Here is a 120,890-nt window from a genome sequence, read left to right as displayed (position 1 = left end):
AAATTATCTCGCATCAAGATCTCCGACTATTAAATGATTTGTTTGTTATTCATATATTATTATACACTGAAAAGTTAATTTATGCGTCAAACGACATTTCCTTCAATGTTCGATATGATGTGACAAGGTACTGATGTGTAGTCTTAAGGTTAAATAATATTTAGACTTATTTATGTACTAGCTACGCCCCGGGGCTTCGCTAAAAATTGCCATATGTGTTATTCCAGGTTATATCATACCCGTGTACCAAAATTCATAACAATCTCTCATCCTCACAAACTTTCGTATTTATAATATTTTTAGGATTTTAGTTCACGATTTTCTTGATTTTTTTTCTATAATGATTATATACATATATTTCTTTGTTTGTGTGTGTTCTTCGCATCAAATAATCTATCAGTTTCAGACAGATTTGTATACCATACAAGTATAGTAAATTTTACTCTCGGTATTCCAGATTAAGATCCTAGTAGGTATAAGTAGTAGTTCATGAAGAAATAAAAAGGATAATGAAAGAATGTAAAATGGGGTGGATTTATTATCTGAACAATAAATAAATATAAATATATTAGGACAAATTACACAGATTGAGCTAGCCCCAAAATAAGTTCTAGACTTGTGTTATGGGATACTAACTCAACGATACTATATTTAATAAAATATTAATATATAGATAAACATCCAAGACCAGGGCCAATCAGAAAAAGATCATTTTCCATCATCCCGGGGATCGAACCCGGGACCTCTAGGTTCATATGCAAGCACTTTACCACTGCGCCACCGAGGTCGTCAAATACTACCAGAATAATAAATAATATCAGGATATACTGATAATAAAATATGGTTCTATATACGTGTACAAATCCAAGCTAAGCAATCTTGTCCAGTCCACCTTTATCGATTTTTAAAATACCTGTAATGTATCATCCATATGTTGCAACGTGCCTACACGTTGTATGTACTTGAGTTTTTTTATTATGTACCTACCTATTGAATAAACTGTATCCTAACGAATTTATATTTGTTTTTGTAATGAAGAATACAAATGGCCGACAACCATAGATAAAAGAAATATATTCGACAACATTTTCCCGTAGGAAGGTCAGACTGAAAGTAACATGTCACCTTTACGAAAAAATACGCTTTAAAATACAATTTAAAGTGTCAATCAAAAGTTAAAACAAAAATATATGTATCCTTACATATTATAAAACAAAGTCCTTTACTGCGGCTGTCTGATAAACTCAAAAATTACTGCGCGTATTTTCATCCATAGATCGAATGATTCCTGTGGAAGGTTTATTTGTGTTTTTACACGGGCGAACCCGCGACGGGCCGGTAGTTAATAATAAAAATCAATCTGTATACCTAGGTACGGAATGTTTTTAGTTACTGAAATACTTTACGGAAAAAAATTGTCGGCCATTTTGATTCTGTATTACAAAACCAAATATACCTAAATTAATCCATTAGCTAGCAGGTACATTATAACATTATTGTGTATAACATACACAGAATATTAAAAAGTTACTGGCATTATTATCTTAGCAAATCAGCTTTGCAGTTGATTTGCTCAACAAGTTATTATTTGAGAAATCTTGTCTTGTGTATACAATAATTAAGTATATTGACGAAATTACTAGGTAATTGAGGAATGTTATTACAGGAATCCCTTTTTTCGCATAAATATTTTATCATAATTTAATTTAGCATAATTAGTTAGGCATTATACTTTTAAATAAATATTATTTTCACATACTTGTTTTTTGGCATACCTTTTCAATAAGCATAATTATAGTTTAGGCTATAGTATTTTACCATAATTTTGATTTGCATAAAGCTATAGTGTAGCAGTAGGTTAAGGTGCGGCGGGGCGGCCCTCGGCCCATTCTTAAGCCGCCAATATGTTTTAGAATATTATGTTAAAAAATTGTTATGCATGCGTAGGGTAGGCATGCGTAAGAAAATTGCGCCTAAAATATTATGCCAAATAAATATTGTGCGTAACTATTATTATGATAAGTAAAAGTATGCCATGTTAAATTATGACATAAAATTGTATGCATAAAAATAGGGAACCATTATTACAAACGCCTAAACTAACGCCAGGAAGTAGGTAACACTACGAAAATCCGTCCGGTATTTTGCTTCATACAGACAGAGAGAGACGCGACAGGAGGACTTAATTTTATAAGTAAGTACCAAAGGATTTATAGGTATTCATTTTAGGAGTTCAATCTTGCATGCCAATGAAATATTGAAAACAGAGCGGATAGATGCGGGAACTAGATAGGTCGACTATGTCAAGGAAATTACTGTCAACTGGATAGATGGAACACGACAGAGAAGTTTGGCTTGGTGGAAGGAGTTTACTAGTGGTTCACCGAAAATTGCAAATGATGTTGATGTATCTAATTGGTGTCTACTTCAATGTGTATCTAGGTGTACCTACCTATCTTGTCTCATCTGCAATGCAAATAAATGTGAGTGAAATCGCTGGATTTTTCTTATTTATCGCACTCTGTGTAACGTTAGTTAGTAAAGCAAACTTATTTTATTACGAAAAAATAATCTGCTTAATAAAAATAACTCGTGTAGCCAATAGTTTTTATGTAAGTAGGTACCTAATTAATAAATATTTTCTGCATTAAAAAAAAATAAAGGTCTCGGTCTTACTCTTGACCGTTTTCGCCTATTGCACCTGGCATCATCAGTTAGCCAACACATTGCAAGATTGCAGCAATGTTTCTGGCTTCATATAGCGAAATAATATCAAACACCGCCATACCAGGACACTCGGTCACCTTGCGCGAGCGCAGGTCTTTATTTCAGATGAGGAAATAAGTATTTTCGACTCTTTATATCATTTCTTGAATATCAAGTTGAGGTGGTATGCACTGCACGGCTTTTGAACCTCTATTCTAGAGTTAGATGAAATGGGAATGTTATGAATTTGGACTTATTATTCAATAGGTACGATACGTCAATTATTATAGGATATATCCTAAGAATAGGTAATTAGCATAGAACTATTTATGTAGTTATTTTGCTTTTATGGAAATCACCAAAGTAGTCATGAAAAGAATTCATAAAAAAATGCTAAGTTCTTTGAATATTGGATTAATTTAAAATTTCATTTGCGTAAAAAGTCTTTTTTCCGTAGGTAGTAGGTATATACAATTTCGAATTCTTTGAGTTCATTCAAATAAATAAATATACAAACAAAAGATAGGTAGTTATTATAATTATCTATGTTTGATGGAGTCGCCATGCGAACATGCAAAAAACAATTCCGCTATGGAAACTTCAGGAAGGTTAGGCAATTGTTTTGATCACGAGATAGTTTCCCAATGTTGGGCAAACGTTTGGCAACGCAGATCATCGTACCTTGCGGTGCACTGACCAACGTGAAAGCAGTAGGCGCAGAGGCGCAGGCGCATGTCGGTATAGTCAGCTTGGTGGGAATTGGCCACGTGTGATGTCTGGTATGCAAGTGCACAATGCTGTTGCATTGGTTATATTATTGGCATAATTTGCGAAGACTATGTCTTCAGTGTGATGTAATCGTCACGAGTCACACAATTATAAAAAATACTTAATTACATTTTTATGAATAAGTAGCGCCATCTATACTTTGATTATCTGATTTTTTTGACCAAATACAACGGGAATCGCCTGCTTTCTGGATAAAAAGGACTCTATAAAAAAGAAGAAACAGCAAATATTATCCATTTATATAAGTAGGTAGGTAATACTGGGTATAGGTAATAAATTTTTGTTGGATTCTCATCCCGGTATCAGTGAGTAAAATTCGCTTGGAATTTAGGACCACGAAATAAGTGAAATGTTTGTTAAATGTCATAATATGAGTAACATATTTTAAATGGTATGTAGGTACTAATGTTTGTAGGTACCTATATTTTTTGTTTGTTATAATAAATCTGTATATGTTATTTAAGTAGGTATGTACCTACCTGTGTTACGCACCAATTCATAATATCATGTTTATAGTTGTAAATAAATATTAACCGACCTTGGACTAGAAAGCACGAATGTTTCGTTTATTCGCTATTTTGTTAGGACAATTCCTGATTTGATTTGTCAAAAAAAAATCTGTTTTCTGCCTACATATATATTCATAGGTTCAAGAAAAGGTATTTTCCTGTGTGAGGAAACTCCCTTTAATTATTCGACTGACCGACGAGGCAAGATATCTTTTCTCATAAAATATTTTCCTTTGTGTCATCTTATGTAGAAAGTGTAAAATGACAAGAACAAGACCGAAATTTTAATTTAGTCACGTTATTTCGTCATTAAGGAAGTCAAAAGGATGCCTGAAAATAGAATAGACATACATACAAACATCTAAATCAGAAGCTACCGAACCGATTTCAAAAGAAAGGTGTTTTCACCATTAGAAAGGTACTTTATCCGTAGATTGCTATAGGTTATATTTTATTCCCACAGGAGTGAAGCATCGTGCAACATCTAGTACTTAATGAAATAAAATAAAATTTAGTGGGACTTAGTGGGTGGGTGGGACGAAGTGAGTCCTCTAACGACTAGAAAAAGTTTTTAATGAAAATTAATGCAATTAAATTAATTTAAATGTAATGTATACTACTTAAAATAAATATTAAACGTGACGACGATCGAACGCTTAAGTGGAAGTACCTATGGCATAAATTTCTTCGTAATCCAACTGTCGCGTCGGACCGGATAAAAATAGTAAAAAGGGTGGACCCATAACAATTACGTCGATAAAATAAAAAAAACAAAATATAAGTATAATATGTATGAATCGAACATTCAAGTACCTTTCCAATGTGCACACAGCCTTACCTCACTGCCGGTATTTGGTCACATTCTCTCCCAAGGTCGGCGGTAATCAAGCTGACCTCCACACACGATTACGTTACACCGGACAATCGATTTGTGTTGTTGATAAACAATCATAAACAACAAACAAGTTTTTTACAAAAATGTCATTTTTGACACATTCTTTTATAAATTGTCGCCAGAGAGATCTTATGGCATTTAACGCCTGACAAAAACCCATGTGCGTGCTGTAAAGGAGGAGTTCCCTCGTTTGGAGCCAATCAGGGCTACACCATAATATTAATCATAATAATGCATTGTCATGGAAACTGAAGCGTGGACTGACGTGGGAAATTTTCAACTGTGTAGTCAACTGGAAGTAGGAGCTATCTAACTTGCAAGATTTGATTACAGACGACAAACAACAAAGTGAAAGTAAAGAGTAGCTATGGATTATTTTTCACACTTTTGGTAGCGAACAAATTCTGTGTAAATTTCGGGTAAAAGTCCTCTATAAAGATATGTGTTTTTCACCTATTTTATTTGTTATCAGTGACGTAACTGCGCTCATGAAGGACCTGTTTGTCTGTACTGATAGTGCTGTTTGGGTGGCTGGTATTGGCCCTCACAAATTTAGTCGAGTCGAATAGGTACGATAGATAAAGAAGTGGTGTGTAATTATACCCGGGCCCGTTGAAAAATCCTGGATGAGGAAAAAGGAAAGGCCTATAGTTTTCAACAAGTTTATTACTGATATTTTGTATAAACGTCAGCGCAAGTCAAGTAGTTTAAGTGACGTATCCATGCATACTATTCACAAAAACTTAATTTTACATGGTTGACGCACCAGGAAAATATAAATTTGGTTCTTCCTCATTCCAAAAATAGTCACTGAGCCATAATCTAACCATTGCGCATTGTAATAGATACAGACGGAAACATCAACAACATACATTTCTTTTATCTATGTCAACAACAAATGCATTGTTTACTTTTTAAATTTATTTTAAGTGACAGAAAAAAATGGCCGAGCTATTTAACTGTACAGATTTTTAAAATTATACTAGTTATAGTACAGATTAGGCACCCTCTTTAATTGCTGAAGTGTAGCTTAATAATTATTAGGTATGTACTTACCTAGGTATCTAGTTAGAAAAGTTTAAATTATGTATATACATCTATTTCAATTTTAGTTTAAATAATATGCTTAGAAAAAATAAATCAAGGTCTGTCAATATCTGTCTTGCTTTATTTTTTCTAAGTATTTATTGTCTTCCCAATTCTTTTAAAACATATACAATCAGGAAATATCTAAGTATAATTATATATAAAGTTAAATTTAAATATGGTATGGACACAGCAAATATTCGCGGAATATAATGTTGAAGAAATTTTCTTTGCTTTTTCTAAAGCGTTTCCTAAATTTTAAGCGTTGTTATAGAATGCATTTACCTCACAACGATAAAATAATACATTGGTAATATGTCATGTTGTTTAACACATAACAAACTTAATGGGAATAAAGCAGGCAAACCTACTGTCTTAAATCTTAGAGGATCTAAATAAAAAGTTCCATGTAACTTTGCCAAATTTCCATGGAACTTGGGTTATCATTCAGTCTGCTGGATGGAATATTGCTAGCAGTTTGAATCTAGAATCTATCATATAGTATCTTCCGAAATATCCCATAGGTCAACGTCTATTAATTAATTTACTAAAAACTGAGAACTGCTTTGCCAAATCTGGTCAACCATGGGTGAACCTGAGATGTATTTTTCATATAACCTCACTTTTAATTCTAAAAAGCTCCAGCCACTGCAAAGAACGATAAAATTATGACTGAACGGACCTTGACTCGACCCAATTACGTTTCTGAACGCATCACGATCTCGTCAGATCAGAACGGAGACAGAGTTAGTTATATCTCAGTGCGTAGTGTGGACGCGCGCGTTTTGCAATAATCTCCCGCCATTTAATTGACAGTTCAGTGTTTGTTGTTTTTAAATTGGAACACTGTAAGTTTTTTTTTTTCTTATCGGCCAGAATTGTTTTGCTTTATTATTATTTGTGGTAGATTTGATTTTTTAATGATGATAATATTTTTAGCCGTGTGTAAACCAGCCTTTAGGTTAGGTATATAACTAGGTAAATAGGTATGTTGGTAATTGATAGATTGTAACCAAGGGCAGTATGTCAGTAGTGTATAATCTATTTCAATGAAATTTATAAAATCGAGATGTAAACTATCTTGCACAGTTTAACGCGTTATTTTGAGATAGTGATAACGTTAATTTTCGATTGTGTGTTGCTGAAACGGCGCTTCCGTTTCAGCAACACACAATCGAAAATTTCATCATTCATTTTTATAATAGATTTTTCTTGAAATAAAAAATAGTCACAAGACGATGGTGGCATGTACTTATTCATTGCAATTAATTGACATAGCACTTGGTTGATACGTGTGTCATTAAGTGCCATTTACAGCTTGGCTACTTAATTTAAACATTCGCACTACTCTTTAAGAGGCAAATAAATTGTTTTTAAAAGGTACGTGTAATTTATCTAAGTACTTAACCAAATAAATATTAACCTACTTATATAAGGTGATTATCATAGTCGGAGTGTGTAATTCACATTCATGATTTACCTACATGTCCGCTTTCTTGTGTTATTACCTCATTTTAAGCATATTTATTATTATTATTTATTTCATTTTGCCCTGAAACTTAAAAATTAATGAGACCAAATGTGCAGTGACAATCATAGTGAAGTCATTAAAATTCCGCACCTAGTTTTATCCCCTAGCAAAACAAAGTTCATAACAAATTGCCGATAAGTATACATACTTAGTACTTCGCGATAATCCGAAATTTCGTCAACGAGATAATGTGGCCGTACGGTCTCAGAAACAAATTAAGTACTTGAAACATTCTGGAATTTCAATCTACTTATGGTTTTCCCGCTTTCAGAAAATGGCCACTGCGGCAGTGAGCAAGAACGGCGCGACACAGACGCTCATCGACAAAGCACCATGGTAAGTATAATAAGTATTTACCAACATTCTAAAAGTCTTTACCATGGAGTACATACATGGAATAGAATTACATGTACAAGTAAGCAAGGGTTCCAATCCGTGCTTACGTGATGGACTATCATCAAGTTACAATATTAGTTACAGAATTAATATACGAGTATGATCAAAATATAGGTGCAACGTTTCGGCGAACACCAAAGTGCACGAATATTAGTTGTTAATAGTACTAGTGTACTGTTAAATAGGTACGTATTTTAAATATTTACACTAGTAAATATTTGAAATACGTACCTATATTAAAAATATAATGTTTTGATGATATCAACGTTGGGACGTTGGGTAACTCTTATCGTTCCCAAATTATAAAACTGATATCACTTTATCAGTACATGGGGCATTCACACAGAAACGAGTGACTATGATGCATTTAAAATTCGCTAAGATAAATATTTCGGTAATAAATCTTTATTTTTCTATGTTTTGTATTTAAAACGATAGTTTTTTGTCATGACGACGGACTTGCCTAAATCTTAGATACAATAACTTTGGCAAAGATTAATTAAAGATTCATTAAAATGTTACGTTACATTTAAGGTCTGCTCTTTTAGTAATTTGTCTCCGTCGAACTTCCGAAGAAAGTACGATGTTAGATGTTCGATGATGACGAAGTTCGATGGAGACAAATTACTAAAATCGCAAGAGCTCAGATTTCCCATCTTCAATATCGCATATCATATCTTGATGCTGTTACGATAGATCTTATCCTTTTATCTTATTATATAGGAGTATTTCACAATTCTTTCGGAATGTTCATAAAATCCCAAGCATATTTTCATAGAATTTCAAGAAATCCCTCAGACTCCACGCACATATGATTCAAACTGTTGTATTAACGGCACTAGGCTAAGATTACAATTCTGCACGCACACCAATAACCAATCAGATCGACAAAATGACCATATTAGTATTCTCGAAATAGTGCAATTCGGAAGGAAAGGTCTGAGTTTGCGGTCGGCCATGTTGCATCACTGCACGCGTCGTCCATTGACCTTTAGCGATGCATGCGCGACATTGAAAGTGGGAATTTCAATATTGGGAATTTTAGCGCATGGGTTTTGGCTTACATTCTTGATGAAATTTGAAAAATTTAATCTGTTATATATGAAACGTTCAAATATATTAAACTTACGTTTAAAACTAATATAGCAGGTGTTCCACAAGGGAGTCTTTTAGGTACCACTACGATACATAAAAGATTAAAAATTGTTTGTACACTTTGTCGGCATAATAGATCTGGTTTTCAAATATTATAGTTAAATTATTTAATAAGTTATAGTTTAATAATTATAACAATAAAATATAGTTTTAGTAAAATTTTTGTTATTTTAGCCGCATTTATTACTAAATATAATGTAGGTAGTTAATTATTTCGGCTTATCAATTATGTATTATCATTCTATGATCGAATGATGATGATAAAATTACAATACAATATTGTTATGTACACATCGAGATAAGGAGTGGTTTAGTGACTGTTTAAAAATAATCATATTCACGGAAGCGGATGCAGAAACCACCAGTATGTAGCTCAATATTTCCTGCCTCTCTGATAGTTATTAACAAGAATGACAATGACAATGTTATGGTTCGCTTGTTAACAGGTAACAGATAACTATTCCCAGTTCAGCTATATCGAGTGAAATTCAATGTAACCTTTACATTAATAAAATGTTACATTGAATTTCATGGGGAAATAATAGATAATAACAATAGGGAAATAATTATACCGATGCAATGTAATATAATAATATTACAATTATTTCCCTAAATACATTCGGTTACATTGAATTTCACTCGATATAGCTGAACTGGGTGAATAGTTATCTGAAGTTATCATCGTTATCACATATATGTGACCCTTTTTGATGGACAGGTAATGCTTTTAAATTTATATGCCGTGTTTGTATTCTGGGTTATCTGTGTTATTGAAGTAAATAACATTTATTATTTTATTAGTGCTGATTACGATCATAAACCTATTGTTACTTATTAGATATGTTAGTTAACAGTTTGTCTGGGATGAGCTGCGTTTGGTAAACTAGTTTGTCTTCAAATCTGCACAGACGCATCTTCTTTGTACTCCTCTCGAATCGGAGGTTGGCATGATGCTATCATGGCGAATAGAGTTTCATATCTAACGTGTTGTGTATCTTTATGTCTATTCGTGGCAACCGATTTTGATCTAGTTTTTTTTTTTTTCATTTGAAAGAGAATTTTATCGAGAGTGTCCTTAGCTATGCAAAATGTATGTTCAAGCATTTGGAAACCGTCGGTACTTTGCTAGCAAATGAGTGGATGCCAACAACTTCAATTTTGGGAGTTTCTTTTATTTTTTAATTAATTTTTTATTACTTTCGAACCGGCTGCACGAAACAGCGAGGTGGTACTGCGGCCGAACCAGTGGCACAGGTCTCTTAACCGGAAATGGCTTTTCCCTGAACTTCATTTTTGCCTTTATGGATGATCCAATTTTGGATGATAAGCTTTTGGTGTTAGGCATAATGTGACCAAAGACAGTAAACTTTCTTCGTTTGTTGGTGTTCACAAATTCACTAATATTAACCATGTTAAAAAGTCACTAAGTACCTATATAATGACTATTAATTGAGGTTTTTTTTTATTTGTATCGAAACATAAATAATTTTACGTCTCTTGTATTAAATAATGTATTTTCCACCATAGTTTTCCACTGAAACATATGGAATTATGTCATGAGTGTCAGAAAGAAACCAGACCACGATCATAAAAGGCAATATCTATCCATAATTTCTATACAAAACAAAAATAATCGCCATATTTGTGTTCTCACTATCACGATTGTGTAATCACATGTCTCAGCTAGTGTCAAGGTTATTGCTGATCGATCAACTTACAACATAGCGTTGGTCACTCGGAAACCAGTCTATTGCATTTGCTTGCTAATGTTTGAGAACATTATTTTTGGAAACTGTTATAAAATTTTGCAACTGTTAACTTTTGGCTAAACACACGTCAGGATTCCGCGAAGGTCGGAGATAAAGTGACAATTTTGCATATATTTTGTTAGGAGTGGGTTAACTGCATAATAATTAGTAAGAGTGAGTTGCACCAGTCAAGTTTGACGTTAACTTTACGTATGACATCCAAGGAAGGATATGGAGTGGTCCTATTCTAAGGCGGAACCACACGCCCAATAAGACGCCATCGATACATCATTATTTGTGCATTTGTGATATTTTTATTATTCTTAATCATGTGTCATCCTAACGTCAAAAAACTTTAATGTCATCCGTATTCTAGTAGGCAGGCGGAACAAATTTAGTGGCAAGTCTGTAGATAAGGACACGAACGTGATAAACATACCAATATACAAACTAAACTAACACCTTATCTCGGTGTGTGTCTGTCTGTCTTACGTGATCTCACTGCTGATGATAGACACAAATGGCGTTACTAATTACGACAGTTTTATCTGTAGATATTACTACATGTAGTTTCAAAATTTCGCTTATTGTTCGTATTGAACAATATATTATTGAGACAATGTTAACAGGGTAGATGACAAGGTCAGAAAATTGTATAATTATAATGTGCTCTAGAGGAAATATATTTAAGATCATTGTGATAATTTCTAAACTTTTCATAGCATAATGTCTTACGGATTATTGTTATGGGGTAATGCAGCTGATATTGGAAAAAATTTTGTTTTACAGAAACGAGCAATTCGTTTTATTTATGGGCTTAAGCCACGGGATTCCTTGCGAGAATTATTCAAATCGATAAATATTATGACTGTTGCATCTCAGTAAATCTTCGACGTACTTATTTTTGTTAAATCTAACTTACACCTGTATAAAACATTGAGCGATGTTAACAGTGTAATCACTCGTAATAGGCATAAACTTTGTATGAACCGATTCCGACTTAAAAAGGTTAGGCGGTCTTTCGTGGGTCAAAGTGTAAAATTGTTCAATAAACTCCCTGTAGAGGCTATTAACTTGCCAATGCCAAAATTTAAATCATATATTAAAAATGCTTTAATGGATAATGCTTATTACACAATTAGCGACTATTTAAATGATAAAAAACCTTGGACCCTTCCTAAAACTTCCACCTCTCACACTTGATCTTTCCTTTTTATAATTATTTATATATTTTCTTGACATGTTTATTACATATATATTTTGATATTTACTTGTAAAACATATACGTGATTTGTGATCTTCAAGTGTCTGAAATTAACATAGGTATCTATTATGTTAGATTATGGAGATCGAGTACGTGATGAACACTCAAATAGTCAAACCGGTAGCGGCGTCGTGGGTCGGGTTGGGAGGTTCCCTCTATTGTGGTTGAGCTTCGCGATGGCTGACTCACGCGTCAACTCGAGAACGGGTGCTGCCTGGGGAACTGGTCAGCTCGATCTTTTATTAAGTTTTTTTTGTTTGCTTATAACCCTTCTGGCATAATAGGGACCAACACTGTTTGAATGAGTTTCTTTCGGCATTTCTTCCCGGCAGTGGTCCGAAATGCTAGTAGTAAATAAATTCGACCATAATAAAAAACTTAAATTTTGAAACAAATTTTATTAAGAAGTCATTAATATAAACACAACAATTAAGGTAGCTATCCAACAAACACACTTAGCTGTTTTTGCTAAGATTTTACTCAAGTCCACAAAAATGTGTGATTTTATTTTTATCATATCTTTGAAAGCATTGCCATTATCACAATTTTTTTTTTCACCACAGTGTTTCAAATAATATAAGAGCCTTCGAATACCACCAAGTCACCAAAATAAAAATTAGTCATTTAACCTATTGCGATTTTTTAATTGTTAATTAAACGATAAGTATATATTTTTTAATACTCGCAAGCATAGAGTGGCTCCTATTTTTTATACTATCAATCAGGCAAACAGGCATGCGGCTTACATTTATGGTAAATGGTCACCGCAGCCTACGGTCACCTGAAAATCCAGACGTAGGTATCTTACGTTGTCGTACGTACCGACTATGTTCCAGTACCATATAATTACACAGAATCTCTTACCCTTCACACCGACACGCAACGAACTACAACTGCAAGCACCATAATATACCCATTAGGTACCTACAATGTCGAGAAACAGTAATTAAAAAAAGAAAAAATATTACTAAATTTTAACTTAAAACTTCACAATCAAATCAAACATTATATCGATGTACCGGGCTCGATAGCGACCTCTGTCTCGGATAGATAGGAACGTGGGTTCAATTCCCGCTCTGTTCCAGAATTACCTCTACTAGGTACACACTGTTCCGGAGGAATCACTATACTCGTTACTATTTCCAAAATCAAATATTTTAATTAAATAAATAAATATATTAGGACAAATCACACAGATTGAGCTAGCCCCAAAGTAAGTTCGAGACTTGTGTTATGGGATACTAACTCAACGATACTATATTTTATAACTAATACATATATAGGTGTAAACATCCAAGACCCGGGTCAATCAGAAAAAGATCATTTTCCATCATGACCCGACCGGGGATCGAACCCGGGACCTCTCGGTTCAGAGGCAAGCACTTTACCACTGCGCCACCTTGGTCGTCAATACTAAACATTTCAATAAAAAAGCAGGATACACGCGAGGATGACCAGTCGCGCTTGCACTAGCTCGATGATGCAACCTTTAATTTATTATGCAATTAGTTGCACTTAGCTGCAACTCGACGCATAGTGAAAGTTGTGCTGCTAGCTAATACCCGTTTCGATTTGCTTGTGCCTAAGTATTATGTGGTTTAAAATTTCGTTTGTGAAGAACGGGAAGAAGAGGAACGTTGTCTTGCTCAGGTTGGTGATGATTTAGCGAAATAGCTCAGAAAATGTAATTTACATTGAATGGCCAATCTAAAAGTTTTTATAAATCGGCGAAAAAAAAATTCTCATCGGTCCAAAATCCTTTACAATATCAAAAAAACAAAGTCTTCTGCTGCGTCTGTCTATGTCTGTTCGTGTTTAACTCGAAAACTACAGCACGGATTTCGATGCAGTTTTTAATAATAGGTAGTTTAATAATAGATTACTGAGGCAAGTTTAAGTGTGTAATTTATAACGATTTTACCCAAGCAAAGCCAGGACGGACCGCTAGTGTTATATATATATGAAAACATAATATTAAATAATATAAGATTATGTTTGTTACGAAAAATTTTTAATGACTTTCTGGGAAAATGGAATTTACTATACTACCGGCCCATAGATATCAGAATATATCCGACCCGTCCCGTTCGCTCTTGTAAAATTGCATTTGATTATACCTTCATCTGAAATCACTCTATCGTTCAAAAGAAACTGCATCAAAATGCTATGCGTCATTTTAAATATCTTCCTTATATATTAAAGGGTGAGACAGACAGCGGGAAGCGATTTGTTATAATATGTAGATTATAATTTCGACAAAATATTATATTATAGCACTAGTTATCAACTCCATACTGATAAACATTGCTGACAAAACAATGAGTGAATATATAATACATTGTTGACCTTAATTAACATGCAGCAAGTACTTTATGCAGTTTCCCGGGTAAATGATCTTGACAACATTTACTTTCACTTCTGCACAATAAACTCATTGGGCCAATGACAGATACGTTACATTTATTAGCCTTTAGAAAAAAGAAAAAAATCACATGTCAAAAACATCGAAGTTGATACAAGCTATATGGGATTAAATCGCTCTTTGCTTTTTCATATGGATAATGATCAATAAAAAAGAACAAGTTTATTTGTTAGACAAATAAAAAAAAACTACTTTCAATATTAATTTCGCTATACAAACCGAATTTCATGAAACATGGCTAAGAACACTCGGGATAGAATTATCTATGACACAAAAAAAAAAACTAAACGAAAATCGGTTCATCCGTTTGGGAGCTTCGATGCAACATACAGATACACAGACAGACACGTTAAACTTTTAACTCCCCTCTTTTGCGTTGTGGGTTAAAAAATATAGTTATAGTATTAAAAATATACTTCATCTTCATAAACTTAACAATTCCTAAGACCTTTGTGGAGCCACAACATATGCGGACTCCACGGGCGCTTTGGGAACCGCCAATCTATACTGTAACAGATATATGTACCACAAAAATTCTTCACAGTTTTAGAGTTTATCGCGTTCAAATATACAAACACGATTTTATTACAAATCAAGTGACAATGACAACATAAAATCATTCCACCGAAAACTCACCTCATTGGTCAAATATTGTCCCATACCGAATGTGTATGCGCAATCTCATCAAATCCGCGTTAAAACCAACAAAGCGCGTCGAAAAATCTGTCAAAACAAAGAATGGACTGTAATGGACATTCGTTGGACAAAAAGTGGACCATTTTAAAGCCTTTCTTGCTCATAAGCTAGTAATTTGTAGCTTAATTAAGCATTATTTAATTAATATAATACTAGCATTTCCCGCGTCTTCGTCCGCGTATATTTTCACCCGCCATTTCCTTTGGCTTTGATTTTAGAAAAAAAGTAGCTTATGATTGCACGGGTGTCTGTATCATGACAAATTTGCTACATATATTTTTATCTGTTTGAGTGAGTGTGGTTTCCTTCAAGGAAATCGTCGTACTAAAAATGTTCGGTGTTATTTTATGTGGCGCTTGCGCATCTATAAGCGCGTGAGTTTCAAGTTTAAGGTCGTTTTCGCAAGACGTGGTTATAATGCTACGTTGTTTGTGTTCGTGACCGGTATAATACGGAGCGGCATTGTACAGTTGACCGCACATCAAGTCGCTGGACTTCTATGCGACTATAATAGCGACGAATCTACAATTATTTTGGGTAGCTTGATATTTTGTGAACTGTACCTGCGTACCTAATGATCAATAGGTATTTTTAGACATCGAATGATTCCAAAGCTCAAATGGACTTTGTTACTGGTTGAGGAAAATCATAAATTTTTTTACATCACTAAATGGAATAGAATAGAGGTTTTACGTAGCTGTTATGGTTATTATCCAAGTGGTATTGATTTGTCTGAAGCGAAGACAAAACATAATGTACCAGCTGCCTTTCTTTCCGTGCGTACAGTAAAAGTCGGTCAAGGGACTGAGTTGTGATTAAATTCTAATCAGAAGTGTACGTAATAGCAATAACAAAAATGTAATCTTTGTGTAGATTGACACGATATTCTTATAGTCGTATTCCTCATGGCTGAGCATCTGGCTGGCTTAAGTGTAACATACACAACGAATTTTTTGGCAACATTTATGATTTTAGGTTTGCTATGCCATCTCAATAATTGTCTATAATGGGCATTCGCTGGAGCTAAAGTGTGCCTTTTTAAAGTGTTCTCAGCAGGCCTACCATCAACTTTTACAGAACGATTCCAATGCAACTCAGTTCAATTTAAAAACCTAAAATACAAAAAATTAAGTCGATAATACCAATATGCGATGCGGTTCAGTTTAGGTCGTAAAGTGGATCGCGTTAAGATGATGGTAAGCCCTCAGATCATCACACAACTAAAGCTTCAAAAAGAGTTAAGGTTTTGTTAAGCAAACTGGTTTGCCACCGCTTCATTTTTTTTAAATGTTATCGCCACTACCAAAGACCTATTAATTTTTAGTATAGCAGCTCTTTGCTCAGGCAACAGGCAAGTGACGATGTGTTGTCAGACCGGTTCTGACACGGCCAGTGCATATCAGTAGGGACCTGATTTTTATACCAAGGGCATCTTCTAGTTCAGAATGCAAGTTTTATAAAGGTGACTTCCATGCACCTTATCAAGATTATAAACTACCTTTTTACTAAGAAGCTTGGGGTTTTTCGGCTGTGGTTTTATGACTATTTGCATAAGAATATCTCGAAAAATCGGAATCTTAATACGTATCCTCTTTGGGAACGCTGTTGTCTAGCAGTTAGTCAAGAGTTTAAGCACAAGACATTTTTTTATCTTTCTTAATTTTTCGTCAAGGGTCAATCTGTGGTTGGTGAAGGGAAAGCAGAATCTTGGAATTAACTGATAATTTTAACAATACCGCCATGTACCTATCATGAGCCGAAAAAAGCAAAGCAAAGCAAAAAGCGTATGAAAATGCGCACGAACTGGTTTCCAAACTCCAGATATCGGGCTCCTGGCATGGATGATGTGGGTCTTCTGAGGCGGAAACTAAACGCCACAAAGCCTTCACATATTTCTTACATTTAGTTAATATAGAATTATTTCTCACCCATGAGTTGCAAAACAGTTGCCTCATTCGTTTGCGACAGACGTTGCATTTGCCCGTGTGTTTGCCCACGTCGACTAGGCTGATCGTTTCGAAAAGTCCGCACGGACCTTCAACCGGCTTTTTGTAAATGTTTTTGTAAAATGTGACTACTTAATGCCATACACTGACGACGACTTCGGTGGCGCAGTGGTAAATTGCTTGCCTCTGAACCGAGAGGTCCCGGGTTCGAACCCCGGTCGGGTCATGATGGAAAATGATCTTTTTCTGATTGACCCGGGTCTTGGATGTTTATCTATATATGTATTTGTTATAAAATATAGCATCGTTGAGTTAGTATCCCATAACACAAGTCTCGAACTTACTTTGGGGCTAGTTCAATCTGTGTGATTTGTCCTAATATATTTATTTATTATTTATTTATTTATACACTATATGCAGATAGTTCGCTAGTACATTGGTGGACTCGGCATACATTGTAAATTTTCCATTGCGCTAAATAAAACCTATCATACAAACAACGCAGTGTTCATTCATTCTCGTCGACATTGTCTGAATTCGGCTATAGTGTGTGAGCGGCATAACACATACAGCAGTATCCCATCTTTGTTTGCAGCGTATTCTGTCTTTGCATCAATCTCTCTCGTTCTCTCATCTCCGCATGTTCCGGTTGCCTTCAGGGCTGTGATGCCGCGAAGCTGGGGGTCTGCGTAAAAATAACCTTAAAATTTTGATTCGGCTGTGTTTTTACAAGCGGCCGCCTGCCTAACGTCAACTCTCCTTGGGAATGCTATTGTTGCTTATTAGCTGCCTAGGCTGTGGGCTGTGGGTCCCAGTCGCCTCATAAGACATCCGCGGGAGCGGAACGCTACCTAGGGCGGTGTTAGAAACACAATTTTAGTTACAATTTCTTATTTATGTACTTCTAAACTATCGTCAATCTTCTTTCAATAAATTTCTCCATGTTCGTGATGATACATTTTTAGTTTCATTAATACATTTAATACAGTCTTATTCAGGCGGAAGTACACATAAGCTATCTTTACGTCACTATTTTGACTCATTTTTGCAAACGTTGATTTTAATGTGGTGAAAATGTCACATTGCATCGCTGTGCATACTAACCTTGTAAATAATTCGATATTCCTTATTAAGTATTAATTTTTACCATAAGTAACATGGAATTAGCACCTACTACGTAAGAAGTACTTATTAAATCCATAACAGACAAAGCCCACTTACATTTTATGTAGGTAATATATTTCTTTTATCTATGAGTTTATAACTTACTAAATCCATGATATATGTATAGTTATCTATACTATTATTATAAAGAGGTACCTAAGCAGTGTTGGTATAATGGTTAATCGAAAGGTCCCAGGTTCGAATCCTACTCGTGCTACATGAATTTGTATACTAATTTGACTCATGTGTTGTTCATCGTCCACCACTTGCTTCCGGTGAAGGGAAACATCGTGAGAAAACCTGCACACTGGTTGATTCTTATTAACTTGTATATGAAATGGAGAAGGCAATGCAAACCTTTCCATTAATAATGCCAAGAAAGTTGTGTGTTTCATTCCACATAATAACCACGACCCTCAGCCATGAGGAATACGACTATAAAGAAGACCTAAGCGTTTGTGACTTTGTGAGTTTGTATGTATGAGGCGGGTGATCTCCAAAACTACCAAATCTATTTCAAAAATTCTTTCACCATTAGAAAGGTGCATTATCCAAGATTGCTACTGGCTGTTTTTATCTCAAAATGCTCACGAGGGCGAAGCCCCAGGCAACATCATGTTTCTTATAAGTTTATAACAGCGTTACACTAAAGTAAATTAAGTTATTCATATGGCGTACAAGCATAAACTTCAACCTAAATGCTGTTTACTTTCGAGTGGCTGCTTCCTCATCCTCATACGCAAACGCCGATGAGGTCATCCTGACATTTCTGGACAAATTGCTATAAATTTAAATAAATATCACAGAGACTTGATAAAAAAATATACTCGTTTTCATTTTGTAGCAAATTTCTGTAAAAAAGACTTTTACAAAATTCAACACTAAATGAATCCTAAAGGATCTCAAACAATATGCAAAGAAGTAGGTATCACAAGATATATATTATTTTTATCCCAACCTTAACACTAATATCCGTGAAGCTAGTAGTTTGTAGCTTTTTGGGAAATCACGTTCCATATATAAAGAGAAAAATATTTATGATTTTGTTTATTTGTTTGTAATGAAATAGTACATCAGCAAATCCAGTAACGATCTAAAAACGATAAATCGACCTACAAACCACAATTAGTTACAAGTATGAATCAATTTACCAAGTTACCACTAATTTACCTACATCACTATTACTCGACTAGCTAGCACATCAAGCCATTTGAAAATATCCTTTATCACCATTTATTAGAGTGTCATTTCATTTTGAAGTAGATACTGTTATTAGTATATTCTCATACATAACTTCTTCATCAATCGTCATGATATGATCGTCACAACAGTATACTTTTGATAAAAACTACATATGGATATTATATGGATCGTACCTAATATGAACCTGATAGTTCAGATGATAAACACATTATTTTAATACGATAAACCCGTATGATAAAATTATTTATCGGAAGAGGTTTAAAGGTCTCAAGAATTAAATAATATTTGCGTCATAATAGTATTTTTGTCTAATATTCATCATTATAATTTGAAAGCAAGAAAATAATTCTGTAAATCATTTACTACAGAACATTATAAATGATGTAAGAGAAGACAGAAAGCCTGCTAGTATATCGTAAACATAAAAATAATGAAATTTATGTTTATCTATCTATATATAGATAAAACTCTTGCGTTACTGAGTGACTGTTTGGCTGACAACGTGTAGCCGAAACTACTGGACGTAGAAAGCTGAAATTTTGTGTGTAGATTTCTAGGACAGTGTAGGGGAGCACTAAGAAGGAATTTATATAATGTTTTCTATAATGGTAGGTTAAGTGTGGTGAGATAAATAAAATAAATAAATTCCTGAAATTCGCATGGGAAACGGATTTTTACTCACATTGACGACCTCGATGGCGCAGTGGTCTTGCCACTGAACCGAGAGGTCCTGGGTTCGATCCCCGGTCGGGTCATGATGGAAAATTATCTTTTTCTGATTGGCCCGAGTCTTGGATGTTTATCTATATATGTATTTGTTATAAAATACAGTATCGTTGAGTTAGTATCTGTCTCGAACTTACTTTGGGGCTAGCTGAATCTGTGTGATTTGTCCTGATATATTTATTTATTTATACGAAGTTGTGGGCAAAAGCTAGTGTTACTATATATTTTTTAGAAGATTCGTACACAAAGACTAACAATTTACAGCAATGTTATCAAGTTCTAGTTCAGAGGTTCATCTTTAGTGAAAAAGACTGCAGATAACATACTACACTTTAGTGAACTCAAAGTGATAATTTTGTTTATGTTTACGTGTTAGTAACTTGATTCGTTTCTGTTATTTAGTTTCATCAAGTTTAGAGGGAAGGATAATACGAAACAATGTCGAATATAGAAGAAAGTTGCTTTGCTTAAATCAAACCGCGTGATATGGGAAAACTATTGGTAATACAAGAATTATTGCCTTACTCAATCTAATGTTTTAGATCGATTAAGGCAATTAACTATAAGTAGGTATAAAGTAAAAGGTAAAAGATAAATGACATCCTATAAAATATTATAGATATGCGAAAGTTTATGAGGATGTATCTGTGTATATTTGTTACTCTTTCACGCAAAATCTAATCAAGGGATTGTTATGAAATTTAGTACTCGGATAGAATATAACCTGGAATAACACATAGAGTACTTTTTATTCCAAAGTGTCCACGGGAACGAAGCACCGGGGTGCAGCTAGTACGAAATAAATTTGTATAATGAAAAACACGTGTAATCATGCTAAAATATGTTTACACGTGTTCTTCATCACAAAATTTGTCAATTTTGTCATAGATACTTATTTAGCACATGACATATGTTCAAAGTCTACATCTCAAATCATAATCACGATAATTAATTGAAATAATATGATGGTTATTCTCAAACTAGTCAAATTAGATACTTTTTTCTAATGTCGAAAACAAATTATATATATATATACTCTTTGCAAAATCTACACCACGCATTGTTATGATATTTAGTACACGGTTAGAATATAACCTAGAATAACATAATTTTTATCCCGAAATTTCCACGGGAGCGAAGCCCCGGGGCGCCGCTATTGTACCTATCTATGATAATTAGTGGAATTTTCCTCATTTCCAGGACTGACGAGCAAGGCATCGCCATGAAGGTATACCAGTTCGTGACCATAGCGCTGGAGGTGTTCATTCTGTACGTCAAGATGACCTGGACCTGGATCTACTCTTACTATTTGTTCTTCGTACCCCCAGAGCCGAAGAGTGTTAAGGGAGAAATCATATTGGTAAGTCAGTCTTCTCTTCATAGTTGCATGGATATACGTGGAATGAAATGAAAATGAAAAATACACAACAACTTTCTTGGCATTGCCATTGCCGTCTACTTCAATTTCATACAAGTCAAGTTTATAATTAATCAGTGTGCAAATTCTATGCCCTCAGCCACGCCAGTATCCTTATCAGGTCAAACTGCTTAAGAGTTTTCTTTGTTCATTCCACTGCGCACTGATGCGGTTAGGGGAATGCGCCTCATTGATAAATATGGGCACAAAAGTAAAACCTAGATCCATCGCACGCTGCTATCAAGGGAGTATGAGAATAGGCAATTAGTCATACTTCAAAAAGCAAGTTTAAAAGAGAACCTTCAACGCAGGCACGGTCTCCATCTCACCTCCAAAAATCTCATATCATAATAATCAGATTACAGGAGCTGGTCACGGTATGGGTCGAGAGACAGCGCTGCGGTTTGCCAGGTTGGGAGGAATCTTGGTCTGCGTGGACATCAACCCTAGCGGCAACCAGACCACAGTGGACATGATCAAACAGGAGAAGGGGCAGGCTCACAGATATGAGTAAGTTTTCATGTAGATTTTTTCACAATAGGCAAAAACATAAACTGTTACTTTTCTAGATATAGGTGTAGTTTTTAATATATTGTTATATAGGGTAGGTTTTAGAACCAGAATTCTACTGGTTTCACCAAGATATCATGATGAAACTTCCTAATTTTCTTAATATAATTTCACATATATAACTTAAACTTTTATAGCTATAACGAGTGTGTAATCTATATTTGGCTAAAACAAAGATGGCGTAACATTGTAATGTTCTTCGTAACTGAATGAATAAAAAATCAAACCAATTCGAGTGATGCTTCTTTTCTCTCCATACAGTCGGTGAGGTCGTCTACACGAGGATAATATGTAATATCTTGTAGTCAAATCAGTTTGACCCACAGATTTATATATTAACCTAGTCTGTGTTTTGACCAAATAGTTTGGCTATGAGGAAGAAGAGCTTAACCATTAGACCATAACTTCTAAAGTACATAAAGATCAGTGAATTTGGGTTTACGTCAATCATGTGCAAACAATTTTGGCCCAACTCTTAAGTACCTAATTGATCGTTAATATTACCTTTTGCAATTGGCACGTGTAACCAGAAGGTAAATACGGAAAACTCAGTTATGTAGACGATTTCATTGAAATCTGTGATTTGCGAATCAATATAATGATCTCGGTTTTTAATATTAGGGTATGATCAAACCAGTTAGTGACTGTTTTTTTTTCGTTCTTTTTTGACATCTTCATTTATTTGATTAGCGCAATTTAGATATACCTACTAGTATCTCTTGTACTAAGCACCTATATGTATTGTTGGAGAATTATTCATTTTATCTATCATCAATTAATTTAATAACTTTGTTCTTGTCGGTGGAGCATTTTCCATCTAATTCTGTCCTCAGCCATTGAATTCACCTCCCTATACGACACGACATCTGCCTTCTCTTTTATTTCATCTAGGTATGCTCTTCTTGGATTTCCTTTTTTCATTTTATCTATATAAGTAAATGATTTGTTTTAAATTGTAACTTTCTGAAAAGATGAAACCGAGGACGTAATTTTTAATAGTGCAAATATTTCAATTTCATTTTCCTGCTTATTTTCAGATGTGATGTAACAAACCGCGAAGCAGTAATAGCGTTAGGGGAGAAAGTCAGACGAGAAGTCGGTGACGTCACGATGTTGATTAACAACGCCGGTATCATGCCCTGCAAGCCGCTCAGAGACACCTCCGAGAAGGAGATCCGTGCTCTTTTCGAAGTCAACATCATTGCTCATTTCTGGGTGAGTTATAGGGCCGGAATATACAAATGTGACCAGTATCGATCCAAAACTTTTCCTGTTATCAATGCCAAACTCCTGCCTCTGCAAATTAAATATATTCTTATGTGTGCACTCTTCAAAAACAAATTATGGATCATTCATTTTGTTAACAATCTCCACTCGATACTTTCACTTGTCTTTCCAAAAATAAATCCAGCTAATTAACATTGTTATTTAGTTGGATTCATAGATAAAAGATAATTCATGGATTGGAAGAGGCCTTTGCCGAAGAGAGGCATACAGATGTACTATTATAGTGAACACAAAACAATCCGTAACTAAGTTAAAACTAAAACTAAGAAAACCTTTAAACCATACTTTATCTGAAATAAAGGCTTTTTTTATTTTATTTAAATAACATTGTTGTATCGGTCCGTAGCTGGTGCAGACATTCCTCCCAGCGATGATGGAGCGCAACCACGGGCACGTGGTGGCGATGTCGTCGATGGCGGGCGTGATGGGGCTGCGCAACCTCGTGCCGTACTGCGCGTCCAAGTTCGCGGTGCGCGGCCTCATGGAGGCATTGCACGAGGAGCTCCGGGAGGACGTCAGGGATTTCAGTGGAGTCAGTGTTTTTATTCATTTATTCATAACTTTAATGCGCGTAATCACAACAATATACCTACTTAAAAATAGAAAAAATAGGATTTTAGATTTTAAAATTGTAATTGAAAATTTTCTATTTTTGTAACGTATATATTAGTCGATGATTTTGCCCTCGTTACATATTAAATCCCGCACAAAATCTCAGAGACAGAGGTGTCTGAAAATCAGCGTTATCTCTAACAAATCATACTAAGACAACTATTTTCATCTAACATTTAGTGATATGCTCTGTATGCGCACCAAATACAACAAGATATATTTGAAGACAACAAAAACTTGTGTCAAATAATACTTTCTCTATTTTAGATCAAGTTGACAGTGATCTGTCCGTACATCGTGGACACGGGGCTCTGCAAGAACCCCAAAATCAAGTTCCCGTCGCTCATGAAGATCGTGACGCCGGACCAGGCGGCCGACGCCATCGTCGATGCCGTCAGGAGGGATTACTATGAGATCACCATACCCAGTTCACTGTACTATATTAATTTGGTGAGTTTTGTTGTGAGACTTGCACTGGAATCTTGTGACTCGGTTTTAAGCAGATATTGAGCTGAAATTTTGTACATATGTTTAGTTTGACGGCTTCAGACGATGGAAATCCTCAAGATTGCACGGATATGATTTCATTGTCACGCATTGAATCCAATCTGAGTGTCAAAAATGTTGTTACAGTAAAAAACTTATGATTGAAGGTACCTGATTTACCTGGGTCTTAGATGTTTATATATGCATGTACATGATATTATAATATCTGAGTTAGTATCCCGTAATACAAGTCTCGAACTTGTTTCGATTTGTCGCGAAATAAAAACTAACCTCTTAAGGCAGAAAGAAGATGCCCAAGTAATTGTATCATCTATCATCTGTCTTACCAGAGCTAGACAAAGGTCGTCTGCTTGAGTACCTCACTCTCGTATATTACTGCCGCCAAACACCAGTGCTTGCATTTATTGAAAGTCGGTGGTAATATAATTACAGGATACTAATGCAATACCCTAAGCTTCAAAATTTAGATGGTGATTTAGGTAGATGCTACAAGAACACCACTTTCTTTACCATACGATTCAAGCAGGCCAGAAACAATACATACTTACTTGATCTTAACTTTAGATCTAGTTGTATTCACTAGAAGCTTCGATATCACATGTCTTTACTCATATAAAACGGATATCCTTTCCAGGTCTGCCGAGCGATGCCACGCGCCGTCCCATTACATCTCAAAGACTTCTTGGACTCTGGACTTGAGGCTCAATAAGGACTTTACCAAAATTTGAATAATTTAGAATTGAGTGTGCAAAATTTCGCGTCGTCGTTGCAACCTAATGTCTATACACTCTATGTATATACGTAATACATCATAGACAATGATAGTTACATACAGTTCCGCGCTAACTTCCTATCGTATACAGGGTGTTAGATTAAACAGTGTTTATTTTGAAGTCATGTACAGTATCATGAGTAAGTTCAAAATGAATGTAGTTTTCACACAAAATGTCAAGACAGGACATATTACAAGCACAACAGATAAATCAGCAGATACTAAATTATTCCTACGTGAGCCGGTAAGGCGACATCGGTGGAGTACGAAAGAACGCGCGAGGTTAACCGAATTATCAACATTCTATAGAATATTTTTTTTTGTATTTGCTTGTGTCATTTTTAAAGATTCAACTCAACAACTATGGCCTAGGTACCTACATTTATGTATATAATAATGAAGCATAAGAAATATGTGTATCTTTTGATGATCACGCAATAAATTCAGTTTTATGCTAGACGAACTCGTGAATATATAGATATTTTAATATCCGAATACGATGAAATGGCATTGTGCAGTTAAGCATAAGTTGTAATTGTGTCTAGTTCTTGTTAAAAATTTATAGGTACCTAATTCATAAAATGGAAAAATCTAAACACTCGCAAAAATTTTCGTGGTTTCCTGAAGTTCGTTTATAGAATTAGCATAAAAATAATGTAGTTACCTATCTATTTTAGGGTAATATGGGACAATAGTAAAGTAGAATAGGTATCGATCGATGATCAATTATCGAAAATGATCGATATCTAGGTTCATTTTCGAAATAACATCAGCATACTCGCATGTTTTGATCTATTTACAATATTTTGCTCTATCGATTGTGAAGCTTTCATATTATGCATCACTCAAATTGTTTTAGAAAACTAACATTAAATTTATAGTTTTAAAATTTCGTTGCATTTCTCATTACTAATGAATTGTTTTTACTATATATAAGATTATTTTTTTAATATAGGTAGAAAAGTAAGTGATACGATACTAATTGGCTTGGCGAGGTGGCGAAGGGCGTGTTTTGTTAAAAGTTGATTGATTCGTGTGTATGATAGATATAAGTTTTTTTATACATACCAATAAGTACTTATAAGTATTTTTTTAAACTTTTTACAATGGACCATGTACACAATTTTTTATTCTTACATGATATTGTAGCAAAAAAAATTTATGAAATATGAATTTATTTGTAGATAATCTCAAAATAAAAAGGTAATTGATTTAAAATTTGTTATTTACATGAAAATCACGCCATAGAAAATAGCATTTCGACTAATATTTTCTTGCCCTGCCTTATTTATATATTTTTTTAAATAACAAAATTATAATTTTTTTGTTTATTTGTAACTTTTTTTAATGTATATATTTTTTAATTCTACGAATGTGCCATTTATTATGTATGATCTGACATCACGAACAAAGTTTTGGAATTTGAATTATGTTATGTTGTACAGTGTGTGATATATAAAAATACATTTAAGGTGGTTGTGATGTTAGTTAAGTTGAAAGTGTGATGTGAAATAAAAACCGCAATATTTTTACTGTAGTTTATATTCATTACTTGACAACACAAGTCAACAAGAAAGAGAACAAAACATTCAAGTGTAGGGCAGCAAGGTTAGAGGGTTTTTCATCGAATGAATTTGTATGACGACAGAGCAATAAGCCGTGTAACTAATATTTGTTTTAAATAACTATTCGAAGGATTAGTAAAGTTACACAGCAATAATTCGCTATTTGACTAATATTTGTTTTTAAATACATACTCGAAATATTTCATCCATTTAGAAAAATGTATGTAAAAGAACCACATTGATTAAACAATGCTTTCAAAGATATGAAAATATAAATTTATTCATTTTATAACACGTTCAAATGCTGCATAGACTAAGAGTGGTGTCAGATACGGTGGCCAACCTAATTCTGAAATGCTGGGCTTCTATACATGTCCAATAAAAGAAAAATCTTTATTTAGACCACAAGTCCATTTTTAGTAAATACAAACACAGAAAAAAATAATTGACGACCTCGGTGGCGCAGTGGTAAAGTGCTTGCCTCTGAACCGAGAGGTCCCGGGTTCGATCCCCGGTCGGGTTATGATGGAAAATTATCTTTTTCTGATTGGCCCGAGTCTTGGATGTTTATCTATATATGTATAGTATCGTCGAGTTAGTATCCCATAACACAAGTCTAGAACTTACTTTCGGGGCTAGCTCAATCTGTGTGATTTGTCATAATTTATTAATTTATATTTACTTAATAATACACAAAACATCCATACTAGTCACTGTTGCCCAGTTCCGTGGGAGACTGCGCAACTGCGACTGATATAGGATATAGCGATTCATTTCGCAACAACTTTTGAACGGCCGAACCGATTTTAAACAAACATATCTAAGAACCATCGCGTAAAAATTAGCTACCAAATAAAAATAAACTGCACCCGTTGATGAGCTACGGTGCCACGTACACAGAGGCAGACACACTTATAACACCCCTCTTAATGCGTCGGGCGTAAATTATACAGAGTGTTCGAAATAAAAGACATATTTTTTTTTTCATCTATTTATTTAATTATCAATGCAAGTATATAGTCGTTATACATAAATATAGGTTTACATTATGTAAGTATATTCGACGATTATAATAATTATTATAATACTAAGGTAATAATATTGACTGCAGCAAGCATATAGAGACCTTACTACTAATTATACGTCATATACGTTGCGCTATTTCTAATGTGGAATGAAACACGACTTTTAGTGGTTTTCCATTACAGATTAAGACGTCAGAAATTATACACATCGCCTAAGGCATCTGACACGACTTCCTACCGCCATCTAGTGGCAACACTTATATACTACTTAAATCTTAATTTTGTCCATTCAATGCTACAATGAGTTTACGACATGCCGCCGGCCCTACGTCAATCCTACTCGGAATTCTCTATATGAGGAATCGTATAGGGAAGAGAGTGATATAATTTAGCAGCAAGTTTATGTAAACATGGTTGAATTATACGCGCACGCATCGCGGCCAGTGTGCCACGTCTCATACAATTCCATACAATGCTACGTATATATAGGGGCTACGTATATATATATATAGGGACTTAACACGAACCTAATATTAAAACGAAGGAAACCTCGAGTCACGTTAGTTAGTTATATTCGTAGTTATGTATTCGCGAATGTTAAAAATACAATTACACGTCACACGTTATTTCAGTTAAGGTAAATCTACTAGGTACTTAAGATATACTATACATAAAAAGCCTTTATTTAACGTACATGTCTCATTTTCGCCATCTAGCGACCTACATATTATATGAACAATTAGACAAGTACCTACGTCATGTATATACAAATCCTGCATTGGGCTCCGTCGACGGGTAATTAATTATACGGAATTTCAACTAACGTCAAACTGTTATGTCAAAACGTATGTTGCACAACGGAGCACAACGCAGCGGCAACTCGCCGCGTCAACGCAAAGGCCACTCGTTGCGTTAACGCAACTGAGCAAAAAGGAACAATGGGACCGAGCCCATAATTGGACAAGTATATAGGTATTCGAAACGTTAATAAAATGAGATAATCTTTCATAAATATACTTATACTACTACACCTTCTATACGCATAGATATATCACATATTAATACGCTTTTTCTAATATGAGGCAAGAGCGGCAACTCACTGCGACCACGCAACGGTGCACGGTGGAGCATAGGGCCGGGCCCATATTAGGACAAGTACATGAACCGCTAACAAAAACGAAGACATAATTTTTCATTAACGTGTCTAAACACAAACTACTTTATCACAAATTAAGCTTTTTATAACATCGGGCAAGCCTTCTAATATTACAATAATATATTATTTGTTTATTTATTAATCATAAACTACTACTGATTATTGTTTTCATTGCGCCGTCCATCTCCGGCCCTGTGGGCCGAAGATAATTCAAGCCCCGTTTACACGAGCACAGTATACGGTATAGTACTAAGGTACTAAACTTTCCTACCTACTAGGTTGACCTGTGATCAGTGTTGGTAAGTTGTGTAATACAAAAATATGCAGATTATATTAATTTCAAGAAGGCCTAACTGTGAAAAAAATAAATAGTATTCGAACAGATTTAAAAAAAATATGATTACCTCGATGGCGTAGTGGTTACTGAAGCTGCCGTCAGTCTGATCACATCATAGAGATATTTTTGATGTCAATAAGTGATCGCACATTCAATTATATATAAAAAAATATGTTGAATATTAAATAGGCAGATAATATGGGCAAGTTAGAAATGCCTTTGTGGTTTATTTGGATATCATTGTGGAATGTTCTGCCAGAGCTATCGTGTAGTTAAAATAATAGAGTAGGTACCACTACACTGAAAAAATAAATTCACGTGTCAAAAATTATTGTGTTAAAACTGCTAAAGTATCTAATTGGATTTGGTACTTACTGAAGTGTTGGTAGTACGCTAATAGTTAACTTTATCGTTTACTCTACTCGTGTAGACCAAGCTTTACAACTAATCTAGATATTATTAATTATTCTCACTAATTAAACCTAAATACTTCTACCTAATACAATATAGTGTAATACAATTATTTTGCCGGTATTTATATTTTAATTTATAAGTTTTGAAGCAGTAAATAATTGATAGTATGATTTCAATAACAGTATTAATTTTCCGCACTGATATGTATCTAAATATAATCTAAAGTATTGTTCATGTAGAATGGCCATAAAGTTCATTGCTCCCACTAACCGATGACAGATATTGACAACATTCGGCTGCCATTTTGTTTGACAGCCACACATATATTTGAAATTTGTTTTCTTTGTTAATTTTTTGTTTAAAATGGAACCACAACCCGATCCTAATGTGGAAAGGCCAAGACTACAGTGGTTAAAACGTAAAGAGTAACAAACCAACACAGGAAGATAGAATTAATATCGTGTACTTTTAAATAAATGTTGGACGATTTCCCTATACCAAGTTACCGTGTTTACACAATTTTGCGATACATTTACATATATTCCGAAACTGTAGTTTTTTAAATTGGGAAAACATAGTACGCAGGTGTCAATGCACTTTATGGCCAACCTTATTGAATTTAACTTTTTTATTTTCTAACCTCGAGTGTGTTTTCGCCAACACCAGTGTCAGAATTTATTCAATTCGCCGAAAGGCATCTGACGTAACTTTACGACTACTTACCGACATCTGGTGGTAAGTAGTCGAGTTGTAGTTATCGGGTGGTAGTTGAGTCGTACACACTTCACTAAACGTTACCTGGTTAGATTGGCACTGGTGTTTTTTAAACACACTCAAACACACACAGTACATCATGAATAAAATATAAATTTCGACGATTAACACCACAGTTGACTTCAAATATCATAATGTATAATTAACTCGTAATGACAACTAATCATTACATATAATATTAATACCTAATATTAACAAATCTAATTTAATTACTCATTATGCGCCTCTTGTTTATAATTACATTGCCATATATAAAATAAATTTGTATTATTATAAAAAGCTTCAAAAGCTTTATTATTCTTACAATTATTCATAAAAACAGTTAAGGCGTACTTTAAGCTAAAATATTTTTTATCTCTTTCTGTCTATTGCGATAGTGACAAAACATTTTAGCTTGAAGTATACTTGAACATTTTACATAATATTTAATTTACTTACAATACCTATAGATGATTTTTGGACACTAGCAAAATGTTTTTCCAAACAAAATTATCGTAATACGGAAAGTCAAGTTTTTATTTCTCGATTTGTTTTTAACAGAAGGATGGGAGTTTAAGTTTAACGTGTCTCTATTTGTATGTCCGTGGCATCGTAGCAGCACGGTTAAACCGATTTCGATTTAGTTTCTTGTATTGGAAATATAATCAATGGTGTTCTTAGGTATGTTTGCAAAATGTATGTTAAGCCGTTTGGAAACTGTCAGCTCTTTTCTAGCAAACGATGGCCGCAACCCGTCGGGGATTTCTTAATTTTTTTATTTATTTTTTTACTTCTATATCGGTTTTAAATGTAGGTACTCATATTGTGTTAGCCAGTGTTCAAAAAATCAATCTTTAATATTGAAGTATCTCATCCCCTTATCCTATAATGATGAGTTTCAATATCGCGTATTATAGCGAATATTATGTACACATCTTATAGGTAATCATTATTTTTGTAATAAATTATAACCAATTATAAAAACGATTATTGGAAGCTTACCCTTACCCTATTCACGAAAAATATAATACCTACTTTTTATACATACTTTAAACTATAATGTGTTTTGTCACGTTCTGTCAATGATAAATATTGTAAAGTACGATAGTGAGAAAACAAACATAAGTACCTTAGCTCTATGTTTTGTCTATATCGCATATTTGACAATGAAAGAGCGAGACAAAATACACTTTAGCTTAAAGTATGCTTGAACTTTTTTATAAATAATTGGGTAAGACTCTAAATTGACTAAATAAACAGAAGTATTTTAGGTGAAATATTTTGACTACACACACGAGAGTATTTTTGTGAAGACGTTCCGAAAGAGATAACCGTTACACAAATAAGGATTTTTTTTAAATTAATAAATTATTTATGAAACATAGATCATTAAAATAAATTACTGAAATAACTTCATTTGCTTATCCTAAATTGATTATATCCTAAATAATAAATATGTATTCATTAAAATGATTGCCTTTGGCAAAGTTATTGTTCGACATGTAGCTAATATACTTATATATTTATTTATAATGTCTACATGTCGAGATTACATCTAAAATTGTGGGACCGCTTCTGGACAAATTTTATATGTACACATTTTTTTCCTTAACTTAAATACTACTTAAATATAATTTGTTTCCCCGGAAATCTAAATCACGCCGATGATTTTATCCCACACAACGATACATTTACAGTCAAATTTCGAATTTATACATTCGAACTGCGATCTTTGGAAGCGTCTTAGCCCGGTGGCTGCATGCTACTTCATTCAGATGAAGTATAATGGTAATAAGTAATCTATGCTCGTCTAACAACTATGGATGATGTCAGCATCATCCATAGTTGTTAGACGAGCATAGATTACTTGACGATAGCTACATGCAACCCACCCGATCGTCACCACGCAGCCTATTGACGCCTAAAACCTTACCGATATTCATTGAGACTTACAGTGATGCTATATACATACAACTTTTATAAATTGTAGGTACCTATATCAGTAGCTGTGAAGCGCTACTATATTACAACACAAGATTATCTTCTGTCATCACTCACCACCTGAAAATTGAAATGTATGCTATGATGAGAATACAAATATATAACCAATAAATATAAGAACAATTTGTTTTATATCACTATTCACTTTTTATCTATTATCTAAAATATCCAACTGTGAGTTGTACAATATTACGTCGAGTCATTGCTTTTAAAGTACACAAGGATTTAAATAGTTACGCTTTTAAATAAGTATTAGGTAAGTAATTAAATTGTCTTTAATTTTTAATGTCCATTACACTACACTTTTTTGAAACAACTATTAAAATGCCTTTTTTTGTTTTCATTTCATCACACTATACTAACACATATTTTTTTTAGTTTTCAAGTTCATCACACTAAGTGTATTAACACGATTAAATAATTTGTCTTTCGGTTTAAACTTCGTCACAATACACTAATATTAAACAACTAATTAGAATGTCTTTTCTTTTGAAGTTCACCACACTATACCTCTACGTTTTAATGTCTTTTTAAATTTGTCTTTCTGTTTATAGTTCATCACTAATAGGTACTTATTTTTTACAACTATCAATATGTCTTTCGTTTTGAAGTTCATCACATTACACTAATATTAAACAACTATTAAAACGTCTATCACTTTTAATGTATATTTCATTGCACTAACACTATCATGTTTAAATAAGTATGAATTAAAATATATCGATATCTTTGAGGTGTTGGTAGTTGCGGTCCCAGTAACCGCCGTTGTACAGCCAGTCCTCTTGCTTCGTGTACGGGTTTGTGCCTTGACTGAACCATCTGGAAGGATTTTTTTATTGTTATGAATAGACATAATTTATACTGTCACTAGCTGCACCCCGGGGCATCGCTCTTGTGGGAATTCCGGGGTAAAAACTACCCGCTAGAGGCAGATAGAGAGGTAGAGGTAGTCTTCATAGACGACCTCAGTGGCGCAGTGGCAAAGTCCATGCCACTGAACCGACAGGTCCCGGGTTCGATCCCGGTCGGGTCATGATGAAAAAATGATCTTTTTCTGATTGGCCCGGGTCTTGGATGTTTATCTATACGAGTATATGTATTTGTTATAAAATATAGTATCGTTGAGTTAGTATCCCATAACACAAGTCTCGAACTTACTTTGGGGCTAATTCAATCTGTGTGATTCGTCCTAACATATTTATATTTATATTCATCAAAAATTTCCTTGCCATTTGATGCAGTTTCTCCTAAAGTCTCGCTTTTCTGCAACAGTGCCATCTATGTCGCCCTACTCTAGAAAACACACGTCCTATTCCAGCTACCCACAGTCTATATACAGTTCTATTGTTTCTATAATCATACCTTGGCCGCCACGTATCTGTGGTCTTCTTCAAGAGTTTCCTTGCCGTGCGATACTTCTCCTCAAACGTTAGCTTCTCACCACCTATGCTTTAGAAGTTCATACGTACGTACGTTCGCCCAATTTCAGTTACCCATCGACTTGTTCTGATATTCTATCATCTTACCTCGGTTGCCATGGATCTGAGGTCTTCTTCAAATGTTTCCTTGCAGTGCGCTGCTTCTCCTCAAGTCTCGTCTTCTCAGCAGCAGCCCCGTCTATGTCTCCCTGCTCCAGGAGACGCACGTCCGGTCGGAGTCTACTGTCGGTCGGACATAGTTGTCCCTTCATGTCGCGTTCCAACTCGTTCAGTGACATGGCGAATTCCGTGAATTGGTAATACTGAAAGCGTTAAAAATCTTCTTGAAATATATCGTAATTAAAAAGGTCACATCAAAAGTAATCAACAGCTAGGATGACAGTCATAGGCAATAGGTACACGTATATAAACATACCTGAGCGCTACTGCTTGGCCTCCGTCGAGCTTCCCATAATGTAACTGAGTTAGGGATATCGATGTTGAATGACTCATCTGGCTTTGGAACTTCGTCAGAATTGTCTGGTTCTTCCGGCTAAACACAATATTTTACTCCATTATTATTAAGATAAAATTATGAATACCGATGTTGATAATATCCAAATACACTTCAATCTTGTAGTTTGTATCTTATAAAACAGCAGTATACTTTTCCCATCCAGCATGTTCTGATAAAATCGGTACTTACATCTTGAACAGACATGGACCTCAACGCGCCAACCTTGAAGCTGTTCAGTTTGGCGAGCACCTTCTTCGGAGTATGCGAGGGGGTCTGCTGTGAGGCTTCCTCGCCGCGCTCCTTGGCCCATTGCTCGTACGCGCCGGCGCTGCAGCACTTGATGTACTCAGTCCATTTTCCGTACAGGAAGCGTATCTTCTTCTTACTGGTCATGGACAAAGAAATACGTCAAAATACTGCACTAATTTATCTAATAATGTTAAGCTTCTGATAGATATGGCAAAAGTCTTTAATTATTTAAAGACTCTTACTCTTCTTAGAGGCTCTTACTTTTACATATACCACTCTGAACTGATAACAGAGTAGAATAATAGCGACTTAATAAAATGGTTTAATGTGGATTCCTCTACCAAAGCTGCAAGTTCAGATGAAGTGACCACCCACAGCCATACAGCGTGATGCAGAATTAATAGAATAGGAGAGCTAACGCCAAATAAATTGGTATAAAAGCAAAGGAGGAAAAAAATAAGAATGTTGCTACCTCCTCAGATACGCTATGCGTAACCACTAGCATCGAACAGGTCAGCCTTATTGCAGGCTATTGGGTAAGCTGGACATAAGGGTAGATTACGTCATATTCTGTGTTCAAGAAATGAGTCTATGACTTGAAAGGCCGGCGACGTTCCTATGATGCCAGGGAAATTGCAGATCTTCCAGAGCAGCAGTTGTCACACACCATCAGGAGATCGTGCTAGCTCGTTTGCCGACCTATTAAAAAAAAACAATACTTACTGAGAATCTAGAATAAATCCATCGACCCTGTGCAGGTCCCTGTTATTAAAGCCAGCGGGTTTGAAGGACAGGTTTGCTCGAAGACCAGACCCTCCGTGGCAGACCACCTCCATGTTGCCGTACTGCTCGATCCAGAGTTTGCCCACGATCACATTGTGCACGCAGCAGTTTACATTGGTCCAGGTGTAGGCTTCTCCCCATCTACAAGAGAACAATTACATTAAATTCTCAGACCATTATCCACATGTAAATAGTCCCATGCACCCACTAAGTAAATAGTCACAAACTGAATGATACCGCATAATGTTGAGACAACATTTTTTTAAAATTAAAAATTAAAATTAAAATTATTTGTTAAGAAATTAGACCTTAACACATTATCACGTTATTTTTCATATTAAAGATACAAACTACTGGCATTTCGGAACGACCACTGCTGAGAAGAAATGCCGAAAGAAACTCGAACAGTCCCTATCATGCCAGTAGGGCTTACCATTATTGTTTCTTACAATTTTTTTTCTAATAATATATCAAAGTACACAATTATGAAATATAATTGAAATGTAAGTTTCAAGAAAGAGAAACTATGTCAAAAGAAGTATCTGGCATTGATAATTTTGTCATACCGTTTTCTGGCATTCACAAATTTTCATAGGTTTTCACCGTAGAAGTTTCACCTAAATGAATATACTAATGTTGTGTGCTATAAAATAACTTACCGCGGCAACTCGACAGTGACGTGCCCTTTGGGTTGAATCTCCACGCTTTTACCGCAGAACTTCAGTTTGGGGTGGACCGAGCCATGGAAGACGAAATGCGGACTGTCTGCGTGAAAAGCTGACACTGGCGGATGATGGGATACCTTGAATTTAATTGATACAAAATTAATAACCAAAAATCATACGATGAACTGCAATAACAGAATTGCAAGCCGAAAAAACAATCCTCTAATCAGATCAATCCAACAGTTCATAGACGCGGGGATGGATGGAGAGGTGTATAGGAGGCATACTGTCCACGACGTAAATAAAATTATGAATTTAAGTTAATATAATCAAGTCAAGATAATCTTTATATCAATGATTTTGGCTGAAGAGTTTTCATTTTTAAATATATTTAATTCCATCTTATATAAAGTAGTAACACTGTAACCTGTTTATAATTTATTTGCCTACCTGCTCACAGACGGCCCTGAACTCTGGTCTTTCGAGTTCGTATGTCTCTCCTAGAAGAGGGTTGAAGGGTTTCCCGAGCCGCTCCCAGTTTGACGCCAGGGCACTCACGGCAAATGCTGTTAACATAAGTACACGCATCACATTTAGAATTGTAGAAAACGACGCGAAAAGGGAATGCGATCCCAGCAGTGAATGTAGATTAGAATCAGATGATTACGTAGTAGTAAAGTGGCAACTAACTGCTGTGTTGTGGCTTGCTATGCCCTGTCATCTATCCTATACTTACGTAACAACTTCAAATTTGTGACTAACCCTCGTTGTTCCTTCTACCATTTGTTCGAGGATAAATAAGTACTGACCGGCGATGTGCTCCATTCTAGCGACGGGGTCTGTCTGCTCCGAGGCCATCCGCAGCAGATGCGCGTACTCCAAGTACTCGAGCATCCGCTGCAGGAAGGAGAGCGGCTCGTTGAACACCACCGGCATGGTGATCTTGGACAGCTCCTTGCCGACGCAGTTCTTCAATACCGACCAGAGGGAGAAGTCGCCGCGGCTGAATTGGGCAACGGGGAGAGTGGTCCTGGGGACAATTATCAGTTTTGTCTTTTTATCTCAGAACTATTAACTTAAGACGACGTCTTAGATTATTTCATTTTCTTTTTAAAAACTTAAAGCTTATATAGAGACTTATTAAAAAATAATTTGACGACGTTATTATGTGCGTGTGGTCTGAAGGCGCACTTCTTGAAATACTATGTTTATAACACCGTTAAAGAAAAATAAAGGCACAAGAAAAACAAATTTTCATTACAATCAACGGCGAAAACCTCGTTAACTATAAGCATCAAGTGACTTACTCCTGGAATTATATGTTATCATTTGTCTAAGGAACATCTAAGCTCTTAATTTTAACGCTGAATAATGATCATACTTCAATCAACTTCAAAGTTAAAAAGGAGTAAAATAAAGTATACAAAACCATGGCCCAATCTGTGCCGTCGACCGTAGAAAATGAACAGGGCCTAAATTACTCGAAAAATAAGAAGCGACAGTGACAATACAATTAATTGGACCGAATTAAACTCTCGCTAGAAATTTATCTTAATAAGATTAATAATGATTAAAAGTAACCTTCCCCAAAATTTGCTAGCTACAATAACGTACCTATAAACCCCATGGCCCAAATGTAGGAATGCGATCGACCGTAAGAAATAGGCCAAGGGCGCTCCCCAACAAGCTCGTATTCCGGTTACTATGTTTCCGTTGGGATTCGTTTCTTTCGTTTCATTTTATTATATATACGTGTGTTGTAAAATGTATTTTCACGACTTACCCTACATGTTTATTACTAAATATGAAAATGTTGCTGTGGAGGATGATTCTGCTAAGGTGTTCCCTTATTCACAGAACTGTTAGGGCGTTTATCACCACTTTCTGATAAAATAATAATATTTTAATCTTAGAAATAAACAAACTGCTTTTATACTAAACAACATTATTTCCCAGACGTTTCGCACATTTGTATTTGTAACAATGTCTGAAAAGTTAAAAAAAGGTATGTGCGCGTTTAATACCTGTTGTTTAGTATATAATTATGCAACTCGAAAGTTTAAAAGTAGTTAAAACTTTTGTTTTCTCAATAATCTACTGTGATTGGTCGGTTTTCCCTATCAATTTTTTTCCGAGTGTGTTAATTGCTAACACTGGTGTCACATTTTATTCCAGTAGCCTAAAATATACCTATATGTCGCTTCTTCTTTTTCATGTGATGTGCGTGTGGTATCCTACAATGAATTTGCTAAAGAGCCTTAAAGTTCGATTACTTTGAGGTAGAAGAACACGCGAGTCCCATAATAACTTTCCGAAATCAAGCGACCTTCTCGAAGTTCCCGTGTCTCCCGGCAGAGTATTGATCGGGTCCCGTGTCCTTGAACGGGGGAATACCCTACTTTTTATCGTCACCCTCAAAGCCTACTCATTGGTTTAAAATTCGTTGGGATTTAGGATGTTTTAGAGAAATGCCTACATCGTTTCTAGTAAAATTTCTCGTTTCATGCTATATAGTGCTCAACTGATTACAAAACTTTAGCACGAAAATAGTTTAAGAGATTTCGAAAAATATTGCATGTGTAAACTTCGATGCATACATACCCTTAGAGTGGGTTTCACCTGTCAACTCCGACGTTAACTTAATCTGCGCGCCGCCGACGCTTAGATAAAAAATATGGCGGATTTTTCCTTGTTCTGCACACCTTAAACACTGAAATTAACTGGTGCAACTCACCCTTAGATTAGAAAAACAATTGTATTCTGAGCATAAGAAACATGATCTATTTCGTTTCCTGCTGCTGGTTTTATAATTAAAGTAAAAGTCAAGATGTGCTTTATGAATGGCAGTACAGTGTATAGTGTGATTAAATTAGAAGCGTAACGTCAATTTTCACAATACAGAGATTTTAATTTTTATTTTCACAATACAAAATGGAAACTGATACAGGCGAGCCGATATTAAGCCATCAATCTTGAGCATTAAAGTTATTATACACTTTCGTGAAAAATGATAAATCGGGAGCCGCAGGTGGTGGGCAAGTATCACGTTCCCCACAACCCCGGCGGCGTGGGGGTCGTCGAATCGATACCTGGAGCGGGAATCCGTGAATCCGGGAAACCTTGAAACTCGCCCTTGACACAAGGGACTGAACAGAACAATGCCTTTGCTCTGGTACTCTCGAAAGAATTTTATATCTTCTGAATGTTTTATTAGCTTGTTTTGTTATACAACATGAAACAACTAGAGTGAAACATTTTTCATCTATGAATATCGATATCATGTCTTGTGATGTTGTACCTACATGAAGTACGAGTGAGATCAATGCGTCGTATGACTCCCGTTTAGAATAAAACCGTATAGTATAAGGCGTTTCTGTTTTAGATTTTGTCAAACGTTCGTTGAATGTTCCTTCACCGAACTTTATTTAAATGAAATGAATGATTCTTATAATCTCGACTAAAATCTAACATTTTCTACATAGGCAAATTTGATATAAGTAGTACAACTGTACAGTATACATATATAGTACAATATAGTATATATATAGTAGTGAATACAAGAATCTAATACAAACCGTCGTCTGATTCACTAACCAAACCTTACTAAGAACTTTTTGAGTCTGAAACGGTTCTCCGACATTTGCTTCGTCTACGAACGTAGACGTATCGTTCTTAGATGAGGGCTTCTGTCGTTCAAACGCCCGATGTCGAAACATTCGTCGACGAAACGTTCGTAGACGAAGCAATTGTCGGAGAACCGTTTCAGACTCGAACTTTTTATACCCAATAAAAAATGCTTTCAGAATTTATGAAATACCAAAGGAAAAAGCTTAGCTTCTCCGCCCAAACAAAACAAAAGCCTACCCTACAATCCATTTTCCCGGAGCTTTTGATCCCCCAAGGTCGGGGTATTGATCCACCACCCCTTACAAACATAGGGTTGAACCGTTCACCACAGCTGACTCCATTCATTGTTGAAACTTTGAGTGATCTAATTCATCGATCACTGGGAAATTACCAAGAATGTAAATTTATTTTTTAGAAAAAAATTTTGTCTTTAATATATATTTCTATCTTTCACATCTGAACGTTTCTTTTTTTGTATCTTTCTCAGTCGTTAAGCGTCAGGCTCAAGGTAAATTTTACTGCTTTTTCTTTTCCATTTCTCTAAGAACTATGATATACGTGCCAACGGTTTGACAACTAAAGGGTGACGATGTCGGTGCGGAGTAGAGAAGACAAATTAAGAAAGCACACCCTGGGAACCAACGCTTAACGGCTGAGAAAGAAACCAGGAAAATGAGGAAGGAAAGAATCATGAAACGCATGCGAAAAAATAATGACAATCATTTTTTGAACACATAAATTTAACTCAACTTTAACATACTCATTAAATTTTCATCGTTGTGTTATTAATTAAATTGCAATGGATATCTCCCATAATATATCTTTATTAATTAAACCCAATTGAAAAGTAAATGAACTTATTTTATTAAGCACCTAAGCACCTAGATGGAAAAGTAGGCTAGACACGCCGAGGGGGACGCCAGATTGGCTGGATGCATTTGAAATTTAATTTCCGCTCCCACCCCCACCCTATCACACCCCCCGCTTGCAAAATGAAGTGGAAAATCAACAAATGATTCAGTTTATATATTCCGTTTTAGACTTGCAAAATAAATGTAAATTGAAGAACCAATAATGATCCACAATGATTCTGTTATACAATGCTGCGCTTCAGGGCTACTCTTCTAAATGCATGAGAGTCTTTCATTCTAGTGTCCTCTCGGTTTCATTCGAAGCTATGAAGCCACGAAGCCCGGAATTCACGTAAAAATAAACCATTAAATAAACATTATATATTTTTTTAGAGTTTACGACCGGTGGCTGACGTCAACCCTTTGGAAGCCCCGGGCAACATCTAGTATCTAGATATTTTAATGTGTGTCCAATACGTCGCCAGATATAGCGATCTGTGACGTTATACAGGTCTTTCAGTGCGTGGTAGCAGGCAGGGCATAACAATAAGTAAGTCATGGTTTAGGCACAGATAAAAGAAAATCACACCATCAATTAATTTAAGAACTTTGTTCATGTCGGTGGAACATTTTCCATCTTATTCTGTCCTCAGCCATCGACTTCACATCCCTATACGACACGACCTCTGCCTTCTCTTTTATTTCATCCCACCATCATGCCCTTCTTGGCTTTCCTTTTCCTCTTCTTGCTTCGATGTTTCCTTCAATCAGGTATTTCATAAAGTTGTCGTGTCGTATAAGGTGGCCAAACATCTTTCCCCTTCTTGCCTCTATTGCTTTCAATAACGTTCTTCTTTCTTTGATCTTGTCTAGTACTTCTTCATTTGTTTTCTTATCTGTCCAATTAGTTATAGTTATCCGATTAGTCATATAGTAACATAAATTTTTAAACATTGTATTTTTAATCAAACAAAAATCTTTGGCCACCTAATAGGCCAAAGATTTTTCTCTGTGATCTTTGGTTTTGGGGAGAGGCACCACATTATTTAATTAATGAACGATAACCTGTTGTGCTATCGACAATCTCTGCTATCAATATACCATTGAAATTAAGTGGTTATTTTAAGCTGTAGAATTATTAACAAGTAAACATCCATCAATTCGTCTAATAAATTATTACTTTGGCATTTCGAGGTTAATACACGTAGGTATGTCTGAAGCGGAGCTTAGCCTAATTCAATATTGATGGCCACCCTCAGCCCAGTAGTTCGTAGTGTTTGTGTGTTTGTGAATGAGCTCGGAAACTGAAAGCAAATGTTTGTTTAGCTCTTGACGGAATTTCAGGTAGAGGCCAGTTTCAGTTTTGTTTTTTTTATTAAAAGTATGGCTGGCTGTATTTTTTAAAATGCTTTTTAACTTATTTTAGAAAATAATAATAATAAGATGAAACAATTCGGGAATCGAGCGGGAATTGATTTTTTATTAATTGTATTTTTTTCTTCTAAATGAGTGTTGTACGAGTATGTACGTGCTAACACTGTAACGATCTTACTCAAGTCGCCTAAAGGCATCTGACATGGCTTTTACTATCATCTACCATGTAGTGACAACTTGTCACTGACAAGTTTAGATATCAGTGAGTAATATTCGAACTGAGAGGTTAGTACCTACCTATATGAAATAAGTCATTCATTTCATTATAATCCTCTCCATCTGATGGATTTCAGAGCTCAAACTTACATCATCTAAGCATATATATATATATTCTTCTTCGTCGAATTTCTTCTTCGTCGAATTAAACATTTATCATAAAGTTTGTTTATCGCTGTCTCAGATCTCTTTATCCCTATGTATGAGAAAAAAAGAGATAGACGGGAATCTAATCGGGATAGACGGATAACTAGAGTATATTTACGGGATGGCGCTTGCGGTACAATAAATTAGCTGAATCACTATTAATGATATCTATGATTTGTCTTATGAACTATGTGGATACAATGCAAATATCTGTAATTTAATCAATTTATAACTTAACAAGACATTTAGTTTAGTTACTCGTTACTAGATGGCGCTGTGCTTAACAAGTATGCTTATATATTTATAAGTACGCAAGGGATTTTGATGCGGGATTTATGTGAATTTTAGTAGTTACAGTGATTAAAAAAAGAAGTTTAGGTGTAATTTTAATAGTCATTACCCGTGCAAAGCCGAGACGGGTAAATAATAATGCCCCTAAACCTTCCTCAGGAATCACTTTATCTATTTGTGAAGCCCGTACGAAAATTTGCCCGGCAGTTTTTGACTTTATCGCGTTCATGCAGACAAATAGACGCGAATTCTTTTTGTAATGTGTAAGTAAATAAAGATTACGAGAGACAGGTGTCTGCAGTTCTAAATAAAGAAGAGTTTGTTGCCAAACCCGATTCCAGGATAAACTAGTTGTGCTTAGTAACTAATTCTTCCTACATGCGATAGGATAAACTGGTATAACCTAGGCTAAACCAGTTCGTCCTAAACCCTATAGGATAAACCAGTTTAGCCTGGGCCAAACTAGGTTATAGAAATACACACTCTCAGGATAAACTGGCATGGCCTAGTGTAAACATTATAGAATATCAAGAAAGATAAAATAAATAGGTAAATTTAATAAAATGCTATTTGATTAAGCTTGTTGGACTAGGCTAAATTAATTTAGACTACGCCATTCCTTTTAAGCCGAGTGTGTTTATTTCTATCAGGAGAAACTAGTTTGGCCTAGGATACATATATAGCTTAGGCTAAACCAGTTTATCCTATCGCATGTAGGAAGAATTAGTTGGACCTAGGCAAAACTAGTTTATCCTGAAATCGGATTTAGCCGGTAACACAAACTCGAGGCTTATGTTCACATATGGGAAAGCCTCTATGAACTTTGGACCACCAACTTTGGATCAAGTTATTAGGATGTAAAATTCATTTGAAATAAAATACATTTTAAAAAAGATATATAGAAACACTAAATGTACTCACCTGTGTTCGTCACCATTATATTCCATCTTACAGCTCCACAAACGCGTTGGTTGGGGCCAGGCCGCGTGATGTATTTATGTCACTTTCTATCCACTATTTCACATCCATGATCTAATGTTTAGTTAGTCTGTCTGTTTGTTTGTAGGTAGTGAATGATTTAGGATTGTGGTGGTGAGGAATGGTGTGTGTGTGTGCCTGAATAGTCTATGAATATACTTTTATTTGGCACCACTGGTATTGAGTAGCAGTTGCCTAAGAGACTACTAGTTTTATTGGTAATATTGCCGGCAGGCAAGTTGTAATTTTTAGGGTTCCGTAGTCCTATCATGTCCGTGTGTCCGTTCGTCTCGGTCTATCTCAAAAACTATTATAAGACCTATATTATGTTAATTGACGTCTTTGGAGAAAAGGCGGCGGTGGAGGTTGTTGCGCCGCTTCTTCTTCAACTGCGCTTTGGAAGTCAGAGTAATATTTTTTACGACAATAAGTATATCCTAAGTTTAATAAAGAATTTTGAATTTGAATTTTCTGTTGTACTAGAATGATGTAATTTAGTAATAATACACATTAATCACAACGACAAAGTGGTCAAACAAGTCTTGAAAAAAAAAACAATTTGTTCGTCTTTCCTATAGTGTGGATAGGTAAAATAAATAAATAAATAAATATATTAGGACAAATCACATAGATTGAACTAGCCCCAAAGTAAGTTCGAGACTTGTGTTATGGGATACTAACTCAACGATACTATATTTTATAACAAATACATATATAGATAAACATCCAAGACCCGGGCCAATCAGAAAAACATCATTTTCCATCATGACCCGACCGGGGATCGAACCCGGGACCTCTCGGTTCAGTGGCAAGAACCTTACCACTACGCCACCGAGGTCGTCAAAATAGGTATAAATAGGTAAATAAATAGGTATTTCAAAAATATTGTCGGAAGACCGTTTTTGGATTTAGTAAACGGTTAGTAAATTATTAAGCTTTCAATTCCAGTTTTCATTTACAAACTCAAGACGATTTGCCTAAATGACTTCAAACTCTCGCTGTTTATTAAAGTAAATAAAAACATGTAATGTTTTAAACAAGTAGCCTTGTATATGTATAAAATATAAAATATAGTATCGTTGAGTTAGTATCCCATGACACAAGTCTCGAACTTACTTTGGGGCTAGCTCAATCTGTGTGATTTGTCCTAATATATTTATTTATTTAATTTAAGAACTCTTAGTTATGTTTATTTTAATTTAATCCACCCTTCAACGCAAACGAAATTAAGTTTGTATTTTTGGCATCGGAGTCTTCCGATGTAGCGAGGGTTCGATACAAAATTGAATTAATATACATTACATTAATTAGTAGGGTTCACTAGGGTATTATTACTAAGAGTCTACCGATCCCATTTTAACAAAATTCATTCTACATAAGTAATTTATTTATGATATGCAGCCCGTCCCGGCTTCGCTCGAGTAAAACCATAATAAATCTTTCTTAGAAATCACCTATATAGATTATCAGATTTAATTCAAAATAAGTTGAAGTTTAGGATTCGAACCATCAACAGTAACAATGTGAATTCAATGGTGTTTACCGCTGAGCTGTCTACTCATATCTTTAGTTGACGAAATTTTGAATGGGATTACCTATTCGTTATTTCTTTTCACCCTCATTTAACTCCCTAAAAGTCAAATTTTAAGAAATCCTTAAACATGGGTTTCATTACTTTTGTTGCTTAGCTCTTATGCCAATTTTCAAGTAGCTCAGTAAAGATTTTCGTTATTTTTCATACAAACTCTACCCCCAATTTTTACCCCTTTAGGGGTCGAATTTTGAAACGTCCTTTCTTACCTGAGCACTACGTAATAATCTAAAGCTACTGCCCAAATTTCGCGTTTATAGCTTCTATATGGTTTAAGCTGGGCGTTGATTAGTAAAATATTATCTATAGTATATATTAGTAAAATATTATATATAGTATATAGTTTTACTATCTACAGTTTCTAGTCTACATCAGTGTTGGATTTTGTAATTTTGATTATCTATAATTGTGTTCTATTTTGTGAGTATCTCTTCTATAATAAGATTTACGAGTGTAATAGACACTAATTTTTGAGTTGATTAACGTAGCCAGGATTAATGTTGATGAACATAGGTTTAAAACAAATGCAGAGAAACTCGATCGGGTTGTATTAACTTTATTTGTAACAAAAGACACTGAATACTCAAGGAAGATCTTTTATGAAATGAGCACCTTTACGATTCAGGACTCGGCCGGCCTTGACCCTAGCTATAAGCAAAATTAGGAAGTTCCGGTCATGTTGTCAACTCTGTTAAGTTGTTTTCATGCAATTATCGAGTTTGGACTTAGATCAGAGTAGGGTCAAAGTACTTGATGATTAGACGTCGTAGTGAAAATTATTGTAAATAAGTACTAAATTATGTTTCGAATATAATGAAATATATTTTTTTTTAAGTCGGCAAAAAATCCGTGACTTTTATCGGGTTGCTGGTGTACATGGACTGCGGTGTTTGCTTACCATCAGGTAACCCGTATGCTCATTTGCTTCACCTAAGCCAGTCAGTTCAGTAAGTTCAGTCTAAAATATTAGACTTTTTGTTCTTCCTATACCAAACGCCAATTTCATATGTAAAGACCTAATATAACAGACCTGAAAAATCGTCAGGTTGATCGTTTTTCAAGAGGTCTGTCATTTTGCTGTACACAGAAAGATCACTATCAAATAAAATGAATAAGTGTACCTATCATATTTAGGTATAATAAATATTTTTTATCTACAGTTATCAATAATATGTGCAGTAAACTTTTAACTAACCCATTTGAATATATTGCATCATGCACTGCGGTATGTGGTGCGCCAATCAGGTAGGTGCCTACCGCATAACCACCTGTTCTTTAGCCACGTAAGGCATCTAAACTATTCTAAACTAGCTAATTTATACTGGCATGTTTCCAAATCCTTGAGGAATAACTTCCGCAAGGAGTAATTTAACTTAATTATACATTAGGTTATGTGCAAAATCTTAAAGAAAATTTTAATGTGAAATATTTTTTCTTAAAAAGCCACAACCTGGCATTTCGTAACGATCACTGCTGAAAAGAAATGCCGAAGGAACCGGCATTGTCCTGGGAGAATGCATAATGCTTTATTTTTCCATCTTACAATTGTTTTTAATCCCCGACGCAAAAAAATGGGTGTTATAAGTTTAACGTGTCTGTCTGTGGCATCGTAGCTCCCAAACGGATAAACCGATTTTCGTTTAGTTTTTTTTGTGTCATAGATAATTATCTATTCTAATTAATTATTATATCCCGAGTGTTCTTCATGAAAATCGGTTCAGCCGTTCAAAAGTTGTAGCGAAATGAATATTTAAAGTCGGGGGTTTTTTAATTTGCCTAACAAATAAACTTGTATTCTGTGTCTATATAAGAAAGAAGAAAATTAACCTAATTATCAAGGACGGCTAAAAGTGGATATAAAGAAAGCCTTAAGGAAGTAAGAATACTCGTCCAATATGTAATTTCATCCCCCCTTAACCCACGAAAGCAAAGGAAATAAAACTAGGTACACTTATGTTAATATCTTTAAATAACTTCCAACAAACATAACATGGATTATATAAATACAATATCAGTCAATTACGATGCCTATTTATTATTCGATCGAGAAATGTACCTAACTAAGTACTCCACTATGCAAATTGAAACCTTAATCAAAAATTAAAACTTTTTACTTTATTTTTCATGAGAAAATAACATTGACGATTTGGCAGTAAACAAAACGATAATTAAAATGTATAGTAAACCACCGTACATCTGACCTTCCCACTCGGGCCTCCCGCGGTCGGTTGCCGACGCGATATAGAGAATAGCAATGTATCGCTATCATCGCGCGCGCATCGCGTGATACATCGCGCATGCGCACTACGTCATATAGCGCGCTGTTTGCCCCGACGCCTCTGTGCTCGGCAGTCAGCCACTAACCGGCAAGCTATTCACATCTTCCGCGTACCTGATGTGCCGCAATCTGTGCGCTCCCATGTCTATCGCGACTTTTATCATTTTAAGGGATTTTTCCGAACCGTTCTGTTTTTTGTAACCTCCTGTGTGTGTGTGACAGACAATAAATTTTATATGAGACTATCTCGTTTTCTTACATCCCCTGAAACCCTTCTCATAAATGTTATATGTTTCTCTAAGTAATAAGTTAACGTACGCTATTTAATCCCGATACTCATCGTCTCAGAATCGCTTCCCCATTAAGATCGAATTAGCATTTCATTTAAATTCCAGTTATACATTATTACATTACATAATGTCTTTAGTTTCATAGAATTCTAATTTAGGTAATGTTCAAGCATCACACACTTCAGACAACACAATTTAGCTCTAGATTCTAGCAATATGTTTAATCCTATTGTATGCTGTTGTTTGTTTCTGTTTCCGTACATATTAACTTGTTTATTTTGCCACCATACCTACTTTTGTACTTGGTTCCAGCTGAAAATCAGCGCCTTGGCTCGATACCACGGCACCATGCTGAGCTGGTCGCCATTTCGGCTTACATATTGTATTCGATCTATATTCGTTACTCTTTTGTATGTTTGGATTTTATGTGTTTGCCGAATAAATGATTTCTTTCTTTTCTTTCTTTCTTTCTTTCTTTCCTATTCCTCTTACATCTCTCGACATTTGACCTCGCTTCCCAGAGTAGCCTCTTTACTATTCAAGCCCCGAAGGAGTCGAGTGCTACGGGATAATCTTGTGAGGATGCAAGTGGAAAATGCGGGGGCGGCTGCATAATATAAGCTAATACTCGAGCGAGATTGTAGACAAGTGGGGTTACATTCATAAATTAGTTTGTTAAAATAATTTTGTCTCACATTTTTGTTAATTTATCAAGCTATGAAAGTTCATTACGAGATATATCTCGTTTATTGGAATATTTTATTGTCACTACAAAATTTTACTTCTGTTAATCGATTAAGCTATGAATGGTTAGATACAATACCATATAAACATTACCATCTAGGTCACGCAGTAAACAGCCAAAGAGTGTAATGAATGAAATCCTGTATAAAACTCAGCGCCAGAGCTCTCTAAGCTCTCGCCGGATAGTCTGGCAAGTGACCCTGGCGAGCCGCCAACAAACATATCGATTTGATATTGTTTCCAATAGAGATGGCATTTGAAGACACTTTCACTGTCATTATTTCAGAACTATTTTGTAATATTACAGTTATTAGCAACTTAATAAGTACCATTGAGCTTAAAAAAATATCTCCATATTTGTGTGAATGCCAATTTTGATTAGTTCGTCCACTTAATCCTAACTAACGAGTTAACTTCGCGTAACTAACAAGTCGACCTAACGAACACAATATTTTTTTTATAAAATTACGAATATTCCAAAAACAACTAAACCGATTCTGATTTTTGCCCCACGAACTTAAAAACTCTATTGACAGATTCTACATACTTTTTAAATTTCATCAAAATCAGACCGTCGGTTCGAAAGATATCGCGTTACAAATAAACAAACATACGTATAGATACATGCAAAAATTTATTTTTGCCCCATGCCGAATTGCAGACCTCGCTCGTCGGTCAATTATAAATGCGAAAGTAAGTTTGTTTGTTACCTCTTTAAGCTCTATCTACTCAAAAAATCTTCTTGAAATTTCACATAATATAATTAACAGTATGGAGAAAGACCTAGGGTACCTTTAATCCCGGAAAAAATACTGTTCACGTGGGAAATTTACGCGGGTGAAGCCGCGGGCAAAAGCTAGTTGTAATATAAATAGGACCAACATTTTTTAATGTTGTAATGTTTGTTATGTTCAAAACAATGTTTGTTGTCTATCCTTACAATATTGATAGAATCCTAAAATAGTATACTGAACCAATATTTATTTATAAAAGTCCGTTTATTGACAACAATGAAGATTAATTTCCAATAAATTATTTACAATTCCAAAGTACCTACGCTTTTGATTAATATTCCTAAAACAGAAAAACGGGTATATTTTTTTGTAGAACTAGCACGCCCCGGGGAGCTCCCGAGGGAATTTCGAGATAAAAAGTACCTATCCTATTATATTGTTACGTTGTTATTAGACGACCTCGGTGGCGCAGTGCTTGCCTCTGAACCGAGAGGTCCCGGGTTCGATCCCCATTCGGGTCATGATGGAAAATGATCTTTTCTGATTGGCCCGGGTCTTGGATGTTTATCTATACATGTATTTGTTATAAAATATAGCACCATTGAGTTAGTATCCCATAACACAAGTCTCGAACTTAGGTACTTTGAGGCTAGCTCAATCTGTGTGATTTGTCCTAATATATATATATTTATTATTAAAGATATTCTTATTATTATAATTCTTCATAAATAATAATACAATTAGATACTTTCATAAATATAACATGAATTTGGAGCTCAATAATAACAGTGAGAAGCATACCGCGAGAGGTTTCGCGCGAACGCTCATAAAAATTCAGTCGCAATTCTCGCGATAAACCTATTGCGGTTAATATTTGTGGAGACATATTACCACGCCCGAGGGGGTGCTGTTTGCTATTACGATGCTATGTTGTTTTGAACAAATGCGACTGAAATCACTGAAGATTTTTTCATTTAATTTCTTGTAAATTGTATTAAAAAAAAAGTGGCTCAAAATTTAACGTGGCTGGCCAGAAATTAATACTTTATTACGCATGTTTCCACATCAATTTCAAATTATATCTGAACCTAACGCTATAATTCTTAATTCCTCGTGCGAATTGGAGACGAAAAAGTAGGACAGCGGTCCCAGGGTTCCGATAGATACCTACTCAACGAATGAGGGAGAAAAAGGGAAAACGCTGTGAGAAAAATAAACATCCATAACGTATTATAATTTACAAGCGTTTCCATTCGCCATTCAAGAACAAATTGTCGCGTTGCGTGGCGCTGTCGCACGCAACACGACGTTGCAAATCATTCTGCTAACTGCCAAACATGGCATCAAGTGATTTATCATTTACTGGCCCCTTCACGCGGCTTTATTCGCTTAAGCTGGAAATGGTTTAGTTAACTTTCATGTTAGAACAATAACCAAAATATAAATGGATCGGTAATTGCTATTATTAAGGTGATTACCCCGGCGCCACCTCACATTTTTATTCATTTATTTCTTGGCGAAAATTAAACAGATATTTTAACAGATTAAGCCAAACTAGAAAAAGAATTTTTGTAGATAGTTGCTAAGCAAAAAAAAAAAGTTTTTATATGAGTAAAAACTCATATTGGAAGAAAAATCATCCCAGGAGACGTCTCAATGAAGACTTTTCACGAAATTTAGATAAATGAACCATAGAATACCTACGCTCATTTACAGCGCCACAATAAATAAAATAAAAATATTTATTTTCGGACAATATGAATCCATTGTGTTAGTAATTCTAAAAACTATTTGTGTTAGTAACTTATAATCTACTAGGGATTTGGTAATTTTTATTAAATGGCGAAACAACAAGTTCTGTATTTTAATTTATTAATCTCTAACACTTACTTTAATTTCTTTTCGAAGACACTGTTTGAATAAGTTTGAACAAGAAGAAGAAGCTGATTATAATAATGTCAAATAAAGATAATTAATTAAATCCTTTAATAAGACAGGCTTTAAAATTTGTGTGGTAAAGAGGCAACACATTGTTTTCTGTTTTACTCGAATTTGTGTAAAAGAGATAGATAGACATGCCTATGTTACGTTTCAGAATCACGGGATGAGGACACAATACAGAAAAATTATGTATTTTCAAGTTCATAAATAGAAAAGTGAAATTAATTTGAAGTGACTAAAAATTTAACTACTAAAAACTATATACAGAGAAATAGATTTGCACCAATAATTTAATAAAATCTAAATCATATATTGTTTAATTATTACGTTAGTATGAAATCAAAGATAAGTATAAATCATATAAATTGATCTCCAACAAGTACTTATAGTCACATTTAACTGCGCACTTAGACTGGCAAGCAAGAAGAATATAACCAGAGCGCTTGCGGGGGAGAAGAAACGGCGAAGAACACTATGATGAATTCATCATACGTATAATTTTGCATCTTGAGCTAGCCGGTGATCGAACCCCTTGTGTATAAGGTAGCGTGTTGGGCATTACTTTTTACAAATCAAACTTAAATTATTTTATTCTTATAACAGGAATACATATAAAAACATTATACTACTTTTTAACAAGTCGGTTTTTGATGTAAGTAATAAGTTAAGTTTAAGCTTAATTAATAGAAAAACTAGATAATAATACTTTAGCGTTTGTATTATTTCAGTCTTACTATGAAATAAGGAATATCGACATCGATAATTTTCATGTGATTTTTTCCACGCCTTATGCAAATTGCTGGGATATTTTAAGCCAATCACTGCGGTCTAAGTACGTTCCTCTCCCGCATCAAACCAGTTTCTAGTGAATTTTTGGGTAAGCTCTCTCCACTGGTTGTATTCTCCTTGGTGGGAAGCAAGAAGCGTAGCAAAAGCAGAACTTAACAGCCTTTACACTAATATCCGGGCGAGGACTGGTATTGATTTATAGAGCATTTCCCAGAAATTTCTGCACGCAAACTCAATCAGAGTGCACCGAGTGGTAACGTCCGTGTATGCAAATGTTTCTTCTCTCTTTCACTCAGGAACACTCGTATATCCAGACTCCGGACGAAGTATTGATTTATGGTAGCATATACCACAATTTACTGCACACAGTGCACTCAGAGGTAACGTCCGTGTATGCAAATCTTGTTTCTCTCTCGCACTCGGTAACAGAACACGTACATCTAGTCATTGCAAATCTATATCTATGTACAAAGTAAATGGGCAATATGTTGCTTTCTCTTGCACTCTAAATGTGTGTAATAAAATAAGAGATTTAAATGTCTACACTACACTTCAGAATCAACCTGAAAAAGGGACGTATCATCACATTGCAAGTGCAAAAACTGCCAGATTAAAGTGGGACCCGGCTGGTCACGTTTGTCGTATGCGGCCAGAAATTAGCTACTTTCTGGATACCGGAAGGCTGCAGATGAAGAGTTGGACCGAAAAGGAGATGGCGAGACAATATTGATGAAATCCTACTGAAATGGCTAAAATAGCTATTGGCTGCTCCTGATGTTCCGTGGGCCCGCATTGGGCTTCTGCGCGAAGCCCCGCTGACGCACGTAATTCGTAACCTCAACCAAATTGCCGAAAGAATAGACCTTGTTTTCATGTTCTCAGAGCGAATTCATAAATAAGAACAGCTTTATATATTACAAGTTATAATAACAATTGAAATGCGATGCTTGTCTATCGCATTTGTGAAAACTGTAAAAATAGATTTAAGCTTAAGAATGAATAAATAAATACGTAAATTAATACAATAGAAAGAGACCAGTGGAAGAAAAAGAGGCCTTTATCCGGCCTTTATGTTTGGACATAACATCCACAGGCTAGATAAAAGAAAATTACCAATTGAATTACAAAGTGACTAAAAATTTATATACAAATCGGTAGGTAAGTTGGATAAACCATAAAACCATTTCGTAGGTACTTACTAACATAGTGGTAACTTCCTTGAAAATAGTTTTGAGTTATATATATGGATAAAATGTTTGTCCACACGAAAAATAAAGTCTTAATAGACATTCAAAGCACTTAGAATTTTAATCGAACTTTGGACCACACTTTTACCGAAAACATTATTTGAATTTCTAATAGGTACTGGTGATCGCAAAACTAGAGAGCAAGTAATGTAAATTTCAAAAATTTTAAGATATACGTTTTTCTCCTCAACAAGTACGTTCACAAAGAACCTCGCACCAAAACTGGGCAGGGTACTTCAATATCCGGGCGAGTCCAGGTATTGATTTATGGGAGCAAATTTACCGCACACAATCCCAATCACATTGCAATGAGAGGTAACGTCCGTATATGCAAATGCTGTTTCACTCTTGCACTCGACAAACACGTGGACGAAATGTACATCTGGATATTGCATATCTATGTACACAGAGAGAGGTAACGTGCGTGTATGCAGATGCTGTTTCTCTCTTGCACTCGTAAAACACGCGAGATGGACATATCTAGTCATTGTATATCTGTGTGCATTGCCAGTCATACAGCGATAGTCATCGATATTCAATTTGAATGTATTCAAATACTGTTTGCTCTTAGTAAATACTTATAATAAACGTGCGGAAGAGAGACGAGTATACCAGTAATTAAAGAGCTAAATCGATAGTATCCTGCTGTATCTTTCACGTTGTACGAGTGTAAGAGAGATAGACATATCTATACCCCGTTACTATGTATAGAGGAAAATTGACATATAATTCCAGCACTATGATAAAATAGACAAGAAACATGCGTCGTTTGGAGCCATTTTATTGGCTCTCAATTTATCCCCCCTCCTGTGCAGGTGATGTAAGGGCATTACCATCGTCGCTAGTTCATTAAAACTTTAGATTCACATCCAGAACGGATGTGAATCTAATTTTTTGATGAAAATAACCAAATAATCTAAATGTAAAGGAAGACATTGCTAAACTACTCGTATAGCAATATATATGTTAATTTAACTCATTCGGTACAGTGCTAAATTAAAAAAAAAGATGATTTGCTTGCAATATTAAGTCATGATTTATTAAATCTGCATGAAGTAATATTACAAAGAAAAAAGTTTGTAATTCTGTCTGTGTGAGGTACCTAATCTTTGTAACTATTCAATCGAATTCCTAAGTGGCATAGGGTACTTTTATCGCGATACTCCCACGGGAGCGAAACTCCAGGACACAGCTAGAAATGTCAAAAAAATAGTCAAATAAATTAATTTATGGAAAATAGTTGTTTTTACAGAAATTGGATAATTAAATTGATACAACTGAATTTGCAAAATGACTGTAATTCAATTGTACTTACATGATTAGCTAGCTATACATTGTGCGCCTTAATATGACAATCACAAAATAGTATCCAAAAAGTAACATTAATGCGGATGCATACATGTCCAGCACCGAAGGTAAGCAATGAGTTTCTTTCAGTCTAATCTTGGACCACACCTTTATCGAATACATTTTTAAATTTTAATCAAAAGAAAAGACTGGCAGTTAATAAAATAAAACTTTGTCATTTATAATTTTCACTATTAAGTCAATAAAATTAAAAGTATTTTAACAGATCGGTTCAACGGTACGATCACAAAGAACCGCGCACTGAAACTGGGCAGGAACGAGCCTTCATCTAGGCAAGGCCCGGCCGAAGACAGGTATTGATTTATGGCTGCATTTCCCTGAAATTACCGCACACAATCAAGGTGCATCAGTCAGCGTGCATGTATGCAAGTAATGCTTTCTCTTGCACTCTGTTAACATGCGTGAGAGATAGGCATATCTAGACATTATATATCTATGGTGCGGTGTACGAAGCTGGGGAAACGTGTCGTTTTCTCTTTCTATCTATAAGTGCGGAAGAGAGATGGAAATGTCTGTAATGCGTTTCAGCATCATGCGGAAAAAGGACTTCCTATAGGCATCACAGAATTAGTACATAGAAAACTGGATTGTATATTTCAAACCATTTTATTGGCCCCAGTAACCTATCCCTACTCTCCTGCAGGGTATTTAAGGGAATTTTCATCGTTGATTGCTCATTGTTCGTTTAGATTCATATCCTACAGGTGGATATGAATCTTAACAATCAATAATAAATAAATATAAACAGGAGCGCGAATCGCGCACTCAGACAGATTTTAAATAACATTAAATCGAAATAATTTACTAGTAAGAATATAGTATTTTAGCTTTTTCTCGCGGCTTCACCCGCGTATTCTAATCTCCCGCGGGAACATTTATTTTTCCGGGATGAAAGGTATGTCCTTCTTCTTATTTTTATTAAGTTCTTTTATTTCTTACTAGCTTTTGCCCACAACTTCGTTTATAAATAAAAATCCGTATCCCGTGGGAATTTCAGTAAATCCCTTCTTAGTGCTCCCCTACACTGTCCTAGGAATCTACACACCAAATTCCAGCTTTCTACGCCCAGAATTTCGGCTGTGCGTTGTCTGTCAGTCAGTCGGACAACTCAGTAACGCAATAGTTTTATATATATTGATAATGGTGTAATTATTATATTATTATACTAATGTTTTTTTTTCGCTAAGAAATACAAGAAATTGATTAAAATGTGATCGGTTTAGGTTGTTTCTTTTCTATTTTTGTTTTACATTTTAGCAAATTTTAGCAACCAACCAACCGATAGAATAAAGAACATCTGATGTCTGGCTGAACGAAGATTGACGAGGGTTTTGTTAGATTATTTTTAGATCATTAGCGGCCACTTTTTGATTTTTTTAGTCATCAATATATTATTTTTTTTGTTACGTATTTGACTGGATAAAAAATAAGCAACATAAAGGCATTTAAGTATCAATTACACTTAACAGTTTTATTCATTACGCGATTTGTTATTTCTTTATTCCCATTTTAGTTATTCCCATAAAGTTATATAATCGTAACGTTAAAAATCTAATAGTTCCTTATGTACGAAAGAAGTCCAACTTATTTTCGATATTTTTGAATATCTATATAATATAGTTCTCGTAACCACAAGGAGTTTTACATTCCTGTCCGTGACCTTGTTTCTCGCCGACAATATCATCCAGTCACGCTGTAATGCAATTTAGTTTCTAATACTTTGTCTTAAGTGCGTTTTTTGGATAGACTGGAAACGCTCCGGCCACGTAAATAATAATGGTCTACGCCACAGATTTATATAATACTGCCAGTAGTCGACACAGATCGTAGCGATGCTACAAAACTGCGTAGAACTTCTACAAAAATACGTAGCAACTATCTACAACATTTCGTAGCATTTTTTTTTAAATATTTTATATTAGATTAGATTTTACGTTATTTATTTGGACAAAAGAGAAGAACAAAATATTAAACCGAAATATTCTGGGAACACGAAAAATCTATTTTTTCCCCCCTCATTTCTACAAATAATGGCTTGGTTTAGTATTCATTAAATTAAATAGAATACCTACCTACATAACTAGTGTTGTCACTAGTATATAGTAGTATTAATATATCTCCAAAAATGGTTATAAGAACACTTAGGCGTGAGTCACAGCACACCGATATGTGAAGCCGGTCAAAATATTACCTACATGGATGTGAGGGTGATTATGACGTAGTAATGGAAAACTTTGATGAAACGTAATGATAGTCCAACCAAAAACAGTGTTCGCTTTATGATAATGACTGTATGGAATAGTGGAAATGCGTAGTTAATTGACAAAAATGCAACATGTATGTGACGTGTGAAAGATAGACTATGCATACAAACCTATATAGTTTGGTTGCAACGTCTCTCATGTTGTTAAAGTCATTGTATGAGTATCACAGTGGTAATTATGTAACTGTGTAGACCACTCACGTAAAAACCGGGCCTTGAAACATATGTGGGAGGAAAGACGGCGAACGCGACGCGTATTACCTATTCGGTCGCCGCGACGCAACTGGCGGCGCTGGATTCAAGATCGGACGGGAGACATCTCCCCCCACACCTTCAAACACCCCACTCCCCCCGCGCCGTCGCAAAAAGGTACCTCGGCTGGCGCCCAACGTGGGACCGGCCATCCATCGTTATTGTAACATTCGAATTTGGGATTACACTTTCGTTGTGTTTTTAAATGGGCTGGATAAATTGTAATTGGTTATGTAAATTTAGAGCCTGTACGAGATCGATTTCTTCTGACGGAAGTGTCCCCAGAGATTTCGACCAATATGTGGCATTGGCCTCATTTCGATTTAATATTTAATCTCCTCATCCTAGCGTTTCCCGGTCTTCCACCGTCATTGATCGTCGGAGCCCAGGGTCCGCCTTCCTACATTTCTCCTCTACTGCGCACGGCCATCGGCATGTTTACTTGTCACCATTAGAACGCCATCAATTCTCGACATCATTGAAATACACAGTTTGGTTTGGTTTTACAGTGTACAGTCGGGGGCAGTTAAAAACCTGACCCTTTGCTGTTAAGACGGTGTAGGGTCAGGTTTCTGACCCCGACGGTACTTCTACGAATTTCTGTTTCCATTCAGTATCACATCGTCTGTGGACCTAAAGTTAATAGTATCGACGAGATAAGCTTAGCTAATCCGCCCCAACTGTGAGTGACTTATACGTGACTTGAGTCGAACGTGGAGTTAGTTTTAATCACATAGATAAATAACCTGAAAGAACGATCTTGTAATTTATTAAAGTTGGATTTGTTTATTTATCTTCTCACGACATATTATGTTATTTAAGTTATTTAACGTAAAAAATAATTAAAAACCAAAGTAAATTCAAATAATATAATTAAAACAATATGAAACGAATACAATCTGAATTCTACTTAAAATAATAAGTATTCTATCACAATTTGCTTTTTGTCTCTTCTCAGGTACTTCATTACAAAATTGCATTTTAGAATTATATCTAAATAAGTATTAAAACAGTCAGGATCATAATTCCATCGTAACAATTGCAAAAAAAAAATACAAAAGAAAAATTAATGATATTTACTTTCGACTTCACTAAATACAATATTGCAAATAGGTTAACTACAACCAAAAAATGCTTCAGATTTTCTTTGAAAATACATGATACATATACATGAGATTTTGTTAGGCATTTGTTTCAAAATATACTTATAATGTAATGTAAGCGTAACTAGGCTTAGTTATGAATGGAACAAGGCAGTTAAAGTCAATTCTCAATCACAAATTAAAATGACAGAAGAAATTTTTAGGAAAATGAAAACACAATGAGTTAATCTGTACTGTGTTGGTTAGCTACGTTTCACTGCGAATCGACTCGATAGTGAAATATGAATAGCACAGAGGGAGAGCGTTTCCCTTCTCACTATCGAGTCGATTCAAAGTGATACGCAGCGAACCAATCACATTGCGGTGTCGTTGTCGTTGCGTCACAATGGCGCAACGTGATTGGTTAGCTGCGTCTCCTTGCGAACCGACTCGATAGTGAGATATAAAACAGCAAAGTCGCGCTACACACTGTTCGGATGTTGCTCACGATTACAGAGGTATGAAAGGCGATGGGGTTTGACCCTTGCCCAGCAACCAGTCATTAGAAATTAATAAGAAAAAGGACATTATTGTCGTATATAAATCCTACCTGCCATACTGTAATAGGGCTTAATTATATTGTGTATAGTGACGCTATTTCTCTGGTGCGCTAATTTGTGCACGAGTTGACAGTTGTACATAGTGTACCATTAGCAAATAGTACTGACCCTACGTTAGAGAGACCATTCTGAACTGAAACAAATATAAAATAATAATAAAAACAAAATATATAGCTAAATAAAATAGGTGTAAACATTGGAAACTGAAAAATATGCATATACAACAACAAAACAAACAAGACTTGACGGGAAGAGATCCTTTCATGTTTTAAAATCCGCTACTACACCGTCTCGTTCACCTTTTATACAAACAAAGTGGAACCGAGAGGTCCCGAGTTCGATCCCCGGTCGGGTCATGATGGAAAATGATCTTTTTCTAATCGGCCCGGGTCTTGGATGTTTAACTATATATGTATTTGTTATAAAATATAGTATCGTTGAGTTAATACCTCACAACTCGAGTTTACTTTGAGGCCAACTCAATCTGTGTCCTTATACAGGGTTACTGGTATCAAACGCAAAACCTCCTAAAGACTACTTGGGTACATCGAAACAAGCAACTTTTATTCTACGACTTGTCGTGATTCGTAGTTTTTTTTTTCGTCATATAAAAAAATGCAATCTAATTTGCGATTCTACACATTTTAACTATATGTAATAGCCGAGCAACACGTGACAGTACAGTAGCGTTATGTAGCAGAATCGAACATGGATCTAACGTTTTATAGAAACGACATTAAAACTAAAATAAAAAGTTTTTTTTTAATTTATTACGTTTAGAAAAAAGTCGTAGAACAAAAGATGTTAGTCTCTATGTACCTTATGCGCCTTTGGAATGTTATGCGTTAGATATATATTTATTATTATTTATTTATTTATCTTATGCTTACCTGAGATTGGTGGTCTTCCTATAAGGCCTAGCATTTCTATACACGTGTCCCTCCTGAGACACGAGGGTCCCACGGGAGCTGGCCGGGCTTATCGCTGTGTAGAGGGACAGTGGAGAACTGGAGGAACCTGATAAACGGCGCAGGCGAGATTCTTCTTCTTCCTCGTTCGTTGGCGTTTTGTCTCCTGCGTATAAGAACCGATTTTACAGATACAAGCACATCACTATAGTACTTTGCTGTCTATATTGTTTCTTTTCTAAATCCAAGCTAATCCTATTAATATTATAAATGCGAAAGTTTGTGAGGATGTATGTGTGAATGTATGAAATTTGGTACACTGGTAGGATACCTGGAATTACACATAGGGTACTTTATCCCAAAATTTCCACGGGAGCAAAGCACCAGGGCACAGCTAGTATTTTATAAGTATCACAATGTATTTAAAATAGCATGTGGTCCCGCCCTAGAATAAGACTCTCCAAACCCTCCCGTGAATGTCGTATGAGGCGACTAAGGGACACAAGCCTTAACCGCTGATAGTCATCAATAGCATCCCCAAAGAGGGTTGACGTCAGGCACTCGATTGTAAAAGTAGCCATATCTTCAAAATTCAATGTTTTAAAATCTTTGTTTTTAAATACGTTGTTTATTAACAGTTGTAATTTGTTGTGTGTGATAATAAAATAAATAAATAAATGTGTTGGTTAACCTAACCCAGGGCGTTACAGATGATGACGAGAGGAGAAGAGAGAGAATGTATTTAAAACGGACTTACCATCGACACTGCCAATGGGCGTGCGTCTAGTGAGGTCGGGGCTGCTGCCCCACGGACTGAGGGCTCCCAGTGGACTCGACAGCCCTGCCGTCACTAATGTGTCGTCTTCATCCTCAGACTCTGTTTAAAATCCGTACTAATCTATCTGTTTTGTTTATATAATAGTAAAACTCTTGCGTTACTTAGTGACTGACTGACAGACAACGTACAGCCGAAACTGAGCGTAGGAAGCTGAAATTTGGCATGTAGGTTCCCTGGTGAGCATTAAGAGAGGATTTTTGGAAATTCCACCCCGAAGGGGGTGAAAGTGAGTTTGTTTGTTACCTCTTCACGCTCTATCTACTCAACCAATCTTCTTGAAATTTTGCATACATGTAGTTTGAAGTATAGAGAAGGTCATAGGGTACTTTCATCGCGGAAAAATAACTGCTCCCGTGGGAAACACGCGGGCGATGCTGCGGACATTAGCTAGTAATGTAATATTGAGACATATAAGCGTGTATTCGTGAAGTTGCGAAGAGTTTTGCTAACTCTTTCCCTTGTTATGAAAATGAAAGGGAAAGCAACAGTTCGAAGTATGCATCGCGAATGACTGCGGCTAGTGTGTAAGTAGTGGTTGTCGTAAGACGCAACTAAGCGACGCATAACCTAGACAAATTATAGGAAATAATCGCATTCCCAAGGAGGACGCCAAGCAGGCGTCTTAGATTAGAAAATCACAGTCGAATCTAAAAAAACCACGGGCTTCGCGCGTCACATTCCCGAATGAAATCGGGTTTCTAACGAACATTTATACAACACATTATTATACATAAAAACTACAGTTTAATCTGTGCTAGTAACAACAATATCTATTAACAACATTCAAAAGTCGTCTAAATTGTGCCCAAAATTCCCATGGGAGCGGTGCAACGCGGCACAGATAGTATAAAATATTTTTTATGATACATTAAAATACTTACCACATTGATTATACTTTAATAGCAATGGGATAAAATCGTTACGTGCTAATGTTGTAGATCTATGTAATATTATAGCATCAGGGGAAATAAGGAATGGTTACAGAAATATTATTCTACCACACGAACCAAGAAGACCTCGCGAACTATATACATTTTTACATTGTTGTGAAATTATTTCAAAAACGACTGTTCCACGACTATTGACAGATTCGAAAATTGGACGTTTCGAAAATTATCGCGTTACAAACAAAAATGCATTATATAAATGTATTTTTGCCCCCAAATTGATTTGTAGAGTCGCTCGCTTCGCACGCTCGGTCAATTATTCGAAAACATTAAATATTTTATACTGAAAAACACGTACCGTTGTAAACATCGAAGAAGTTTTCCTTAGACTCGTTGTGAGAAGATTTTTTCTTTCGCTTACTCTAAAACAAAAATTAATACACGTTCACGTTGATACATAAAATTTTTAGAAGATCCTATATTATATTATGTTTTCCTCATAGAGTTTTATTATAAATATCAATACTGGTGTTAGATTTTATTTGTCACCTTAATTTTATTAATTCATTCAAAGGCAGGACTATACACTATATAGTTAAATATTCAACCAGTTTTTTCCTTCACCGGAAGCAAGTTATGGTCTATGAAAACTATCACTGTTCAAATGAGTTTCTTTCGGCATTTCTTCTCAGCAGTGGTCGTTCCGAAATGCCAATAGTTTGTAGCTTGTGAGAAATAACTATAAATATTGACGAGAAAAAGTGCCTGTGAAGGTCCAATTTCTGAATAAATGATTTGAATTTGAATTTGAACTAACATAAACGAGTCAAATTAGTATACAAAGTCATGTGACACTAATAGTTTGAACCTGGGACCTTTCGATCACAAGCGGGCATCTTACGCCGAACTATTATTATATCATAAATGCGAAAGTCTTCTGTCTGTCACGCTTTCACGACTCAACTTTTACAGAACAGATTTTTATTACATTTAATGTAGATATATTTATATGGATCAATGACCCGAGATCAAACATAGGCTAACACAGACAGAGCTGCAGACTGCTAGTCAATTCTAACTTTAAAAGCTACAAACTACCAGCGTTTACAAACCACTCACCTTAGTAAGCTCTTCGGCTACAGACATCTCTAACGCGTGGTGTGTCCGCGCCAACGCTGCTAATGCCTCTTCTAACACACGATTGCGTTCGATCTGAGAACGATAGACGATTGTGACAATGAAAGGAAATAATTTTAATGTTTTATAATACTTATTTTTTTACGTTGAAATTGTTTATTTTACAAAAACAACAAAACTATATTCGAGACCCTCATAACGAGCCCTTTTATCTAATATAGCAATCTTCGATAATGTAACTTTCTAACGGTGAAAGAAATTTTGGTAAATCGGTTCGGTAGTTTCGGACGCCTCAAACATACAAACACACAAACGCTTACTTCTTTATAATAATAGTATAGAAATGACATGATGAGGTTTGCAAAACTTTTTATTATTATGAAATAAATACCTCTCTGGCCAACTTGGCGGCGTCCCGGTCTCGCGCCTGCGCCACCAGCGCGGCGCAGTGCCGCAGCGACGCCAGCGCCTCTGAGCCCGTGCCGCATGCGTGTTGGAAACGCTATACAAACGTCATACATCTATTATTTTGCCAGTCATTTTACAATGGATGACCCTCATTGTAAATGCTATTGTTGCCTATCTGTCAAGGCTACGTGGCTAGTTGCCACGGAAGGATATGGAGTGGCAGGATAAGGGTACTAGAGAGAAACCAACCACACGGATAGTTACAAACGCTATCCTCACGCAAAATGTTTCCCAATCCTAAAATCGTCCCTGTACAAAATCAAAATCTAATCATTTTTACTCAGAAATTACTGAAAAAGTGCCTGTGTAGACACTTTTTCACGACATATTCTAAACTCGCTTTTGCCTGCGGCTTCGCCCGCGTAATTTTCCCTTCAGTAAAACATTTAGACTCTTTACGTAATCTGGTTTCCCCATACAAACTTTGAACCCCCTTAGGGGACGAATTTTGAAAAATCCTTTAAACTACATAAGAAACCTACGTGCTATATTTGAAGTTTCTAGACCAGCGGTTTGGGTAGTCATTCAGTGTCTCCTTTTATACATACAGATTAAATAACATTTACCAAAGCTACAAACTACTAGCATTTCGGAACGACCACTGCTTGTATGCTATATATTCTTCAGCTATATTTTCGGGACATACCATATAGGCAGAATGGTGCAAGGAGTTGCCAACGTTGACACTCTTGTCGAGAGCCGCGACGATGGCGGAGCACTCGCGCAGCTGCGTGTCCAGCAGCGCCAGGCTGTTGGTGGCGGCCGTCAGCGCGTCCTGCATCGAACCTGATCCAATATCGAACAAACTATATCAATAATTCACTACTCTTTCCAGTTCCAACATCGAACAAGCTATATAAATAATTCACTACTTTTCCAGTTCCAATATCGAGCCAAATCGAATCCAATATTGTGGATTGGGTGGGGAGGTTCTCTCTATTGTGGTTGAGCTTCGCGATGGCTGACTCACGCGTCAACTCGTGAACGGGTGCTGCCGGGGGGGGAACTGGTCAGGTCGATCTTTTATTAAAAGTTTATTTTTTGTTTGGTTTTATTGTGTACTTACATTGTTAAATTACTGATAAAAAATTATACATAAATTTATATTTCAAAAATGGTAAGCCCTTCTGGCATAATAGGGACCAACACTATTTGAAGTTTCTTTCGGCATTTCTTCTCAGCAGTGGTCGTTCCGAAATGCTAGTAGTTTGTAGCTTTGGTAAACATCATTTCATTTAGAATATGACGTGAAAAAGTGCCTGTGAAGGCCTAATTTCTGAATAAATGATTCGATTTTGATTTTGAACAAACTATAGCGTGTATGAAATAAATCAACGAATGAAATGAGAAGAAGAAATGAAAGGTGGTATGCACAACACACTATAATACGAAGGTCACAAGCAACACAGAATTTTACAAAGGAAATAGAACAAGATTGGGTTCAGAAGTAAGAATTTGACGACCTCGGTGGCGCAGTGGTAAAGTTCTTGCCACTGAACCGAGAGGTTCCGGGTTCGATCCCCGGTCGGGTCATGATGGAAAATGATCTCTTTATGATTGGCCCGGGTCTTGGATGTTTATCTAACATATGTATATGTCATAAAAATATAGTATCGTTGAGTTAGTATCCCATAACACAAGTCTCGAACTTACTTTGGGGCTAGCTCAATCTGTGTGATTTGTCCTAATATATTTATATTTATTTATTTATATTTATAATTAAAGATGAATGAAATGAATGAATGGAAGGCAAGCGTAGTGCGATCGTAAATGCGAGAAGCGGATTGCGGAGAGGCGCGACACGGCCGGGGAGCTCAGCTGATTACAAGGCTCCGGTCCTGTCGCATCTCCCCGCAGCACAGGGCCGCATTTCAAGAATTCCACTATTTCTAATTTTAACAAAATATTTTGAATGAATGAATGAGTGATTTGAATGAATGAATATTTATACAAGACTAATTTAAATTTAAGTTATAAATTTTAGTTAAAAATTACAAATAAATTAAATAAATATTTGTACAATAAAAGTTAATAAAAACAGACAAATAAAGTGATGAAGATCGCCACAAAACTATATAATATTTGATAATTTTAAAAAATCCTAACTAATATTATAAATGCGAAAGTATGTTTGCTTGTTTCTTACCTCTTCACGCTCTATCTACTCAACCAATCTTGTTGAAATTATATAATTTGAAGTACAGACAAGGACATAGGGTACCTTTCATCCAGGAAAAATAACTGCTCCCGTGGGAAATCACGCGGGCGAAGCCGCGAGCAAAAGTTAGTTAAGGAATAAAAAACAGTTACTTGTTTGTACTGTACAATAGGAAAACAAAATTTAGATATAAACTAAAAGTGTTAGTAATTACGTAACCAAAACTACGTTACTCACAGATTTAATAAAAAGTTACATGTGCATATCAACCTACCAAAATTTATTGCAAATTCGTCGCTATTACCGCGCGTCATAGAGGTTCATGCAGGGTAACTGATGTGCTGTTGACTGTACATATTATATCTACTAGCGATGTCCCGGTGGATTAAAGGTAGTGTGCGGAGTATGTTATGTGTTCGTTCAGGGATGACATGAAAACGAATGGTAATCAGAACTAACCCAATGGCTTGCACTCATCATCCAGATCCTCCGTGGCCTCTCTAGCGGAGTCCGGTGAGGCTCCTGCCCAGAGGTAATGCCCGGAGTATGCTATGTGTTCGTTCAGGGATGTTAACCACGACTGGAATAAAGACAGATTCATTTAAGCCACGAATGCATTAGGAAACATTTTGAAGCGGAGTTGGTGTAATGGTTAAGACACCCGCCTGTGGATTGAAAGGTCTCAGGTTCGTATCCTATCTGACTCATATATTGTAGTTTAGACCACCACTTGCTTCCGGTGAAGGAAAACGTCGTGAGGAAACCTGCACACTGGTGGACAGTTTAGTTAACTAGTGTGTATGCGACTACCTGCCACTAGATGACGGTAAGTAGTCGTAAAAGTCATGTCAGATGCCTTTAGGCGACTTGAATAAAATCCGACACCAGTGTTACCAATAACACACTCGATATGATGATGATAGATGAGAGTTAAGATGTCTAGAAAGTAGATTGTATTTTTTTATATGAAAAAAGTAAACTACGAATCACGACAAGTCGTAGAATAAAAATTGCTTGTTTCGATGTACCCAAGTAGTCTTTAGGAGGTTTTGCGATTGATACCAGTAACCCTGTATAAATAATATAAATCTTTAATTATCACCTGTCTACAAGCAATAATATCCTTCTCCGCGGGAGGCACGGCTAGTCTGTGTGAATCTCCATCGCTGAAACTGATGACAATGAGCGCGGGCTCAGAATCAGGCGCCGTGAGAGTGGCGCCGTCTAGATAGCTGCGCGTGCGCCAGCGCCCGCCCGCGCGGGAAGCTTCTGCGCGGGAACTGTAGTACAGTAGCACTCCTCTTTGTAGGACTGCCTGGAATTCATGACTTGGGTTAGTTTGTAATAACTTTATTGTATGAAAAAATCAAAATCAAATCATTTATTCAGAAATTAGGCCTTCACAGGCACTTTTTCACGTCATATTCTAAATTAAATGATATTTACCAAAGCTAAAAACTACTAGCATTTCAGAACGACCACCGCTGGGAAGAAATGCCAAAAGAAACTCATTCAAACAGTGTTGGTCCCTATCATGCCAGAAGGGCTTACTATTTTTTAAATATAAATTTATGTATCATTTTATCAGTAATATAACAATGTAAGTACTCTATCTCATCCTCGTATGTTCCCGCTTACATTCGGATCTGTGACGCCCCTTAGCAGTACCGTGCAGTTCACGTAAAAAATCAAATCTCGAATCATTAAATCTAATCTAAATTTTGAAGATTTGGCTTAGCTTGTAACAGCTTATCCCATGTCGTTTATCTCCCTCTCATCTGACTGCCTGGAATTAATGTCTTCCCTTTCATTTGAGGGTATTCCCGGTTGCGTTTGCAACCACAAGCGTGCTCACGCTTGTGGCTGCAAACGCAAGAGTTAGAGGCAGACTTAAGAGTGAGAAGCAGTGTAATTACAGGGTACTGTGGCAAAAGACCTTGGACCACCAAGTGGACAACACACTTAATGTTGCATGCGTTCATAGGCTTCGGTGACGAAACGGCATCAGGTGGGACGTATGACTGCTTGGTAAATTAAAAAAGTCTCACCCAAACGGGTCTCCAGCCCAAAAATCTAGATCTCTTCAACAGCGGGCCCTCGAACCTCGCAGCCGTACGCTGCAACCTCTGCACGGGCCGTACGCTTAGCACTTCACGCATGTCGTTGTCTTTGGCTAGGTCTATGGCGAACTGACCTACGAACAAATGTAATATATTTATCTCATCCTTGTATTTTATCGGCTGTGACGCCCGAAGCCCAGAAGCCTAGAGCCAGCGTAAAAAGAAACTCTTTTTTAACCCCCGACGCAAAAAGAGGGGTGTTATAAGTTTGACCGCTAAATGTGTCTGTCTGTCAGTGTACGAGGCATCGTAGCTCATCAACGTGTGAACCGATTTGGATGCGGTTTTTTTTATTTGATAGTTAATTTTTCATAAAAATCGATTCAGCCGTTCAAAAGTTGTAGCGAAATTAATATTGAAAGTCGGGGTTATTTTTAATTTGTCTAACAAATAAACTTGTTATTATAAAGGTTTAAAAAGCATTATATGAAAGCTAGATAAGTTTATATGAGAGATCCCCCATGTGGCTGACATAGTCACACAAAGTGCACTGAAGCCTTGTTTAGAAAAAAATAAAAAAGGTTTAAAACACGGACAAGACACAGTAATAATTGTAATATTTAAGGTGAAAATAAACACGCAAATGTGATGTATAAGTATGAAGTTGATGTATTGGCTGTGATTTATGACTGAGCGCCTGCCGACTGCCACCCTCTTTGGGAATTTAGGTTTACTCACAGTCCCACAAGCAATTGACACGAGAAGATGAAAAAGAGACTCACCACTATTATTTTTGAGCGTAGTATCAACCCCATTCTGTAGCAGCAACACGGCCAATCTCGCGTGACCTCTGTAGGCCGCACAATGCAGACATGTGTTTCCTTGAGCGTCCACACAGTTTATATTCGGTGGGTTAGGGCTGCTTAGCTGAAATGACAATGTATATGTTAAGGCGGTATGTATGTATAAGTTTAGAACAGAACATTGTTCAAAAACATAATTTTATTGTTGTAATTTATGTTTTTGAACAAATGTTCTGTTCAAAACATGACGCAGCGGACCCGGCTTTACTTGAATTCTTTACAAACAAATAGGCTCAATTGCATTTCTGATCGGGTTACAGGAAATAATCGCTCTAGTGTTGGTGTCACTCACTACTATTGAATAAACTTTCTAATGGCCTATATAATGCTAATTTCTATTGTAATTTAAAATTAGTTAAGATAAATTAACTGCTAGATAAATTTGCCTGAAATTAGTCAGTTCGCCCTAGCTGACCCACAATTGTTTAAGCTGTTTGATATGTTACATTTAGACTTTTAGATACTTTATCAGCAAGCGCGGTGAAACAGGCCAGTTTCCAATTTTCACATGCCACACACAATTCTATTTATGGTCATTATGCGAAATTAAACAGATAACATCCTTGGCATGGCAATATAAACAATAAAATGGAAGAATATTTTTTAGAAACAGAAGCTTACCAACTCCTGTATCTCCTCAACCCTCCCTTCCTTAGCGGCTGTCAGCAACCTCCTCTCCCTCTCCTGCCGCTCCACTCTCTGAGCCGCTTCCAACAACCTCTGCACATCTCTTGTCTTACTCACATCTGCTGCTGTCTTTCCTTCTCCATTCATTATGTTCACGTCTGCATTGTTTTTGAGGAGTAAGATCACTAACTCCTGTAGACAAGTATAGTATGAACATTACATGTTCTTTCTGTTTTGAATGTCAACAAATTATACAATTTGTATTTAATTAAAGAAAAAAAAACTATGATTTAGAAGAGTACATAGACTATTTTGTGAATTAAGTTAATGATATTATCAGTTGATCTATCTATTTTTTTCTCCTGGCGGAGCCATGAGTTACAGCAAAAGTATTATAAGTTTTAATAGAAGAAACTCACTTCATTCCCGACAAAAGAGGCCTTATGCAGTGCTGTATCCCCTGTGTCATTTACTTCGTCTATATTGGCACCGGCCTCCAGGAGTGCCTCGACCACTTCCACGTGGCCAAAGTATGATGCCAAGTGCAGGGGAGTCCATCCTAAGTTGCTCTTTGATTTACCTGAAAAAATTAGTTACATTAATAGACAACACTCAACAATGTACACTAAGTATTAAGCTTGTTTTGCAGATCCCATATGGTCACAAACACACCACACCCAGAACTGCAAGCAAACATCTGTGATCTCAAGTACAATGTATATAATATACAAACAAATAAGCCATAGGTTATACAAACAAAATTGTTAAAAATAATAAATATTAAAAGTAATTTTATAAATGAGTTTAACACTTGTTTAAAATGAAATTACTCTTTACAGTGTGTGTACAGTACACTCACTGTATAATACAATTACAACCAGTTTTTGAAAAATCTCATACTAAAATTTACATGATTTAAAGTTTAACATAATCATCTAAAATTAGACAATCATGAATTAAAATATAAGTCTATAAATAAGTACAATTGTTACAGTCTACTTATCACGATAATTCATCAGACCATTACCTACACTAAGTACAAACACTGAAAAATTTACCTTTGCAATTTATATCCAACGTTAACTTCCCTTGGGCCTTGGCTTCAAGAAGGGAAGCCACTACCAACAATTCGCCATGTCTGGCAGAATACAGGAGAGAGTCCTGGGCTTCCAAAGCAGGGCTACCTAAATCTTCACGAGACATCTTCGCTGAATTTTTATCGCGAATCCACTGCGAGGGCGTAGCCGACTTCGCACTAATATCAGTCAGGTAGGTATCAATTGTCACATTTCATTATTTCTGCATCGTCAGGTGTGCGTTGAACCGGTTCATTGTTTACTTATTTTATAAAATGTCGCCTATTAACGAGGATATTTTACTTTGCAGATTTGTGCGAACTGTTGCGTTGCGTTGCGGTGCGCTGTCGATTCTCTGCTGTCAATTGTCTGTCAAACGAACGTTGGAACTGAATCACTACTACTACTAGACCGCTATTAGCGCGGTCGCACACATTAATAGATTTTCGAATCCAGGATCCTCATTAGGAACCCAAATTCGGAAACGGAAATGCTCTTCTTTCATATAAAATGCCGCCGCACACCCTTCTTCCTTTTTTTCAGAAATCAAAATAAAACTTCACTCAAAACATTTTCTAAAAATTTAGAGAAAAATAAAAGAAAGACACAAAAAACATTTTCAAACTGTTATTTATCTTCCACCTTAACATGTCAAAAATCAGAGTTGATTGGACTAAGTTTATATTACTATAACACTAGCTAAGCTAAGACCGCTGGCTATACGTTCACCTTATAATCGCTGACCAACGAAGTACCATCGTGTCATAATGTTTTTTTGTGAATATCAGCGGTCTAGTAGTAGTAGGTGTATTGATCAAATCCAATGATAACATATGAGAGGACTGTCACAGTCAAAAACAGCTGTTCTTGCAACAGATTGTTGTTTGTTGTTTAGCTTGGAGTGGAGTTAGTTATTGCTTTTTTGAAATAATATTTAATAAAATGTGTGAAAGAAATGATGATATTCGAAATTGCTGTAGAATTTGTTTAGATGTGGAGTCTGAGCACGTTTCTATCCTAGGAGATCCTACGATACACCTACACCTGAAGTCGTGCCTTGCCATTTCGATATCACCCAATGATGAGCTGCCGAAGGTAATCTGTTCGAACTGCGTCACTCAACTGAATGACTTCTACAATTTCCAACTGAATGCTAGATGTTCACAGGATTGGCTGGAATCTACAATTCAGGAAAAGACAAGAAAATTTTCTGAAAAGACTCAAATTCAACCTTTACCTGACTCTGAGTATAATTCAGATTCCTTACTCGAATTTCTTAATAACACTGCAAATATAGAAGAATATTTAAATAATTTAGGCAAGGAAGACATTCCGTCTATTGTAAATTTATTAGACAGGAATGAAAAGGCTATGGAAGCAAAATCGAAACTAAACAAACTACCAACACCAAAAAAGGAATATTATGCAAATATACAGCAACACATGAACATGGAAATAGATGTGTTAGATTCTGAAGCAGAAGTTGTTAATGAGATATTATTGAAAGAAACAGAACCAAAGACAAAGCTGGGGAAAAATAGGGAAAATCTTGTTTGTATTGCATGTAAGGTAAAATGTGAGAATGTGCATAAATTGACACAACATATCACAGTATGTGATAGCGCATCTCGAACTTGTATACATTGCCATGTGTTATTTGACTCTAAACAGCAAATGTTACGACATTCTGTGACACATAATATGCCTTTGACTTGTAACTGTGGAAAGCAGTTTGAAAATGAAGATAAGTTGGTACAGCATTGCACTGTTGACTATGGATCGACGATAGGAGTTGTGTACCGATGTAAGCAATGTGGAGGGCTGTTCAAAGAGAGGTTGGAACTGTATAAGCATGCTAAAGTACATGTAGCCAAGGCCGAAGAGAGAGTGTGTGATGTTTGTGGGCTCAGCTTCAGAGGGCATGATGCTCTGTCAAAACATAGCAAGGAACATGAGAAAACAAAAGATCTTATGTACAGGTAAATCAGTATAAGGAGTTTTCTTAACCTATGAATACCGGCTACCTGCTGCGCAATCTAACGAGATTGTACTCGTATTATTGTACAATAGTTTTTATTATCTCCAGGATCAAAGGGTTAAATTGATTTCTACTCCTAAGTCTGTTTTAATGAGATCAAGTAATGATATAAGACTTAATTTTGTTATGTGGATTGTACTTTTGCTCATTAATAGAATGGTAAATGCCAAGTGAGATAAAGGAATATGAAATAATAAAACAAATTTGAATAGGAAACAAACAATTCTCCTTCTAATTAGTGTGTCGACTCTGCTAAATTTGTGTGGACTCAAAGGCTGATTTCTTTTACAGATGTAAAGTATGCAAATATACATCAGAAGACCGCAACAAGATATATGTCCATGTCAAAGGTCATACAAAAGCAACATCGACCAAACACCTTTGTGAAACATGCGGCCGTTGCTTCGCAACCTCTACTACCCTTCTAAGGCATGTGGCACAGCATCAAACCATAGATTATAAATGTTATATTTGTCATCAAAACCTCCGCAATTCTAAAGCTTTAGAAGAACATATGTCTGATCATAATGATGTGATTATGTGCGACAAATGTGGACACAACTTTAGCAGCCGTAATTTAGTCACTCATAAATGCACATAACTACAACATACTTATATGTTAATGGTACTTAGCACAAACCTTTTCGTTCCTGTACGTCCAAATGTGGTATGTCTTAAATTCTGGTTAAAAAAGAGAAACTTTCTTCTTTTGTAACCCGTTACAAAATATAGTCGCAGCGGCTGAAAAGGTTCGTGGTAAGTCTCGTTGATATATTTTTTTTACAAATTACGAAATCTTATAAAAATGCTATTAAGTTAGTAAAAAAAAACTTATTTTGTAATACTTTTATTGTAATACATACCTAAACAATTAAGATCTTTATATATTTAAACATATGCATAAAAATACAAATTAATCTAATAAAATCAACGTTTGTTAGGCTTTAGCAAAAACAGAACCATCCACGATGACTGAAATTGAAGAAATCAGTGAAAATGATCCTTATGCGGTATGGGAGAATGTAAAGGAAGTCCATGAACAACTTCATGAACCAGGGTATGCAGATTGTTTTGTGGTTCTTGCGGATTCCTGTGACAGACAAACATCATTACATTAAGGACTATTAATTAGATGATATGCAACGGCTGCCTTGGACGTTCGAAATTCGAATATTGAAATCAAGAATCAAGCCGAAACTCCATTGCATACTAATGTATCATTGCAAAGTTTGTATGAAGTTCAAGCAGTACCATCGATAATAATTTTAGCAGCATCTTGAGCCGTGACCTCCTTATGCCAGGAGGTGAACCGGTGTGTGGTCGGACACACCCCAGTGGACACTGTTGACATGTAAACAGATGTGGTGTTGATATTCTTAGTCCACGTGTTCAGGCGTAGCTCCTCGCTGATTGACTCCATCAGTCCTGGAAAACAGTCCTTATATCATGTCCCAACTGAGCGTTGGAGCTCAGCGCCCACTTTCCCACTTTTTTGTCTCAGCATTTCTTGCAATGGTATAAGGACTTTTTTTTTCTCATGCAAGGTAACATCGATTCGCGACATGCGAATTGTTTAATAGAGACACAACACAATTTATAAATATTTTAATGTTCACATGGTCCTTCGAGCCGGATATTTATATGTATGTTCCGGGGCTAGTACTCAAGTATAATTAAAAATTTTCTTTTTGTATTGAACAGAACATGGTAAGAATAAGCTGGACTTACCCCGTAGTCCAAATTTAGCCGCAGTATACGGCACCATGTTAGCGTATGGCATTAACGCTGCGCTCGAGTTTATGGCCACAATGTGACCGTGACGCCTCTCGATCATGCTCGGGAGGAATGCTTGGATTAGCTGGAAAATAAGGTTACTTTGAGACTCATATCCGCCTTCATTAAATGTCTTTCGGAGGGATTACACTATGTCGGACCTGCGGAGAGCGAAGGCACGTGTAAATATAGCCGTAGCTCCCGGCTATATTTACATACGTACAGTGTTTACAACCCTTCAGTCTGTATAAGGCCGCCTGGTGAAGCCGCCTCCTTATGCATCCATTGGAAAGGCCAGTTCCCCAACAGTGTAGATTTATTTATTTGCGTTCCAGATGTATATGACGGGGGCACAGCTTATACGCGTTAATAACTTTTGTATTCTCGATAGATTCGTACGACATTGGGAGGATATAGAGTAGTCTATTCTAGGGCGTAATCTTAACTCTTTATTTCTTCAGTTACAGAAAAAAAAAACTAAATTACAACATGCATCCAAACTTAAGCATGAAATGGTATATAATGCACGTTTTACCCAGAAATGAGCCAACATATTGATCTCCACAAGCTTGACCACCGCCTCAGGCTTGAGAGCCATGAGCGGCGCGCACGTCAGAGCTCCAGCATTGCTGATGACCATGGACACGTCGGTGACTCTCCTGCGCATGGCTGCTGCGATCGCGGACACCTGCTCCCGCGCAGTCACGTCCACCGTATACCCTATACACTGGGAACGAACATATTTTAAGAGACTTGCATTATTTTTATAATCATCACTCCCGCGAAAACCTCGGAAAGCAATGGCGTTATATTGCAAACATTGAAAAAAAAAATCTTGATTAGGTAAATAATTAATGCAATATTGGGGTCATCGGTAGTAGGTACTTAATGATAGAATCTGCTTCTGTCAAAGACACTAGTGGTATTCTCTTCCCTATCGTTTTGCTTTTGGCAAAGCGCGGTCGCGGTCAAGATATATTGGTGTTAGAGGCGGACACAGGTTTCTTCACCATCTCCCGCCATCTCTCTGTCTGCAGACTGTCTGGCGCAATCTGATACGCAATTTCCCACTGACTATTTCACCAGATCAGTGAGCTGCCGCGTGATCTAGTTCCCTCTACTTTTCCTTATTATACATGAAGAAGATAGGTACTAAACTAAAGCAAATTTAGCCAGTATAAGGACATTATATCTGCCCAAAGCATTATCAAGTTTACCATAGTCTTAACATTGTAAGCGGGGCCTTACCTCGCCATCCTTGCTCGAAGCAAGAGGTGGTCGATGAAAACTACAATGAGTCATATTGGTATAAAAACTCACGTGGCAAAGACTCGACGAATCATCAAGCTTATCATGGCCTCAACAATTGAAAGTTGGGAATATACCTCGCCGTCCTTGCTCCTGATCTCATCCATGACAGCGTTGTTGCGTCTGGAGTCGCAGTCCCAGCAGACGACTATGGCTCCAAGCTCCGCCAGTTGGATCGCCAACTCGCGACCGATGCCGTTGCCAGCACCAGTTATCTTTAAAGTAAGACCAAAGTATGACTCACTAAAATATATTAAACAAAATTATTTCGGATGTCAAAACACGAAAGTCTAAAATTCGCTCTGGAGTCGCCGTAATAGTAGAGCTGACACCAAATAGAGATGACATAGGTAAGACTGCAAGAACAAAATTTACCTGATTCTCTAGTTTTCGCTATATTCTGCTATGTACCTACGACCAAAATTGTATTGTACTCGTATGTGTAGAAACCGTGATTCATATAGAAGTGAATATTTTTTCCTTTGTAGCACTTTCAAAAAAGGAATAAATTAAGCATAGAGCCGTTGGATACAAAAAGTATTCAGCGGCTCGAGAAATTGTGATTTATTGTCCTGGATAGTACCATAAATTCTGTGAAAATTAACAAAAAAAAACTTCGAATCTAGGATTGAATTCTCGGGTTTAAGAGAATTCAATTTAAGGGTGTACTGTTCACACCACAGACGTCATTAGGACAAGTGGACGCAATGGCTAGTAAACTGATTACATGTATACATATAAGTATAAACTGTACGGCCTACATAATCAGATCGTCTCTGGACTGGACTTACTAAAACAGTTTCCCCATATAAACTCTTCTTCACCGGCGGTATCACTATCCTAACAATCGCCATACCACACGTCGACAGCAACTTGGCCACCAACACCAACGTGTCCAAGGCCCAGAGGGGGGCATTGGCAAACCCCCCACTACCCCACCATGGCAGTATCCACACCTCCTGCAAAGACCTGAACCTCCGCGCCAAACACCCAACGGAACGAGTAAAAATACTTTTAGCAGACATAAAGATAAAATTATAATAAAAATGCATTCATAGTTTTGATGTATCACTGACTAATGTGACGTTTCTTGTCGGAAATTGAGAAAGTGACGTGTTATTTTGAATTTACCATGGAATTAGTAGGCACTCCATACAACGGATTTACTGAATATCGCGTAACAATTTTTTTTTCACAGATTTTTTATGATTTTTTTTCAATATGAAATGGGCCTACATTTTATGACCTCAGTCATACAACTAGACGTAACATTTGTCACTAAGCTAAATATAAATCTGTAGGCTTTAATTTAAATTGTTTATTTATCATTGTTAAAATTTTTCTTACAAATAAAAATAAATTAAAAATGGCAAAACCAATGCAAAAGGAAAGAGAAAACAGATCGGCCGAGAAGAGAGATTACACTTTCCATCCTTACACCATTACCCCTGAAAGTGCCCACACGTCTATACTTCTGTTGGAATCTACTGAACCAGAAATATTATGCCAGGTATTAAGAAAAATGAGAGTTAAACAAGATATCAGTTATTTCTGCTGTTTATTATCAAGTTATTTTATCGGTCTGATAAAATAACTTAAACAAAATATAAACTCTGTATCAGAGTCGGTAAATTAGGTTTATTAGTTTTACCCTGGGCTTCGCGGTGTCATAACCCGAAAGGCAACATGCGAAAATGAGAGAGTATATTCATAAAAGTCTGAAAAATCAGTACTAATTCCCCTAGCAGCATAAATAGCAAACTTATTTCGTAATCGTAGCAATCTCGTAGCTCCGTCGTAGCAGTAGCGTAGAACTTTCGTAGCACCAACCAGCAGCGTAGAAGGTCATAACGTGAAAATATTATTTATTTATTCGATTTTATTCATATTGATATAATAATAATTATTTAACACGCTGTTCTTGTGTTATCCATTTGTCTTTCTAAGCTGGAAGCGTACCTATTAGACTTGGCAGAGACAATAGTATTTCCAAGGAGGACGATGTCGTAAAGCGGGCAGCCTGTTGTAAATTCACAGCCAAATATTCGGGCTTCGCGATAGAGACTCTCTGCCACTGGAATATGGGTTTAAAGATATTTATTTCTCATAAAGAATTACATAATTCACTTGGTATGAGAACTACAACTAAGTGTCCTATATGTACACTTTTATACAACACGCGCATACGGCAAATCCTTAGTTCATAATTACATGCGAGATAAAAAAAAAGTAACAAAGAAATCATAAAGAATCCATAACACACAAATCACAGTCACTTAACATCGCAGCACACTACCCTCACTATTTATTATCGACGAGCGGGAGCGACTAGCTTGGACGGCAAGGCAATGGAATGCGACAAAGATGTAAACTCCAGTTAAAATACTGTATTTATATAATAAATATAAATACAGTATTTTAACTGATAATATTCCTTATGCAATGTTTGCTACTATAGATATCTTTATTGGCGAGTCGACTCGCACTTGACCACTTATCGAATCAAATGTACAAATTTATATTTCAGACACTCCGAGCGATAACGAAGTTTTCAGCTCAAGACATGCAAAACCGCTACGTCTTATACAACCTAAACGCTGTGAAGTACATCTTGCCTCACGTTGAACACGCCGAACTGAATATAAAGAGGTTTTCTCTCAAAGCGTTGGCACAGCTGTGCCAGCTGCCACAGGGCCCTGAACAGGTGCTGGAGGACCCGAGGAACTTGAGGAAGATTGCCCACATGATGGTCAGGGTACGTTTTTAATCATCTAAGTACCTCGTTCTCTTCTTTTTTGCCGCCAAGTGCTTGCATAGTTGTGTTCCGGTTTGAAGGGTGAGAGGTAAACCCTACAGCATAAAGTCGGTCGTGTGGTACCCCTGGTGTTACCCACGCGTTGCCATCCTATCAGGTAGGGTACGACGCAAACCGGCTTGCTTGCTCAGTTGCTATTTTATGCTTCTATGTCATGTTCGCTTTATCTCTCTGTTGGTTATTCTGGAATATGTATGTATTTTTACAAAAAAATGTATCTATCAGTAGTAGAAAAATTTATCATATCGTTTCTAGATAGAAGACGTATACGTGCTGGAGTTCTCGTCTCTTGTCTTGGCGGAGCTGACGAGGGAACCCCTGGGCTGCGAGCAGCTAGTCTCTGCCAATGTGTTGGGCTCTATCTTCTATAGGATGAAGAACATCGACCCAGATGTTCAGAGGAATTGCATAATGGTTCGCTAGATGTCATCTGTTTTTTTATTACAATGTCACTTAATCATAAAAAGACAACACAAACTACAAAGTAAAATAAAATGAATCAAAATTGCCACCCGGTGCAAAATTTCGAATGTGCTCGCTGGGTTTCCTTTCAAAAGAGCAATGTTTGAACCAGGTATTATCCAAAACCGCGGTAGTCTCTTAGTCGTAATTAGTCACTGTAATTAGTCGTTTTCATTGTTCGTGTGAAGACACAGTGTAGGCAATGTCTAACTTTCTAACTCTGAAGTAGTTCATTGTTCATAGAATATTAGTTTCATTGATTGATTTTGCTTTGAGTGATGTGATAATGTTATTGACTATGTACTTAGTACTGTTAAAATTATATTTCTATAATCCAAAGATTTCCTTTTTAACATTTATTCTATACTAGCAACCCGTCCCGGCGGTCTAAATAACAGTGAAATCTGTACAGAAATCCGTTGCGTAGTTTAAAAGATGAAAGCTTAGAAACAGACAGACGCTGTGGGTGACTTTGATTTATGCGAGTACTATGTAGGTATTGATTTATTCAATCAACTTTTCAGCATGTATTTTATATTTTCGCAACCGCAGATTCTAAGTCACCTACTGGACGACCCCGTATGCGCGTCGGAAGTGACGAAGAACCAACAGTTCACTTGGCCGCCACTGCTAAAACTGATGCAGAGCAAGTACCTTGCCATACAGCAGACAGCGCTAAAGACTGTCGACCAGCTGATCTGCCGGTACAAGGACGAGACAGTGCAACAAACTTTTAGGCTGTCTACTGGTGTTTTAGATCTGTGCGATATTCTTGAGGTAAGGAAAATCGAAACAGAAAACAAACTTTGGAACCGATTGAAATATTTTTTTATGAGTAACTTTATCCCGTGGTTTAGCTCCCGGAATTCTTAAAATGTAGGTACCCTACGTATTCTCTTTCTCATATCTGCAAATCCCGGGGTCAGCGTAATAAATAACATTTTTGATGATTGGGTTGTGATTTGACAACAGGCCGCCTACCTGACGTCAACCCTCCCGATAATGATAAGTAGCACTTTCCTATAATGACTGTCTGTCTCTCTCTTGTTTCCCTCTGTGTACGTATAAATATGAACTGTAAATAAATTAACATATTTTTTCTAGACATACGAATTTCGCGACGTTCACGCGCAAGTTCTAAGCGTGCTGAAGAATTACGCAGAAACCGAGGAGAATTCAGCCCATCTCTACCAGTCTGGATGTCTCCTGAGGTTGTTGGCTTATCTGGACACAGCATTACCGCTCATGAAGCCGAACTGTCTCGCTGTTCTTACTAAGATGTCTTTTACGAGCAATGGGAGAGACGTACGTTTTACATAACAATGCATATCCTAAATATAACTTATTATAAATGCGAAAGTAAGTTTGTTAATATGCCTCTTCACGCTCTATCCACTCAACCAATCTTTTTGAAATTTTGCATACATATAGTTTGAAGTACGGAGAAGTTAAAATTTGACCTTCACAGGCACTTTTTCTCGTCAATTTTTATATTTATAGTATTTCTCACAAGCTACAAACTACTGGCATTTCGGAACGACCACTGCTGAGAAGAAATGCCGAAAGAAACTCATTTGAACAGTGTTGGTCCCTATCATGCCAGATCGGCTTACCATTATTGTTTCATACAATGTTTTTTTTCTAATAATATATACAAGTACATAATGTACATAGTCAAAAGGTATATATATATATATATATATATATCGATGTGAAACACAATTAACTTACATAAAAATATATGAGAAACGAGATGACCAGTTCCCTCTAAGACTCAGCACCCGTTCACGAGTTGATGCATTGGACAGCCATCGCGTAGCTCAACCATAATAGAGGGAACCTCACGACCCGGCCCACGACGCCACCACCAGATTGACCATTTGAGTGAGCATGACACACTCGATTCCCATGACTTCATAATTACAAATCTTATTCGTCGAAATGGAAGTATAATTCAGACACTTGAAGATCACAAATCACGTACATGCTTTACAAATAAAATTTAAATGTCACAATATATGAATTAAATAATAAAAAACAGTAAAAGATAAATTAGGAGATCATGTGTGGAGTGGCAAAGTTGTCGGGAGGATCCATGCGTTTTTATCAGTCAAATAGGCGTTAATTGTGTAATATAATACGCTTTATCCATTAAATTTTTCTTAACATAAGTTTAAAATTGAATAATTTTACACTATGACCCACGAAAGAGCGCCGAACCTTTTTAAGCTTAAATCTGTTCATACAAAGTTTGTGGTTATTTCGAGTGTTTACACTATTTACTTCGTTTATTTTTTTATATAAATGTAATTTTTTTATAAAATAAATGTACAATGTAAATGATTTGACAAAAATAAGCACATTAAAGATATACTGAGATACAACAGTGAGGATGTTGATTGATTTGGAGAGTTCTTGAAGAGAATCTCGAGGTTTTAATCCATAAATAAAATGAATAGTTCTTTTCTGTAATACAAATTTTTTTCCTATCTCAGCTGCATTATCCCAAACTAATAGTCCGTAGAACATAATGCTATGAAAGTAGCTGAAATACACAAGTCTAGCTGTATCTATGTTCGTACACTGTCTGATCCTTCTCACTGCAAAAGCTGCCGTACTAAGTTTTTTGGCCGTGATTTCAATATGTTTATCCCACTTTAATTTGTCGTCCACAGTGATGCCCAGGAATTTAGTACTATGTATTTACCCATTCTAGAGCTTTACCATTTACTGTTAAAGGTATAACATTATGCGAGTTATTTAAGAGAGAGAATTTAATACATTTTGTCTTCTCTGTATTTATAGCTAACTTGTTAGTTGTAAACCAGTTAAGCACTACCGACATGCTATTACTTATAAAGTTATGTCCTTCACCGTACTTCAAACTGCACAAAGGATACCTTTCATCCCGGAAAAATAACTGTTCTCGTGAGAATTCACGCGGGCGAAGCCGCGGGCAAAAGCTAGTTTGGTATGTAATATAAATATATACACTTCCACATTGGCATGGCAAATTTCATACACAACAAGACAACAGGGGACAAGATGACTGACCGACCAGACCTATCTATATACCTTCTGAAGTATGTGTGAATTAAATAACTGTATGAATGAATACATTTTATATAAAAATGATGATATATCTATATCTACTGCAGGCCATATACCAAACAAGCGCAGACATGGTGTTCTGCAACCTGCTCACAGGCAATAACCTCGACCTGATTGCTGACGCGGCGTTGGGAATCGCGAACTTGACCAAGCTAGCAGCAGCCGCCAATCGGATAGCTGAAACCAATATAGTTGAGTCCCTCACTGGTAGGTATTGCCCTAGAGACAGCAAGTAAAATAGGCAAAATCAAAGTCAGGTAATTCATTCAGAAATTAGGCCTTCACAGGCATTTTTTCACGCTATATTCTATACTAGCCGCTCGCCCCGGCTTCGCTCGGGTAAAACCATAAAAAAGTAGCCTATGTCACTCCTGAAGGTTTCGCCTATCTCTGTGCTAAATTTCTTCAAAATCGGCCTAGTAGTTTTTGAGTTTATTCGTTACAAACAAAAATAAAAGGTCCGCCCCGGCTTCGCTCGGGTAAAACCATAAAAAGCCTATGTTATTAAGTATAAGGTTTTATCTATTTCTGTGCCAAAATTCATCAAAATAGACCCAGTATGTTTTCAGTTTACTTTTCTCTTTATAATATGTTATATGTTACCAAAGCTGTGGCATACACACTAGTGAACTAAACCATCCATCAATGTGTAGGTTTCCTTACGCCTAAAAAATACTATACATGAGTCAGATCGAGATACAAACTCATGTAAAACGAGCAAGATTCGAACCTGGGACCTTTCGACCAAAGCTTCAAGTCATGTCATTACTAGGAATTCTAAGCGACGACAACGTACCGTGGTTTTACGTGCGACTGAACGTGCTGAAAGCGTTATGTGAGCTGTGCAACACCTCCAACGGGAACATACCGCGCGCAGCGTATACGCTGGTGGAGAACAAAACCTTCGCGTCTGTCAGGAACATCAATAGAAAAGGTGAGGAATATACACCATACATTTTTAATTATGCCAAAAAATAAAATGGGTATCTATTACTAATAATATGTGCATAGTCAAAACATAAAAAATCGAAATCCAAAATTTATCCAAAAAATATATTATAATTGGTTATAATAGTTAGAGTGTGCCACTCCGCTTCATAGTAAAGGTAGGTTCAGTGCAGCTGTTCACACAAAGTCGATTTTCATTGATAAATTCTGGTATTTTTGTTTATTTTTATTTTTTTTTTACTTGCCAGGAGTGAGAGAACACGATAAACTATGAATTGGAATAATTGGAGTTTCAAACTACGTACATAAATTCATTGATATTTTGGGATAAACACAAACCTCAATAACTTTGGTGATAAACCTTAATATAAAATTTTGATTACTCACATGTATTAATAGGGTTATAATATTTAGCCTTTAATTTTTTGGCATAATTAAAAATTGATAATGGTGTATAAATTATCAATATTTTAAATTATCAAAACTTTTTTCTCTTTATATCCACTCCACTGCCAGCCAGCGCAGAGTCAGCGTGAAATTTTAATGATTCGGCTGTAATTTTACAAACGGCTACTTGCCTAACGTTAGCCCTCCTTGAGAATACTATTGTTGCCTATCAGCTAGGTTAAGTGTCCCTTAGTCGCTTCGCACGGCATCTACAGAGTGCTTATATTCTAGGGCGGAACCAACGCCGCAAATAATTTTTTTTTCATTGTTATATTGTTAACAGTCAAAGATGTCCCGGTCGAAGCCCAGCGGATGGCTATACAGTGCTACATCAACTTGCAAAGCTACGATCATTGTGTCAACGCAATGCTCAACGCAGACTTCATACAGGAGCTCATAAATATACTCCTGGTTAGTAGAACATGACGACCTCGGTGGCGCAGTGGTAAAGTGCTTGCCTCTGAACCGAGAGATCCCGGGTTCGATCCCCGGTCGGGTCATGATGGAAAATGATCTTTTTCTGATTGGCCCGGGTCTTGGATGTTTATCTATATATGTATAGGTATGTTATAAAATATAGTATCGTTGATTTAGTATCCCATTACGCAAGTCTAGAACTTACTTTGGGGCTAACTCAATCTGTGTAATTTGTCCTAATATATTTATTTATTTATAATATTACACGTAAGTATTCAGTACATTTGTTTGATACATAACAATAACAGTGTTCTTGATATACACTGTTGCTTTTTAATACAGTTACTGCTATCATAGAAAATGAAAATTGAAAAGTTCACTATGTAATTTAATTTTAACAGCCTGTGACCCCATTAAATTCAGGTTGGATTGAGGTCAAACGAACTCACATTGTTAATAAAAATGTTCAGTCGGGTCATGATGGAAAATGATCTTTTTCTGATTGGCCCGGGTGTTGGATGTTTAATTATAGGTACCTAGATATTGTATCGTTGAGTTAGTATCCCATAACGCTAGTCTCGAACTTACTTTGGGGCTAGCTTCAATCTGTTTGATTTGTCCTAATATATTTATTTATATTCTTCTCATAGGCAACCTATCACTATTGAACCCCTATTCCGCCAATAAGTCCTTTGAGAATCACAACTTTTTGTGTCTACCTCATACGGGATAAAGTCGTGTATGTATGTTTTCAGCGTCCTGACGTATTCATCAAGATTATGACGTGTACAGTTCTGTGCAGTCTCATGCGAGAGGCCATGGCTCGGGAACTCTTCACTCTGAAGAATGGAGAGGAGATGAGTATTGTCCGATTTTTGGTCTTTAAATCTCTACCTTATTGGAGCGTTTCTACAGTTACTTCCGTATGAAACTGTTCTTTTCTTTATATTAACGCCGGCGAAGATCAATAAGAAATCCATCAAGTGATTAAAAGCATCTATGACAAAGTTTTATTCGCCATAGAGAATCTTACACGATCGTTATAACGATGATAAATCTAAATCCAAATGGTCTGACAAAAAAGGATGCCGAACGGTGCGAAGTGGAGTATAAAAACTAGGAAAATAGATTCTGGACTCTTGACGGAGAGCGACAGAGCCCAAGGTCCACTTTTCTAAGTACCTTTCATCCACATAGCAGGCATATCCTTCTTGAAGACGTCAAGCCAACATTTGGATTTGCCTCAACAACCAATTAAAAAATGTTTTATGCGTCTTTGCTGGTCTGGGAGCGAAGGGAAAACGTAGAATTTAGCCTCAAGTCAGGTGCAAATCAAATTTGACACCAGTGTTAGTAATCAAGAAGAATCGGTGGTGATGTAAGACCCCCACCTGAGGATCGAAAGGTCCCAGGTACGAATCCTACTCGTGTGTGACACGAGTAGGATTCGATACGAGATTGTATACCAATCTGACTCATGTATAGTAGTTTTCATCGATCACCACTTGTTTCCGGGAAGGAAAAACAACGTGAGGAAACCTGCACACTTATTGATTATTAACTTGTGTCTCATTCGAAAAGGAAAAGAAGAATGAAAGATCTATTACAGGTGGTATCGAACAACCTTCGGACGGAGCATGTTGCGTTCCGAACCGCGTTGTGCACCCTGATCATTTGCAGTGTGACAGACGAAGGAGCTGATGTGTATTTGGAGCTGGGAACCGTTCAATAGTGAGTGAAAGGGCATTGCCTTGATATGCCCATAGTTTTACAATTAAAACAGTATTTTTTTACTACTAGTAACTGCATAGTCAAAACATTTACATAAGTACACACAGTCTGTCAAAAAAGCGAAAAAAAAAACGGGTTTTAAACGACTTCTCAACTGAGAGGTCCTGGGTTCGATCCCCGGTCGGGTCATGATGGAAAATGATCTTTTTCTGATTGGCCCGGGGCCAATCTCCATCATGGATGTTTATCTATATGTATTTGTTATTAAACATAGTATCGTTGAGTTAGTATCCCATAACACAAGTCTCGAACTTACTTTGGTGCTAGCTCAATCTGTGTGATTTGTCCTAATATATTTATTTATTAGATACTACATTTTCCCCCATGCAATTCAATTTGCAATGTTCAATCCATTTGACTGTAATTATAATTTGAACGATCACTGCTGAGATGAAATACCGAAAAAGGTCATTTAAACAGTGAACGAAAATTAAACTCATTTGTTTACTAATATTCGAAGATAAGTATGTGATCAAGTCGATATCAACTCTAAACCTGCCCGACCAGAGACTCCTTTTTATAGACAAAGACTTTATAATCTAAAACAATATATTATTTAAGTACCTTAGTATTATTGTACAGGACTGCCTAAAAAGGAGTAGTTTAATTGGTTGATTTATTTGTATGTATTTTCATTGCCGTTTTAGTATGGTGGAGAACAAGCAAGCGCGGTACTGCGTGAGCGCATGGGAACCAGCTATAGAAGCCATTTTCCGTCACCACTCCTCCGCGAAGTTCGCATATTGTGGAAAGTTGGATATCAACGATTTCACACAGGTTCGTCATACTAGAATATCATCGTCTATTCGAAGTGAGACGCAGCGACCCAATCACATTGCGCTATTGTGATGCAACGACTACCACACTGCAATGTGATTGGTTCGCTGCGTCTCACTAAGAATCGATTCGATGAAAAGAAATGAATTGCAAACCCGCACTAAGCCTTCTGGTTAATTCTCTTTATGTTTAATTGTTGATGGTTATGGTCATTACATTGAACTAAACACACGACATTTCGTGGGAATTTCGCGATAAAAAGTACCCTATGTGTTATTCCAGGTTATATTCTACCCGTGTATCAAATTTTGTAACAATCGGTCTAGTAGATTTTGTGTAAAAGAGTAACAAACATGTTTACACACATAGTTACATCCTCGCATTTACAATAAGTTTTATAACTAATAAATGATAGTTTAATAAGTGATCCTTATTTTTTTGAGTTTGTATAGGTACCAATCTCGTACACCTAGTAGATGTCATCGACCACCACTTGCTTCCGGTGAAGGAAAACATCGTGAGGAAACCTGCACACTGGTTGATTATTAACTTGTGTGTGAAATGGAGAAGGCAATGGCAAATCTCTCCATTTTCTAATGACAAGAAAGTTGTTGTGTGTGTTTAATTACACGTAATGACCACGACCGTCAGCCATGAGGAATACGACAATGATGATGGAATAAATTTTACCCCACAATGCAACAGGAGGGTTTCTACGTGCCGAAACGTCTAGGTGGTCCATTCCCAACACTTTCGAGGCTGATGGAACAGAAGCCCCCATTCAGGCATCCAGTCTTTATCTGCACCTTCCATAAACCCGATGATATTCTCTCCAGCACGGACGTCACCTCTGCTCGTGAGTTCCAAGTGTAAATTATTCCTAGCTGCGGGATGAAAATTATATTTTGTTTGATAGTTTTTTTTTATACGCAGGTAAACAGGCTTGCGTTCAACCTGATGACGCGTGGTCACCGTAGCCAATAAACTTAAACCTTGCATATCCAGGGATAGCCTACAATAAAATACAAATTTATTTGTTAGCCGCCGACTTTCAACATTCATTTCGCTGCAACTTTTGAACGGCTGAACCGATTTTCATGAAACATGGCTAAGAACACTCGGGATAAAATTATCTATGACACAAAAAGAACTAAACGAAAATCGGTTCATCCGTTTGCGAGCTACGACGCCACAAATACACAGATACACAGACAGACTTGACGTTGTCAAAGATTAGATGCATGCCAATGGCCTTGATTACTAAGCATGCTTAAGACCGTTCAAAGTGGAGAAAACGTAGGAAAGCGGACCTGACCCTGAGGAAGAAACCTGAAGAAGTGAGAGACAAAGACAATACTTCCATATGTTACAATATGTATAGTGTGTTCTCAACACTCATGATAACTGATTGACGACCTCGGTGGCGCAGTGGTAAAGTCCTTGCCTCTGAACCGAGAGGTCCCGGGCCCGGATCTTGTATGTTTATCAATATATGTATGTATTTGTTATATAGTATCGTTGAGTTACTTAGTATCCCATAACACAAGTCTCGAACTTACTTTGGTGCCAGCTCAATCTGTGTGATTTGTCTTAATATATTTAAGTATATTATATTTAATCTATTTATTATATCAATTTTAATTACATATTGTGTACATTTAAATACCTATATGCATTTTATTTCATAGTCAAGTAGCCAATTGCCTAATAAAGAATGCATGCATGTTGTACCTACTTATATGCGACTTTTGAATCGAATATTATATCTTCAGATCAGTCGGAGACGAACCTGGGCGGGTCAAGTGAGCGTCTGCGGCTTTTGGTCTTCCCTGACGACTACAATCTACGGTCTTACGTCGAGAAAGTGCGCTCGTGGTTTCCAGATACGTGAGTAAAACATTTGGCTTGAGTATAGGTTTTGAGTATAATTAAACCCCGACGCAAAAATGAAGGCTGGTATAAGTTTGACCGCTAAGTGTGTCTGTCTGTCTGTCTGTGTACGTGTCACTGATTTGGATGCGGTTCTTTTTATTTGATAGATAATTTTATGTGGTGGTTCTTAGTTATGTTTGATCAAAATCGGTTAAGCCGTTCAAAAGTTGTAGGGAAGTTTGATTTTTTTAATTTGTCTAACAAATAAACTTATTACGGCCACGTTGTTGTCTTTCGTGGCGTGGACTCTACACATGTTTATTTTATGGACAATTTTTTATTAATTTTGTTAATTTTTTCCTACACAGATCTAAACGGTCTTCTACCCTCATCGCAGACGAATATTTAGAAATTAGGTACCTAATACTTATTATTTTTTTCATTCATTAGATTATTCGACGATAGACGAGAATTAGCACGAACCTATATATATTAAATTAAATTGAGTGTTCAAAACGCAAAACTTTTTTTTAAAAGCCTGTGGTGTCCCACTGCTGGGCAAAAGCCTTATTATTTCGCCATACCTTTCTGTCCATTGCTTAGGTAACTCCTCTAGTTTTTATCCGACGAATTCTAAATAAATCGTTCGACCATAATGTTCTGAAAACTTAAATACATACTAATAATAATAACCAGAAATCTAGCCCACTAACATCACATACACATAACACAAATCACGTAAATCCCTTCTCGGCAATAGACTAGTGGAGGACTGTCTGTTGGTGTTCCCGAATGGTACACTAAGGGATAGATACACATACTCTACAGATGCAGCCATCTCATTTTAGAATAAGAAGGTACAAAAGGCCTCTTCAATGTTGGCCTTGGCCCCATGAATGCCTCAAAGGACCGGGTCCCAATGGACTCGTGGCTGAAAATGCGTACCAACATAATAATAATAATATTTGTCTATAGTGCCCGCGATAGATGCAACCAAGTTACACTAATGCTGAAGAAAAGAGCCCAGCTTTTGGCAGAGTTCGTCGCGGAGCAGATGTCCGGTGTGACAGTGGAGAGGGATTGCTCGTCGCATTCCGTGACCATGCATATCACGGAGTTGATGGTAAGTATTATTATAGCAATCATCATTTCATTTATATGTGTTGCATGGAAATCTAAAAAACAATCTGTTCAAACTTTTGATCAAAGAAAATTTGTACTTACTTCATTAAAGGAGGCAGGAGGACGAATTTCGGAAGAAGAACAGGTACCTAAATTAAGTATATATTATGATAGTCGATGATAAAATCATATGAGCCCATAGTAACAGCTTTAGAAACGGATATAGACTTTATGATGAAGTTATGCTAGAAATAGAAGAGAAATAAAATGATTTAATTTAAAGGAACTTTACTTAAAGGGCATTCAGATCTACAAAGCTAATAATTTGTTATATACTGAAATACAACGTTACATGTGTTACCTATAAGTATTTATGAATGGAAGAAAAAAAAATCCTATAACAATATTACATTAAAAAGAAAAAAAGAAACACAAAATCATCCTTGCAACTCCTTCACCATCCGTCTTCGGAATTGGGGCTACTCCATCCTCCACCATGACTCTCTGAAGTTTCCTATTATCAGCATAAAAAATTAAGCCATAATGCTTAAACTTTTATGCTATAGTCTATTATACATATTTTTATAATATAGTCAAAAATCAATTATGCCCTAGATGCCCTGTTATACCAAAACAAAATAAATTATGCGAAAAAAGTGACCCCGGCTTTCTATCTGTAGCCGCTTCATGAATGACGGTCTCCGTGGCCTAATGGTCATCACGCCAGACTGCTACACTGAAGGTCCCGGGTTCGATCCCCGGTCAGGTCAACATGGAAAATGAACTTTTTCAGATTGATCTGGGCCTTGGATGTTTATCTATATATGTATATGTTATAAAATATAGTATCGTTGAGTTAGTATCCCATAACACAAGTCTCGAACTTACTTTGGGGCCAACTCAATCTGTGTGATTTGTCCATACATATCTATCTATTTATTTTATTTATTTAATGGAATGATATCAGAGAACATCCAGAAGGCATGTGTGCCATGATTTTGGGAGAGGTACCACACAGGCAAGCAGTTTCCGAACTGTATCCCCACTCAAAAGTGTGGAATCAGCTCACCCAGGTAATATCACCCAGGTAATTTAAAATTGAATAAAACTTTGCAGTTGGAATTGCACTCGTCAGTCATAGGCCTCGGCTGGGTGCGTTGCGGAGGTGCTTTAGAACGCGCATTGCTATACAAAGTGCTCGCGGATAAGGTCGCAATCCCGTGCGCGTTGTACCGCCACTGCAGTGCGAAGGCGTGGTGCGAGGTCGCCGTGCCGGAACCGGACCCGGTGAGATGATAACCGGATAGAACGTCTTCAATTTTTAAATCAATTTTTATATTGTAATCTGACAGATAAAACTAAAAGATATCTGCCAGATGTGATTGGCCAGTTACCTCACCTTATCTAACATTTGCTATCTGTTCGATATGGTCTATACTTTATCAGCAAGCGGGGACACAGGTTCTAAGTTTTATAACTGTTCTACAAGTCTATATAAAGAGAGTACCACTACCTACTTAGGAAATACAAGGGCGCTTTGTCCTCTATTTGACCATTCTATGTGGTAGGTATTGCAATGACAAAAAAATGTGGTTCGCTAAAAATCCGTTTACTACTTTTATAGACCGACTTGCTTTTGTCCACGGCTTCGACCGCGTAAATTTTCCATACTTTCAACTACTGTATATATGCAACATTTCACGAAGCCTGGTTGAGTAGATAGAGCTTGAAGAAGTAACAAACAAATTTACCTACTTTCGCATTTATAATATTAGTTAGGATTCGAATAGGATTGATTTAATGATCATAATGAAAATTGTCTTATGACCAATAGATGCCATTATGGCTTTAAGCAATATTGGTATGAAAGATTCTCCATAGCGATTGGCAAGGCCTGTTATCTAATCATAAGTCACAAAACGAAAGCGTGTTTCTATCTATTCTATGTTCCGTCAAAACAGAGCAAATGGATTGAAATGATTTTTGCTGTGGAGAAAGTTTTAGAGCTGGAGTGTGATAGGGTACTTTTAACCATATAAAGATTTCATTTCTGTGTAGGACGCGCCTGACGACAAAATGGATTCCTTCCCAGCTGGCTTGATTCGAGTAAACTATGTTGTGGATCTCATGGAGCAACCGGGAAGATTGTTGAAACGTGGCAGGTAATGATGCCATAAGCTGTTCACAATTTTGTCTTAAATATTTTCTAAGTAGGTAACTATTGCTCAACCTACATTTGTAAAAAATCTATTGTAATAACCAATATTGACCATTTATTTGATATTGCAAATGGTAAAATGTATTCAGTTCGTTTAAATACTGTACCATTTTATTCATAAAAAAGTGAACACAGACAGAATAATAGGTCATGTTTTTAGAAATTATATGATTACTTTCTTTACTCTCTCGTAATAACAAAGCACTAAGGGCAACATGTTTTAATATTTTGATTCATTTAATGTTTACAGTGAAGAGGCGAGACGTATTTGTGGTCCTACTTGCAGCCCTCCATATACTTCTGGCAAATTACCAGAAGTTTGCAGTTGCGAAAAATAGTTTCTGTTTTCTATATAACTACTGTTTTATGTAAATAAAGTACAAAAATAGTCTTCTATCTCCTTTTTCTCGTAAGATATAATCCTCCTCTAAAATCTTTTTAGCAATGAGTAATTTTGTCTCATTTAATTTTTTTTCGCTTAAAATGTTTAGTATAAAACCATTTCCATAACTAGAGACTCTACTTATAATATGTTTCTGTTATCTATGTATAAATTCCTAGCTAAGTAGAAGTTACAATACCTACTTACTTTCCGTAAAAGATGTATTTTCGTTAGTAACGGCAACATTATAAAAATAACATTATGGCAACACAGGTCCTATTCCTGTCAAACGTGAAAGCAAGCAAGCTTGGTTTGGTAAAAAAAATTATAAACAAATCTGAATCATGGGCGTTGGCGTTTACATACGGCTATCTGATATTTCATTGATTACGAAAAGATAAGCCCTTGCAAATACCTCGACATTGTACTAGATACAAAATAGGGCTCTTGTGATAAAAAAATAGACATTTGATATCAGTTCTATTGTTCGTGTCTTGTGTTTTAACCTTTCGTTCACATGGATGCGGTTTTTATCGTTATACTTAGTGTTTTACAATGAAAATAAAATCAAATGATACTTTTAAGACTCAAATAATTTAGTTTTTTATGTTTTCATTCATAAATTTGGCTTAGTTCGGGTTTAGGAGGACACTATTGAAATATGTTCACACCGTGGTGAATCATTTCATATCTTGTTCATTAATTAAACGAAGCGTAACGGATGTGTTGTGAAAATGTTCAAGAATTTTGTTTTAACCCTTTTACTTAGTGCTAGTGTTTACAGTCAATCAAATAAAGATCTATATAATGGTCAGTACAATAGTGAGTTTTATAACTCTGAGTACGACTCTCAACGAAAAACAAGGCTGCCGAACCCTGGTGATAGCGATTATAGGACCTACGTTTATAACAACAGGCGTTATGGAACAGATCCGACTCGATACAATCCATACAACCCTAATATAAATCAGCCTGGAGGCTTCCCATACAATCCATTGAATACCAATCCATTGGATGAGTCATTTAAGTATAACACAGTGAGTATCTGTTAAGTGTATTATGCAAGTAATATTAAAAACTCATTTGCTTGATTGCATTATCCTACTAATATAATAAACGTGAAAGTTTGTGAGGATGAATGTGTGTATGTTGGTTATTCTTTCAAGAACAATTTACTGGATGGATTGTTGTGACATTTGGTACAAGGGTTGAATATAACGGAATTAAACATAAGGTACTTTTTATCCCAAAATTCCCACAGTAGCATAGCTATAGGGTGTAGCTAGTCATAAGTTTTTATTTAAAACATATTGAAGTAAAACAGTATTCAGGCTTCTATATCAATACAAGTTTTAGTTTAATAAATGAGAATTAGAAGAATTTATTATAACTTATAAAATTTTAAATAAAATGAACTTTGCTGTGAAGATATAGTTCTCTGCCCCTCTCTCTCTCTCTCATAGCTAAGGATAAACCTATATTTTATGGGGTGTTTCTGCTGTTTGGTCTTGTTGACTTATTATTACTGGGTATAATTATTTCAGAATCGTGATCCAAACAATCCAGATTCCCTTTTCCCTGGAGTTCTCGGAGGATGGAGGGAAGACTTGCAGGGCAGGGAGAGACGGGACTCCAGGCAACTCAAGCGAGACATATTTGTTATGACCAACTTTGGTCAAGTGCAAGGTTTTAAGGTAAGAAATGTTTATTTGAGCTTAAAGTACTTTAAATATCTTTTGTTTACTCCTTGGCTATGGATTTATAATCTCAGGATGACAAGATACTAAGTACTTACTAAAAAAGTAAAACCAAATATGTGAATGTAAATATTTGTATGTTAACTTGTCATGGTTTCTCTGCTATAGCAATTTCACATACATATGTACTTTTTATCTCATTAAAAAAGTATTGTTCCTATGTGATAGCCAGCTAGCAAAGCCATGGAAAAAAAGCTTTTAATTATATACTATTTAAACAATTTTACCACTAATAACTGATTTTAACAATCAATTTGTTTTGCCAAAGGTATATTTGTATGACAATCCAGACCCGGACTCAGGTTACCGGCCATGGCTCACACCAGTGGAGAGGATCCAGGGTGAAGTGTCTGTATTTCTGGGCATCCCATACGCTAGACCACCAGTTTTGGAAGGCAGGTTCAAGGTAATGTATCTTGCAGAAATGTATATAATTTTGAAATAGCAGTTACAAAATGTAGAAAGTTACATTTTTCGTCTCATTTTTTTAACTAACTCTATCAAACAAATAAGGAAATAAATGAAACATTTGCTTGGTGTTTGATTCATAGATCTGGAATAAATTTCCACGAATCGCAAGTCTCATCAAACCTGTTAACTATTGGTAGCTATGTAGGAATGCCAAGTGATCATTAGTCTGTCTGTCAAGTATTATATGGCAGAAGTGAATCGTTTTTTTTTTAATTTGTTAATTTAAGGGACTATTTCACCAGTTGCTGTTGAAGTATCAGATAGCCTAAGTGTAACATATCAAAGAAGTAACATTACAAATTCACGCGAAACACAAGTGTTGGGTAGGGCTAATAAGCCACATCACATTTGTCTAGCAGTTTATCTGTGTGTTTACAATATATATTTTCTCAGAAGAACAATCCTTTAATCAGTGTATACCCTTCAGCCCCCACGCCAGCACCCGGGCTGGCAGCTCATGCAGGCGGTGGACTGGGGCCCCGCGTGCCCGCAGCCCGTGCGCTTCACCGGAGCCACCAAGGGCATACGGGACATGGACGAAGACTGCCTATATTTGAACATATTCTCACCTAATGTAAGTTTTTTTACCTGTTTTCATGGGAGCTGATTTAAAAGGAAACTGTTATTGAAATTTATTTGTTATAGAAATAACTATTTATAGTTTAATCTTACTACCTGACATCTCTACCCATCTGCGCATGTTCCCGAAGCCCAGAGTCAGTGTAAAAATTAACCTTAAAATGTGAAAGCGAAGATTCGGTTGTGATTTTACAATGGGCCGCATGCCTGACCGTCCTTGGAAATGCTATTGTTGCCTATTAGGTGTCTAGACTATGTGGGCCTTAGTCGCCTCGTACACATATACATTCATATACGGAAGACGATGTTCAAGGACAGAACCACATGTCTAACATACTTAAGAATATATGTACAGGGTTATTGGTATCTAACGCATAACCTTCCAAAGGCGCATAAGGTACATAGATACTATTTCATCATCGTTCTACGACTTTTGTCTAAACGTAATAAATACAAAAAAAAATATCATTTTTTTAGTTTTAATGTCGATTCCGCTATCGGTGTCGTGTTGCTCGGCTATTATCTTTAAGATGTGTAGAATCGCAAAGTAGATTGTATTTTTTTTATATGATAATAAAAAAAGGACTACGAATTACAAAAAGTCTACACAACAGTTGCTTGTTTTGATGTACCCTTTAGTAGTCTTTAAGAGGTTTTGCGCCCTGTATCTCTCTAAAAATATTCTCAAGTCTATTGCGACAAATTATTGCCATACGATAAATAAATGCTAAAGAGATCCAATTGCATTTTATAAATGGCGGTTTGTACAGATAGAAATGGAGCCGCATCGGCGAGTTGTGTCAATTAAACGAATTACACAGTGATTCATTGTTTAGGCCGTCGACCTAATCATTAAACTTATGTATACTAGCGGCCCGTCTCGGCTTCGTTCGGGTAGACCATAACATATTATACACCTAAATCTTTAGGAATCATACTGTTTATTTAAAAAAAACACATAAAATCCGTTACGTAGTTGATCTACTGCGCCCCCAGGCTTCGCTCCCGTGGGAATTTCAGGATAAAAGTACCCTATGTGTTATTCCAGGTTGAATTCTACCCGTGTGCCATAACAATTCGTCCAGTAGATTTCCGTGAGAGTTGTAACACATAGAGTACTTTTTATTTCGAAATTCCCACAGAAGCGAAGCCCCGGGGCGCAGCTAGTTTACAATATAACCCATCTGGCTTGGAATGCTGATTGGTAAGAAAAAATTGGTTTTCCGATAAGTCCGTCTTTGCGCTTGTTATTGAATACCTAATAAGTTATGTATCTTCTGTATTTTTTTTTAAGTTTTATTTATTTTTTTTAAACAAATTCAAATTTAGTTCTTTCTGTAAATTGTGCAATAGAGTTCATCTATCTGTCCTTTTCAGACGGAAGCCGGTGCGACTGCGCAGAAATACCCAGTGATGGTGTACATACACGGTGGGCAGTTTACTTCAGGGGCGTCCAATCTCTTCCCGGGACATATGCTGGCAGCGTTTTATAAGGTCGTCGTTGTATCCTTCAACTATAGGCTAGGGGCGCTTGGTAAGTTTGTTATGTGTTGTGTGTGTGTAAACGATTTGATTGATTGTCAGTTCTCACGAGGTCAGCTCTCATGTCAAAACTGGTTTTATGTGACACTAGCGGCAAAAAAAATTGTTATAAAAATCTAAGCATGCATGGAATAGACAGCGGCAGCAGCGACTTTGTTTCATACTATGTAATGATAATGATATGATGATGAATGCGTCATTAATAGGCATTAATAGACTTTAATATGCATTAATAGACATTAATAGACATTAATAGACATTAATAGACATTAATAGACATTAATAGACATTAATAGACATTAATAGACATTAATAGACATTAATAGACATTAATAGACATTAATAGACATTAATAGACATTAATAGACATTAATAGACATTAATAGACATTAATAGACATTAATAGACAGTAATAGACAGTAATAGACATTAATAGACATTAATAGACATTAATAGACATTAATAGACATTAATAGACATTAATAGACATTAATAGACATTAATAGACATTAATAGACATTAATATACATTTATAGACATTAATAATTCTTTCGGTATGTCACAAAATCGAAGAGTGTTCCAGCGTGAGAGAAGTACAAACAAACAAACAGACAAACATTAAGCATGGATTCTTCCATCAGGATTCCTGTCAACCGCGGACGAGAATTCCCCCGGTAATTACGGCATCCTGGACCAGATAATGGCTCTGCGCTGGGTCCGGGACAACATTGGCCCCTTCAACGGGGACCCCTCGTCCGTGACGCTGTTCGGGCCCGGGGCCGGGGCCGCCAGCGCGGGGCTGCTGGCTGTGGCGCCGCACACCCGGGATATTGTTACTAGGGTCATTGCTCAGGTAATCTTCGTACCCGAAGAGGCCGGTCGTAGCACTACTTTTTACCATTTACCTCAACTTAATCACGGCTTTGAGGCGTCACAGCCGAAAATGTCACTAAGAAGAGGCTCAGATGAGATATTTAATCCTTATTCCCGAATGGAGTTGACGTCGACCAGGCGAAAGGTCGAGTAATCACAGTCAAATATTCAGTAATTTTAAGAATTTCTACAAGCGACATTAAAGGGTTTTGAGGCATCACAGCCAAGAACGTCACCGAAAACATAACGCTTAGATAAGAGTCATTGCTCAAGTTTTTTCTCAATTTGAGGGTTTGACGTCAGTCGAGCGGCTGGTCGTAAAACGTAGCTAAATGTTCAGTGCTTTAAATTTTAGGATGAATAAATAAATAAATATAATAGGAAAAATCACACAGATTAAGCTAGCCCCAAAGGAAGTTCGAGACTTGTGTTATGGGATACTAACTCAACGATATTATATTTTATAATAAATACATATATAGATAAACATCCAAGACCCGGGCCAATTAGAAAAAGATCATTTTCCAACATGACCCGACCGGGGATCGAACCTGGGACCTCTCGGGCAAGCACTTACAACTATGAATGAAACATTAAGTAATCAAGACAATATATTGATTGGTTGATCATATTATTCATTGATATTATTTTCAGAGTGGCTCAGCTTTGGCGGACTGGGCATTAATAGAAGACAAGTTCCGTGTCCAAAACACTTCTCTTGTGTTCGGTCGTCTGCTGGGTTGTCCCATAGACTCCTCATGGAAACTGGTCAACTGTCTCCGGCAAGGCAGGAGCTTCTATGAGCTGGGGAACGCTGAGTTCCAGGTGATATATTTTGTTATTAATATTTGTTTTTTTTTTGGTGCAATCAAAACTTTATCTGTAATTTATGGTTCCCGCCCTATGTTAGGAGCACTCCATACACTCCCGTAGATTGTACGAGGCGGCGAAGCGTAGCCTTGACAAGAGATAGATGTGATAACAGCATTCCCAAATAGGGTTAACGTCAAGCACGCGGACGGTCGTAAAATAACAACCAAATCCTCAAAGATTGTTAATACGAGCTCCATAGTTTGCAGTCCCGAAAGTAACCTGGAATACGCTCAGTTTTGAGAGAGAGAGAGACAGTGAGTGACTCTTTCCTTTCTCTTTCCAGCCGCAAGTAGGTTTCATCCCCTGGGGTCCAGTGCTGGAAAACAACTTCACGTTCCCCGGGGACCAGTGGTACGAGGGCTGGCGGGAGAGGGACTGGCATTTCCTCTCGATTACCCCAGAAGAGTTGATCAAGAGGAGACAGTTTAATCCCGCGTTGCAATATATGACTGGAGTCACTACCCAGGAGGCAGCATATTTTATATGTGAGTGATTTGTGCCAATATGGTAATTGAAGCGGTGGCGGTGTAATGGTTAAGACGCCCGCCTGTGGATCGAAAGGTCCCAGGTTCGAACCCAACTCGTGCCACACGAGTTTGTATACCAATCTGACTGAAGGAAAACATGGTGAGGAAACTTGCACGCTGGTTGATTATTAACTTGTGTGTGAGAAATGGCAAACACAATGGCATACCACTCCATTAATAAATGCCAAGAAAGTTGTATGTTTTAAATTCCATGTAATGTATTTTTAGATTATGGACAATCTACATATACCATCAACTTTTTATATAACTAAACGTTTTATCTATCTATCTATCTATATTATTACGCCTCCATAACAGACAACAACGAGACACTATCTCCAAACTTCCAAATCAACGAAGGCTGGTTCAACCAGAAGGTGGCCGAGCTGGTCCTACGCTACAATTACACGCTGAACCCCCGCGGGGTGTACGACGCCATCCGTTACATGTACACCTACCACCCTGAGCCGCACAACGTCAGCGCTATCAGGGACCAATACGTGCACGTAAGTCTTTAATCTATACTATTATTACTAAGAGGTAAGCGTTTGTGAGTTTGTGTGTTTCAGGCGGATAATCTCCGACACTACCGAAACGATTTCAAAAATTTTTTTTAGGAGTTAGGCTATATTTTATCTTCAAATTTCCACGGGAGCGAAGCCGCGGGCAACATCTAGTAGATAATACTTTTCGAGTGTATTTAAATTTACATGTGCGTGTATCGAAATAACGTAAAACTTAGTCTAATTTTTATGAAAAATGTGGTGGAAGCGGAAACGCAAACCTACGACGGAAGCAACTCCCTTTCAAACGGGTGCATTTATTGACAAAAATAATCATTCTTTCTTTTTTATCGAGTGTCTTATTGCTAACACTGGAGTCAGATTTTATTCAAGTCGCCTAAAGGCATTTCACATGCCTTTTCCATGCCATCAGTTACATGTGCACAATGATAGCGCTACCAGGGACCAATATGATTCCGGTTGTTTTCGGGGCTATAAGGCTGTAATCCCGGGGTCAGAGTAAGAAATGATTCTTAGTTTACCACACTCTTATAAATAATATTCTCCGCCATATAACAACTTACCTCTTAAGTGACAATCAAGTTGTCAAATGAGGCTAAAATGTTCACTATTTTCTTTCATATTTTTATGTGCGAAAGCTGTATCTATAGCAATCTGTCCACTTCTATGTTACTTATTATTGCGAAAAGCACTTCAAAAAGGCTGTGATATCCCACCGCTGTCACCATTTAGTGAATAAAAGTCTCTACCATAACTGACATTACTATTCTCATATAACTTTAACTTTGTCAACAGATGCTATCAGACTTCCTTTACCGCGCGCCCACAGACAAACTAGTCAAACTATTACTAGAACAAAACGTACCTGTCTACATGTACGTCCTCAACACCACAGTGGAGGCGTACAAATGGCCTGAATGGCGACTATATCCGCACGACACCGAACATTATTTCCTGACCGGAGCACCGTTTATGGACCAAGAATTCTTCCCGGTAAAACATAGGATTGAAAGACAAGCTTGGACCCCAAATGATAGAAATATGAGCCATTTCTTCATGAAGGCGTATTCGGATTTTGCGAGATTTGGGTGAGTTTATTTATTACTGGCTTTTGCCTTCGGCTTCGCCCGCGTTGATTTTTCGGAATGAAAATCTATGTCTTTATTCATACTTCTAACTACCTGCATGCAAAATTTCAAGAAGATTGGTTGAATAGATAGATCTTGAAGATATCGAGGTAACAAACAAACGAACTTACTTTCGCATTTATAATATTAGTTAGGCAGTTAGGATGCAATATTTTTCTCTAACTCATCATATTCCTGGTCATATTCGGAGCTGGGAACCTCCATAGCAGAGGATTCGCGTAAAATATGCATTAGAGCAATAATGAATTTAAAAAGTACAGATAGTTGCCAGGATAGCTTTAGGAAATTTAGCATTCTTACTTAACCATCACTATATATATTAGAAGTAGCTAGTTTTGTAAAATCAAATGAGTCCCTATTTCCGACACTAGCATCTATAAATACTAGGAAAAATACCCAAAGACGGGGCTACAGACTTTGTGCACGTATTTGTAGAACAACAATGAAAAGAAATTGTTTTATCTGTATGGCGCCAAAGTTATATAACAAATTGCCGCGTGATTTAAAAAATGAAAATTTGAAAACCTTCAGGAAACGCTTGACTTCTCTCCTAGTACAAAAATGTTACTACACCATTGATGAATTTATAAATGACAAATGTTTAAAATAAATTTGACTGATGCACGTTAAATGATAATTAACAATATTTGTAAGTCTTTAAAGACAGAGCATAGTGATACTACCTACTAATTTATTTCAACTGTATTTTTAATGTACCTACCTATGTCTCACAAATAAATATTCTTATTTTTAAATAGTAACCATAAAATTGTGAATATTTAGCTATGATCAATTTTGAACTTGCAATTAATTATTAAATATACTTAAAATCGTTATTCAAACCTTTTATACCTCTGCCGTTTCGGACCGTGTTCATTTGGCTATGATTTCACAACCGACAGCCTGCAACCCTCCTTGACGGACTATTGTTGACCATCTGTCATGCACAACTAAATGTGCATTAGGAATATTTATTTATTTTTAAATTTATTTTGACACAGTCATTATAAGAAACATTTTACAATAAAAATTACATGTTAGACAGACAAAATAGTGCCGACAAGTTAACAAAAAAAACATATAAGTATAGTGTGTTGACTGACATATTTGTAATAGTAAATGTTTTTTAGCAATCCAACTCGCTCCCGTATCCTCGGCATCCACTTCGAAGTCGCAAGAGCCGGGCAACTACGCTATCTCAACCTGAACACCACCTTCAACTCCACCATCCAGCTCAATTACAGGCAGACGGAGCTGGCCTTCTGGACCATGTACCTACCTACTGTTATCGGCAGATTTGTACCCACTTACCCGCCTATCACAGAGGTAAGACGAAATAAATACTCTCTCTTTATTTCCCACAGAATCCATAGTAAATCTTAGTAACAAATGTTCTTAAGTTAATTTTTATTTGTAGCCTTGTTTGAGGCGTTGTTGGTTCAGTGGTGGAAAAAGTCGTTTTCCACCTTAACCTGACAAAATGATCTTTTACACTTGTCATGCTTGTAAAGTTTGACATTATGATTTGAGGACCTCGGGTTCGATCCCCGGTTGGGTCATGATGGAAAATGATCTTTTTCTGATTGGCCCGGGTCTATATATGTTTTCGTTATAAAATATAGTATCGTCGAGTTAGTATCCCATAATCACTAGCCTAGAACTTACTTTGGAACTAGCTCATTTTGTGTGATTTGTCCTAAATATATATTTGTTTATATACAAGCCGCTTGTTGGATATTATTGAGTTAGTCGTTGCGAGTATCCTGTAACACAGGCCTCTCACTTGTTTCGGGGCTAACTAACGCATAGATTTGTCCATATATATATATATAATTATTTTTACTAACATTAGAACATGTTTAACGTAAAAATGTTTTTTAGGTGTGCGTATGCAATAAATAATTTTTAATTATTTCAGTACTGGTGGGAGCCGAAACAACCTTTGCAGATAGCATTCTGGACAGTATCCAGCGCGTGTCTATTGCTCATAGTGCTTCTAGTCGTGTGCTGTATGCTGTGGCGGAATGCCAAAAGGTAAGATACGTCAATTGAAGATCGAACTTAATGGTTATGGTGTTAAAGTTGAATTTTGAAATATGGTAAAATTATCTGGGTTACAAGAAGAACGAACCTTATGTTTGTTGTCGTTAGGTCCTATTTAAGATTTTATAAAGGATGCCGCACAACAGTGTTGAGTTTTTTTTTTCTAATAATGGTATGTTCTCAACACCAGGCAGAAAATTATTGAAAATATGATCAAAGTGTTACCTATTAAGGTCGAATATTGTTAAACTAAAACTTGTACGATGTTTTTTTTTAAATCCTTAAGTGAAGTTTTATCTTACGACAGGGCTGTGCCTCCAAAATGGAAATTGCTTCCGGAAATGTAGGTGAACTGTTATTGCTGTGTTTTTTTTTTAATTTGCATTGCAATTTTTAAATTTACATTAATTTCCATTTTTGGGTTAGTCTGCACGTGAATTTTAAATGTTTTTTTTTTCATTGTTTATCTCATACGCATTTATTATTTTGATCATAGATTTTGATACTACCGCTTCCCGGGAATTCTACCGTGATAATTTCGAGATTAAAAAATACCCTTTCATCAGCTAATATTGTACTACAATTTATCGAAACACTTCAGCAATGTTAGCACTATTGTGTAACATAGTATTATTTGTACTTTCCCAATTGAGTTCTAGCTTCTTCGATTATTTTCCCATTTAAACCGTATTCCATTTCGCTCATATTTTTATTTCTTATTTAAAAGCAGTATTTTTGTTGTCATGCTTCGATCAAATTTACTAAGAGAAAATTTCCGTCCACAGAGAAACGGATAGATATTACAGCGGAGACATATTTATGGTACCAGAGATAGAAGAAAGTGGCATAGAGAACGCTACGAGATCACGAGACAATATTTATGAATATAGAGATGTTCCGATCAAGACTAGACCTCAAACGCCTACGATTAGCCGAGCGGTGAGTTTGTTCATGCTAATTTGACACTTATACTTTTCGTGATATGGTCGATGTTCCCTCCAAGAAAACAGTAAGAAAATATCTTAAACGCTTACCATTATCCAAGCGGTGAGTTGTGTAAGCTAATTTTACACATATTGTTTTTATCTTAAGGTCTAATATAGACTTTCAAGACAAGATAGTATACAAATTTTCTTCATCAAGACTGACAAACGGGGTGAGTTTTCATTATAATTTGATACTTATTGAAGAATTGAGAATGTTTTAATTGATAATATCGTCGTATCGCCCAGGATAAAATTGCTCGTTTTATGCACTTGCTTTAAAATTTAATATTTCTCATCCAGACAAGCCAACCGGTGACCCTACATTCTTCCCGGCCGCCATCACAAGCGTCCACCGGCTCAGCGCTTTCCCTCAAAGATTCCCAAGTTTCCCGCGCACCGGAGCCCCTACCACGGGCTCGCAGCAGGACGCAAATTGTGCACGGAATACCGCAAACTACTGTTTAAGTGGCAAAAAAGAGGATAAAATACTCCTGGCGTATTTTAGAAAGTGAGGTCTGACACGCTTGGAGCGTTTGCGGTAATAAAAATCCGCACTGCGTTATATATTTGACTCAGTCAAAATAGCTATTATATCTATATCACGGCTATTATATCAAGAACAATTTTAAATAATTCACGCATTTTAAAACATCTGAGGGCTTAGTGCGGGCTTGACCACCCATCTCAACTTCGAACCAATCATATTGCGTCATTGTGACGCAACGACAATCACACTGTAATGTGATTGGTTCGACGTTCGACTCACTTCTAAACGATTCGATGGTGAATCAATGCAAACCCGTATTAACCCCCGTGATTGTAAAATTCTAAAAACAAGTGAAGGTTAGAGTGTGAATAAGTTTGAAATCTTTTGACGCTATCAGACCAAGACATGGAGATGTTGAACACAAGTAACTTTTTAATGTATTTAACTATTCCTATTATTATAATCATTTTGATAAAAGTTTTTTTTGTAGAAAATTCGAAATACGAGACACGAAATTCGCTCAAGATTTTTAACTTATGCCTTGTTTATTGTTTTGAGAACGTTTTTCTTTCGCCTTCATTAAGTAAATTATTCTTACACCTACCTTGTAGTTCTAAATACCAGTAGTATTATTTTATACGATGCTTATAATTTTTAAACTTGCATTTAATAATACACCCATTTTATATATATAATCATAATTACTTGATAAAAAATTACATATTTTAAAACTCTCCCATATACATTTTGTACAAGTTAGTGGCCATGATGTACCATAAATTATAGACTGACTTATTTTTTATTTCAATTTTACATCTAGAATAATTCTAATTTTGAAACTTGATTTTTAATATTGAATTGGTATACTATAAGTTAATTTTCAGAAAAAGTTACCTAAAAGGTATGAACAATTAGTTAGTTTGTATATGTTAAATTATATTTTTGCTTTAATTTGTTAGTATTCCAGTTTTAGTATCGTAAGACGTAAGCAATGTTTATAGTACGGAAGCTAAAGTAAAGGCATTTTGGCAGTTACTGGAACGTGTCAGGGGGGATATAGGCCTTCACAGGCACTTTTTCACGTCATATTCTAAATTAAATGATATTCACCCAAGCTACAAACTACTAGCATTTCGGGACGACCACTGCTGAGAAGAAATGCCGAAAGAAACTCATTCAAACAATGTTGGTCCCTTTCCTTTCCACCAAAATTGCTTATAATAATCTGACGATATTAACAAGCCATGATGAAAACTGTGTATTTCAATTATCATATTGTTTTTAGTGTTTAAATTTCAAAACTAAAATTATGTATTTATGAACATAAAGAAAATAAAAATAATCCCACGATATTAACTTCTTTATGAATTAAAATTTAAATACTAAAAAAGAATATGATCATTAAAATTTGCTCTGTCTGACGCGCTCAAGGAATTCAATAATTTTATTCTGAAGTGACGTCACGACTAGGTAAAATGGTCGAAAAGAAAGCTGTTCGACTTTGACATTTTCATTGCCGTATTTTTAATTCAAGGTATTCAATAACTTTTTGTTTTTAAATTTTCACTGTCATACAAACTTCTCTTATTTCAAAAGTTTCGAATTCAATAGGCAACACACGGTCGAGAACTACACAAATTCTATACAAAGCTCCCCTACTATTTATTTTAAATATTTTAACTTTGACACATGTCAATAACTACATAGTTATTACCATTACGTCTATTATTGTAGTGATAGAAATTGTAGTTTTAATGTATAATCTAGTTTTAAGTGCATATTGCAGACGACTGACCAATGTACGATGTATTAACTAAATATGTCTAGTGTTTTTCCGCGCAAGGACCTTTTTCTTTGGCAGACACTTAAAAAAACAGCTGTTTCTTTGGGAATTAACTTTACTACACTAGCTCCCCCAACGGCGAGTTAGCCCTTAAGGTTTAGAATAAAAATAGGATTAAACCAAGCTGTAAAATTAACCAGCCAATATTGCTTAAAATGTTATTATTTGGTGATTATTCATGGATACTATTAAAAATATTGAACTGGTTATTAACCCTGTGTAGGCTAAAATGTTTTGTCTCGTTCTTTTTTAATACTGAAATATTATAGATTTAGATTTAGTGTTTTATTTCTGGCCAATTAATTAAAACTTTAATCGTCGTCTGCATTATGAATAAATGTTTGTGATCGTCTCTCCGTCCATTTGTGCAATGTGTCTTACGACGTGCCTTGTGAGATTTTGTAAGGAATTTATTTATTGTTGAAATTGTGAACGAAGCGAAAACTGCCGTTTATCGTGTACTGTATTTTATTTTAAGGAGAATAAACATTTTATTCATAAAATTGTGTAATTATTGGTACGATACACACTAAATAAATATACATATTTTTACACGAACTGGCCATGCCCTATTGCTCCATTGTCCTCCGTCACGTTGACATCCGTCGATGAACAACGCAGAAATTGTGTGAAGTTTCGACGTACGTAAACGTACGTCAGTGTCAAAACCTATAGAAAACGAAGCCGAAACATGCTGCGTCGAGGCAACGGCACGACATGGCATGGCTCCAACTAGTATATGTCACCGAGAAACTAGTGCCTCGCAAACATACACTAAGACAAAATAGCTGAAGATTTCGTTAGTCTTTCGTTCGCAAAGATGCGGAGCCATTGCGCAACCTCTCACCCCACTCGTCTGCCTCAGCCCCACATATCGTCACACAACTTTTATTAGAAAAAAAAAATTTGCTTTTTGCTTCGTCAGAGCCTCAATGCAAGTCGCACTTATCCTACGACTCCATCGGCAACGCAAATTTGACCACGTTCTTTTGGCATTGACACACTTGAGGCAGCTTGCCGGCGGTGTAAGGGGGGGCGCCGGGGGGCCCCGTGATCCGCCTCGCCTCCACTGCCCCCCGCGGCAATAGGCGACCGGGACGCTCAATCAGGTCGACCACGTAGTTGGCGCGGAGGAAACCCGCCAGATAATTCTCTTCCAATTCGTCCACAACGTCCTGGAAAATCAGTAGGGTAGCTGACACTTTCGATTTGATGAATATTCGAAATTTCTTGTGACAAAATTTTGGGTTGATGGCTAGAAGAAGTTCTATATAGAAACAAAAAGTACTGTGATAATGACAATGCTTTCAAAGATATGACAAAAATAAAATCACACATTTTTGAACTTGTCCATACTAAATGACACATAGAAGTGACGTCACGACTAGGTAAAATGGTCGAAAAGAAAGCTATGTTTGTTCGACTTTGACATTTTCATTGACGTATTTTTAACTCGCGTTGTCTGAAGAGGCGTCTGTTCCACCCTAGAATAAAATCATTCCATATCCCGCAAATGTACTTAGGTAGTTAGTCCTCACAATTGATGCAACAATAGTAACCCCAAAGAGGCTCAGGCTCATGTTAGTATTAGTAAGGACACACCTGGATAAGACAGAGAATATGCTAAAATAATGAACCCATTCCTTTACCTTCGTCATCTAGTAACTTACTTAGTAACTTACTTCATCAGGCGCCGGTACAGCAACCTCACACCACGCATGCGCGTAGCTGGTGCGGTATAACGCGCAAGGGACTCCTATTCTGTCAGCTAGCACCTTGTACAACAGCGCTCGTTCCAGGGCTCCGCCGTATTGTACCAGTCCTATACCCAGGACCATTGAATTATTGGCAGTCTGCAAAGAAACAGATGGATACGTAAAAGTGTTATTTTTAGTTTTAAATTTCGAAGATTCGTCTCTGATACTATTACCGGTCACCGGTCTGACGTTAACCGTCTATAGAATCCGTCCGCTTGCGATTCAATACTTTTTTACCACAGTTGAACGAGATACAAGGTTTTGCTAAAGGCGTAACAGCTGCCACCGTTGATAATTCAGAGTTGTTACATTATGGAAGACGTGATGCTGTATCTATCTGTATATGCCTATCTATAAATTAATTTTATTTTCCAATAGTTAATTCCAACGCGTCATATGAAACGTTGGGAGTGGGCCCCCTCCCCGTACCTCTCTAACCCGATTGCTGCGTGTATGTTTTCGAAATTCGACTGTATGAACCAAGTAAACAGGTCTGTGATACTACCATCAGATCAGACACATGAAGATCGACACTGGGCATGGAGCAGTCCCTGTCCTGTCCCACACCTGACATCTCGTCAGCCACTAGCTCTGCCAACATCTGCGCGCGGTACTTCAGCGATGACGTAACCTCTTGGCATTTGTCGCGGTATCTGTAATGATTATGTGATTTTATAAGAAAAAAATCGTGTGGGAATTGAACTCACGAAAAAAACGCGAATGCACGTGTTCCTCATGCGGTCGAGCCAATAGTGATTTTATATTTAATATAATGATTTTAAGCACATACCTTACTTCGTAGTGAGCGTCTTCGATTTCGAAGAAATGCATAGATTTTGCTCTGTAAATCAAATATTACTTTTAAATATGATGAAAACATGTTGCAGTAGGTACACTTGCAAACCTACCGTGGATGACAGGGCACCATTAATTTGTGTAACAATGGGAACATAAATAAATTGAAATTTCAATCTTCTATATTACAGTAGTATATTGGTTTTTATTGCAATTTCCTAGTTTTTGGAATAAACAAAATAAATAAACGTAGTGCTGAATACTAACGGGTCCCCAAACCACATGCGTAGCTTAAGGAAATGAGCTCGCAGATTCTCGTCGTCCGGCAAATCTGGGAATCTCATGCGCGTGGAAGATATGTTCACTTTGGACAAGGACCGTTCAACTGAATACAAAAAAAAAGATTGTGACAATCTAGGATGTCAAAGACCGAGTGAGTTCGTGAGAATCAAGTTTAGATGTTTTTTGGCTGAGGATGGAACAGGAATGTGCTCAGATGTGAGATTAGAAGACGTAAAGAGGAATGGATTTGTTATACTTACATGTGACACATGCTTTTTAACTTAGTTTTGAAAACAATAATGAGATGAAAAAATAATAAAAGAGTAAAGAAAAGATAAAAAAGTAAAGAATGTATACTAACATGGTGTCCTGATATCCAAAGCCGACATAGCGTCTACAGACGTATGGAACATGCAGATGTAGACCGGGTTTCGGTACGGTGGCTTCTGTTCCATCAGCTTTTGGATCGTGGGGAACGACTCTTCCAGACGCTTCTGGACGTAGAATCCTTCCTGACAGGTCAGATCAGATCAGATCAATCTATTTTAGTTATTAGTGAAATCTACGCATTTAGGTACATGTATTTTGTTCAGGTAACAATAAGGCAAAACCTTTAACAGGTCGCGGGAAAAATATCTTGGTGAAATTTAGTCAGTCAAAATTATAAATGTACTAGATGTTGCCCGGGCCTTCGCTCCCGTAGGAATTTTGAGAGAAAATATATCCTATAGCAACCTTGGATCTTTCTAACTACCTTTCTAATATAATTTTTGAAAGCGGTTCGGTAGTTTCGGAGTAACCCAGATTTCTTTTTTCTTTGCCCCTATTTGTTCGACATAGGGTTTGAATCAGATGGAACGGCACGGCAGACGCAACAAGTCTATATGTATTTGTGGAAATAATTTACTAGATCTATCAATCCGTATCAGACCCTTTATACGATTAAAATAACTTGAAAATGACATTATATACCTGTGTAAAGTCGTTGATATCTAGCCTGCCGATATAAGCGAGTTTGGCGGAGGTGTGGTGTCGGAAGATTGTGTCCAGAGCTGGGTTCCATGCCCGGACTACGTACCTTGCCATTCTATTCTCTACCATACTGCGATGACCGAAGAAAAAGAATATGTTTAAACGGATTTGTTATATATGCTTTTAACTTAATCTTGGAAATAATAATGTGAGTTGTAAAATTGTTTCTGCTAGAGCTATCATCAGCTCGCTATTGACAGCAAGACAATTTCGCTGTTTAGCTGCTAGTTGACAACTCTCTACGCCCCCCTAGTTGGCAACTCCTGCAACAGTAGTTATAGCATTCCAATAAATAAAATCAAGAAAGAAGAAAAATGTAGACTATCGTCTACATATGGGAATACTAATATTTACTCTATGGCCAACATTTATTATGACGATCTTGGAACCTAAATCTATATAGTTATATAACTCCTACTACAAAAAAGAGAAAGAAAAGTGTTGAAAAGAAGAAGATGCTGAGTCAATAAGAATAGTTATCGCGCTTGATGATTATGATGACATACTAATGTATGGTGCCAAGCTCCAAGTAGGTGTCCGCTCCATCATCGGTCACGCTTTTGGATATCAGCGTGCACAGCGCGTTCCGTAGTCCAATGTGCTCGATTCTCAGGCAATTCGACACCACCTGTTGTATTCATCACGGATTTACCGATTCTTTTCTAATTGTTAGATATTTTAGTTGGAAAGTAGCAATTGAATGTTGTATGCAGCTCTGCACGTCGCCGTTCGACCGGAACAAGTGGAGACGCATTGTGAAGGAGAAGTTACTCCTTACGAGGAAAACGATGCGAGGAGGATGAGGATTTTAGTTGTGTTAACTCTTTTACGTACCACTTTAAAGGACAGTAGCTATAGCTGCTTACCAATTACAAGGAAGGGATTTACTAATTGGCTTCGGTGATGTGGATGGGACGTTAGTGGACCAGATTTTCTGGGTTATGGAGTGTAAAAAAGTGTACTTTAGCAATTTAAAGTTATTGCATTATTAACATTATCTTCAGTTAGCAACTAGAGGATGTCAAGTTACTAACCTTTTCTCCGTCCTTCAAAGAGAACAGATCTTTTGCTGCGTCATGCGCCATCAGACCTTCGAGGACTTGACAAGTCATGATCTTCAGACTAGTGTCAATTCTCTGAAAAAAATAATGTTTAATAGTTACTAGGTAGCTTTTGCCGTCCGCATATATTTTGTTATTGTTAATATTTCGAGTTCTACGCATCGTATCGGGATAAAATCTACACTTCGTTTCGTTTTAAGTTATACAACTGTGAAAACCACATCAAATTCCATCGAGCAGTTGCGTGATGCGACGAAAGACAAAATTGATAACTCTTTTTACTTTAATATTTTTCTGTAGCACCCATGTCTGGATTTCTTTTAAACTCTCCTCTCATGGGTCTGCTGGAAGAAATTTACCTACTTACTGTCTGACTATCCTATGTACAAAATACATAAACTGTTAAATAAATTAAATAAGATGAATTGTAGTGAAAGTATATATCACCGTGAGTATATCGAGCAGTTCTTGCATGAACTCAGGGTTGAGCATTGCGTTGGTGCTGACGTGGTAGCTCTGCAGGTTGAGGTAGCATTGCACCGCCAACCGCTGTGCCTCGATTGGTGATTCTTTATCTATAATAAGTTTGCACCATCAGGTTATGCTTATCATATAATGCATTGTCATCCAAACTAAATGTGTGTACAAATTTTCAGCTCAATCGGTTGAAGATATCTGCTTAAAAATTGAGTGGCAAGATTCCACCCGAACAAACATTGCAAGTTAAATAAGTTTGTAAAAATAAAATAAAATGAGACACAGGTAGGTCCCTGAAATATTGGAACATATTTTGACTTACATTTCTTATTGATTGCCCTCAAAGAAGCAAAGGTCTTGGGTTCGACGAGGCTGTACGCAGCCTTTGGTATGATCCGACACAACTCGGCCAGAGCTCGCAGAGAGTTCATACGAATGAAGAACCAGGATGTTACGTCGTCGCTCAAGATCGCTGCAAGGGTAATCAAAAGTAATATTTTTTATTCTTGATCTTCATGTTTACACGACATATTGTTATAAAAATATCAATTCTTCATGCTATCAATTCAGTTCTAGCAATAACCACTGTCGATCATGTAATTATAAAATAATAGTACATGTAATGAATGATGTATTCGTTGAAATATCTGAAATTTAAGCCTCAACATTTAGACATTTAGTGTCAATCATTTTCGTGTTAGACATTCTGAGTGGAGCTGGCAACAGTTTCATCATATTGGCAACACCCATGGTATCTTCACGTAATTGAATGATTATAAGTGAACCTATTATACTTAGTTATCATATAAAGCCTAATTGATATTCGTATTAGACATTGTAATGGCGGCTGGAAAGAGTTTAATCAAGATGGCAGCATTCATGATAACATCCCCATCATATTCAATAATGATGATGAAGGTACTTAGACCATTGAAATATTTATTCATTACATAAGCTTCAATGATATTCGTATCAGATAACCAGATGGGGTTTGAAAGAAGTTTTATCATTCAAGAGTAAGTTCAGTCTACTGAAATAATAACTTATTACCACATAGAGCTTCAATAATGTTCGTGTCAGACATCCTAACAGCGGCTGGCAACAGTTTCGTCATATTAGCAACTCCCATGGCCGCATCGGCGAGCAGTTCTACGCTGGAGCTCAGCAATTGATGGCAGAAGACCAGGTCCGTTCCGGTCTGGTATAATGCCTGTGTTGACAAAATACATCGTTGAAATTCCGGATACAAATTTTAGATATGTAGAAAAAATGTATTAATCAACCTCTCCTGTGAATAAACTTGGTGGTATTCTCGGCTATCGCGCCCCGATCCCAGGGGACTACATTTTGAAGATTCGGCTTTTATGATTAACTGATCAATAGTTGAACGGCTGACAGCCTCTTTAGGAATGTTATTATTTCATATCAGCTGTCAAGGTTTTATATCCTTTAGTTACCTCGTTTGATATATTCTTGGAAGGATATAATAACCTTATATACCATACTTAGGATTCCTTTAAAATCTATTTTAATAATGTCATCAATATGAGTTAAATTACGCACTTATGAATATACCTAGTCATGCTCGGGTAATTTAATATTTGTTAGATTTTCTGAAATATCTTACTCAAAAGAAAGTACCTATTTCAAAAATTCTCCACAAAAGATACATGAAATTACTAACGTCTCTTCCCGTAGCAGTGAAAGACATCTTGGTCAACACAGCCAAGCAATGTGGCTTCATGGCTGGCAGCGCCATCTCCAGGTACGCCAACAGTCTCAGTATACACCCAGATTGGTACAGATGTGCAGAATTCTCTTCAGTTTCCGCGTAATTCTTCAAAACTCCGAGCACTTGGGTGTGTACGTCTCGGAATTCATAAGACTGAAAAATAAACTAAATATCATGATAGGTTCTGGTATAGCAATTAAGTATCGGTAAAATTATGTTGTGTAAATCAATCTCAGTGTCAATTAATTGGATCAACGATACCAACAACTTATAAATGCGAAAGTGAGTTTGCTGCATCCATTCAACCTATCGTCTTAAAATTTCGCAAACGTATTGCTAGGAAGGACAGAGGGTACCTACTAATCATCCTGGAAAAAACACTGTACCCGTTTAAAATTCACGAGGTTGAGTCCCGGGCCAAAGATAAGTATATAAAATATCATCATATAAAATAAAAGTCATCAAAGTATATAAAATATCTGCGTAACTGTCTGAGAGTTAGCTAACGCACAGCCGACTCTCATTTGGTGTAGAAAGCTGAAATATGATATGAAGTAGATTCTTTCCTTCTTCTAAGGGAGTAGTTACCAAGAGTTTCCCGAAATTTCCACGGGAACGTAAAACGAGATTTATAAAGTATTTTAAATTTAAACACCTCTAAGATATCACAATGATCCAAAACACCAGTGCTAGCTTTGAAGGATTTTTGCACATTATAGTCGTTATATCTACAAATGAGCTGATCGACGGTCCTTATGGCAGCGAATTGTATGGCCAAGAACTTGCTCTGGATCAGGGCCAGCAGGGACGCCCACGAGAACTGCTGGTTCTTCGTCACTTCCGAGGCACATATTGGATCGTCTAGAAGGTTGCTTAGTGTCTGTGAAATGTTTATTTTTTTTAGCTAAAGTCTGCAAATGTATGTATTGCATTTTCTTTAAATTATGGATTTGTTTTTTAGCACAAGTTTTGATAATTCTCAGGATAAATGCGAGGTAATATTTGTGCAGGTCTTTGGGGAATTCTAAAGAAACAATAAGAAATAACTACATTCTAGAAATATAATATGTTTTAAACTATAAACTGATCTATCCCCTCATGCGCCATGTTCGTCGCCAATAAAGCAGTAGGTACTATTTATGTTTTCTGCAGGCATCGTTTTGTACTTATAATGTTAATTATTATAGCCCACGCCCTAATGTTAGTGTGAACATTTTGAGTGGGAGGACGTGGGAGTGACGACTGAAAACCATTAGACCTATTGTCAGAACTTATTTATGAAGAATTTCACGTCTAATTTGGCTCTCAAAAAAATAAAATAAAAATGTGTAAAGTTGAATTTGGGCAAAAATATTTTCCAATAAACTGATAAATTGAATTGGACGAATTCTATAGGAAGTGGAATTCAAATTCATTTTGTTCCTACCTTTTGTATTTACAATATTAGAAATTCTAAACAGCAGAGCAGTCTCTGAATTCTGCTAGACGTATTCGAACCCATAAATTATGTTTTAGCTCACATAAGAAATAGCGCACACCAATACTGTTCGCTTTCCTACTTTTTCTTCTCTAATCAGCGCGGTCTTTGCCATCCGTTGTCAGATGATATGCAAGCATACCACCTTTCTAGGTTCTCATTTTATGCTATTCGCATAATTGATATGAGCTTCACCTGCAAGCAATTCTTCTGCACATCAGGATCCAGACTGTTCTTCATCCTAGAGAACAGACTGCTCAGAATGTTAGCAGCAACCAGCTGCGCGCACCCGTGCGGCTCCCTGGTCAACTCTGACAGGACTAACGAAGCAAATTCTAGGACAAACACGTCTTCAATCTGTAATATATAAAGATCTACAAATAACTTGGTTGGACGTGGTTGGGTGGGCGGTTTGACAACTACGACATTTCGTTGCTAATGCCAAGCCAGATTATTACATTACAATTCGAGATTGTATAATTTCCACACACACAAATAACATTTCATATCATCATCAGAGATTTTAATGTCTTACTATTAGGACACCGGTTTTCCTCTCCAGTCCCGGTAGACCGTAGAAAGATGTCTATACTACTTGACATACAATGCCAATATTCTGACGCTTCGTATTGTTTAGCATTACAAAATAGACAAGAAACAAGAAGAAAAAGCAACTAGGTAATATTGTACTGGCAAAGAGTGAAGCTTGGAATGATGTTTTATAATGTTGCAAACTGTTCCTTCAACGTAATCGCAGCGACGTTTAATCTCACTCTTATATTTTTACTTGATGATTGATTAATATAATACATTGATTAAATATAAGAAACATTGTTGATCTGTATTCACAGTAACCTTTTTATAAAATACTGATATCAACTGCATAACGCAACAAATATGTAATATGCATACCTTTACTAACATATACGCAATTTTCTTTAAATTAACAGGATCAGAAAGTACTTCATTCCTGCCTTCAGGCAACTGGCAGAGTTGGGCCAAAGCCTTCAGGGCAAACCGCTTGATGTTCAACTCAGTCAGGTCCAACAGAGGAAGTATGTATCGGATCGCGCCCAGGTTCAACAATACATATCTATTTTCTAGCTCTTGGGCCGAAAATTTCGTTATCGCTCGAAGAGTCTGTGAAAATATAGATTGCGATTTCTCTCTGTCATGTTCGTATGTAGCGTTCGGGACTGTTACGACTTAAAGCCCGGTGTCAACATAAAGAATAACCTTACAATTTTGAAGTTTCCGCTGTGATTTTACAACCCGCCGCCTGCCTGACATTGAACTTTCCTTGTGAATACTATTGTTTCCTATCAGCTGCCTAGACTGTGTGTCCCTTAGTCGCCTCGTACGATCTCCAAAGGTGGATATGGAGTGTCTTATTCTTGTGCTGAACACCACGCCACATATTCCGATTATTCCAATGTTTGTGATGAAAAACAATGTTGGACAGTCATTATTCCTACTTATGAGAAGATGATGATGAGACTAATTAACCCAGGGCTTAGTGGTAATGCACTTACCCAGCTCAATATATTAAATTCTGTTGACGACAAAAGTAGTATAGCAGTGTGTGCGCTTTCGGGAGTGATGGTGAATGGATGGAAAGAAAGATCTCTGTTCTTATCGCCTGGTTTCGGTGCTTTTGTCATGATTGATAAAAAAAATAGTAAAAAGCCTTTGTATAAACTTTGTACGATCTTGCAATTTGTTGACTTGTTGGTGTTGAGAAGACAGACAGTTGTCAATTTAGTTGCTATTATAGTAACTGCTGTAAAAAAGTTTTTAGCAGTAGAAGAATTAAATAAAATTTATATATTTTTGTCTGTGGTTTTGTTCATAGGAAAAAAGAAAACAACTATTATATATATAATGCATCAGTATCATTGAGTACTGCTGTAACCTTATCTATCCCTCCGCTAAAACAAAAGCGAAACGCACGCGTCATCTGACTTACACAAACACGGTAATAAAACTATATGTTCTCAAATTCCTAGCTAGATCAAGTCGACCGCGCGAGTGAATAACTATTTCAGCTGTCATGTCGCGTTCTTCAGTTCTCTGCCTGTTAAAAAGGAAGCAGAGGTATCAAATTTCCAAATAATATGTTACATTTCACAATTGATCGAATTCTCATCATATTATTTCTATTTTATAACATTTAAACGCACAATTTTCATTAAAGGTCCATTATTTGCAAACGTCTCGTAAGGTTGCCTTAAAAACAAGAATCTATTTGGATGATAAATCCCAGATCCGTAAAACACTTGTACGAGGCAAAACATACTACGTGTAAAGCATACTTTAAGCTAATGTATATTTTGTCTATTTATATACTTTTGTAGGAATTAGAGGGTAAGTACAAACTATCTGCTAAACTATGTATGTACCTGTAGGTTAGTCTGTTCAATAAAGTGAACATCACAGGTATTACGGGCTTCGGGATCCGCCGCATTCCTGCGGGATGCTGGCATTCTGGAATTCTGATTGTCTATCGACTATACTGACAGGTACTGGGTTGGTGACCCTTGATGGAAGGGGTCCATATTAATTATAAGTACTTAAATGCGAAAGTCTGTCTGTCTGTCTGCCTATTCCGTTGTTTAGTATGTACATTATATAAAGGACCAGTTTAAAAATAGGCTACTTTAAAAAAAAAATCACCCCCAAAGTGACTATAATGGGGGCTGAAAGTTTGTATGAAACTGTTCCGATTCATGGCTAAGTAATAAAAGCCACTACGTACTTGTTATTTTGCTTGTCTAGGGCGCGCCTAGGGTCACTCAGAATCTACGTAAGTTATATAAATTCTCTTTTCAACGCTGGCTTGAAAATTTCACATTCAAAAGTAAAGTAGTGCTATAAGCATACCAAGATATAAAGCCGAGCTAAGCTAGGTTGAGTTACGCACAAAGACGGGAAATTCAGTTAAGTCGCTTACTTTTCTATAAGAGACTAGCGTAATCCTTCAAAGGGTCACCTTACTATCATATTATCTGGAAACACACGAGAGGATATTGCGCCAATACATGCTGCTATTTTATATATGACTAAATGTATCGAGTGGAGTTGTGTCAGAAATATCTGATCGTAGCGGGTAGATACTTACAAATCGCTGGTAGTTTATAGGTTTATAAAATCAAATAAGAATTTTAAGGCGTCGTGGTATCTGTATTCTTGTGAATATTATATAAATTTATACCATGATTGTTAAAGTATTTAAGTAAAAGTACAACTTAATCTTGAGTCTGGTTTTAAATATGTTTATGAGTAAGAATTTAAAAGTGAATAAAATCTTGTAAAAATAAATTAATATGTCATTCATGCTTGTTGTTTTTCTCTTTGATTGGGTAAATTGTGAACAATATTTGATACCGTATTTTCGGTCACGTCTCAATGTTCAATTATAAAGGTTTCTTTGTTGTGATCGAGAAAATACGAATATTTTCCTTCTTATGACAAAACTATTGAACATTTACATAAAATTCCAAGAATATTTAAAAAGATTGGGCAACTAAGTACCTAGTCATGGTTCAGAATGATATGCTAGAAGTTCCTCGACTTTCGTGGTAATAATTTATTTACAAACGGATTCTGCCATATAACTAACTGGTAGAAACATTTTTAGCACAAGGCACTTTTTATACATATTGAAATACATATAGGTAAATACTATGGAAGGCCAGAGGTACTAGTAATACCATATATATAAAAAAACAAGCGTTTTTTACTAATCAACGCCCAGCCTAAACCGTAGAAGCTATAAACGAAATTTGGGCAGTAGTTTTAGGTTATTACGTAGTGCTCAGATAAGAATATAATTTTCAAAATTCGACCCCTAAAGGGGTAAAAATTGGGGGTCAATTTTGTATGAACAATAACGAAAATCTTTACTGATCTTGGCACAAATGCTATGCAACAAAAATAATGAAAGCCATGTTTTAGGATTTTATAAAATTTGAATTTTAGGGTAGTTAAATGATAGATAGGGGGATAAGAAATAACGAATAATCCCATTCAAAATTTCGTCAACTAAAGATATGAGTAGACAGCTCAGCGGTAAACATAATTGAATTCACGTTGTTACTGTTAGTTCAAATCCTGAATTTATAGGGTGATTTCTGTGAAAGTTTTATTGTGGTTTTACCCGAGCGAAGCTGGGACGGTTTGCTAGTACCGTATCTATTCTTCATAGAGAAATATTTTTCTCACACACTCGTAGACCATATTTTTATTTCCTTAGCAATTTAGCCCCAACACTATCTTGCACGCCTTGGCAGACCGGTGGGACTTGCCGATGCTAGCTCGGTTGATACGGCTGCACACAGTTACGTAGACATCTGGCCGGTAGCAGTGGGTCCTATATTGCTTATGTCTGTCTATATATGTCCGTAAATGTCTTACTAATTTTAATTTTAAGGTAAATTTTTACTAACCCCTATGGATCATGTTATCTGAATTAAACTATTATCATTATTATTATTAATTTATAACTCGAAACTAAAAGCAAAATACAGAATTTTAGAACGTGTGTATAATTGGCGGGGCCTGATAAGTTTGCTCTTCACTACAGCACAGAACAGCACTTGTCTCAATTTAAAACTTGCCAAACAATAACTTGACAGATTCGCGGAGGACCCTCGGAAACTTTCGAGATTTCCGCCAGGCTAAGGGATAGATTTTAATAATAAACAACCCCAACTTCGGGGTATACGGATGGACTTGAAAGAAAGGACCATCTTTCAAGCAAGATTGATGGTGAATAATGTGCGCCGTAATTAATTTTAGATTTGATCATTAAGCGGGAGTTCGTATTATGTTTTACGAGTTTATTAGATGGATGCTCGTGTCTGGCGTAAAAGTGAAACGTTTTTAACGAACTGTTAAATTGCTAATGTAGTTATTATATGAGAATAATTTTGGGTATGAGGAATAAATATATAGATAACCAACTAGGTAAGGATAGCCCAATACGAAGTATGCTGGCGCGAAGAGTGTAAGGTGGCCTATAGTCAGTATTTGGATCACTGTGGACTGTAAATGATGCGAATAATTAATTTCGAGGAATTAAATTAAGCAGGTACGTTATTGTCAATCCGGAATGGCTATTAAATATAATTTTCGATCAATATATTCTGGTTATATCGTAGGCCTTAGATTCTCCATTGTACAGTTCGGACAATATTGTTCGATATGATTTTCAAATCAAAGTTAAAGTAATTATTGTGTAGAGCTCTCTCGTGTTTATTGGTATTTTTCTTAAACTAGGCGAGGCCGCTTGAGGCAGCTCTGATGCTCAGATGAAATATTGAGATAGAGAGATACTGTACCTATTTTAGTCAATATAATAGTATGTGACACGTCAATCAAAGCCGGCTGGAGCAATCAGCGGAATGACAGTAACTGGAGCTCGCTGTGTACTTACGAGTAGATCCTATCTCAAACAAATGGTACGGCGGGAATGCGGGGGTATTATTCATTCAGATACACTGCGATGTGTGAGGTGGTTGAGGTGGCAATTCTCACTGTTTGACAGCTTCTCTTGAATGATAAGGCCAATAATGGCGAAGATACATATGCAATCAAAACGGCCGAATGCACCTCGCATGCGCAACTTGCTTTGCCTAAAGAATTGGAGTGGAGACACCTTATTCCTATTTCTTTAACCTAAGTTGAGTGCCGATACGCGGGGCTGAGGCAGACGAGTGGGGGTAAGAAGTTCAGTCTTACCTACGTCCCATTTCGCGTCATCAGTACACCTTTACTTTTATCTGTACACAAGTTAATACACCGGGTCCTTTTGATCTGTATATTTGGTCCTTCGAAATTATAGGCACCTCCTCAGTTTAGGATATCCTAGGCGACGTTAGATTCGCCCAAACAATGTTCAATGCCGATCTGTCTCAGGCACGCAAACAGACATCCGACCTAGATTGGTTTGTGTCTATGCCTGTTCCACCGGTTATCGTGAACAAGTCCATTCTGCAGCGTAGTCTGCAAAGTAGATTTCTATGTTTACTCTCTCTCATCTCCGGGAACTCACACTCTTTCTCATATTCCTCATAATAAATAAACTTCAAATTTTGAAGATTCGGCTCTGAATAAACCGAATCGATCCATAAATTTTCGGTCGTAACGCTCTGAATCCTATGGTCCTAACTACTACAATATATATAATTAGTCAAGTCGATACGAAGAACATAAATATTCTTAAATTTATTGAATACTTATATTGTTATATTACTGAGAAAAAATTGTATATAAATTTATATAAAAAAAATGGCAATACCCTTCTGGCACGATAGGGACCAACACCGTTTGAGTTTCTTTCGGAATTTCTTCTCAGCAGTGGTCGTTCCGAAATGTTAGTTTGTAGCTTTGGTAAATTCGTGAAAAATTGCTTGTGAAGGCCTAAAAATTGCAAAATTATTGCCCTCCTTGTCTAATCCTGGAAAAGTCGTTGACCTTCAAAAGTGCCGTAAAGAACATCAGCCGTTTCTGTCTAACGCAAAAGGGAAAGTAGTCATAATTTTACGATTTATTACTCAAGTGTCAAATATATTTCCTGTCCTTTTCAATGGATTTCCTTTATTGCGACTGAAGCGAGAAATTCGCATCCTTTACGAATATATTTTGTACTTAATTGGTGAAGCGGTAGTGGTGTAATGGTTAAGCCCGTCTCTAGTTCGAAATCGAATTCGGTTCGAATCCTACTCGTCTCATATGAGTTTGTATACCAATCTAGTAGTTCATCGATCACCACTTGCTTCTGATGAAGGAAAAAATCGTAAGGAAACCTACACACTGGTTGAATATTTACTTGTGAAATGGCATACCACTCTATTAATAGTGCCAAAAAAGTTGTTGTGTTTGTTTCATTCCACGTAATGAGGAATACGACTATGAAGGAAGGAATCTGTATTAGCTGAATTCTCATTTTTCATCTCTCTCATTTTCACGAGTTCCCGATGTCATTCACGACCATGATGTCATGAAGCCCGGAAATCCATATACCAATATTATAAATGCGAAAGTCTGTATTTTTGTCTGTCAACTCTTTCACGGTTACACCGCTGGACCAGTTT

General features: G+C 36.4%; 7 protein-coding genes across 20 annotated transcripts; 4 read left to right on the top strand and 3 right to left on the bottom strand.

The window, feature by feature from the left end:
• The first annotated feature begins 6,675 nt into the window (after window positions 1-6,675).
• LOC128677942 (17-beta-hydroxysteroid dehydrogenase 13-like) lies at window positions 6,676-26,931 on the top strand. Of its 2 annotated transcripts, XM_053759122.1 has the most exons (8): window positions 6,676-6,833; window positions 7,788-7,852; window positions 21,437-21,596; window positions 22,012-22,163; window positions 23,261-23,438; window positions 23,857-24,042; window positions 24,390-24,572; window positions 25,264-26,931. In XM_053759122.1, the coding sequence occupies exons 2-8, from the start codon at window positions 7,791-7,793 to the stop codon at window positions 25,336-25,338; spliced, it is 996 nt and encodes a 331-aa protein (XP_053615097.1). In that variant the 5' UTR covers window positions 6,676-6,833; window positions 7,788-7,790; the 3' UTR covers window positions 25,339-26,931. The 2 variants fall into 2 exon arrangements, with proteins under 2 accessions (XP_053615097.1, XP_053615105.1); XM_053759130.2 differs by lacking the exons at window positions 6,676-6,833; window positions 7,788-7,852 and adding an exon at window positions 13,564-13,729.
• Window positions 26,932-29,537: 2,606 nt separating this feature from the next.
• LOC128676011 (uncharacterized protein) lies at window positions 29,538-70,417 on the bottom strand. 11 transcript variants are annotated; one of them, XM_053755899.1, is made up of 21 exons: window positions 70,032-70,417; window positions 69,393-69,553; window positions 68,968-69,165; window positions 68,266-68,410; window positions 67,472-67,617; window positions 66,526-66,738; window positions 65,883-66,003; window positions 63,912-64,051; window positions 63,189-63,299; window positions 62,780-62,872; window positions 62,019-62,082; window positions 60,693-60,812; window positions 59,918-60,101; window positions 37,094-37,314; window positions 36,735-36,850; window positions 36,279-36,421; window positions 35,560-35,760; window positions 34,777-34,972; window positions 34,507-34,623; window positions 34,179-34,393; window positions 29,538-33,471 (listed from the first exon to the last, which is right to left on the bottom strand). In XM_053755899.1, the coding sequence occupies exons 1-21, from the start codon at window positions 70,174-70,176 to the stop codon at window positions 33,363-33,365; spliced, it is 3,159 nt and encodes a 1,052-aa protein (XP_053611874.1). In that variant the 5' UTR covers window positions 70,177-70,417; the 3' UTR covers window positions 29,538-33,362. The 11 variants fall into 11 exon arrangements, with proteins under 11 accessions (XP_053611874.1, XP_053611906.1, XP_053611944.1 ...); XM_053755931.1 differs by lacking the exons at window positions 59,918-60,101; window positions 60,693-60,812; window positions 62,019-62,082; ... (8 more) ...; window positions 69,393-69,553; window positions 70,032-70,417 and adding exons at window positions 43,772-43,902; window positions 57,275-57,378; XM_053755969.1 differs by lacking the exons at window positions 59,918-60,101; window positions 60,693-60,812; window positions 62,019-62,082; ... (8 more) ...; window positions 69,393-69,553; window positions 70,032-70,417 and adding exons at window positions 43,772-43,864; window positions 57,275-57,372.
• A 488-nt stretch (window positions 70,418-70,905) lies between these two features.
• LOC128675922 (myoneurin-like) lies at window positions 70,906-72,994 on the top strand. Its single transcript, XM_053755718.1, has 2 exons — window positions 70,906-72,028; window positions 72,379-72,994. Exons 1-2 carry the CDS (start codon window positions 70,992-70,994, stop codon window positions 72,686-72,688), a joined length of 1,347 nt encoding a protein of 448 aa, XP_053611693.1. The 5' UTR covers window positions 70,906-70,991; the 3' UTR covers window positions 72,689-72,994.
• Window positions 72,918-76,302, bottom strand: LOC128675923 (17-beta-hydroxysteroid dehydrogenase 13-like). The gene is made up of 6 exons (XM_053755733.1): window positions 75,960-76,302; window positions 75,246-75,383; window positions 74,396-74,587; window positions 73,816-73,945; window positions 73,339-73,512; window positions 72,918-73,177 (listed from the first exon to the last, which is right to left on the bottom strand). The coding sequence occupies exons 1-6, from the start codon at window positions 76,218-76,220 to the stop codon at window positions 73,032-73,034; spliced, it is 1,041 nt and encodes a 346-aa protein (XP_053611708.1). The 5' UTR covers window positions 76,221-76,302; the 3' UTR covers window positions 72,918-73,031.
• A 21-nt stretch (window positions 76,303-76,323) lies between these two features.
• Window positions 76,324-91,542, top strand: LOC128675920 (uncharacterized). Of its 2 annotated transcripts, XM_053755691.1 has the most exons (18): window positions 76,324-76,678; window positions 77,696-77,923; window positions 78,239-78,397; window positions 78,998-79,222; window positions 79,550-79,750; window positions 81,604-81,763; window positions 82,329-82,490; window positions 83,235-83,362; window positions 84,124-84,225; window positions 84,978-85,099; window positions 85,807-85,936; window positions 86,642-86,792; window positions 87,709-87,823; window positions 88,177-88,224; window positions 88,784-88,931; window positions 90,047-90,217; window positions 90,989-91,092; window positions 91,399-91,542. In XM_053755691.1, the coding sequence occupies exons 1-18, from the start codon at window positions 76,535-76,537 to the stop codon at window positions 91,484-91,486; spliced, it is 2,586 nt and encodes an 861-aa protein (XP_053611666.1). In that variant the 5' UTR covers window positions 76,324-76,534; the 3' UTR covers window positions 91,487-91,542. The 2 variants fall into 2 exon arrangements, with proteins under 2 accessions (XP_053611666.1, XP_053611677.1); XM_053755702.1 differs by lacking the exon at window positions 88,177-88,224.
• A 256-nt stretch (window positions 91,543-91,798) lies between these two features.
• On the top strand, window positions 91,799-105,686 carry Gli (Gliotactin). 2 transcript variants are annotated; one of them, XM_053755669.2, is made up of 14 exons: window positions 91,801-92,567; window positions 93,075-93,224; window positions 93,556-93,693; window positions 94,186-94,332; window positions 95,715-95,871; window positions 96,521-96,732; window positions 97,407-97,577; window positions 97,909-98,110; window positions 98,471-98,658; window positions 99,472-99,764; window positions 100,955-101,150; window positions 101,743-101,858; window positions 102,653-102,806; window positions 103,154-105,686. In XM_053755669.2, exons 1-14 carry the CDS (start codon window positions 92,265-92,267, stop codon window positions 103,316-103,318), a joined length of 2,592 nt encoding a protein of 863 aa, XP_053611644.1. In that variant the 5' UTR covers window positions 91,801-92,264; the 3' UTR covers window positions 103,319-105,686. The 2 variants fall into 2 exon arrangements, with proteins under 2 accessions (XP_053611653.1, XP_053611644.1); XM_053755678.2 differs by lacking the exons at window positions 102,653-102,806; window positions 103,154-105,686 and adding an exon at window positions 102,175-102,229 and having other exon boundaries at window positions 91,799-92,567.
• On the bottom strand, window positions 105,680-115,529 carry LOC128675905 (uncharacterized). Its single transcript, XM_053755655.1, has 17 exons — window positions 115,329-115,529; window positions 114,709-114,936; window positions 113,992-114,153; window positions 112,975-113,199; window positions 112,272-112,472; window positions 111,638-111,797; window positions 110,910-111,059; window positions 110,558-110,685; window positions 110,084-110,185; window positions 109,556-109,677; window positions 108,990-109,119; window positions 108,379-108,529; window positions 108,003-108,120; window positions 107,731-107,781; window positions 107,446-107,593; window positions 106,866-107,036; window positions 105,680-106,358 (listed from the first exon to the last, which is right to left on the bottom strand). Exons 1-17 carry the CDS (start codon window positions 115,455-115,457, stop codon window positions 106,134-106,136), a joined length of 2,601 nt encoding a protein of 866 aa, XP_053611630.1. The 5' UTR covers window positions 115,458-115,529; the 3' UTR covers window positions 105,680-106,133.
• Window positions 115,530-120,890: the final 5,361 nt, after the last annotated feature.

The sequence above is a fragment of the Plodia interpunctella genome, chromosome 2, assembly GCF_027563975.2.
Source record: "Plodia interpunctella isolate USDA-ARS_2022_Savannah chromosome 2, ilPloInte3.2, whole genome shotgun sequence".
In the NCBI taxonomy this organism is placed as follows: domain Eukaryota; kingdom Metazoa; phylum Arthropoda; class Insecta; order Lepidoptera; family Pyralidae; genus Plodia; species Plodia interpunctella.
Note: the sequence above shows the minus strand (reverse complement) of the source record. Positions and strands in the feature narration are given on the sequence as shown.

Excerpts from the sequence above, each read along its gene's own strand:
- Gli (XM_053755669.2), top strand. The coding sequence starts at position 92,265 with ATGTTCAAGAATTTTGTTTTAACCCTTTTACTTAGTGCTAGTGTTTAC. Across the intron at positions 93,225-93,555 it reads GTCAAGTGCAAGGTTTTAAG|GTATATTTGTATGACAATCC; the intron begins GTAAGAAATGTT and ends GTTTTGCCAAAG. Across the intron at positions 101,859-102,652 it reads CTGTGGCGGAATGCCAAAAG|AGAAACGGATAGATATTACA; the intron begins GTAAGATACGTC and ends TTCCGTCCACAG.
- LOC128675923 (XM_053755733.1), bottom strand. The coding sequence starts at position 76,220 with ATGCATTTTTATTATAATTTTATCTTTATGTCTGCTAAAAGTATTTTT. Across the intron at positions 75,384-75,959 it reads TATATGGGGAAACTGTTTTA|ATAACTGGTGCTGGCAACGG; the intron begins GTAAGTCCAGTC and ends CTTACTTTAAAG. Across the intron at positions 74,588-75,245 it reads TCAGGAGCAAGGACGGCGAG|TGTATAGGGTATACGGTGGA; the intron begins GTATATTCCCAA and ends GTTCGTTCCCAG.
- LOC128675905 (XM_053755655.1), bottom strand. The coding sequence starts at position 115,457 with ATGACAAAAGCACCGAAACCAGGCGATAAGAACAGAGATCTTTCTTTC. Across the intron at positions 112,473-112,974 it reads ATCATTGTGATATCTTAGAG|TCTTATGAATTCCGAGACGT; the intron begins GTGTTTAAATTT and ends TTTATTTTTCAG. Across the intron at positions 109,120-109,555 it reads GAGCTTGGCACCATACATTA|TATGGTAGAGAATAGAATGG; the intron begins GTATGTCATCAT and ends CGGTCATCGCAG.
- LOC128677942 (XM_053759122.1), top strand. The coding sequence starts at position 7,791 with ATGGCCACTGCGGCAGTGAGCAAGAACGGCGCGACACAGACGCTCATC. Across the intron at positions 21,597-22,011 it reads TTAAGGGAGAAATCATATTG|ATTACAGGAGCTGGTCACGG; the intron begins GTAAGTCAGTCT and ends CATAATAATCAG. Across the intron at positions 24,043-24,389 it reads ACGTCAGGGATTTCAGTGGA|ATCAAGTTGACAGTGATCTG; the intron begins GTCAGTGTTTTT and ends TCTCTATTTTAG.
- LOC128675920 (XM_053755691.1), top strand. The coding sequence starts at position 76,535 with ATGGCAAAACCAATGCAAAAGGAAAGAGAAAACAGATCGGCCGAGAAG. Across the intron at positions 85,100-85,806 it reads GAGCTGGGAACCGTTCAATA|TATGGTGGAGAACAAGCAAG; the intron begins GTGAGTGAAAGG and ends TTGCCGTTTTAG. Across the intron at positions 86,793-87,708 it reads CACGGACGTCACCTCTGCTC|ATCAGTCGGAGACGAACCTG; the intron begins GTGAGTTCCAAG and ends TTATATCTTCAG.
- LOC128676011 (XM_053755899.1), bottom strand. The coding sequence starts at position 70,176 with ATGTCTCGTGAAGATTTAGGTAGCCCTGCTTTGGAAGCCCAGGACTCT. Across the intron at positions 69,166-69,392 it reads CCTCTTTTGTCGGGAATGAA|GAGTTAGTGATCTTACTCCT; the intron begins GTGAGTTTCTTC and ends ACTTGTCTACAG. Across the intron at positions 66,739-67,471 it reads TGGGCTGGAGACCCGTTTGG|GCAGTCCTACAAAGAGGAGT; the intron begins GTGAGACTTTTT and ends CATGAATTCCAG.
- LOC128675922 (XM_053755718.1), top strand. The coding sequence starts at position 70,992 with ATGTGTGAAAGAAATGATGATATTCGAAATTGCTGTAGAATTTGTTTA. Across the intron at positions 72,029-72,378 it reads ACAAAAGATCTTATGTACAG|ATGTAAAGTATGCAAATATA; the intron begins GTAAATCAGTAT and ends TTTCTTTTACAG.